At 36.1% G+C, this 133,173-nt stretch overlaps 10 protein-coding genes across 12 annotated transcripts; 6 read left to right on the forward strand and 4 right to left on the reverse strand.

Annotated features, from left to right (window-relative positions):
• The first annotated feature begins 364 nt into the window (after window positions 1-364).
• On the forward strand, window positions 365-7,187 carry LOC113502336 (ATP-binding cassette sub-family G member 5). The gene is made up of 13 exons (XM_026883874.1): window positions 365-537; window positions 1,361-1,478; window positions 1,881-2,065; window positions 2,347-2,409; window positions 2,480-2,561; window positions 3,019-3,150; window positions 4,011-4,151; window positions 4,428-4,635; window positions 4,769-4,886; window positions 5,122-5,215; window positions 5,595-5,733; window positions 6,047-6,232; window positions 6,648-7,187. Exons 1-13 carry the CDS (start codon window positions 484-486, stop codon window positions 7,051-7,053), a joined length of 1,926 nt encoding a protein of 641 aa, XP_026739675.1. The 5' UTR covers window positions 365-483; the 3' UTR covers window positions 7,054-7,187.
• Window positions 7,188-9,853: 2,666 nt separating this feature from the next.
• On the reverse strand, window positions 9,854-12,174 carry LOC113502338 (nuclear transcription factor Y subunit B-4). 2 transcript variants are annotated; one of them, XM_026883877.1, is made up of 5 exons: window positions 11,837-12,174; window positions 11,515-11,633; window positions 10,954-11,166; window positions 10,573-10,615; window positions 9,854-10,475 (listed from the first exon to the last, which is right to left on the reverse strand). In XM_026883877.1, exons 1-5 carry the CDS (start codon window positions 11,946-11,948, stop codon window positions 10,363-10,365), a joined length of 600 nt encoding a protein of 199 aa, XP_026739678.1. In that variant the 5' UTR covers window positions 11,949-12,174; the 3' UTR covers window positions 9,854-10,362. The 2 variants fall into 2 exon arrangements, with proteins under 2 accessions (XP_026739678.1, XP_026739677.1); XM_026883876.1 differs by having other exon boundaries at window positions 10,942-11,166.
• Window positions 12,175-12,760: 586 nt separating this feature from the next.
• LOC113502334 (5'-3' exoribonuclease 1) lies at window positions 12,761-36,039 on the forward strand. The gene is made up of 32 exons (XM_026883870.1): window positions 12,761-13,120; window positions 14,263-14,489; window positions 14,676-14,728; window positions 15,678-15,838; window positions 16,427-16,591; window positions 17,127-17,409; window positions 18,512-18,672; window positions 19,003-19,107; window positions 19,198-19,246; window positions 19,408-19,489; window positions 20,243-20,435; window positions 20,906-21,079; window positions 21,551-21,662; window positions 22,174-22,352; window positions 22,798-22,967; window positions 23,482-23,631; window positions 23,859-23,926; window positions 24,167-24,378; window positions 24,660-24,789; window positions 25,562-25,689; window positions 25,929-26,110; window positions 26,673-26,871; window positions 27,324-27,583; window positions 28,177-28,326; window positions 28,769-28,856; window positions 29,184-29,255; window positions 29,561-29,640; window positions 30,431-30,533; window positions 30,846-31,136; window positions 32,329-32,444; window positions 34,079-34,178; window positions 34,682-36,039. The coding sequence occupies exons 1-32, from the start codon at window positions 13,046-13,048 to the stop codon at window positions 34,769-34,771; spliced, it is 4,608 nt and encodes a 1,535-aa protein (XP_026739671.1). The 5' UTR covers window positions 12,761-13,045; the 3' UTR covers window positions 34,772-36,039.
• Window positions 36,040-36,125: 86 nt separating this feature from the next.
• Window positions 36,126-43,101, forward strand: LOC113502337 (maltase A3-like). The gene is made up of 11 exons (XM_026883875.1): window positions 36,126-37,216; window positions 37,501-37,680; window positions 38,198-38,355; window positions 38,894-39,019; window positions 39,339-39,459; window positions 39,968-40,293; window positions 40,491-40,598; window positions 40,926-41,174; window positions 41,421-41,518; window positions 42,064-42,207; window positions 42,569-43,101. Exons 1-11 carry the CDS (start codon window positions 37,072-37,074, stop codon window positions 42,699-42,701), a joined length of 1,788 nt encoding a protein of 595 aa, XP_026739676.1. The 5' UTR covers window positions 36,126-37,071; the 3' UTR covers window positions 42,702-43,101.
• An 84-nt stretch (window positions 43,102-43,185) lies between these two features.
• Window positions 43,186-45,150, reverse strand: LOC113502339 (DNA polymerase epsilon subunit 4). The gene is made up of 2 exons (XM_026883878.1): window positions 44,013-45,150; window positions 43,186-43,401 (listed from the first exon to the last, which is right to left on the reverse strand). Exons 1-2 carry the CDS (start codon window positions 44,325-44,327, stop codon window positions 43,258-43,260), a joined length of 459 nt encoding a protein of 152 aa, XP_026739679.1. The 5' UTR covers window positions 44,328-45,150; the 3' UTR covers window positions 43,186-43,257.
• Window positions 45,151-45,537: 387 nt separating this feature from the next.
• LOC113502340 (maltase A1-like) lies at window positions 45,538-52,346 on the forward strand. Its single transcript, XM_026883879.1, has 12 exons — window positions 45,538-45,757; window positions 45,942-46,110; window positions 47,207-47,386; window positions 48,108-48,271; window positions 48,746-48,871; window positions 49,106-49,226; window positions 49,307-49,638; window positions 50,059-50,166; window positions 50,400-50,648; window positions 51,048-51,145; window positions 51,584-51,724; window positions 52,103-52,346. Exons 2-12 carry the CDS (start codon window positions 45,966-45,968, stop codon window positions 52,179-52,181), a joined length of 1,743 nt encoding a protein of 580 aa, XP_026739680.1. The 5' UTR covers window positions 45,538-45,757; window positions 45,942-45,965; the 3' UTR covers window positions 52,182-52,346.
• A 351-nt stretch (window positions 52,347-52,697) lies between these two features.
• Window positions 52,698-98,561, reverse strand: LOC113502341. Its single transcript, XM_026883880.1, has 4 exons — window positions 97,539-98,561; window positions 60,411-60,469; window positions 54,612-54,812; window positions 52,698-54,287 (listed from the first exon to the last, which is right to left on the reverse strand). Exons 1-4 carry the CDS (start codon window positions 98,350-98,352, stop codon window positions 54,096-54,098), a joined length of 1,266 nt encoding a protein of 421 aa, XP_026739681.1. The 5' UTR covers window positions 98,353-98,561; the 3' UTR covers window positions 52,698-54,095.
• Window positions 98,562-100,001: 1,440 nt separating this feature from the next.
• On the forward strand, window positions 100,002-105,633 carry LOC113502427 (guanine nucleotide-binding protein-like 3 homolog). Its single transcript, XM_026883993.1, has 9 exons — window positions 100,002-100,176; window positions 100,668-100,957; window positions 101,166-101,352; window positions 101,918-102,142; window positions 102,518-102,701; window positions 103,029-103,251; window positions 103,795-103,902; window positions 104,393-104,560; window positions 105,101-105,633. Exons 1-9 carry the CDS (start codon window positions 100,158-100,160, stop codon window positions 105,428-105,430), a joined length of 1,734 nt encoding a protein of 577 aa, XP_026739794.1. The 5' UTR covers window positions 100,002-100,157; the 3' UTR covers window positions 105,431-105,633.
• Window positions 105,634-113,029: 7,396 nt separating this feature from the next.
• LOC113502294 (calreticulin) lies at window positions 113,030-118,998 on the forward strand. Its single transcript, XM_026883806.1, has 7 exons — window positions 113,030-113,171; window positions 113,311-113,415; window positions 113,655-113,890; window positions 116,004-116,201; window positions 116,519-116,728; window positions 117,754-118,092; window positions 118,470-118,998. The coding sequence occupies exons 1-7, from the start codon at window positions 113,084-113,086 to the stop codon at window positions 118,488-118,490; spliced, it is 1,197 nt and encodes a 398-aa protein (XP_026739607.1). The 5' UTR covers window positions 113,030-113,083; the 3' UTR covers window positions 118,491-118,998.
• A 99-nt stretch (window positions 118,999-119,097) lies between these two features.
• On the reverse strand, window positions 119,098-132,813 carry LOC113502295. Of its 2 annotated transcripts, XM_026883808.1 has the most exons (5): window positions 121,659-121,993; window positions 120,646-120,673; window positions 120,290-120,433; window positions 119,621-119,635; window positions 119,098-119,374 (listed from the first exon to the last, which is right to left on the reverse strand). In XM_026883808.1, the coding sequence occupies exons 1-5, from the start codon at window positions 121,698-121,700 to the stop codon at window positions 119,235-119,237; spliced, it is 369 nt and encodes a 122-aa protein (XP_026739609.1). In that variant the 5' UTR covers window positions 121,701-121,993; the 3' UTR covers window positions 119,098-119,234. The 2 variants fall into 2 exon arrangements, 1 of the variants encoding a protein (XP_026739609.1); XR_003401343.1 differs by lacking the exon at window positions 121,659-121,993 and adding an exon at window positions 132,669-132,813 and having other exon boundaries at window positions 119,098-119,635.
• Between the last annotated feature and the right edge of the window lie 360 nt (window positions 132,814-133,173).

Raw genomic sequence — 133,173 nt, forward strand, 5'->3', positions numbered from 1 at the left:
TGCAGGTGGTTAAAAAAGGGATCACATATAAATAAGGACACCAAAAGTGAACCAAAACACAATCTCATAGTGTGTTTTAATTTCGTACCAGGTCATATTGTACAGTTTTATGAATACCATCTACAGGTGCAGTAACTCAGGTACCGACACCTTCGACGCTTAGCCCAATGCAGTTTTGTGAAGAACTTCAGCTTAATAACTACAAACATCCAAAATGCATTCTTATACCCACACCATAAGGTTCAAATCCCATCAACAACCGACACGTTCTAAAAATCAAGTGCATTAGACTAATGAAGTTAGCAACAGGTAAGAATGGCAACGTCGCTAACTGTCACATTAAGTTTGAAGTTAACTGCATTTGATTTAGTTTTATGCATTCCTTCAGAGCAAGAGCTACGTCGCTCGGTCATGAAATAAATCGTGTTTTTTATCAAATTTGAAGGTTTCTTAAATATAATTTTGAAGAAATAAGTTATTATAATGATTGGAAGTGATTATACGTTGGAGTTGTGTAATGTTTTTCATTCGGGACAGGTTTGTTATTCATTTGTTTCTTGTATCAAAGTTGCTTGCGACATAGTTTTGTTTGTAGCTCGCGATTTATGTTGGCTCTCATGGTTTGATTTGATATTTTAAAATTTTGGTGTTTAGAAAGCTATGAATGATATAGAACTATGGATTTTATATCTTTGGTTATGTCTTAATAATAAGGAGCTTTGTTTATTAATCCGTTTCAATTAGTTTCAAAAACTGTGATAAACAATAAACACTACATTTAGTTGCATAAGAAAATAACTAGTATTTAAACGCTTTTTTTTATAAAACCCATGTCTTTTGTCATTTGCCTTAAACCTATCCTCATTTGAGACTTTCGAATTAGACTAACGATAATTAATGATATATCCGAAAATATTCATTAACATAATTATATCTACGCACTTAATGAAACGAATACAAGTGACTAATCCCAAACATCGTTGCACAAAAGTGCCGAAAAATATTTAAAATAATTTTATTTCGTTTTGGTATACAAAAAGGTTGCGAGAATTCGTTGAAGTCTTTTGCAGTACGGAATCGTCTTGACGCTCTTAAGAACTTTCGGTATGCGACTTCTAAACGGAGAAAAAGCTTTTAAATGTACCAATGCTCATAAAAGAGATCATTTATCTATACACCAAATATGTGCAATATGCATATTATTAAACTAATTAATTACGCTCAATTAAATTAGAATGTTTTAATGTCATAGAAACTACTACATACTAATGTTAAATAGATAAAAATATAAAGTACCCATAACTCTATTTGTGTTGATTCTTTACCTTAAAACGTAATATCCTTCTTGTCCATTGATCAGGTGGAACCGGGCAGCTTTTTCCAGCGCCTAATAGGTGGCGTGAAGACCGGGATCATCCTCAAAGATGTGTCATTCACTACGCACAGCGGCGAGGTCACTGCCATACTCGGGTCAAAAGGCAAGAGAAGAGCTTTATCTAGCTATCTCCTACTATTTATCTTACTAAAATGCAAATAGCCACCGAATTGATTAAATATATCTGGCTTAAATGAAAATATACCTAGTTTGAACAGCCAAACGACTGAAATTTTAAACGAAATAGGGCACACACTGATACTTAAAAAGGAGGTTAATACTAATATTATAAACGGGAGAGTTTGTATGTATGGATGTTTGTTTCTCTTTGACGCATAAACAACTAAACGGATTTAGACGAAATTTGGTACACAGATAGTTTACAACACAGATTTTTTTTATCCCGATTGTATGATCCCTGTGAGATGATCATTTTTGATTTTAGCGGGTGGGTCCGCGCGCCCCAGTTAGTAAGGATATAAAAACTTTTTAATTTATTTTCTAGGTAGTGGTAAACGTGCCCTTCTTGACGTCATCGCTCGCCGTGTCCCAGCCAAAGGCCACATCTTGCTAGAAGGTGTTCCCCTCGAGAATGAGCAGTTTAACAGCACGTGTGCCCTCGTGAGGCACAACACACGCCTCCTGCCTGGACTCAGCGTGCAGCAGACACTTGCATTATCACTCACCAAGGTATGCGGTAGCCATTCTGGCAGTTAGGAAGAAGATTATTCACTCAGTACTGATTAATTTTAGGGCAACGATTTTACGGTAGGGTTTTCGTGACACTAGTATTGCCATATTGTAGTTTGTCTTAAAAAAACTCATTAACGTCCCAGTATTTTGGCCGGTTCAAATTCATTACCTCCTGGCAGCAAGTAGTTGCTAAAGCACGTACTTAAAGTCTACTCTTTCAATGGTAGAGAGGTTCAATCCTTTCTTAATATTAGATATTGTACCTACATTTGTTACAGATTTCGGGCTACCTCAAGTCATCGAAAGTGAAGCAAGTTATGGCCGACTTAGCTTTATCAAATGTAAGTAAAAAAAAACCTTACTTCCTTCCTTACTCCGTGCAGATATTGTAACCGAAATTTGTTTTTGCAGGTGGCCCACAAATGCGTAACAAACTTAACGAAGAGCGAATACAGAAGACTAGTGATTGGCGTGCAGTTAATACGAGATCCAAGTAAGATACGTTTTAAATTTCGTCTTTTTGAGTAGATAACAAAATGTCCGTACTATTTCCATACGCCATAGAACAAATAGAGAGATCGCATAGGTACCTACTTCTTTCTCAATATATCCGTGGAGGCAGGAAATGTTGTTTTTGTTCGTGATAAAACTAAACTCTTTCACCACAAGGAGCTGCGAAGGCGTGATGTGGGAATATTATCTCAGAATTAGAGTGCCTGAGTTTGTTTCGACGTGTCTTCTCAGGGTAGCCAGTTAGGAAACGTCGACTCCAGCTAGCTTAAAAAATTACATGTAAAAGTTCAACATTTTAAGTTCACATAGGTGGTGTAACTCAACGTAACCTATCGTGAAATATCCCCACGTCATCCCTTTGCTGTATCGTAGCGCTGTACAGGTGCTTCTCCTTATAAACCTAAGTACGTGTTACATTGTATCGTTTTTTTTTTCAGTAATTCTGCTTCTCGACGAGCCTACTTGGGACCTGGATCCACTAAACACATATTTAGTAATATCCATACTATCAAACGCCGCGAAGAAGTATGGAACCGCTATCATTCTGACCATGGAGAAACCTAGATCAGGTACGTAATTTTTGGTAATAAATAATTATTTTCTGTGATACATAATTTATTCAGCCTTTTCGTCAAGTCTTCGATGCACCGTCTTACCTATAAGCAAGGAAGGCATGCAACTCATAAGTGCAATCCCATTTTTTTACAACTAACTCTTGGAACTGTACTTAGATAGCCTACTATAAATTATCAAAGTGAAATTCAAAATCAAATGTATGTATCCATGAGATCATTTTCGACGTGTAGCGGGCGAGCCCGCAGGCACTAACTAGTATTAAAGTAGGAAGTTATAGGCCCACAAATTAGGTAGGTAAACACAGAAGCACAGAATGGGTATAAATGGAAATTCGTGCAACTATGTTCGTATGTACTTAGTTTATGTTCGACAGAGCATCGACATTTCACCCACATTACATTCATTATTATGCTAATTACTTCCAACAATTAATTTCACCGCGGTTTACATTCCTATATTCAGAAGGCTTTTGTTTGAACCTATTGACACAGCTGGGCATGTTAAAATATGTCAGTTTTCACTTGTTTGTTTCGTAATTCTGTACTAGGTCACTGTTCTGTTCTGTACCTATTTTGTTTGTAAGTATTGTACCTAATACCTATTAAAATATAAACAGAATTTTGTACGGTTGCCTGCAAAATTATCTGCTAAATATTGCCTCTGAAATTTTTAGGAAGAGAAAGTATAAGCCAAATATTATTACCTATTCCTTGGAATCCCAAAATCGACTGTACGTATTTACTTTGCTTTTTTTTGCTTACCTAACCTTTTATGTTCAATATGAAAAAAATCAGTTATATAACTCACCAACCGCGTGTGATTCAGTCGATCACTATTAAATGCGTTCTTTCAGATGTGTTCCCGTTCTTGGACCGCGTGGTGTACCTGTGTCTCGGTGACGTGGTGTACGCGGGGCCCACGAGGAACCTTCTCGACTATTTCGGAAGTATTGGCTTCCCTTGCCCGCAACTTGAAAACCCTTTGATGTATTACCGTAAGTGTTTTCTTAGCAAAATATTTTTATTTTATATAACTTTCTCAGAAACTAACGTAGGTTTCAAAATCGGATATCAAAGGTATCAAAATGAAGTTTTTACTGGATGTCAATTTTACAGAAAGAAAGAAATAGGTGTATGGAAGATTAAGACATCTTAACTGGCTTGCATCCTTTGTCAATTAAGCCGTTCATACACAATAATAACTTAACAATATTGTAAGAAGACAGATGCTTCTGCTTACACCACTTACGAAAATTTCTTCTTATATTTAGTATGCCTATCAACGGTGGACCGAAGATCACGGGAACGGTTCATAGAGTCCAACCACCAGATAGCAGCATTGGTGGAGAAGTTCAAACTGGAAGGCCAGGGCATCATGCAGGGGAACCTGCATGAGAACAACCGCATCGTCAACCCGAACAAGATACAACTCAACTACGGGAAGCCGGGCGGCATGAGGGTGATCTGGATGTTGTATCTGTGAGTTATAGTGACTAAGATGTTATGCAAAATTGTGTTTCGAATGTTAGCGATTTAATGCTGATTTTCCTTTTTCATGTTATCCAGTTGAAAGATAGTTTTGCAACTTCTAATTCTAGTTATACGTTTTCAGACGACTTTTGGCATCAATATTTAATCTGAAGAAAAACGGAATGAAGCAAATGTTCATGAGATTATTCGCGCTGCCGATGTATTTCTTCATTTTATGGATATTCTATAACGAGGCTAAGGTAAGCTAATAAATAAATCATAATTTGTTTAAGTACGTCATTAATAATTATGCATTATACTAAGGGCTGATTTTTCAATCGCCAGATAACTTTTATTTGACGAATATGTTTGACGATTTGACAGCTTTTGTATAGAAAATATGTCAAACGGCCATATTTATTCCTCAAATAAAAGTTATCTGACGATTGAAAAATCGGGCCTAACTGACATTAATGTTGTGCTTTTATGAAACAGGATTACCAGAGAGCATTCATCACTAAGAGTGGACTGATATTTAACGCTATGGTGGGAACCTATTTCATCAGCATCATGAACACGATATGTTTATGTAAGTACTTAAAATTATTTGGACTGTACTTTACTCTTGAGTAAAATCCAAATATTAAATCCAATAAACCTCAAAAGAAAAACAATAGCAATAAGGTAACACAACGTCAATTAAATAAAGGATAGTGTGTATGAAAAAATGTTGCCTGAATAAAAACGGATAAAATTTAACTTGTGGCAGATGACTGGTCCATCTGATGATGATTAGGAACTGTTCACATTTCTAACTCACTTTTGTTATCAGTGGCGACAACGGCGACGACCAAGAAGAATAATTTCAAATAACCCGAAAAGATAACTCTTAACACAGGATCTTCCTCTAGATTTTCCTTTCATTAATATCTGAACATCTTCAATAGTTTCTCGTGTTTCTATTACAGACAGTCCGTACCGAACCCGTTACTACCAAGAGTCCCAGGAAGGCCTCTACAGCGGCGCCAGCCTCCTACTATCCTGGAACCTCGTCTCCTTGCCTTTCTCGTTCCTCAGCACGCTTGCCTCAGCTGCAGTCATATACCCGTAAGTTTTTAAGCACTTATTTTCATATTGAAATACTTGGGAAGAAATAATAGGGGCTCTATTGCCCTAAAAATATGGAGACAAAAAAAATTGGCTTGCAGACAAATATTTTTTTTTTACATTCAGACAAACACTTAGGTCGTGATACACAAAGGTGCCTATTTTTAACCAAGATAGTAAATAAATCTGAAATTGATTTGTTATTACCCGATGAACCGATGACCTAAAAACGTTTGCTGTCTCGGACTGGACAAAACAACTGGAAATTTAGACAAAAATAGCGACTATTTCTAATAAAACAAACCCTTCCCAGGATCCTATCGGACATCTCGGAGAACTTGGACTTCGTATACTTCGCGCTGGCGCTGTGGTCGTGCTACGTGTACGCGGAGCAGCAAGCTATGGCCGTCATGATGTTCGTCAAGAACGGGCTCATCGCGGGCATCGTTAATATATATATCACCTGCATTTATATCATGCTGGCCAGTGGAGTGCTCAGGTAGGACTTTTAGATAACATTTTTACAGTAAATTTCGTGGGAATTATTCATTCTTAAAAGATGCAACAGTGTACACCCGTATTTTTCTGGATGGCCCGACTATCTTCGAATCCAATTAAAGTCCCTAGTACTTGCTTACTTGTCGTTAAATCGACCGATTATATTGATAACACGGTGAATCAAAACTTGTTTTGTTGTTCATTAATAGCAATTCAAATATGGATGCTGGACGGAGCTTGAGATTCCTTGATGACAAGGAATTTATAGCTCAAAAAGAAACCGTTCCTTTTCAGGATGGGACGAAAAACTTAGATCTTAAAAGCAAAATAATATTAGAATAGCAGAAAAAGTCTGTTTACCCACTATTTAGGCTCAAAAGTGTATTTTTATTCACAAACTCTTGTATCACTTACAGATCCTACAAAGGCTTCGAAGAATGGCTGTACTACCTAACCTACATCACCCACACACGCTACGCATCCATATTCATGCACCGGAACATATTCAAACAGCCAACCTTCAACATTCTGCCCTACAGCGACCAAGAGAACTGCACATCTACTATCACCAACCTGATCCAGACTTCTTCGAACCTCAATACTAATTCGAATGCTAACTGTAGGTACGCCAGTGGAAGGGCTTTTCTTACGGAACGCTTTTCGTCGAAAAACTTCAACGGTGACATTTTCCAATCTGGAGACTTCGATCCTGAGTTCAATTTGGGAGTTTCTTTCGCGTTCTCCGTTGGTATCATGGTTTTTAATAAATTCTTGTATTTAATGCCTTTACCTGGATATATTACTGATAAGTTTAGAGAATAATTTTAATTTTTGTATGTAAGTTTTGATCTGTAAATTAATTAATTAATTGGCTAATGATATGATGAATCCGTCCATTGAAATATCAAATGTGTATATTATACAAAATTATAATATTAATTTCATATTTTCTTGAAGTATTATTTAAAATGGTTTTAATGCATTTCTCTTACTAACGTTCCATGCCAATAAGAATATACTATATTCACAGCAGAGAAGATTACTAAAATCGTTTTCATTTTATATGTATAAAGATTTTAAAGATCTTCTTACGTTTGTAATGAGCGTTAAGATTTCATAAACAGACGCACAAGTCTTGCGAAAGGAGATATTAGGATTATAAGAAAATATAAAAAATAAGTTACAGTATATATTTTTAAATAACAAAACTTACAATTACTTTATATTATAACCACACAATATTATAGTAAATTTATCTAGCGATGTATACTAGTCATAATTTTCTTTTCTTTACATATCACAATCAATTAATTGTGGAGGTATACTGCTTAACTCAAAATAATTAAAACTTAGTTGTAAATTGATAACACTATCTTATATCTACTTATTAAGGCCCATGTGTCTTAGAAACATATTTAAAAAAGAACTAGTTGTTATTTGAAATGAGGAAAGCAAAATATGTGTAAAGTCTTTATTATACAGGGTAGAGAAGTTTAATATACCAGTTGGGATAAGGCCAGTCTTGGGCCCCGATTCTGCAGCTAAAAATGTCCGAAGAATGAATGGCAATTGGATTAAAATTAAAACGTTTCCTATTATAAATTCATTTTATTGGCCGTGAGGGTTCCGCCCGGTACTGAATTTGATATTATTGTGTTGGAAAAATGCTTAGAATAATACGTATAGTGCCAATTTAATACAATTTCAACTCATCGGCCATTGAAAAGAGCAGAATTGGGGCCCTGGACATGTAAGACGATTAAAGAAAAAGTAAAAAACCTCAAGTCCGCCGATTATTTGCGCTACCCACTGTAGAAAGATCTTTACAAATAATTATCTCTAGTTAACTGTCAAGGTATGATGAAGTATACAAAATATTTATTTCAGTCGTTAATTTCATTTCTAAAACAAGCAAATCGTCTGTGTTCCACAATCAGAATAATTGACAAATTATTATCATTGGATTCCATAAAAAGGTAGAATAAACCAAATATGGTTGGTATCATATTGCATTCAAAAACTCGTCCTAAGTGTTTCAAAATTCATCTGGTTGTAATAAATTTATAAAATAAAATTGTGTGTTATGGCCAGAGGATATTCCATACTTAAATACTCAACCCTCTCCAAACTTTAGAACCACCTCTTTAAAATCAGACTGTCTGCAGTTGCCAAAATAAGACAGCAATGTACAAGACATAGTAGTGTCTCTTTCACGACTACTTTAATGATCTTTTTATATAGTGATGGTTGGCTGCCCAGCCTAGTGAGCCTAGTCGAAGATATACAAGGCTTATTGTATAACATTAGACAGGTGATCCCATACTTAAATCAGGGACCGGACAACCCCACTTTAGAGTTAAGCCGTTTGACAGGGTAACCCGTACACGGGGTAACTCATATCGCAGTGTTACCTTTTGTTCGAGTTACATCCTCGAAACCCAGCGAAATGGTTAACACCTTCATTATGGTAACCACGTGAAGGGGTTAACCCCTTCAATAACTTAACCCTTTGAAGTGGTTACCTTCACGAAAGGCTTTTATTCGTGTTACCCTGAATTACCCACTAAACTTGAGCTGCATACTTGCACCCTAGCGGCCCCTCATTGCTTTACTAAGACTAAAGCTGTTTTCTTCTATCGCCGACGCGTCGCGCCGCGACTCGCGCCTCTCGGACAAACTACCTACGCGCGAAACGTCGTGTTGCCCGCGACTTCGTCCGCGTGGTTAGAAGATATAAGTTAGGAATTTTTGAACGAAAGCCCTCGAAGATTAATATTTTTCCCCGTATTTGCCACATTTTCCATTAAATCTTCGCTCCTATTAGTTGCAGCGTTATTTTATATACCTAGGTGTTTACTACGAGTGTTTTTTATATTAATTCAAAATAAGGTGAAAAAATAAATATTTTTAATCTAATAAATTACAGGGTATTTGGGACACAAAAAAGTAAGAGTTCACCAAATTTCGTTACAAAAATAAATTTTTGTAAAAGATAAAAATAAAAAACCACAATCTTGGTTTTTTGGATTTTTCACATAAATTTTGAGGTTATGTGAAAAAAATGTAAACACAAAAGTTTTAGATCTTTTTATTACCTACAACTTTGCCATTTGACTTTTTTCGATACGAATTTTACTTTTGCCGGAAATTGAGAAAAACCCTTTTTTTACTCTTCAAACGTCACTCCCACCCCCTTCCCGACCTCAGATCACCCGTAAATTATTTTTCTTATCATTTTTAATTTTTTATAATATTCCCCTTCTTTTCTAATGGGTTTCATCCTACTATTATTATTTTTTGGTTTTAAAAATTATCGACCCTGGTCTACAAGTATAGACACGAAAAATATATATCACAACAAAATTAAACTGTAAGATCATATCCACAATGATTTTTATTCCATGTTTACAAGTCGCTCGGTAAATGCAACAATGTCGCCGCTGGGCGGTAAGATGTCACGTGCGCTCGTGGTTATACTATTTTCAAACTAATGTCTATGATAAAGAGTGCATATTACATTGTCTTAGGTTGGAGTGGGTTACCCTGTTACAGTGTTACAGGGTAGTGAAAGGGTAACCTGTTCGGAACAGGGTTGCAATAATCCGTTCGAAGGTGTAACATATGTCATAGGGTTTTTTCTTGAAGCGCTTAAAAAAACCCCTTCAAAAACCCTTTCAATGAGTATCCGGCCGGTCCCTGACTTAAATACTCAACCCTCTACACACTGCCAGGCGCCTATCGCCACCCCTTAAAATAATAATGTCTGCAATCGATAATACGAGACGGCGCAATACAAGGCTAGTAGCAGCATCTCTCTTTCACAATTAATGCTTTTTTAAACGATGATTGCAGGCCGCCAAGCCTATTCGAAGTTATACAAGGCTGTATCTATATTGAGTTAAAGTAATTTGCCAATCACATTCTACAGGGCAGAAGGGATACCACCATATCATACAAGTAATATAATTATCGTTGTGGAAGCGGGACAGCGCGATAGACGGCACAGAGCAGCATCTCTTTTACACAATAATATTACCTTAAAATATGGCAGTAGGCCTCTGGACTTCTCATATAAAATCTGTAAGGAGTTAAGCTGTATACCTTGAGATGGAGACCTTACTTCTTTAATTTTCATGCAATATTAAAGTCTTCAATAACTTTCAACTCTTTATATGAATACAGTACTGCTGATTCCGTTTGTGTTTCTGAATCATTTTCGGCTGGTATACAGGCGGTGCCATCTTCTGCAAAAATAGGTTGAGTTGTTAATCCATTAATTAATTTTTGTATCATATTAATTTTATAATACAAAAGATAAATTATGAATGTATGTTTACTTACCTCCATAAAGCACTATAGGTTTGCTCAATTTGCTCAAGGTTACCTAAAAACAACAGTTGACAGTTAAATTAGAATAGAAATTAAGTTATTTTGTTACTTTACTGTATGGATTTAAATTGAAATACAAATTACTGAACCGAAAAAAACCAGGCACATAAAATTAAATTAAAAACAAAATGTTGTGATTTGTTTGACCATATCCAGAAAAAAATATTGTGACACATAACTTCAATGCACCTTGTCATACAAACATTTTGAAAGAGCTTGAAGATAGCCCTAAAACTAAATTGAAATAAAAACTTAATTTGATATGATTTGAAGACTTTATATATAAAAAAGAAACAAACAAAAAAGTCTTAAATAACTTACGGTATTACTTACTGGTGGTAGTACTATTTCCCGATATTTCTTAAGGTACAACTTCAAGGGTTCTACGTAGTTGTCAAAACCGAGTGCATTCATAGCAAAAAGGATATCTTCACCATTTATTGTTTTCCTCTTTTCAACTTTACAGCGGTCACTAGCTTCGCTTGTGACAAATGATATGAACTCTGATATGCATTCTTGTACACATTCTCTTGCATCTTTTGCTATCTGAAAATTGTTTAATAATTATTTATTAACAGGAAACAAAATTGCTGAAATCTATAGGAGAATTTACACTAAAATTCTTTTAAAGACACCCAGACTCAAAACAAGCATTTGTGGATCATACAAATGTTATTCCTATGTAGGTGTAAAAGCTGTGGCACTACCCATTTGGTGTGGTGGCCCCAACCACTTGGCTTGAAGGGTAACAGTCAATATATATAGCTTTGAATAGATGATTGAAACGTTTCACAGCTGTGTAAAGCTCTTCTAAAATTGGAATCAAGCAATTCCTAATTTATAGTCAATTTGAATTCTAATTAAGTATCTGAAATAGACTACTGGACAACTGACCTTTCCATTATCAGGGATAGCTCTCTTCATAATCTTAGCAATATTGGCAATAGGAAGGAATCTATCCTGTTCTCTAAGTGGAGCATTTTTACTGCCCGAATCTGAATTGTTTTCGTCATCTGAAAAGGTCAACATCTAATTAACGGTATGTTCGGACTTACGACAAAGATTTATATCAATTTTAGCACACTGATATGTGGAGTAGTGATCAATTTCATTTAGTAGTTCTTTACAGTTAACGTTTAATTCATGTAAACTACGTCGATGAGTTCGAAAGGAAATTAGTTACACCGTGACGTAGGAAAAGCCCTTGAATTCTTACCCATAACATCGTCGGAATTAACAACATATTCACAGCGTATGTTATTCTCTTCGTCAACAAGATATCCGTTGTCCAGCCGCACCAAGTCATTGCCAATTTCATCGCTTTCCATGATTAATCATAAATAAACCACAACACAAAATATAAGGTTATAAGTCGAATGGTACGACAAAACAATATTGGAACAGTTTCAAGGCTTCACAAGATTGAAAATTGACAAGAATAATTGAGTATATTCGAATAACGCAAGTGTACCAAAGCTTTTTCTATAAATTGGCTGAATTCACGAATTTGTTTACAACGCGAAGCCACAAGACAAGAAAGACACGAACAAAATCCAGATAAAAAAGCTAGTACACACCACACGGATTTGCGGCATAGATAATAAAACATTTAATTTAAAATCGACTAAAGAGATTAAGAGATCTATTTAAATTACATTTTTAATTATTCTTGATTTTGATTAATAGTGAAAAATGTGCTTTTAGATGGCTTCAAGAACTACTAGTTTTTTTTTAAAATAAATATAGTAAAATGGATAGCAAAATCTTTCCGACGGTGGATCGATAATTTTCAAAATTATGATTCTTATCGATTTTCTTATTTGATGGGAACATAGCTAAGTGTATAAGTACAAAATAAATAAGGATAACTTTACCCAAACATATACAAATTCGTCTACAAAATAGGACTGAAGCAACGAGAATTGGCAAAAATAATAAAATCCAACAAGCATACAAAGACTGTCGATCAATTTATTTTATGTTTTACTGATCGACTCAAATTTATGAATACTGGTTAAGCTTTTGAGTCAGCAAGTTTCTTTCAATTATTACTTGCTACTTTATTTTATTAATAATAAAAAAAACTGAATTCGACTAAACAAAAATAAAAATGTCGACTAAAGCGTTTAAATTAAAGATTTCATAAAACGGGGGTGCGACAACGGCCACAATCCGCATGTTGGACAACACTAAAAATTCTCCGTTCCGCGATGTAGGTTGCTGGAAGATAATTTTTCATAACACAACTTTATTACAAATTCAGCTAAATAAATAACAAAACCACAATATCTATAAACAGTGGGTAGCGCCATTGTATAACAGTGTGCGCCGCCACCAAGTTATTGGTGAAATAGGTTATTTCAGTTTGGGGTCAGTGCACAACAAACGCTTATCAAGCAAATAATTCGCAAAATAATATATCAAAATGGGTGTACCTAAGTTCTTCAGGTATACGAGTGAGAGGTATCCGTGCCTCAACGAGCTGGTGAAGCAGTATCAGGTAAAAAACGTTCATACATATATTTCTTTTGTTGGAAATCGACATCGATAAAGACTTACAAGAAAACAGTATTTTCATGACGATGTAATGGTTGTAGCTATCTAACACTATAATCAATACAATCTAAATATATCGATCTTACATGTTATAAGTTAAACAATGGGGTGAAAACAATAATTTAGCTATACCAGTACTTATAAGAATATAATCAGTTTGTTGCTCATTATAAATAATAATAAGATAAAAGTACACACATACCTATGTTTGCAAGGCTTATTTGCCTTTACATGCATTTATAAACATGCCTGCTATTGTTTGCAAACCTAAATTAAATTTGTATGTTCACCTGATTGCTGAGAACTAATATTTACAAAACGGTTTATCCTTACCCTCAAATATTTTTGATAATATTGTGTAATAATGTAGTAAGCAAGAAGTGACCATAGTACACCTTATCTAATTTATTGCACTCTAAAGCTTCTAATTTCAATAATTAGAAATTACCCACATCAATGTTATCAAGTAAAGATTTATTACTATCGCTTATAAGGTATAGTTTGTCTCACTTTTCATAGAATATGAGCATCAAAGTTTAACATTGTTAAAATTAAAGATATGTACTGCACCTATGTAAATATTGTTTTTGTCTTATTTGAATGGGTTTCATTCAGCAAATAGCAATAAGAACAAAAAAAAAATACTTTTAAATGCTTTTCTACATATTGCTCAATGTTATACTACACTCTATTATTTTTTATCTTATATCAAAAGCAACCAGTGCTTAAATACTGTCTTTTTTACCCACAACCAACCATACCATAGTATGGAAATATATATGCCATCAATAGAATACTTGTATTGTATTATAATATTTAGAAAATAGTGAAATTATTTAATGTGGAGATCCTTGTAACCATAAATTCTTTCTTCTGTAATAATCAGAAATAATCTGTACCTTATGTGGTGCCAATCGCTTAAACCTCTGGCTTTGGCACTTTTTAACATTGTGGCTGTATATGTATACCTTTGACACATTATGTTCGAGTCAGCTCTCAGTGAGTCACACAGACTATTAAATAAAAAAAATAACAATGGCTGTTTTTCTGTTGAACACTGTCAAAACCCAACACAACTTGTTACAGATACCAGACTTCGACAACATGTATTTAGACATGAATGGAATAATCCACAACTGCTCACATCCTGATGACTCCAACCCGCACTTCCGTATAACGGAGGAGAAAATATTCCAGGATATATTCCATTATCTTAGTATACTGTTTCAAATTATAAAGCCTAAGAAGTTATTTTTTATGGCTATTGATGGTGTAGCCCCAAGGGCCAAGATGAACCAGCAACGAGGAAGAAGGTAACTTTTCATTAATGTTTTACTGCAGATCAGAAGAAAAATGCCAATCAAATGTTTAGAAGCAGTTTTATACTGCTAAGGCAGGCTTTGTGTTATAAATATTGATACTGATTTATCTATCTATTCGTGAAATTAGTTTCGAAATTAAGAAAGTGACGAAATGAGTATTTTTGTATTTAATTATAGGTTTAGATCTGCAAGGGAAGCAGAAAAGTTAGAAGAAGAAGCTAAACAAAAAGGTATAATATATATATTCTTTATTTATATATTTGTTTTTGCAATGATTAGTCATCTGAATACAAATGAAGTTATATTTATGAATGTAGTTGTGATTAGGTCAGTGGGGTTTGTTTAAAATGTTTCTAACTTATTTAAAAAATATTTTTACACGGCTAAAAGTCGCCGACTAAGTGCAGAAACTAGTTTTTTTTGTTTTGTTAAGTAATAAAAAAATCACATCTGGCTAAGCAATGTTTTCAAAAAAAAGTTTAATGTACGACTTTTTGCAGTTAGTATGATAGTAATTGAATCGATTCAGTTTTTGGTAGAAATAATAATAAGTGGCCGAAAGAAATTTATTTCAATATCTAACTATGCCTCTGTATCTAAAGATGCCTGTGTAATTTTATGCACGCTTTAGATTAAACACTGCGACACAAATCGGGACATCCCGACGATGATCGATTTCGTAAGACACACAATCCCAATTAATTATGGATAAATAAACTGAATAATGTTGTAGGCGAAGAAGATGCGAGTTATAAGTCTATAAGGAAAACACACACAAATATGTTTTTACTATACTAATATACATATCTATATCTTTATTATTAAGATAGATTGAAGTAATAAGAAGTCCGATTAGGCCGATAATGATTCTAATAGGTCTTGACAAAAACATTTTATATGGCAATGTATGACAATCTGAACGCACGCTTAAAAAAAATAAACTTACCTATGTTGTTTTCTATTCAACTTATTTTGAAGTGCATATTTATTTCTATAATCATTTATTTAAATATATATAAATCGTTCTTGGGACTTAATATCCTCACGATATTGCGAACTTTATATGCTTAACACAGTCTATCGCTATGTAGATTCTAAAAAAAAATGGCCGATCTTACTTTAATATCCCTCTTCCTAATATGTGTCATAATCTTTCTAAGTCACATCATATTTGTCCAGGTGAGGTGCTACCTACAGAAAAGCGGTTCGACAGTAACTGCATCACACCGGGCACGGTGTTCATGGCGCGCTTACACGAACAGCTCAAATACTTCGTCAAGTACAAAATATCTACCGACCCCCTTTGGTCCAAGGTGAAGGTCGTGCTGTCCGGTCATGAGGTAAGCTACCTTATGTCAAGCGCATATGGTGTAGTTTAATGTCTTGATTTTGAAAGTAATGAATGACAAGCGCGGTAATGTAAATTCCTCCAAAAAGCCTTGACCTATAAATGTAAGTTTACTAAGTCTTATAATCGACTTCTATCTATTTCTCATAACCCTAAATTTACCCTCCCTCCCGCTAAATATTATACCCCTGTAATATTTACTCCAGAAATTCGATAAAAATACTTTTTTGTGGCGAAAAACATTTGCCAGGTCGGCAGTTATTATCTAAATGCATAAGTTAAGATAGTAGCCGACCTGGCAAAGGTTGCATAGACAAAGGCCGAAACTGCACACGAAAAATAATCCGGGGAATCCCTCATTCATTATTTAAACAGCGATAAATAAACGATATAGACTGCATACTCAAAGTTCATAGATCATATTTTCCAAACGTAGAATGCATAACAATCGGTTGCACAAGCAATCTTGAACTTGACTAATAAGAGGTCCTTGCCCTTCGCTTGCAGTGTGATTTGTTGCAAATTAATAAATAACCCTGCACTCTGCAGTATTGAATCAATTCTTACATTAAATGTATAGACGCCGGGCGAAGGCGAGCACAAGATAATGGACTACATCCGATGGTCGCGCTCGCAGCCCGACTATGACCCGAACACGCGGCACTGCCTGTACGGGCTCGACGCCGATCTCATCATGCTGGGCATGTGCACGCATGAACCGCACTTCGCTTTGTTGAGGGAAGAGGTAAAGAAACAAACAAACAAGGTTCTTGAAATGTAGGCCGGTTTAACTGTGACCGTTGGCACACAGTCACGGTTGGCGCTGGTGTGACAACATATATGTAGTTATAGATGGCGTTTGCATCACGCTGACCGGTCAGCGTAGATTTTATCGATGCTAAACTGAACGCTAAGTTCCAAAAAAATTACCGGTCTACAGGTTTTGTCAATGACTGACAACTTTTAAAGTACATTGTTTAAATTTGAGGAGAAAAGGAAGAAAAATAATAAGGCATTAGAAAAGGATTTTAGTTATCTATTGTGCACATTTTAGAAATTCTTACCTAAAACATCGTTGTGTAGATTCGATGCTTACTTACTGTGAAATTTACTAACGAAATTCACATATGCATTATTTAGTTTGTTGTGAATTTCGTCAAGCGGTTCCTTAAACCGGGGGAAATAAAGATAAGAATACCTAAATAAAATGTAATAAGCAGTAGGTATTTAGTGCGTATTTCTCGCTGCATTCAAAATTATTTATTATACATCAATTTCAGGTGAAATTCGGTAAAACTACACAGCGTGCGACAAGTCCAGAGGACACAAACTTCTACCTCCTACACTTATCATTGTTAAGAGAATATTTAGAGCAAGAGTTTATATCGATTAAGGATAAGTTGCCCTTCCCGTACGATATCGAGAAGATAGTCGATGACTGGGTGTTAATGGGCTTTCTCGTTGGCAACGACTTTATACCGAACTTGCCAAACATGCACATCAATAATGACGCCCTACCTGTGTTGTACAAGACCTATATGACAGTGTTGCCTACGTTGGATGGTAAGTGTTTCCTTCCTACTGAAAAAAGGATAGTAATTTATTTATTTATTGACACACCAACGACTTATTCACTAACTCATCACATTAATGAAATATTAGAATTAAACAGCGATGCGGTGAATTTGTCACTTATAGATGTGCACAGCACTTGCATAAACATTAATAAAAACAAAAAATGATTAAAATAAATTATACATTATACAAATATGAAAACCATTGATTGAATTGTAATAGGGAAATAATTATAAATTAAAGTAACAAAAAAAAATAGGACAATACATAATTACCATAAAAAGAGTAAAATAGATTTATGTTTGAGTTAAACATTTAAATAAATTTGATTGTGTTTTATTTTGTTTTGAGGAAGCGTGACAGCGCAATGCATGGTGTAGAGCGGCAACAACTATTATAAAACTGTAAGACGTGGTTGTAGGGCCCTCAGAAAGAATAGGCCCCTCTGTGGGTCATTTGTAGCTAGCAATAGGAAAATAGTAGGAGGATAATAATAACAAAAAATATATGTAAAACAAGTTACTTTGTCTTGTTATGTCTACAATTAGTTGAAACGTACGATGTGTATGTATTATGTGGCGTGTTCAATTACTTGTGGTTATCAGATAGGAAGTCATAACGTAGTAGCACTAATTATAGATTCTCGAACAGAAACGTACTCTTATCGACTTGTTTCTATAGTGTGATATTTAAACTAATACTAATATTAAAAATATCTCATATGGTTACAATAATTGATTTCTGAAAACCTATGCTGCTTAGTATTTTGATCGCTCCTCTTCTAAATGTTGGTACAAATCCTGCTGCCGGGTAAAACTCAAATAACCTTGCCTCGTATAAAAAACATCTTTAAGACATGCACGTAAGATTGAATTTGCAATAAAATGTTATTTTGGCTACCGACGACGTTGCATTAGGAACAATTTTGACAGTTGCTCAAAAACAAAAGTTTTTATTAGAAATAGGCCGCTTTCCAGGCAGTTCGAAGCGTAGCAATAATGGCTCTAGGCACACTACTTTTGTTCGGGATTGTGTATTAAGGTTTCGTACATTAATGGTCACAAAATACAAGTGTTCATATGTTTTGCAGGTTATATAAATGAGGCTGGCGACCTGAACCTCCGTAGGTTCGAAGTTTTCATGCAGGAGCTTGCTAAGATAGACATGGAGAAGTTCCAGGACACGTATGCTGACCTCAAGTACTTCGAGGCCAAGCTCGGCAGGCGGCCTACTGCTAACGAGAGGAGAGAGGTGTGTTGTTGAATATATTCTGTTTCTTTCACTCAAGAGTTGTGTTTAGGCGTCTGTTATAAAGATAGGGCCCATTTAGACGATGCTAGAAATATTGTGCAAGTTGTAATACATTGCTGGCGAGTATATATCATGTTAGATACCCGAGCTGCGCGGGAGCGTGCTTTGGAAACTCTTTGTAGCTATGGAGCTATGGCGCTTTACTGTATTGCGTTGTTTCGCTTCCACAACTGCTATAGTTTCATTTTAAGAGGTGCTGATAGACACCCCCCCCCTAACCTATAAATATTGTTTTTCTAATTGAAGAATGTTTAACTGTTCGTTTTCCAGTACAAACCAAATAATGACGATACGTTCAATGTGAACGTGGATGATATCAAAGCTAATAAGCCGGATGATGAGCTGCAAGCTCTTATCAATGCCACTCAGGATATGGTGAGAACATGTTTATATTTTTATGTTTTAATACCCTCCATTGGTTAGTAGTTAGAAAATAGTAATAATTTATATTTACACATTTTTTAGTTCATGGATGACATGGAGAATGGAGAGGAATATGAAGAAACTAGTGATGGTAAGAATTTGTCCTAACTAAATTTGATTATTGCTTTTAAAGTTCATTTTGTTCATAAATGGGCAGAACACCAGGCAATTTAGGCAATTTTCTTGAACATATTGTGAAATTATTATCTTTGTGTGTCTACCGAAAATATATCCATAACTTTTTGTTTTCAGAGGAAGCAAATATGGAAATGGAGTTCGTCCTTCACAAAAAGGATTACTACATGAACAAATTAGATTATTCCAAAGTCACAGAGTAAGTTTACACAGACCTCTTAAACTAAAACAATTTGACAATAATTAAATGTATATATTGGTACATATATGAATGTTTATTTAAGTATATATATATTTTTGTTGGACGCCCGCAGTCCTGATTGCATCGTACAAATGTACGAGGACGGCCTATGCCATGACATTTTCGGGTTAATATACTTATAATCATTCACTATACATGGTGTTTCGTAAATGATTGCAACGATTTACGTATTTTTTGGTTTTGAATGATAGTGAAAGTACAAATGAATTGTTTTCTTGTTTTCTTCAGATTAAATCGTATCCTGTAGTCTTATATCCCCATTATTCTCGGCGTTGAAAGTGTGGAAAACATTTATTTGCATGTTTATTTGTTAAAGGCATTTTTAATGTTAATGTTTTTCATAACATTGTTCGTGTTCCATATACAGCATGTTTTGCATCTGACCTCATCATTCAGTAGTGAAATTTTATACCATAAAACATTCTTGTCAAAGTACTTCCATTTCAATGATGCATGCACAAGAGAAATAAATGTTGCCCGATTTCATACATTGTAGTAGATCTGTGTGTTACTTTAAAAATAACGGTTTTTGCTCTAGTTAATGTAAAACAAAAAGTTTGCAATACATTAGGTTCAATGTTTCCTAGTTATATCAGCCTTTTATAGTCTTTGTGCATCATACTAATCATTATACTTCACCAATCAGAAAACCACCTTATCACCATATCAATAAGGTTGCTATTCCTACAGCGAGGTGCTAGCGGACCAGGCGGAGGGCTACGTGCGCGCCATACAGTGGAACTTGTTCTACTATTACAAGGGCTGCCCGTCCTGGTGTTGGTACTACCCACATCACTACGCGCCCTACATATCAGATATCAAAGGCTTCCAGGATCTCAAGATTGAGTTTGAATTAGGAGAACCGTTTAAGCCTTTTGAACAGGTTTGTATTAAATATAAGTTTTAATATTTAGTGTCGCATTGCCCATTTTCATAACATAAGGTACAATCTAATAAAATTATCCGAGTCAAGAGTATTTAAATTAGCACTTTATGTTCTTGCTTTTAGGTTAATTATTCAATGCAACATGATTGCTACCTACTTTAAATCATGTTATGCAAAACTAAAACAAACCTACCAATATATACGTGCTAATTTCAATTGAACTCTCATTGTTTTCCCACGTTTTTATACACTCACTTTCTTGTGTGTTTGTCATTCCGGTTGGATATTTGCAACTCAATTTTGAGGCAGTTCCAAATAAGCTAGCAGGCTGAAATTCTCAGGGTAGCTTCAAACCCGATGACAACGCAATTTACAACTATAAAATAGAATTATCGACCGATGGATATGAATTACATTCAAACGAGGGTTTTAGATGTTTTTAACCTATTAATTTTAATTGTTTCTAGTTGCTAGCCGTGTTGCCGGCGGCCAGCAAACATTTATTACCGGCGCCGTTCCACGATCTGATGACGGATGAAGACTCCCCTATCGTGCATTACTACCCGCACAACTTTGAAACGGATTTGAATGGGAAGAGAAATGACTGGGAAGCGGTCGTTCTGATTCCGTTCATCGATGAGGTAATAAGACAAGATTTCTTTAAAAGATTTTTTTAGCGAAGTAGACGGGGTCTCGTCTCGTCACGGGAAGTTTTGGTTTATATTATTGCTTCATTTCTGTTTTTAGAATTTGTTAGGTAAGTATCTTATATTGTGTTTGGTAAATTATATGTGCATCTATAAAGCAAGCTCTACTTAAAAGAACACATAAACACATGCCACCTACTTTTGCAAGCAATGCATTGCCACGTAAGGTCAAACGCGGGACACGTTGCACGGCGGTTCAGGTTTAGTCAGTACTCGATTAAGACTGATGCTATCCACTTCATCCCCTGAGGGGGTGGCTGTCCACGAGAAATCCCCCATCATACCAAAAAAGGTGTATCTGCTTTTCCTGATCAGTGAAGTTACAACTGAACATTTAGCTAATGAATAATAAATGATGATAATGAAAAATAGACTATTGTGATTATAAAAAAATGTATTCCGTAGGTGAATCTTCTATCAGCAATGGAGCCATGCTATCAGAGGTTGACAGAAGAAGAAAAGAAACGTAACACTCACGGACCAATGTTAGTGTACAGCTGGACTCCTCAGAATCAAGGTATATTATAAAATTGTATTCAGTAATTTATATTTTCAAATTCCATTACGTAACATCTTACCAGTTCTTCTTAACTTCATCTTTTCCCATTTTAGGGTTGTCACATATGAGTTTATCTTCTAGTCACCTCTTCTACTTGTTAAATTACATGTATATCTCTTATTTTGGCGAAAAATTATCTTTATATGCTATCAAATTGGATATCGTACATGGCGTTTCTTGCCCTGTGGAGATGACGGAAAGGAATGCCCGCTATGTTTCATTTTCCCCTGCCGGCTAAAATTATCGGAATGCTTCTCCAGTCGATTTCCTTGCTTAACTCCGGCAATATTGATCTTCCCAAGAGTGTTTTAGCTGATAGCAGCCTACAAGATTAAAAGCGGAGCGTAGTTCTGCGTTAGACGTAGCGTGAATACTGTCGGATGACGCTTCTGGACGTAGAGGTCCTTTAGTTCGACTGCAGAAGTCGTTTCTTTCCTTGAACAAATTGCACATGTAGTCTGTTGGGCAGGCGTGGCCCTGGCCCCTGCGTACTTCCCGGCCATCCCGGCGTGCCAGGCGGCCGAGCGCGGCGTGTGGCGCGGCGACCTGCAGCTGGCGCCCGCGCAGCTGCGCCGCGGCCTGCTGCCCAACGCCAAGCGGGACCTGCTGTTCCCCGGCTTCCCCACCATGCGCCATCTCAAGTACCAGGTAATGCTACGTAGGGGCTCGTGTAACACGGGCCACGATCCGCGATTGCGCTCATATGTCTGTACTTCTGGCCACGGACCAGCAAAGAGTATCGGCTAACGAACATCTGCGATAGCGATGACGCGGCTACCCTTAAGCAACACTATTCATCGCAAATCATCCAGGATGCTTGGTTAGCTTTGGTAAAGTTTGCGCTATCACAGACCGACCACCCACAATGAGTAGTCACTGACGATAACTAGCGAAGTGTCATCCTTTAATGAACAGTGAATACGAATAGTTACACTGGTCAGACTTTCTAGCTTACAACTACCCGTAACGAATATCAAAGATGTATAAATAAAAGCCCGGATCCACAATTTACCGTACCCTCCGGAGGAACTCGTTATGACAAAGGACACACCTATCCACGTACCAATATATAAAACACTTTTTCCATGTACAGACCAGCCTGAAGAAATGCAAAGTGAAAGTATTCGACCAGCCGTCGCGCAACGAGAGCATGATAGTAGAGATCATCAAAGAGAACGAGACGGAGGACTCGCTGGAGAAGGCGGCGCAGGAGCTGCTCGGGAAGGTCGTGTGGGTCGGCTGGCCGCATCTCACTAAGGCCAAGTGAGTATACACCATAACCTCCATCAAAACCTCATCATTCAAAACCTCCATCAATTAAAAAATTGTAGGGAGGAGGACGAGCATTTGTGTGTTCCACGAATGCCTGATTCTGGGTGTCTTTGTGCGTGTGAATTGAAAGTTTGTGAAAGAACGCGACACGAGAATTAAATTCTTTGAAAGGGGCAGGCGTTTATTCAAAGGAAAAAATATATTTTATTCAAAATAAACTACTTATAAGCACTTTCTGAGCGAAACAAAATGAGTCTATAGACAGCACCCCGCCCTCTAGCTCTTTCTCATTGCTCTAGCTATGAAAAAGAAGCAGTGCAACAAACTCCATTGTACAAAATTGAACTTTTACTCGTATTGGGTTACACCGTTTTTTCATTTACCTCTTTTTAAGCAATACTTTTCAAAATTTCCTGTGTTTCAAAAATACTATTGGTCTTTTCCAATGAAAATATTCTACCATTTTGCACTTATGTGTTTAAACACGTAATGTATATTTGCACAGAGTAATATCAGTATCAGACGAGAAGATGCGTCTACACCACGTGGACAAGCAGAACAACAACGTGGACGGCGCGCCCAACTACTCCACCGAGGCCAACTTCGGGAACCTGCACAAACAGTGGATCAGCGAGAGATCAACCATCATTGAACAGTAAGACGATAACAAAGCGAATATAGTTACACTAAGACTACAGCTAGAATAGTATGTCGCGTTTTCTTTGTACTGTTTGGTAAATAACAGGTATTCAACAGTAATTTGATTCCATCTAAATATAAAGGGATTCAAGAATTCCTACGTACGTTGTCCTTTATTTGACTCCAGCAAATTTGTTTTATACATTCATAAAATATACGTTATTTTTTTTTTTTACTTTTTAGCAACATGAATCGTCTCGGAATCGAGTTGGGTGATGTCAAAATCATAGTCCATGCTGTTAATTTAAAAGGTGAGTTTTACGTGAAGATGAGATAAAATGTCTTCTTATTTATTATCATAGCAACTACCATAAATGTTCGTCATAATTTAAAATTGTATGTTTTGTGTGGCCTGTTGGTCTAGTGGTTAGTTACCCAATGTCTGTTGAGCATGATCATTGATGGGCCTCGTACTGATAATACAATGTATGCTAGTTTGAGAGTAGACATCATTGTGTGCAAGTTGTTTAATATGGTTAGTATACTTGCAGGCTACAAGTACGTAGTGCAGGACAACGTGCAGATGGTCCTGCAGCCGGAGTGGTGTCCGCGCGCGTGCGGCTACGCGCGGCAGGCGGTGGTGGCCTCGCTGCGCGCCGCCGCGCCCGCGCCCGCGCGCATCGCCAGCCCGCGCGACGCCTACCCCGTCGGGGACAGCGTGTTCCTGCTGGCCAGGGGGGACCACTACGGGACCATGGCCACGGTGACCACACACTAATGACATAATAGCGATGAGGCCACATCAATAAAAACTGAATCTAGGAATGATTTGATCCAAGTTAAATGATTTGTGAATGAATTGTAATGGTTATTCATAAAGCGTATTTGCAAGATAAAAGCGTATGAAAAACAAATTTATGCCCTAATATATTTAAAGAAATATTTGTTATTTTTCGTAGCTACTTTCACATAACAATTCGAAAGCCTTATCGTTTTTGAATAATAAAAACAATATCCCCTCATGTTCTGCCATGTGCCCCGCAGGTGGTGGACGCGGAGTGTATCCGCAGCGGGCGCATCAAGGTGTGCGTGCGCGAGCGGCCCGAGCCCGTGCCCGCGCGCCGCGCCGCCGCCGCGCCCTACCGCACCGCCAACCACGCCGCCGCCGCCTGCGGTAACCACACACTCCTGTCTGTTGGAGAGACAACTCCTACATCTCTGACTACACGGATAGCCGAGTGGTTGAGATCATCACGACAAGCCCACTGTGCTCGACGTGTCGCGATTTCGATCCCCGCGCAGGACAAGGATTTAATTCCCTAGTGCGGAAGACGTTTAAAAAATATATTATTATACAAAAAATTACATTAAGGAATTTAATTCTTGCATCACAAACATTCAAATCAGATGCACTAAGACACCCAGTCTCAGGAAAAGCATTGGCGAATCACAATAACATAAATACTTGACACGAGGATCGAAACCGCGACACGTTGCGCTGTAGGTTTGGCGTGATAACCTGAACCACTCGGATACTCGTGCTCGTGCAGTCAAAGACTAAAGCAATTTAGCAAGTCCACACAAGATCATATTGATATTCACATTCTTTAATGCGTTCCATAATCTATATATCTATACTAATATATAAAGCTGAAGAGTTTGTTTGTTTGTTTGAACGCGCTAATCTCAGGAACTACTGGTCCAAATTGAAAAATTCTTGTGTCGAATAGACCATTCATCGAGGAAGGCTTTAGGTTATAAACCATCACGCTGCGACTAATAGGAGTTAAGATATAATGGAAAATGTGAAAAAAACCGGGCAGGTATACCTAAATCATAACTTATATCTTCTACCCACGGGGACGAAGTCGCCGGCAACAGCTAGTGTACATATAGGTGTACTCAACTAATAAATGCTTATATATAAGATTTTTTTGAATCCACAGGTATATCAGCTCAGATGCTGTCACGCATCACGGGTACAGTTCTCGTGGTCTCCGGTCAAAGAAACGAATTCCCTACTGAGAACCTCAACAAAATCAATGTGGGACTCAACTTGAAGTTCAATAAAAAGGTGAGAATAATAATTTATTTATATAATTGAATAATAATAAGTACACAATGAAATTAAACTGTCCAAGCTACAAAAAAAAGAGTTTCTTTGGGGTAATATGTAATGATTTTTTGCTGAGAATCCATATTTACTTACATCTTTATATTTTATCTTTCAAGCAGGACATATAATAAAGATCTAGAAAAATTGATGTAGACTAACCTTACATTTAGGGAATTAAAAATAAATGTTGTCAACAGAATCAAGAAGTATCGGGCTACACGCGCCGCTGCAAAGTATCGAACTCGTGGCTGTACTCGGAGCGCTGCACGGAGCTCGTGCAGTCGTACGCGGAGCACTTCCCCGAACTGTTCGACAGCCTGGCCAGCTCGCACAACAAGGACGTGTACTTCGAGAGCGACCTGTTCCCCAACGAGATGGGGTGAGTGCCTACTGTATAAGAGTCATTGTGAGAAGTTTTATTGTGAAAATGGTATAAACCTGTTTGGTTGTGTAGTGAAAATGAATGAGTACCTGAATATATCGAAAATATATATCGTTAAGTATCTGTCCAGTATACTGGACCGGAGGCAGGAGGCATATGTCGAAATGATATTAGTATGAATGAATTTGTGCACGTGATTTCTATGATTGTGAAACTCTCCGCTACACAAGGATCAAATAACTAAAAGCGAGAATAGTTTATTAAAAAAAAAAAATACCTCAAACACCTATTATGAGCATGTCGAAGCTTAAGCGTAAATAAAAGTCTATATGCCTTCCATTCATTGGCAAACCTCTTCTCACATAGAGAAGGATTGAGCGTTGCTTATCCCAAATGTTTACTGCGGCTTAGTGATTTCAGATTCCAATACACACTATTTCCACAAAAAAAATCAATTATCGCTTTATGGTGATATCACTGCCGATCTCGTCTTTGTCATGAAGTCATTATGTCATTTTCCTTTGGCGAGATGTCTTTATAACGGAATATTATTTTCCAGTAAAGGCAAGCCACAAGAGATAGCTCAATGGATAAAGAATCAGCCGCACATGCGCGCGGCCCGTAGAGACTGCGGCTCTGAAGCCCTCGAGCCTGAGGAGATGAAGGTCCTGGCTAAAAGTCTGGAGCGACAGCTGGAGGAACTCAAGGGTAAAGAGAAGAAGGTCACGCTACAGGTCAAGTGGAACCTGCTCTATAAGGTGAGTGGCTGTCAATAAAGGACAAGGGTTAGAATATTTATTTTGGAGGTGGGGTAATGTTTTTTGAAGGTAGTATTTTTTTTATGTCATTGTTTATGCGCCATCGCTAATAATTTCTAAGAACATTGGTTTTATTAACAATTTAGTTCGCTAGATGGCGTTCGTGTTGAATAAGATCGCCTTATGGTAACGTTATTGGCAAAACTTTAGTCAAACACTGGATGTTTTTAAGTTTTGAAACGATATGTTCATATTTGATTTTTTTTAATATAGCGAAAGACAATGACAAGACTCACTGATGATATTTTGATATGATTTCAAATATGTTACCTTTTTTCAAGCAATTTTAAAGCTTAAAAATCTTCTACAGTTGCATTACTAGTTAAAATCGATCTAGGATATCACAGTTATTGTTACTGAAGTATTGAACAGTAGTGGACCTACTCCCGCAGCCCGAGCTGCAGTCGGGCAACCTGCCCCCGGACCCGGCGGCGGACTTCCAGCTGCTGGACCGCGTGGCGTGCGCGTCGCGGCGGCTGGCGGCGCCGGCGGGCGCGGCCGGGACCGTGGTGGCGCTGGCGCCGCCCGCCGCGCCCAACACCGTCAGGCTCTCCGACAAGATCAACGCAGAGCCCACTTTCCTCGTCATGTTCGACCAGCCCTTCCCCGGCGGCATGACTGAGGACCTCTTCGACGAGCCCAGGTTCTATAGGTAAGGATACTGTGTATTGAGGATATTGTATACCCATATCTAATATGATACATTACGACCTCCGTGGTCGAGTACCGTACGCACTGCTTTCAAGGTGTCACTGGCTCTGAGGTCCCGGGTTCGATCCCCGGTCGGGTCAATGTAAAAATTCATATTTCTACATTCTAGGGTCTTGAAATTTGTGGTGCCTACGTTGTATCTGAATTCCATAACACAAGTGCTTTAGCAACTTACTTTAGATTCAAAACAATATAATTATGTGATGTTACCCGCATTTACTTATAATTATAGATAGAATGCAAACTTCAAAACACAAGACACCCGACACAAAAACGATATCTCACTATGACATCATGAGTCATTCTTATAGACGAGACTGCAGTTTAATTTATATGCTTATTTTTGGAAGTGGAAAAGATTGTTCTAAGGGGGGGGGGGGTAATGGGAAGTACAATAACTGTAGGAATACACTACGGCTTTGAAATTTGGTTTAAATTTTTTGATTCTTAAGGGTGGCTCATGGAACGGGTTCAAAATAATTCTGTACGAAAATATCTATCTATCTTCATTAACATTATATCCGTTCACCACAGAATGTCACCGTCCAACTTGCTGAATCTGTCGTTCGGTCGCAAGTTGCGCGGCTTGGCCAGTACGACGCCGCCGCAGGACTGCTTCCTATCTCAGACACCGAACCTGCTGCGTCGGGATGATGGACACCACTCCGCGTTCGCTAACTATAGGTAAAATAGAAATAGACTTTTTCGCAACTATAATTGATTTTCAGTATAAAGCTTTGACTTCCTTTTTTCCCACGTTTTTTATATACACTCACTTTCTTGATTGTTTGTCGTTCCAGTTGGATTTTTGCAACTCAATTTTGAGGCACTTGTCGATAAGCTAGCAGGTTGGCACAATGTAATTTACAACTATAAAAACGGCTGGGACCAATTTTGATAAATTGTGACATTTTAAATGTATAAATTTTTGTCCCACTTACAATCAGGTAATGTTCCACTGTTTTGCACTGTCCTCTTATTGTATTTTTTTTTCTCTAGCCCACTGTGTCCCACTGCTGGGCAAAGGCAAATTCTTATTGTATAGGAAAGGTTAACTCTCAACTTAAGAGTAACCTAGTCTTGAATAGATCTTACCGCAATACTAAAACATATTGAAATCTACCAGCCCGCCCGGCGACAAAGCGGTCTCGCCTGACAATCGGAACCACGCGCAGAACCAGAACGTGGTCGCAAGCAACGGACCGCCTAATCAGGTAAGATATCATGTTTTGTATGTATTTATAGGACCTATGGTGAGACAGATTCATAATAATGTTTGATATAGTCCTATAGCCTGAAAACACCTCTAAGTATGTCGATAAATCGAATATTAGTTGTCCGCTCAATGTTTAACAACTTTCTCGAGTTAAATTAATCATATCTGTAGATGTCCGTGAGAGATCGCTCTTGGCAATAAAACCGCCAACTGTAGCACCATGTATTGCACTATTTATCTCTGTTAAATCTTGTACTCTTTTGGTATTTATAAAAAATGTTCTATCTTTCTATGGTAACATTTGTTTTTCCTTTTTATAAATTAGGACAACGCAACACACCTGCTGAGGAGTTTGTTGAAGATAAGCGAAACAGATTCTGATAGTAAAAAGAGTAAGGTAAGCAAGCCTATAGAACTGCATTTTAACTTATTTTATATCTTCAAACCGACTCCCACGCTAAGGAATTGAAAACTTGTGTCGTGGGGGGTTTCTCATTTATTCAAGTTACATGCACAGACTCAGGACAAGAATTCGTGGATCACAAAAACCTTTGTCGTATTGATTGAAACTGCGACACGTCGATCATAGTGTGTTTGACGTGAAGATTAACCACTCGGCCATCCGTCTGTGTTAGTTTCTCGCGATAAAGCTCGAGGTCAACTTCAATCATTTTTATTGAATTAATTTATTATTATTTTCAGAACACATCCGAACAAAATCGTAATTGGCGTGTAAAGAACGACTCCTCTTCCGGCCCGATACCTATGTCGCAGCCACCGAGGTAAGCTAAACTAGACCTTATTACATTCACCATAAAGACTACACGAAACTACACTTAGGATTTTGAAGATTATTCTAAGTTATTGAACTATTGGTAAAATTAGTGAGGTTCGTACCTTTGGTAACAACATCCTCAAAAACATTATTTATGTACTGTCAATGTTTTGTTTTCAATAATTAATGGCATAAAAACGAAATCGGTAAGACGGCAAAATATATGATGAATCTTTTTGTGCAAGCACCCAACCTGCTTTTTGGAGTCTATTTTCTGGGTAAGATATTTCATATATAGACACGTGACACGTTAGTATGAACGTATGTTTATACAAAGCTGCTTACATTTAAGAAATAAATAAGCTTTCTACAGCCACGCCTGAAAGTATTATTATTATGGTTGTGGATGCGTGACAGCGCAATACACGGCGAAGAGCGGCATCTCTCTTCTACACCCGCAATAATATTTACTTTAAGCAGAGGCGGTATGACCTAGACCAGTGCATACTATTCATAGCATTAGCATAAACAAGAATACAAAACTTTAAATTAATGGCATTCCTGTTTGAATTGTGACTGGAATCGACAAACTTTAGAGGGATTCCATCAGTGTTGGCCGTCCTTTTCTAAAAGCCCTGAATACTAAATATTTGTCATGAAATTTCTAAAATCATATTCTTTAAGCCCAGCGAGATAGTAATAAAGTATAAATACTAACTTACTATACAAAAGTTTTACGTCAAAATAGTTTTTTTCACAAATGACAGTATCTTACATTCTAAGTCTTGTTGCGACAGAGGCCCACCGCAGCCGCAGAACTGGCGCAAAGAGAGCGCGCCCATGATGAACTCTACCAGACCGCCGCCGGTCTACACTAACGAGTGGAATAACACTTATAAGGTAAGCATAAATAAAGCAAAGGCTTTTAAAAAGGTGCTGATGTGTCAGTAAAATAATAAAACTAAAATTTATAAAACCCCAGAGTAAAAAAATCGAGCCCCCAGCTTTTAAATGGCTTGATCGATTTTCATCAAACAAGTTTCAGAACATTCGCAAATAGTTCACCTTTAACTAAAAAACTCAATTAAAAACGCTCAATCCGTTCTGGAGTTAAAATGCCGACGACAGACACGACAAACATTTAAGACCCCTCTTTTTCCGTCGAGGGTTAAAACATTTATCCATAATTAAAAATACCCCATTTTATTTCAGAGCCAGCCTCCTCTCCCGCCATACCCCACATTCGGGCAGCCATTCCAAGGCCCGGGCCCCAGCCAGATACCGTTCCCGCAGTTCCAGAACCCGCACTTCCAACAGCGCAACCAACCGTTCACGTTTCGCAACCAAGACAACAACATGCGCGGCCAACACCAGCAACACGGGCCGAGGGGCTTCGAACAGAATCCCGCCTTCCCCAAACATTTGCCCACTGTTGGCGCTGTGACTGCCAATGTCACGCTGGGACCAAGTTGGAATCAACCCAACAATCAAGCTAAAACACAGGTATTTTGTAGTTTATTTTTTTATTTTTACTATTCATCCTCAACCAAATCTTTCCCTCAATTACATATGTTTGGGTCTTCTTTGAGCTTAACTGGATACAGTATGCCTACCTGATCTCCTTAACCCGGTCACCTAGGTATATTCAAATCAATCATATTGATATTCAAATCACAGGCTATAAAACCATCTAGATTTCACATCAGAAAGTATGCAATACTTGTTACAAATGTTTCTCTGTAATGTTAACCATTACACTATCGTCCAGTCAAGACGAACACTATGAGTAAGTGTATTATAGAAGTATGTGTAGTTACTTAGGACCTAAAAGAATCTTGGCGATAAAATAGCAACGTCCATTCCACTTGCACCATTAGCACCATTTACTTTATATTCTTTCTCATTTGCATTTTTTCCGCTTCGGGGACTTTGGGGGATTACCGTCATCACTGATAAATAAAGTGTTTTATCGATAGCTCTTCACCCTATCTTACATAACACGAGTGTTTTGTTAAAACACATAACCAACGCACGTGATTTATGATTGTCCTTCAAGAGTGTGATATGTTCCTAACACCTACTTCTGCTCCTTTGGGTGAAGGCCACCGTTTGTTTTAAGTATCATGCTATCTCTGACTCAAATTCAAAAGTATTTTTATTTTAAATCGGCTGTTTTCTAGGCAGCTTAAAACGCTACAAATTTTGACAGTTTCGCCAGCCAAGTGAAATTTGTGAACAGTGAGCTCATACTGCGTAGGTCGGACCATAAATAATTAATTAAAAATATGAAGGTAGAACGAGCAACATCTTCTGTCAAGACGAACACCATCTCAGTCTGCCCATGACCATGATACCTGCAAAGGTGTCGAAATGTCGGGAACTAAAACCAAAAATTAAACCGCGATAAAATCCGTAAAATTCGTTTCATTTCAATGTCTAACATTCGCGTAAACCTAAGAAACCACTTCCACTGACATTTCTAGAGGTCTAAACATGCCCAGCCGTGAGATAACATGGGCTTATAAAAAAAATCTATTCATATCTCTCTAGAAGCATCAAGTATACATGTTATGTATATTCATTTGAATATACATTTGAATATACATAACATGGTAAGGTAATTTACCTTAATTTAATTCCTAGGATCTACAATTTAATTTAATTACGAGGACTACAAACAATTGATTGTTTACAGAATGTGAAACCACCGGCCACAACTAACACAAACACCAACAAACAGAGCGCTGCCCCAGCTCAGAATAACGCGGACAAAGTGCCCTTCGTGCCACTACAAGTGCAAACTAGTCAAAGGTAAGTCAAGCACATAACAACGATAACGAAAATCAAAACCAAAAGTCATTTACTTAAATTCGGCTACTCAGTAGCACTTTTTGAAGGTCAAATTACATTGGACAGCACCAAGTTTCCTAAGTGCTTTTGCAGTGAGGGAAGAAACGCCGCAACAAACTCACTAACTGCCCGGCAGCACGCTATCTTTCCGTTTATAATATTATTCAAGAATACTCGAAGATTCCGATCGTTGCCAAAACTAGGACAGTTAGTGTTGCAGTTATGGATGGACGACGTGTAATAAACCGTCTCGTTCCCACAACCTCAACGTCTTATGTTCAGAGGATGATGGCTTCTTGTCTTTTAATATTATTCGCTCCGCAGCGCTTTCGTCGTATTAAATAATAAAAATACTTGTAAATTTATTTGATATATCTAGAAAGGCAAATGTGTGTCATATCTCATTATCAAAAGTAACTGATAGTTTAAGTTGGAATTCAGTGTCATCGCACACTTGAAATGGAGTGTCGCTAGCGCCATAAACACTTCCGTCCAGTGGCCGTCTCTCATACCTTTATTCATCATACGCTAGGTATATTATTCCTAAGATTTATTTATGAATATTTTATACCAGAAGAGTGAGGATGACATTATTTTTTATTTTCGTTTGTCGTTTAATTCATAATAATGGATAGGTATTTTTCCGTTTGTCCCGAAAACATAAATCGATCACATTACAATGAATGGAACTTAAGTTTGACGTCACGATTGTGTGTAAATTTACGAAATCGTTACATCACAAGCCCCCTCTACTAAACTTTCAGATAAAGACGTAAATGTCTTGCCAAATATTTTTAAATTATTAAATTGAGGGACGTTATGTTATTACTTTTTATACCCAGTCACCAGTCATCATACCTATTGTCCAAGAAGTCTCGTTTAGTTTGCTGAACTAACCTCAGTTCATTATTTTTTTATCTGGTATATTGCTCTACTAAAGTACATTTTTTTGTATATCGCAAACAACTTCTTACATTGTAAAGTTTGCTAATCTTGTTCAATAACTAACTGTTTTCAAACAACACACGTATTAAAATTATTAACATGCAGAAGCAAATATTCCTATATGTATCAATGGCAAGTACCACTCGTCTTAAGTGTTACTAGATAACATTGAAGATAAATAGTAGCTATTCATCAAAATTGATCTAGAAGGTCCAATTAAAGTCAATAAATATAATCATTAATTAACCATGATAAAATTTATGTAGATTTATTTTCTTCTTTAAAAACAATATTTTATTTTATCATATTAACCTATGTATAGGTGTATATGATAGTCGAAAAGGAAATAAACCTTATACATTTCAATGATACATACCTCCCAGTCTATTCACCAACATAGATGTGATCAGCTGCTCACCTAGCTCTTTTCCAAAATATATTAAAATCAACAACTGAACACGCAACTGAACTGTTTACTCGGACTTTCAACGCTTGTCCCATTAGCATGGAACTTACTGAAACAATACACAAAAATTGAAAATTCATAAGTGTGAGCAAACAGATCTGGAATAAGTCTTAGAAAAAACACATTACTTAATTGACATTTTATATGCTTTATCCTACGTTTATATAACCATACTTATTTTCAGACGTATCCAACAACCAAGTGGTTCTTCAAATAAGCAGGACCCAGGTCAAAACCCGACACCTAAGTCCAACCTACCAAAGCCACAACCTAGCAACATTCCGGTAAGACTAATATTCATTTCCAAGTTAAAAAAAGATAGTTATCCCTACTAATATTATAAATGCGAAAGTAACTCTGTCTGTCTGTTACGCTTTCACGTCTAAACCACTGAACCGATTTTAATGAAATTTGGTACAGAGATAGAGTTGACCTTGATATAGAACATAGGATAGTTTTTATTCCGGACTTTTGAAAAGTTATCTTGGAAACGCGATGTAACCGACCTCGACGCGGGCGAAAAGCTAGTCCTATATACAGGAAGTGTGCAATGTCCTGACTCGTAGAGCTAATTTATTGTTTCATAAGGCGTATGTAGACAAATTTGTGCGATCTCGTGTTTCATCTTTTTTTGCAGCTTCAACTCTACTTTGCCCGTTGCCTTCCACTGCTAGACATAAACCTCTTCCAAATTACGTTATCACGCCCAGTCTGACTACCATGCGCCTAAAATGTATATAAAGTCGTTGTTTGTTTTTTTTATTTTTTTATTAATTTGTTTTAACAGATTGTGCAACAAAGCCAGGACCCGACATCGCGGCCGATGAAGAAGAAAAAACCAAGAATAGCAGCCAACCTGCCCTTTCAAATAGATTAAATTATTTGTTAACATATCGTTTAGCGATTGTTTACGCTGCTCATACACACAGGCCGTTTACACTTACAATATAATTTACCAAATCGAATTCGACTCCAGTAACTGGAGGTAAAAAGAATCGAATGTCAAACAAATCGTGACACTATTAAAGTGCTCGAAATTATATGCATAATATTATCATTTAAGAACAACAGCCTGTATATGAGCAGACACAATCAGTAACATGAGCTAAGACTAAGAGCGACTGCAAAAAAAAATAGAAAACGCAAAGTATTGGGAATGAAAAATTCAAGTTCGACTCATCTCACTATTATAGAATAAAATCTTGTACATTTTGTAAATATTATGAAGTTATAAGAATCTGTAATGAATGAGTGTGATCAATTTATTTAAATGTAATAAAGTCGAGATTGTATACGTTCTGGCAGAGTCCAGTTTAAAGTATTATTTCTAAATTATATTGGGAAGTTAATGTTTCAAAAACAAAGCAAATCGGCGACAGGAAAAAATCGTAGATAATCTCGCAGTATTGTCAGCAGCGCTGTAGAGTTCCTGACATCAACATCGCCTTGGAAACTGCCCAACACTCGTAGGATAGTCAAGTTTCTATATCTCACGAAGTCTCAATGTGAAATTGAATAAGTGACAAATGCATACATATTTTTGTATTCTTATCATATTTTCCAATTTCTTAAATTTTATGATAATTATTTCATCTCCACCTCCACAAGTACACTCAAATAGTACAAAGTACTTAGCATTACGTATAGATATATTTTTCTCATATTTTGATTGACAACTTCTTACAGTTACTTGTAAGGAAATGATGTTATAATTAAAACATAATATTAATAGTGAAAATTGATAAATATTGTTAAACAAAAAATGTTTACTATGACTTTCAAAAACATTTTTGGAAACCAAGTCTTTTGAATCGAAACTACAGTTATTTAGGATAACTCTAACCCGACATACATTTTTGATGTTTTCTAAAATAAAATGCAAGTTTCTCAACCTGATTTCAAGACAAATTTTATTCTAGATTGTAGTATGAAGTACATGTGGACGCAACTGTACCTATTAATAAGTGAATATCAACGTGACGAACTTACAGTAGGTACTTCTTTACTTAATAGTATAACTTGACTATGTGTGTATTTACAAATGATATTTTCATTACTGATTGTGACAGAAAATATTCAATTCTGTTTGATTTATTTTTTATAAAATCAAGATTATGATTTAATAAAGTGGAAATTACAAATCTATGTTCCTATGTGATGTTTATTTTGAAACACCTAAACTTAAGTCCTAACTTTATGTTTAAAACCTTTATAACTTAGACACAAGCATGTGGATTTATCGGACTTTCTGGTTCCTTGTTATGCTTGAGTTACGGTATCACTTACGGCATACTAAGCTTGGCTCCGGAGCAGGATTTATTTGTTTATTCAGTCAAATCATATGTATATGACATAAACATGCATTACAGCAACACTACATACACTTTAAGTTATACCTGTACATATAAAAGGGAGTATAGCATACTGTGGCAAATCTGCAAATCTAGACCATAGCTTGCCTTTAAAGCCAAGGCTAACTCATTAACTTTAGGAAACAGGACTGCTTATCCTAGCTTGGCCACTTAACTTTGCATCACACTAAACCAGGCCAAAAAGTCTTGCAAAGCAACCCAAAGAGCCTTCGAACATACAAAAGAAATTCAAATCAAACCTTGACACTTGTGATGTTTATAATAGGGAGGGAAATCATGATACGTTATCATAATGAAGGCAGAATTTCGAGTGGATCATAAACACTTGATATGTACTGCATAAAAGAACCCCACAATGCCAGCACTCTATATTCACGGTGCTACAGTGATTGCAGGTTAGTGAGCATTTATAGTGATTTTATAAGTGGAAATTGTGAAATATAAAGCCAAAATGAACCAGCCGCGTCCAAAATTCTGCTTGTGAAGAGAGAAACAATCAGGGAAGATTTGGAATATACAATTTTGTACCCAAGCACTTTTGTGGGCATATAACAGTTTCTTCATCACCCGAACATCGGCTCGCGACCCCTTCATGATTAAGGACTCCGGTTGCGTCCGAAATTAGTCTAAATAGTTACTATAAAAATATATTATTTTGATTTTCAGTAAGACCCGAGCACGTGATTTTATTTTTAACTAAAATCATATAATATCATGTGTTAATATAGGTATAGAATTGTATTGCACCCAGTTTCATAATTTAGAAGCAGTTTTCATACTTAAAATGGTTTTGGCGTAGCTCAAAATGCGGGCAGCGTTGTTACTGGTGGTTACCGTTCTGGTGGGGACCGTGGTGAGCGTGGACGTGTGGTGGGAGTCGGCCGTCGTCTACCAGATATACCCTCGCTCCTTCAAGGACAGCAACGGGGATGGGGTAGGAGACCTCAACGGTGAGTAATGAACAACGAACAACTAAAGACAGTATGTTAATAATGATTATATTAAAAATATAATAAAAAAAATAACGACTTTACGTTCACGGTTTGTACATATTTGTCGTCACATTTCTTTATTAAGTGTTTTAGAAAAAATACATAAAATAAACGACTTTAAAATTCAGGAGGTAATACTTCATAGTCTGACAGCGTTCACGCTGACCAAATAAAACATAAAATACCTATATTTTTGGGCAATGCTCATAACCGATTAATTGTTTTAAAAACATCTCCAACAGGGATTAAGGAAAAGCTCCCGTACTTGAAAGACTTAGGTGTCGATGCTATCTGGTTGTCACCTATATTTAAGTCGCCTATGCGTGACTTTGGCTACGACATCACTGACTACAAAGAAATATCCTCCGAATACGGCACGATGGCAGACTTCGATGCTCTTATGGCTGAAGCTAAGAGAATTGGTGAGTTTTAAGGACTTCATTGCTGACAATGCCTTTGCGGTATAAATTCCTTTAATGTCTGTGATAAAGAAGTGAGTCATTGAATGGAAATTTTTCGTGACGTCACTCCTTGCTACTATTTCTGCTACGTCACCCCTTAGGAACTCTTTATCTTAATCAATTTTGTATTAGAAATGAAGGACTAAATGAACTTATTCTTTTCATAACATTGGTTGAATCGATGCAAGAGTTTCAGAAAGACCTACGAGAAAAATTGATTAATTAAAATAAGATAAGTCATAAAGTTTCTATTTTATACGACTCCCGCACACAGGAATTTAATCACCAATATACAAATGATAAGAAATTAAGACACCCAGTCAGAACAAGCATTGTAGATCAGACAAATGCTTGTCCTTCGCGGAATCGAAACCACGACACGACGCGCACAGTGGTTTTGACGTGGTGACCTCAACCACTCGGTGCAGTCAAAGTTGTAGTTACCATAAATACTTTTTTACTGACCATTGTTTCCCAGGTATCCGTGTGATATTGGACTACGTGCCGAACCACACGAGTCCGGAGAGCGACTGGTTCCAGAGGTCAGCGCTGTCGGAGAGTAAATACAAGGATTACTATATCTGGGCGAATGGGACTGTAGACTCCACAGGCGCCAGGTCACCACCAAATAATTGGGTAAACTGCTTAATAATATACATAGTTATAATCTGACATATACTACCGGCCTGTATAACTGGGCACAGGCCATCTATTTTTGTTTGTTTGTATGTGTCTTTGTTTGTCGTTCCGATTGGATTTTTGTAACTCAATTTTGAGGTACTTCCCAACAAGCTAGCTGGCTGAAATTATCAGAGTAGCTTCAAACCTGATGAGAATGCAATTTAGAACTATAAAAACGGATGTACCGATTTTAATAAAAAAAATAATTTAGTGACATTTAAAACGTGGGTATATAGTTTTTTTTTTATTTATAATAATAAAAAATAAACGAATGAAAAAGGAATGATTTTTTTCTGCAATGTGGCAAAGCATCGTTTGCTGGGACGGCTAGTCATTATACATTATACAAAATTCACGGCTCGACCGATTTTAATGAAATTTTGTGTACAAATTCGGTAGCTCGGAGAATCGGGCATCTATTTCTCATAGCAAAACAGCGTTTGTTTTAACAGCTAGTAAACTTTAGATATGAAACTTACAAAATAATTTCCAGGTCAGTGTTTTCCGTAAGAGTGCGTGGGAGTGGCATCCAACCAGATTGCAGTACTACTTGCACCAGTTCGCGATAGGCCAGCCCGACCTCAACTACCGAAACGCTGATGTGCGACAGGAAATGAAGGTAAACCACTCACTATCACAGACAAAGAAATTGTCCGATCGTGAATGTTCATTCTAAAAGTTAGGGCTGAACAGTTGGTCGAGTGGTTAGTAGCATTGACTGCTTTAACTGAGGTCGTGGGTTCGATTCCCACCCAGTACAAGTGTTTGTGTGACGAGCACGATAATTTGTTCTGTGTCTGGCTGCAATTTTTCTATATTATATATGTATTTTGAAGTATGTTTATCAGTCGTCTTGTATTCGTAACTCAAGCTTTGGTTTAAGACTAGATGGCCTTGTGTGAAAGTTGTGGAATATTATTTTTATATTATAATTCTAGGATGTGCTTCATTTCTGGCTGAAAAAAGGAGTGTCTGGGTTCCGTATGGACGCTGTCAACTTCATTTACGAAGTAGATCCGGCCAAGTTCGGCGGAAAATACCCTAACGAAGCACCTATTGGTAAGTGATTTTATCACTAGTCACTAAGCATTGCTGACGGCTCTGATGGAACGCAACATAAATGTTATTTACATCAAGCGTTTGAAGTTTCATCTGAATCGGTCCAGCGGTTTTTCCATGAAAGCATGACAGACAGGCACTCACTTTAGTATTTACCTATATCTCTAACTAGCTGTTGCCCGCGACTTCGCCCGCGTGGTTAGAAGATATAAGTTATGATTTATATCTACCCTGTTTTTTCCCACATTTTCCATTGTATCTCCGCTCCTATTAGTCTCAGCGTGATGGTTTAAAGCCTAAAACCTTCCTCGATGAATGATCTATTGACACAAAAAGATTTTTTCAATTTGAACCAGTAGTTCCTGAGATTAGCGCAAAAAAACTCTTTAGCTGTATATATTAAGTGAAGAACTAAATACTCGTAAGTAGTAGGTAGTCAAAGCAAGTAAATACAAGCTTTTAAGTTAATCTTAACACAACAATTTCAAGTTATCGCTTTTAATTCTAGGCTCAGTAGCGACCGACGAATACGATTCCGTAAACCACACATACACTAAAGACTTAGACGAGACTTACAACGTGATATTCGATTGGAGAGCTCTTCTCGACGAGTACACGACACAGCACAACGAGAACAAACTAATGGTGACCGAGGCCTACACCAGCCTGCCGATGATGATGCGTTACTATGGCAACGCGACGCGCACCGGCTCCGTACCATTCAACTTTGTTTACTTGGAGAGTATCAACAGCACTTCTGACGCCAATGGACTGAAGAGCGCGATCGATGCTTGGATGACTAATATGCCAGCTGGGAAGGTGGCTAACTGGGTGGTAAGTTGGTGGTACTTTGATATGATGATACACTATTATTTTATGCTATGAGTGTTGTTTTAACTTATTATTAAAAAAAAATTGGAAATTAGATTCTTGTGACCCTGGATCTTTGCGATATTGATAAGATTGAATATTTTCTTTAAGTGTGAATATCATAGTTGCAGCTTATAAAAATTTAAGTTCGTTTTTGACAGAATGGAAACCACGATCAGAAGCGTATGGCCACGAGATACGGCGAAAAGAGAGTCGACGCCATGAATATGCTGGCGCTCATCCTGCCTGGACTCTCGTTCACATACCAGGTACCTAGGCTTTATTCTGATTAATTTTACTAGAATTAAAAAATCCCTACAAAAATACGTTAAATTTAAATACCCTAATACTAATAACAGTGCCATGGTGGAAACAAACCATATTCCGGTTTTTACAGTTCTGACTAATTGAAATCTAATATGCCGGAAACCATCCGTCTTACGATTGGGACTAACGAGCCTAATAGAAAACATCTCTCCCCTCCCCCCTTACCTGCGTACTCAGGTAAAAAGTCCTAAAGCTCCGACACCACCGTCATTGTAGGAGCTTTAGGACTCCATAGAACTAGAATAGAACATATCCGTATATGTTGACAGGGAGAAGAGTTAGGCATGACAGACGACATGATCCCGTGGGCGTCGACGCTGGACCCGCAGGCGTGCAACACGGAGGACCCGCTGCAGTACTGGCGCGTGTCGCGCGACCCCGCGCGCTCGCCCTTCCACTGGGACGACTCTGTTTTCGCCGGCTTCAGCAACGGCAGCAGCACCTGGCTGCCCGTCGCCAGCAACTACAGGACGGTTAATGTGGCCGTCCAGAGAGCCATGTACAAGAGCCACTATAATGTAAGCTATTCCATCGATAATCTACCCTTTTTTCGCATTAGCTTGATGGTATGACTAGATTTGAAGGCACCTTGATGCGGGTCGCAAATGACAGTAGAGATTACACATACAGTAGAGAGATTCTATGTCGACCGTCTATCTATATCTGACGCCGGCAGGGTCGGCTTTCAAAGTATAATTATGTCGTGATTAACAACGTTTAAAAAGTTACAGTTTTTTCAACAGAATAATTAATGTTTGTTCCAGTTCTACAAAGATATGGTCGCCTTGAAGCATGGGCCTGCTCTCAAATCCGGGAAGTTGGAAACACATGTGCTTGGAAGCAATGTATTTATAGTTACCAGGTACTGATTTATTTACTCTCTTACAAAAAAAAAATGAAATTGCTCCGTCATTAAAATTTCCATAGGAATAATATGACCAAAACATTATAAACCGTGATTTTTTAGTCGTCTTACAAAAGCAGCCCAGTTCATGAATCCAATGACTAGAACAAGTTCATGATAAAAAATTGGTATTTATGAGATTTGAATAAATTTAAAATGCTATTTCTATTCAATATTATGATGCAATTCGTAGTTTTTCAGAAACACAGCTCTGTTGCGAGCGCGGTCCGAGCCTTGTAACAATGGTGAGGGGCGCGGGCGGCGGCGTTTTTATCATTTTTAAGAGTATTTTCGGATTTCTCTTGTTTAATTTTTCTTCGTAATTATAATTCGTAATAAATAATCGCGCCTAGGGGTATTTTACGTCGGATACATGAACTGGGCTCCTTTTGTAAGACGACTAAAAAATCACCGTGTATATTAATACACAGAGAAGGACTGCCCTAGTAGACCGGAGACCAGACTTCAACAAGACTCGTTATAATTTAATATTCTTGTTTCAGACTGACTTCTAACCAAAAAGAAGGCATCATAGGTATAATCAACTTGTCAGGTCTCTCGTACCAAGTGGACATCACGCAAATGTCTGGGGTCACAAAAGAGCTCACCGTTGTCGCTTCTGGAGTCGACTGCATTGTTTCTAAAGGGTAAGATAGGAGATTTCGATTTTTTTTATTCATGGGAATATTGTTAATTTATTTTTTTCTTATACAACACACGATAAGGAATGAAGACTGGGTATAAGAAGTAAAAACCTTTTAAGAGTAAAGATATTAGATTTGCCTTCATTTGACCAATCAAAATAGACAGAAATAACTGTTTTAGGGTTAAGGCTATAACGTAACGACTGCGATTAAATGACGTTGTCGTGAGTTCCATTCACCGTTATTTGATCAATTTATGTTTGCGGGAAAAAGAGAAATAATTATCCATTGCCTTCCTGACGGAAATCTTTTCTTATCTATGTGCATGTATTTCTACTACTGTAATTTATTTAATTTTTTACAGGGACAAAACAGCAAAGAGTGATATTAGATTGTCAGGGTACTGTGCGATGGTGCTGCAGAACGCTGGCCAGAGGCTGATCTACAGTTTCACAGTGTACTTCGCAATTTACTTCTTATACGTAAACCTAGCATAAATGTTGAGGAAGAATATAAATAATATTTAATTGTAATATTTGTAATTTGTTGTAGTTGGTTGTCCATTTGCTTGCAAAGTAATTTCATTATAAGAGTGTCATAATCTTAGTAGATGTTATCAAAAAAGTACTTTTATTCCATTGTTTTCAAGAATCATTTATAGCACTTGTATTTTTTTTAATTAGTTTGTTAACTGTGAAGAAAGAAGGAAACAGTCAACAGTGTAAAAAGTTGTGATACTTATTTATTGTTAGATAAAAAACCATGCCTATTTTTATTAATTAAATAAAAATATCTACATAAAAATTATTTGTTTATAAAACCTCTTTTCTTTGAACCTAATCCTTTCCTTTTTGGGTGAAATGGTGAAATACCCAGGGACTTCTTGTGCCTAACTTGTGTGTGAGTCATAGGATGTCTCACACATGGCTTCCTTACAAACACTAGGATGAATGGTGAAACAAAAACTAAGAAATGCAATCAATTTAATTAAGAAGTGATTTAACAAAATTTATATCCACATGCTTACTTTACTATTTACATTAAAATAACATATTAAAAATCCATAGCCCCTTCTAAGAAGCACAAACAGTCAACTTTGTTGATGATCAGATCCAAGTCTTTCTTAGCTATTATTTTTCTTTTATTACTTGATGTGTAGGCGTAGGTTTCCTTTGCTATTGTTTCTAAGAATAATTCCTGCAAAGGAAATCTGTATTAGCATTTATTTATTTTTTTTATGTGGCAAAAAATATTTGTGAAAAGGAGTTATTCTTTTTTTAGGTGTATTTTTTTACGATCATCACAAAAAAATGTTACCATCACTTAGTGTACAATGATACTGTAGCCAGGTGGGGCGATTATATTCATAAGGCAGTAGACAGGGATGGGAGAAGGCTCAAGATCCAGCTTAGTGGCATGCAATGGGAGAGGCCTATGCCTAGCAGTGAACTGTCATGATGATGAAGTAAGGTTTGTGGCCACCATACTTGGGGTTAGTAGATCCGACAACATTTTAAAATAACCAGCCTCCTATAAACCAGTAAGTAGACCAACTTAACTATGTGGTATATATAGTAGTATAAGAAAACCACAGTTAGTTTAAACAAAGTTTATGGCTCTTGCAGAAGGGCCAAATAAAGGAAATATCTACTAATCAACAGTCTGCATACATTTTTGATGTAACTGTCTTACCAACAGGTTTATATTGATTTAAAGACAATAATGTAGTTATTAGACATGGCCGCTTAATAACCGGTGCATCAATGCAATGTAATTCTTTTCTGCAAAAAAAATCGTAGAACACTCACCGTTGCTTTGGTAACCAAGAAAACGGCATCTCCAGACACGACGCTCACGTCAGGATCCATCTTCATGATATTCTTGATCCTTGCTATTGGCAGCCGCGTGGAGCGCACCACCTCGCTCTTACTCTGCGGCTGCGGCTTCTTCTCGTCAACGGCCGGCTCTTCAGAATTCAACACCTCAGAATCAGTGATAGTGTTCAAAATATCTGAGTCAGTTTCCGTAATTTCTGTTAACTGGTGGTCCGCCTCAAGGTAGTGGTCTGTATCGTCGATTATGTCTGATATGTCTACGTCGTCGTAATGCTCATCGTCTGCCATATTTGTGTAAATTTATTATTTTTTCTTTTTATAATAGAAGCTCTTAAATAAAGTATTGAGTATTTGGCGGGCTGTTTATTTTTATTTCGCAATTTTGACATTGACAGTTGTCGGTGACAGTTTTTGTGAGTTCAGAAATTGTGAAAAGATGTATTAGAAAATATTTCAATAAAATTCTCAAACATTTTACCACGCTTTTAATAGTACAGTACTCAAAATCAATTGTAAAAAAAACAGTGGGAGTCGTTTAAAAAAAAAACATATTTCATGGCTTAAAATCTCTGAAACTAAGAGAACGCATTTATACGTATGTTTGTTTTGTTGGTCTCGATATTTCTGATAAACATCAAGATTTTAAACCTACCTTTTGACTATAAACTATAACTGGGTTTTATAAACTTATTTAGCTTATTCTCTTGATCAATCAACTCGGCCCATTGTCAGTGCCGTATTATCCATAAGGCACTTTAGGCCAGTACCTAGGGGCCCACTATGACCAGGGGGCCCCAGGGGCCTACCACTTGAACTACAGCACTACAGCACTAACTTGAACCAAAGGGGCCCCCAGTCCCTTGTTGCCTCGGGGCCCCTGGGCCCCTAGATCCGGCCCTGCCCATTGTCGCCAAAGACTTCCGTGAAGTGTGCACTACAACTGTCTACAACACCCGGTGCTCCGACTTCCGCATCCAGCAGGTATACTTTTTCTGAGTTCCGACAACTGACAAGTAGTCAGAAGCTTGAAAGGCTGACCACAGTCTAAAAAAGGGGCATCGTGTTGCCTAGGTAACTGGGTTAAGGAGGTCAGATAGGCAGCCGCTCCTTGTAAAACACTGGTACTTAACTAAAACCGGTTAGACGGGAAGCCGACTCCAACATAGTTGGGAAAAGGCTAGGCCGATGATGAATGTAGACGATGACGTTCCATCCGAGTCCAAAAAAGGAGGATCTTATGACTTCCTCTGTTCAACCTCTGTTCAGTAACATTATGCCGATTTTTTTGAATCACATTTACACCAAAACTCACTCTTAACTTTATTACACAATCGCTGCCTTAATGTAAAACAAATGTAACGGAAGTCGACGATCCACATAATATTTTTACAGCAATGGAAACAAACGAAAAGACAAGTATAGTGTTCAGCCAAATATTTTGATCTGATTCACAAAATATTTGCATTAGCGCTTTATAAGGAACTGTCGCAGACGCACGCGATTACTCGTAGTACTGCCAGTTGTATAAGCATAAGTACGCTGGGTATAAAGTAATTGGGAACAAGATTCGTGAGTGCATTACGCTGAATAATCTCGATCCGAAAGCGCGTTTGGTGTTTTTTTTCGTTTAATATGGTCACAGTAATTTTGAGCCAAAAGAACAGTTAGATTGCATATTTGTTGTGCTCTGAATTCGACTACATACTTTTATGTAGCAGGTAATTGATGGAAATTATGAAACACTGCAAAATTTACTTACAATTTTTTGGATCCTGAAACTCCTTAAGATATTCAGACGATGTCAGTCCTTTTTTATAGAAAGCTATGAGAAAATTTTGTCTCGGTACGTAATTTTCTTCACTACGTTGTGTTATAATAAACATGTACTGTTTTATGTCACAGCCGGTAAACTCAGTTTAATTCAAAATGCGGGCAGCGTTGTTACTGGTGGTTGCCGTTCTGGTGGGGACCGTGGTGAGCGTGGACGTGTGGTGGGAGTCGGCCGTCGTCTACCAGATATACCCGCGCTCCTTCAAGGACAGCAACGGGGATGGGATCGGAGATCTTAACGGTGAGTAAGCTTCGATCTTCCACAGTTATTCCTGTCAACTGTAGGCTCAATGACCGCCAAAATACTCGAATACCATTTCATAAGAAGTTGAGTAACTTTACTCGTATCATCGTGGGTCTGATCTTATCCGTATAATATGTTTGTGTCGACATCGGTCTGTATGCTTCAAATGTTTATAAAACAGGCATTTGTCACTGCTCCAATGTTACGGAACCTGTCTTTACCAGTCCCAAACAAATGAGACTCTCGTGCCATAAACGTATCGTGCCTTAATTTAAACAGAATCTAAGGATTCCTGAGGGTTTCTAAATTACATTAAACAGAGATGATAGAACTTTTGTTGAAATCACAAGCATTTTGTCTGCTCATGAAATATACGTAACGCGTCGATCAGCCTTTGAGATTTACATGGTGTCTTTTGCTACTCGGAGACTCATTAAGCAGTGTTCTCTTGCAATCTGCAGTCTTGCAGACTGAATAAGCAAAATGTTGCCGACTGGAAGTATCTGGGTATAAATAAACACCAATGCAATAGAACCAGCTAAGTATTACTGTACCAACTGGGACACGAATCCTTGAATTTAATGAAATTGAAACTGAAATACAATTTACAACGTGATTGCATATTGTGACATTAACAGTCGTTATCAGTTGTTTGTTTCTGTAAGGTGATGGAGAGGTAAGGGCCGGTTACATTATTATGAATATCTGTACCGCCATCTCTGAAGGTGAGACTTATGATTTCTGGAACCGTGTCCATTGTAATATACGACAGAACAGCGGTATCTCTTGTGCGAAACTGTCACGGTTTTACATCAGAAGGTGGTGACAGAATGAGGTATATTTCTCACTTGTTTACCGTCTTTGTCTGATTTTTAATATCTATAACACTCTATTTTCTTCGTTGTCGAAGAAGTATGCCGTAAGTATTACGATTCCAACTGCAATTTAATTACTGGCTTAATTGAATAACTGATTTTGCCAAAACTGCCAAGATTGTTAGCAGACTTCATCGTTATTTTTGCGAATACTTTGAAATGTTTCCATTTTAAAGGCTACTTTGTAGGATCCAAAAGAATATGTTTATTTTTGCCAGGTATAACGCAGAAGCTGGCGTATCTTAAAGAGACGGGTGTGGATGCGATATGGCTGTCTCCGATCTTCCTCTCCCCGATGTATGACTTCGGCTACGACATCACTGACTACAGGAAGATAGCCCCGGAGTACGGGACCATGGACGACTTCGATGCCCTCATGTCTAAAGCCAAACAATTAGGTAATTCATTTGTCACAGTTTCATATAATTATTACAAAATTGACGTGGTGAGTATGCAAACCTCTGTATATAGTTAAGATTCTTGGTTTCGTCGTTTTTTATAAATCAATTATTTTTGTATCTCTGTTTACTAATTATGACAGATGAGACATTCTGCCTGGTCTATCCTATAATTGCTATATATTATAAGAAACAATTGTATTCTGCCTAAACTGGCGATAGGATTCAAGCAAGCAGAATTCTATTACACAGTGGTTAAACAAATTGCAAATACGCGACTTGAGACCAAGATAAACAAACAGCGATTACAGTTGACGATAAAATTGTCACAACATAATGCCTTCCGGTGTTGGCCGAGAAGCTAAACAATAGAAAAACGAACCTTTTATAATAAGTACTTAACTACATAACAATGTTATCACATATAAACTAGTCATCTTCATGAAAAGTCAAGGACAAATTGATACCAAAGTTATCTAGGATAGACCGTTTTGTATGATGATAGGAGGATCTTGTCTATTTTAGTAATAATGGCTCTCATTAGTAAATGTTTTTGATAACGCTGACTTGAATGATGCCTTCTTTTGTTTTACATTTTGCTTGAGGTCGTCTTTTATTTCCTATCCTTCTCACAGACTGATATCATTAATTATGATTACCATATACTAAATCATATCTAATAATAGAAATAGTTTTAAAATTATATGTTTGGTGTGTTCAGGAATTCGTGTGATCCTGGACTACGTGCCGAACCACACGAGTAATGAGAGCGAGTGGTTCGTGAAGTCTGCCCAGAAGGACCCCAACTACAGCGACTACTATATCTGGGCTGATGGGAAAACAGACCCCGAGGATCCAAGGAAACTGTTACCGCCTAGTAACTGGGTAAGTTCCGAAAGCCAGTAAAAGTAGTAGTAAAATTTTCTCAAAGTTACGTACGTATTAACTTTTAAAAGTTACATTAATTTTATACTCATATGGCTAAGTATCAAACGCACTGGTTAAGCTACGGTGATACGGTCGGATCATGGATGGGTGATCATCTATGTCATAGAGAGTTCCTATGTGTTTCGGAAGGAATCTTAAATTAATTGGTCTGTAATTTATAAATACATCTTTGAAATTCGTCACTGGTAGTTAGAAGCTAGAAATTCTGACAACCTGTAGACAACCTTAGTAAGCTCCTTAGCTTAACCTGAAGTTGTAATGGTTTGACGGATTAAAGTTATTATTTGGCCATACAGTGTTTGCAGATATGAATTTTAAGATAAATTGTGATTTGTGGGACAGAAGCTAAACACACCATCACCTGTAATACAAACTATTCTTCGTCATTTCAATGAAGAACATAATTTGTAGGTTAGCGTTTTTCGTAAGAGCGCGTGGGAGTACAGCCCTGTCCGGAAGCAGTACTACCTGCACCAGTTTGTGATTGGCCAGCCAGACCTCAACTACCGCTGCGATAAATTACGCGAAGAGATGAAGGTATACCTACATTAAACAGATACAGTACTACAGATACAATACTAATGTAACTATGTATTATTGACTCCAATAGTCACATACCTAAATGTTGTCAGCTTTTTTCTTTTCTCATCTTTAACTCTCTCTTAACATCGTCTCCGGGCTCAAAGAGATGAAGCGAGAAGACTCTTCTCTCGACATTATATATTAATACGCAAAAACCCATCGACTAAAAATATGTTCCACGTATTTCAGGAGGTGCTTCGCTTCTGGCTGGAAAAAGGAGTTTCTGGTTTCCGTGTGGATGCTGTAAACTTGATGTATGAAGTAGACCCCGCTAAGTTCGGTGAAGTATACCCGGATGAACCGGTCTCAGGTAAGGAGGATATGGCCGAAATTTGGATGCCCTAAAACAATGATGAATAGACTTTTAAAAAACTCGCTGCTACTTTACAGGTACTGCCGGCACGACTCCAGACGACTACGATTATCTCAACCACATCTATACGCGAGACCAAAACGAGACTTATGACGTCATTTACGAATGGAGGGCTCTCCTCGACGAGTACAATGACAAACACAACGAATCAAAGATCATGATGACCGAAGGTTACACGACGCTACCAAACATGATGCGTTACTATGGCAACAAGAGTATCAACGGATCTATCCCATTGAACTTTGCGTATCTTGAAGAGTTGAAGAATACTTCGACAGCGAGAGATATTAAGATGGTGGTTGATAAATGGATGACGTTTATGCCAACTGGAAAGATCGCTAACTGGGTGGTAGGTTGGGATTTATTTATAGGTGAATTTGGGTACTTACTGTCTTTCTTTGGTATTGGTCAAATTCGTCCGAAACTTATACCTTTTTAATATTTTTTAATAGAAGTTTACTTACAAAAAAAGACTGCAACCGCACTAACGAGTTATATCTTTTCTTCGTGTGGGGTCTCACTGCAATTGTGGATCACACAAATGCTTGTGCTACGCGGGGAATGAACCTGGGAGACGAGTCTAGCGCAATAAGTTTGACGTGACAACCTCAACAACTCGGCAATTGCAGTTGACTGTTTTTATTAATGTGTCACATTTGGTAATTTCATTCTAAAACGGTTCAAAAACGTTGTAATACTTTACGTCTTGAAGCGAAACCATTATCATCTGCTTTAAATACTTGCTTAGATATGTGCTAAATGTTGTCAGAACGGAAACCACGATAAGAGTCGTCTGGCATCCCGGTACGGAATCAACAGGATAGACGCCATGAACATGTTAGCCATGATACTCCCCGGAGTGACCATAACATACCAGGTGAGCAATTCAATATATTGCCTATCGCTATCTCGATAGTTATCTTGAATTCTATTTAACAAGCCTTTTTATTTCACTAATTTGAATCTTTGCCATGACTAGGGTATTTAAATACGTTGGTGTAGAATTGTTTGAAATGTCTCTGGCATCATCTTTCAGATAAAAAAAGAAAACAAAAATAATTTTCATCAGTCCAAATCAGTTCCTGTACTTAAAACTACATCACACTTTAGGGTGAAGAAATCGGCATGACCGACGGGTACGTGAGCTGGAGGGACACTAAGGACCCGCAGGCATGCAACACGGACGACCCCATGAACTATTGGCGCGTGTCCCGCGACCCCGCGCGCACCCCCTACCACTGGGACAGCACCGCGCTCGCCGGCTTCACCAGCGGCAACACCACCTGGCTGCCCGTCGCCGACAACTATCACACTGTTAATCTAGCTGCTCAGGTGGCTGCGCCCAAGAGTCATTATAAGGTCAGAATCTTTATGTCTTGTACAAGGTTTTTTCTATAAAACACGACTACGGATTTTTGTCACCCACTCAAAGACACCCAGATTCGAAGCAACCATCCGTAGATCACATGATTGTCTTTCTATCCGAACGGAAGCTAATGATTTACTTAGATTAGGTAGTGATTTTATGCATTTGAAGGATTGCAACGCATTGCCACAGACACAAAAACACGGATGACGACGGTTCAGGTTTAGTCAATAAAAAGGTAAATAGCCATTTCCTCCCCCGAGGGAGTGGGTGTCCATGAGGGTTCCCCCAACATAATAAAAAAAAATAGTCATTGTATGTTTAGTTAGTCATGTTAGATGCAAATTGCTGTAATCGTAATCTCTAACTGCCTTTATTTGTTATGCTTCCAGTTCTACAAGGACATGGTTGCGTTGAAACGTCTGCCCGCGGTGCGCGCCGGTGACCTGGACCTGCGAGCTCTGTGCGACTCCGTCTTGGTTATTACTAGGTAATTTCTGTTACAATTATTCTACAATTAAAAAAGATTTTCAGGAAGAACAGGCTTTTCCCGAAGATTGTGGGCTGCAGGACGGGGAGGTAGACAAAATACAGCCTATAAAATTCTGTGGGTGCTTATCGTCAACGGCGCCCTGCCGCCGCTGAAATATCTGAGGTGTCTTTTGGGCGCACACTTTGATATTTATGTTCAACAATGTTAAAGGAGACAGTCTGCGTGATAAAAAATGTGTTGGGGCCACCTCTATTTACAATGGAAGCATTCTAATTTCTTCACTATAGTACTTCTATGAAGGGGTGCCACGACCACCATCTTTAAAAGACTATTGCTTTGGTGGAAGAAAGACGCCTGTCTCCGTATTACCCTAAGAGTTGTTGGTAGATCTCAGATCTATGTAGCATATTGTTACATATTGTTTCCTCTCGCCAGGCTGCTGCCTGGTCAGTCCGCGGTACTGGGCATCATGAACCTGTCCGGCGGCGAGATAACTGTAAACCTCAGCTCACTGCGACTCATCCCACAACAGCTCACCGTCGAAGCTTCAGGCGTCAACTGCTCGCTTGATAAAGGGTAACGATTGGAGACTCATGGAGTTTAAACTAAAAAACTTTGTTAGGTTAAGGAAAAAACCGGGGACTGACAGTTTTTTTAAATTAGATTATACCAATTTAAAAAGTTTTTGCTATGTCGCTTCGAAATTCATCAAAAAATTAGAGACATGTAGCTTTGTATAGGTAGTGTAGAATTTTCAATTAGTAGGAAATACCTGGAAAAAAAACATATTCCGTATTTGGGGGAAAATCCAAGTCCCCTTATATATTGGTGCGGTTTTGAAGTTTTGAAATTCCACCAAACTATGTCTGCTATAAATCAAAATAGAAACAAAAGACGTGTCTATATTGTTTCACTATAATTAAATTACCTAATTGACATATTTTTCTCTTTCAGAGCTCAAGTTCAGAAGCACAGCATCCAAATGCCAGCTCACTGCGCTCTGGCCCTGAAGTCCTCACAAATTTGCTGCTAATCATCATCAGTCGCCATAATCAGCTTTTAATCATCCCATTTGAACAGTTCCCAGTATTCAAATGACCTATATCTACATTTTTTATTGCCTTTTATTACCTTTGTTTACCAAGCATATACTTCTGGTAAAGTAAAGTTGTATATAAATAAATATATGTAAATAATATTGATGCTTTTATGTGGCACCGCCTTATTCATTAATCAAGGTGTTAGCTACCTCCAATCCGAAATTCTATCGAAAATGGTTTAATTGTTTGAGCGTGAAGGAGTTACTAATATACCAATATAACGTAAAACCAAAAATTTTGGCCCAACTTGTGTAGTTTTGAATTTTGTTAAAATACCTCATATACATAGTTATCGCCGCAGCTTCGTACAAATTTACATAGATAAATTAATTTATTAATATGGCTTTATAGTAACCATATGGTACATTAAAAGTCAGTTAAAATGTCCCTTTATCGAGTTGTCAATTAAAAAGAATAAGGCTATTGAAAAAATAAATAAAACACACTCATCATTATAATAAAATATTATTATCAGTTCGTGTTGAGTATCAAAACAACATTAAAATAATGATCCATATATACACCTATAACACTTACAATTATAGTATTACAATTAATTAATTTCTACTGTACATACAATTAGTACATTATACATTTTATGTAGATATTTTCGAATTCGTCTCGCCCCGACTTGCCGTTTCGTATTACATCACATCATATTACTTATTTACAATATTAAAATTAACATTTTAGTCAATTTTGTCATAGAGCCGTGTATTAAAGCCAACAGCGATAAGCCATATAAAAAAGAACAATGGCTGAATAGTTCAATGACTGTCATTAAAAAAGAAAACAAATTCTGAACGTCACGAACAAATGACAATTAGCAAAAAAAAACAAATGTGAATATTTTTGTTCAATTATAACAGAAAATTGTGTCAATTACATGAAGGTAATGAAATAAACGTAATAAATCGTTTAAGTACATTCCATTTCTCAATCAACTTGAACGTAAAACTGTAATTATTATGAGACTAACATGTTTTAGAGATCTTAACATTGCTTCCGAAAAAAAACTATGCTTTTGTATTGTATGTTTGCATCGTTAAACTCCATGAATTATAAATACACGTAGCATTAGAATCGATACTTCAGTATAAGCCAAGGTTTTACCGAAGCCTTGTAGTCAACAAAGGCATTGTTGCAGTCAAGAACTTGCATAATACATCTTATACGTAGTAGGCCGTATTGATTTCTACATCCGTAGAAAAAGAAAGTAATCTATATTCTCTTTGATAGTCGCTCAAGATTAGTGACAAAAACCTCCTTTCCTCAAGTCTGTGGTACTAATAGTCAACGAAGTGTCGTTGTTCCAAAAATATTATTTTCATACGTAATTTTAAAAGTTTATTTTGTAGTTTATTGCTAGCATCGTTGTTTCCAAGTAGTCATTTATTTTTAAGTAGATTCAGTGGCTTTTCTGAATGGCCTGTCTCATTGGTCGGGAATAAACAGCTTTGTAAGGCACTCTGAATTAATTTGCTTACAATAATAAGTTCTGCTGCTATTATAAATATCAATAGTTCAACTACAACAGCAGAATTTAAGGCCAAAAGCTACAATCGTATTTTTCGATTGACATATGAAAAGAGCGAGTGTGTCAACCAAGATGCCTAAGATGAATAGCAAATAGGTATAAAAATACATTGACATATAGTATTTTTACACACCGTTAAACATAGATTAGACACAAGTTTGATAATTTATAACAAATTTACTTCTATAACAATTTCATAGTGGTCCAAACTTCATGTTTTCTATCCTATATCACTTCTCAAGCAACGAATCAACACTGTACACAACATTTTCCAATAGACTTTAATATAACAGTCCAAATTTAATATAATTTAACTTAGACAAAAGAGTTTCTTCCAGAATGTTTTCTTTCCGTGCCTGATTGGTAGGCCGGCCAAGATGGCGGCGTCGAAGGCGTCTTTCAGCTGTTTTCTTGTCTTCGCCGACGTCTCTATGTAGACTGCGTTGATTTTAGTAGCTAATGCTCTTGCTTCGGCGTCTGAGACCACGTGCTCGCCGCGGCCCTGGAGATGTAATACAACGTGGTTATGCTTAGGCTAGTAATAAATAGAAAGGAATTACTTTTTGAATGTAGGGTATTTCTTTACAGCCTTATTTGGCTTATTTTACTATGATATGAAATTATTATCCATAATAAACTATCTAGAACATAAATGATTTGCTAGAAGCGAGGAACTCGTAATGCAAAAACAATAGGTCTAAAATCACTTCACTCGTTCATTTAAAAATATGCGACGGCTAGAGGGCCTCCTAACTGTACATGGTAGACTTGTAATAAACAAAAACCAAAAAGACATTCCATGACCAATGACGTCATCAATTAATACCTTTAAAGTCTGCAGCACCCTCGAGTCCTGCGCGAGGTCGCTCTGCGTGCCAACCAGTATGAGCGGCGCGTTGACGTTAGCCACGGCTTTGGTCCACCGCTCCGCCACCGACCGGAACGTCTCGGGTCGCACCACGGAGAAGCACAGCATCAGCACGTCGGTGCCAGGGTAGCACAGCTCACGGAGCTCTGACATCGAATCCTGGAAATATAATGGTAAAGTTAGATGACGTCTTTGCTGATTATTCATTCGTGACACTTGAAGACGAAGAAGGAACGTAGGTGGGTTTTAGTAAAAGCACAGATTACTAAATAGTTACTACGTAAGTAAAAGTCTGAAATTAAATTCCCTTCAGGTGGAGTCTTAATGATTTGCCTGCAATAAGGCTTTCCGTAGGTGTTAAGTACTATGGAAGTAGTTATAAGAGTAACAGCGTATTCAGTTATTACCAAGATATAATAGGAGACAGATGTATGAAATGGTGGTAAAACCCTTATGATTACTTATGAACATTAAAAAACGAACATAACATTACAATCACTAATTGGGTTTTCTGATGTGCTTTAAGTGTTAACAAAAGGTATCGGCCTATTATCTCATTACATAAATAACGCATTTTAGCTAAATATGGAAGTAAAAGCACTCAACCTCTTTAGAATACTAAACACTTGTTAAAAAAATTTAATATAATTTATTTCCACTTATTATGCAGTCGGTTATACACAAATGATACATCGAAAGTTTCAAACTGATACTTTTCGTATTAAAAAGCAATTTATAAGCGCAGCATACAAAGGGCTGACTGAAGTTCTCAAATAACGCATAACGGTGAGACAGCGCGCCATGCGACTTGCGAGCGAGTTCAACGAACACATTTGATAATAACTGTACATCATAATTACTCTGACCGACTAATTACGTTTGATAACAATTAAATACATCGATTTTATGCATCGAAGAGTTCTTTATCAATGTTTACTTGACACAAACCATCTTGTTTTCTAATTCAGTTGGCACTGTATTCACATCCTATTAGAGACAATTTATCAGCGAATCACACAGTGTATGACTTAAACCTTTTTTATTATTTTGGTTTTGCTAAAAGCCCTTCGTATCAAAGTCTAAAGTACAGTTTTAAAGTATTAAATGCATACCACAAACGACCGACTTTTAAATTCGGCTTTCAAATGAAACGTGACCCAAACGCGCCATTACATTCTGTACTTCTCTTTTTAAATTCAAAATATTGACTATTATTTAAGCTTACTAACATAGATATTCGTTATTGGACATACTTTTATGATTCTAAATTCAAAAGTGTATCAACCTATTTTGTGAATTCACGCAGCGTGTAAACAAAACGCGATAAAAACATTTTGTTTAGAGTATGGACGCTAAGTCACTATGTATAAGTGAAAGTCTGTCAGTAAGTAACGATTGACGAACCATTTCTGGTCGGTTATCGAAGGGTTGTGTAATATTCATGTCCGAGAGGACGCCTTATACAGATTTTGTATCGGACATTGATTGAAAAGATTGTGGGGTTTTGATATCGGGTCCATACTTAGACTTGTGACAGCCACTGACATTTCATACTTTGCGACAGCTCTCACATTTGGAAGAGTTTTTGAATGGCTTTGTTAAAGTCACTTGTTGTCCAAATTCTGAAGGAGCACAGGCCAAAGTTTAACCAACGTGTCGGAAATATATTCCTCTCAAAACCTACCATTTTTTTTAAAGGACTCACGCCGTAAGTAATTAATCCTTGTGTCGCGGGTCGTTTCACAAACATACAAATCACGTGCACAATGACAACCAGCCTCAGAACAAGCATTCGTGGATCACAAAAATGATTGTCCTACGAGAGGATCGAATTCGCGACACGAAGCACTCAGCTTTTTTGGCGTCGTGACCTCAACCACTGGGCTATCAGTCATTACATCACAAACACTTTAAAACATGAAAATTAATGACAGCTAATAAATAAAAGCGAGATGCCTACGTTTTCCCGAATGCTCTTGAGGACTTTCACTAATTTCTCATTCAGTAAAATGACGAACGTGAGTACATTTCACTTTCATTGTAATTCATAGACTATTGGAGTTTCATATCAATAAACTGCCACGTACATAGGACTATTGACCTTTCCGAACGAATTAGAAACCAGCGAAACAAAAGAATTGCATAGCCAATCATTTGAAGCAACATACAATCTGAATTGAGAAAATCCCCTTTCGAAATTGGGCGTTAAAGAGGAATTATGTTCGGTACTGTTAATTAAAACTTAATTCATAAAATATAATATTAGAAAAGACAGAAATCTTCTCGTTATGCCCCTGAAAGTGACGCCCGGTAACACATTTCTCTCTATTTTAAATTACGAATCGTTTTCACTATATAAGCTTGTTTATAGAAGGTACTTCTTCAAATCTAAGTTAAAGCACTGATTTAAGATCATTTCTACATAATACATATTCATATTTATAACAAAGACGTTTCATATCTTAATGAGTACATTCAACAAGTGATGAGATACAAGCTACTTAATGTCCATATCAGATACTACAATCTTTCCGCAATTGAAACAGCGATAAAAGTCTTTGATGCATTTCCAACTGCAAACAAAACAGAATCGCTATTATGTAATGAATACATTAAATGAATAAATTAGAGAATGGGCCAAAGAGTATTTACGTATTTTCTTATAAAATACATCATATTTTTTTTTATGAACTTTACGCTGAAGTACTAAAATAGTGTTTTTTTTAATTCTTTACTGTTTGTTGTGTTTTTTTACTATTCCACATTCTGTCTCATGTTTTTTCTGTCATTCATCACGTATAGCTGTAAATACAGACAACTAATTAGGAACGTCTTTAAGTTAAGTATTTTGTCTGCATTCAAAGTGTTTTGCACTTCCTAATATGTTTCGGTAATCTCTACATTATTATGACATAATATAGCGTTGTAGCATTGTATTAATCTACTAATATCATAAATCAAGATAGAAAGTTAAAAAAAAAATCTTTCTTATGATTTTAAGTCATCGAATTTTAAACTTTCTTTCGAACGGTAGCCAGTACCCGGCAGTTATACATTTCGACTAACTACAGGTACGCATGCATACCGGCAGTAAATTTAAAGCTGTAACTTCATGCAAATAAAATGACGTTGGTTCACCGAAACGGGTACTTCATCAAGTTTTTCAATAGACTCGTATTCTGTCATGCGAAACATACGACGTGACGATGAAAGCCATTGTGAGAACCGAACGGATCGTCAACGAGATTCAAACATTGCACACAACACACAATAGACATATTCGTACAATGCCGAATATAATAATGCATGTATGTTGGTGTTCGGGCTGCATGCTCGTACCAACAGGTTTGGATTTTAAAGTTCGACAGTCTCTGTATAATAGAGTTTTTGTAGAGAAACTACGACGGACTCGCATTACTGAGGGTCCCCCTTACAAATATGCTACTCAACAACTACACTTCCGTTCATGAGATACAGCCTTCTGACGGACGGACAGAAACATAGAGAGTGGTGCCTTAGTAATAACACAGGTTCCGTTTTCATCCTTTCGATACAGCTCTCTAAAAATTAGAACAGATATAAGAGTTATATTTATATCGCTATGTTGTTTAATTGATTTGATCAAGTTAATTGATTACCTGACGACCAGATGAGTCACCTGACCTTACGTTAGATTTGGTAGCAGAACTGGACAGGTGAAAACAGCTTAATATTATCACATTTTTCGCAGAGTTCAATACTTTTAAGGAATACGTATTTTGTCTCTTCCAACGGTAGTGTTATTTATTACATACCTCTCTTAGCCGTAGAAACACAATCAGCCGTATTCTTACATGGATGTAAAAGTTTAACAAAGAGACCATGAACGTAAATAGGTTAGTACTAGAGTCGTTAATATAAACAGTTTCCTACATTCATCGTTACGCAATACACATCCGTGTTTCGCGTCATGAATGAAGCGAGGCAGGTGATAAACCACCTTCACATGCTATTGTTACGCACAAGCACAAAGCTGCACATCTTGCCCTGCACAGGTAGAGAAACTGTGGGAAACAGGCACGTTGATTTATTAAAAAAAAACAGAATCCGCGTAGGCGACGGGTATAGAACTTATAGATCAGTGCACGTGCTATTTTTTTTTTTAATATTTGCCGCCTTTTGTTAATTCCAATATGGCGCCGCTCTGCCAGGTGACGTTAGACCGTGAGATCGTTGCCATATTGTATGCGTTTTCTGTTATGTTTCGTGTTAACCGATGAAACAAAGGTTGTTTGCGAATCTGATCAGTGAAATTATCGTAAGCCGGTAATCTAATGATAGTGCTGATTTTGTGATCGTTTGAAATTATGTCATGGCGCTCGTACGCGATAAGGAAACCAAGGACGGATAGTAATCGTCTTTGTATGTCCAAATGTTGAAAGATATTAGGAAACAAATAGTGATAGACGCGGTTAAAATATGCAGTGAAATTTGGAAAACTAACTAACTAACTAGTTACCATAAACGATTTTCATATACTTCTGACCCATATTCGATTTAGAGAAAAGATTTAGGTAACATACGAATGACATTCTCGTTTAGTGAGGGTCGTGTTGTTTAAACGAACACGATTGTCTAAAACCGTGATAAAATGCAATAATATTGGATTGTATTTAACACGGATTTACTTAGCCTAAGGTAATAATTAACTGTTCAACAGTTAACGCTCCAGGACACTCTCGCGTGAGCAGGCTCATTGCTATGCAAATTCTTAAAGTGCGATAATTTAATACATGCTGAGCATGCATCGTGTTGCATGAGTTCACTTATAACTACTACTCGAAAACTGGTTGTGGTCGTTTGTGAAATGTGGTGGTGACCACAAAAATACGGGAAAGATTGAAAACATGAAAATTATAATTATACCAAAATTTATTGAAACAAGACAAAAAATAGAAAATAATCCCACGGGAACATAAAATCGGGATAAACACCCTCATAGTGTTAATCCAGGTTATAAACTATCTATGTACCAAGTTTTGTCTTGATCCGTTCAGTGGTTTTTACGTGAAAGATTAACAAACATTCAACATAGAAACTTAACATACCTTCGCGTTCGTAATATTCGTAGGATGGGCTATAGTATAGTAAGTAGCACTTATACCAAATGAAGAGGCAACACCCCTTAATACATTTCACTGATTCCTAAGTGCCCTAGCTGAGACAAAAAGAACGGTCCAACAAACTTCACAACACAAAATGATAATAAATTGTACATCTTATTGACAATGGTAAACTAAGCTGGATCTGTGTCTATCCACAAGCGAAACGCAAAACTTGTTCCAGTAGGTCTTCTTAGTGAAAAGAGGTCTTAAGTCTTAAGTGTCTTAACTTAAAATGGGGCAGAAACAGGGTGGTGTAAAATGTAAAGAGTATTTATTATAAGTTATTTAAAGCCTTGCATGTTGTAATGTTTTTACTTCAGGGTATTAATAACTTACCATCATATTACCACGTATATCATGAAGTTATAAGATTTTTTTTTTCATAAATTGCATTATTTTGAGCCTTTAGTCTTTTTATTAACAGCTTTTGAAGGATTTTAATTCCATTAATTTATCGATTAATTATAGAGCCAATATATAAAGACGATACAAACAAAAGATTTGTCTTTCCATCGCTCTATACTGCACATTGTGGAACATCTGTTTCCCACAACAATATTACCAAGAAACCTTGTACTTTAAAGCTATGAGCAATATAAACATATTATCTCACCTGTCCAGCAGTATCACAGATTTCTACGCAGAGTGGTCTATCATCCACGTCCACCACAACTGAAACAAACAAACAAACAATTAGCAACTAATGTTCAACTCTATGGCTCTTTGTTCTAAGGTAAAGACAGTTCTTAGACCGGGTAACTCTGTGGTTTGGTGAAGTAATTAGGGAATTAGTGTCGAGAATAAATATCATGATAACATGTCAAGTCTTATGTAGGAGATAGTTTTTTAACTAATAGATCTAAATATTAATGGGTAAATGAAAATGAATAAGGAGTGAACCTGAATTTATTTTATCATAATTTAAACCACATATATTTGGAGTTAAGTAATGTAGTCTAAATACGTAGAAATAGACATTTCAGAGAGACTCACTGTTACAGCTAAGCGTTAAAATTCCAATTATTTCAAATTACGCAACTTTTACTTAGCAACAAGATTCAACGTAGCTCTCGTAGTAACTTTATTGTATACAAGATAGGCGATTGTGTAACAAAATAGTAATATTTCAAATAGCAATGTGAACACGCTTTATAAACTGCGCGGGTTACCGAGCCAAGCAAAGTTAGGTAACAAACTTGATTCTGTGCTGTCTAACAATAGAATTCACTACCAAAGTCACACTGGTTACGAGTATATTAAGATAGTAAAAACGCAACATAATTAAATTCTAGACTTTCTAAATTAATCTGTATTATAAAGATAAGTATGATTAAGAGACGTCATGAGGTAATCTCCGTAAATACTGGACTGATTTTGATAATGTTACTTTTACAAATATATAAGCTACGCTATTTGTATGTGAACCCATCGTGTAGTTTTTATATAATTTTATACAAATGTTAAATTATGTCTTGACATGATATTTATTTACCAATGGTAGGGCGCCATAGCAAACCAGTTAGGAATTGAGAATTTGCAACTTAATTATTACTTCATACCGCACAGTGTCAAAGGTGCTAGACTGACAGATTTAGCTGTTAGTCCTCGTTTTGAAAGTTATTAGGCTCTTTACTAACAAATTAACTAAGTATGGCTAGAAATAAGTTCTTATCTATTATCATTAAGCGCGATATAACGAATGGATGCTAAGACTAGTCTGTTGCAAAATGCCTCCCATGGGAGGTAATATACATTTTCATGTAACGACCATAAGTCCATAATAACAAGGTTATGACTTCGTGAAAGAATAATAGCTTTGCAAGCCGCAATGGAAGATAAGTATTTTTTTCATAGTCCGTAGAGAAAGTAAGTGAACATTTCTTACACATATAAAAAAGTTACCTAAATATTATACAATATTATGTCACGCCCCTTAACCCTTCACAAAGTAGCGTTCCAACAAAGAGCTGCAAAAACAATTACATAAAACTACAATAATGTCAAACGGTATTTTTAATGTGGCAACACTGGACACATGATACGTCAAGTCACCCTCGGCCCGGATACGCGCGGTAAACAGCGAATGGCCGAACATCCTGGCTTTTGTTCTGAAACCTGTATAACACTAGCCTACCAGTAGTTGTTAGCAATGGCGTTTCGTAATAAAAAGTTATTGTTTGATAATTTAATTGGTGCTTTTGTACACGTGAATTATGTTTTTTGTTCAGACTCGTTATTTATTGTAACCCCACAATTTTATTAGAGTATTTGTGTTTTTTTTTATAAAGATAAAATGAGATGAAAATTCCCAGTAAATTAGGAATAGCTTTTGAACTTGAACTTTTAAAACTCGGTAACATCAGAAATAAACCTTCTTTAGAACTGTCAAATAAACCTGGAAAAAACTTTAAACTGTTCATAAATAGGGAAATGAATACTTTTATCCAAGGTTTGCAAATTAACAAAAAACATTGACTTTTAAAACCGTATCAAGTTACTTTAGCTCAAACCGTTAAGTCCAGAGCCATGAAATCATATCAACCAAAGCGAAGAGGAATATTGTAAGTTCATAAAAAGAACGTTAAAACGGTTTCCAATAAAAAGGAGGTCAGATTATTATAAAAAAATATAAAAAAAGTTGCTGAAATCGAGAGCGTAACAGGCTGTATGTCTAAAGTCCAGTGCCTCGGGTGAGTCACCGCGGCCGCGTAGCCGTGACCGTGTCACACGATCCTTGTGTACCTATTAGATAAGTTGATGGTTTTATTGGATTTAGTCTCGGATACACATTCGAACAGACATGTATACAGAATGTATAGGGGTAAAACAACAAAAAAATATTGTACTTAGGGTTAGGATTAAGTTTGTAAATAAAGAATAAAAAAAACGCTTGTGTGGCCTGATTCATCTAAATTTGATACAAAAAAATCTCTCGCATAATTTTGATATCAAAGTAGGTACACCTAAATAAAACTGTCCCATTTATCAAGAGGTCAATCAAAGCAGTTTGTACTTGACTCATCAATAAAGGAATTTACAGATGATAGTGGGAGGTCTCTAAATAAATCGTAATCCAGATCGAATTAAAAATGAGGTCATAAGTGTATCTCTTAATATTTACGAAGATTACAGCGAAATATTGCAAAAAGTTCTATAAACGTGTGTTTTATAAAAAGAGTCTCAACATCATAGTTGTTTATTTAACAACACGGAATAACAAAATGTCGCGATCTCAGTTAAGATGCGCGACGTGGACGAATGACCTCGTGTCGTTGCCAGTAAAATAAACTAGACTAAGGAAACAAACATGCAGCCTGGGGTCAACAGTCACAGAGAACGTACGAAGTCAAGTGACGAGAATTTTGCATACATTTCTACATAGACATCACACGACGTTCGTTAACACTGGCCATTGAACTTATTGCCTTCACGGCTATTGCAGCTGTAAGGAACTGTTTCAATATTACGTGTGCCACAAAAGAAAAATAATACAGAGCAACTTTGAAAATGGAAAAGCTTCCTCGAGCTTCTCGAATATTTAAAAAGAGAAGTTTATATCGAAGAACGTTTGTTTTAAAAAGAAAACTTCACAAGACCATTTTGCTTGTAAGCTTTTAACTCTACATATTCAAGGCGAGCCTTTCTGTAACTTATCTAAAGTAAGTTAAGTACGGTTTTACGTAAAATACGCGTATGCTGCATAAATATATATTTTTAGAGATACGCTCTAGTTTATTAGTAAGTGGTGAGCATACAGAGAGCATAATCTAATTTGCAACCTTTACTTGCCATTTGGCACAGTTCGCCGGCCTGGCAACCTCGATTAGATGGCGCCTCTCTGACCTTCCTGAACGCCTGGTACAACTTGACCTATCATCAAATAAAGACTCTTATTTATGTTAAAGTAAACATAATGATATTGTGTCATAAAAAAATAATACTCACTGAATACTGGCCTCAAATTTTATTGTTCGAAATAAAAATCAAACTTTTTAACCACTTCGATCAGAGGGTCTACCACCACGTCCTTAGTACCTTGTAGCTGTAAAAGAGAGATGCCGCTTTCCAAAATGTATGCACTGTCTCGCTTACGCAATTTTAATAGTGTTCATATAAGAGGTGGTTATAGAGCCCAGAACTAAATGGTTGCTTAACCACATTTTTTACGGTAGCAATACTTAACTGGTCAATTCACCCAGTATTAAATAAACTTGGTGAATGTGACCACAGGAAGAGCGGTCGCTTAGTCACCATTACAGAGTACCACCGACACGAAATAGGCTTTACCGATAAACTTAAACGGATGTGACAATGATCGTGAAATAATACGAGGATTACGTCATGAATTCCTGCCTGAATTCCTCTGTTGTGTGTGTTACGTCGCATTGTTTTTGAACAAGACTATTTTCAAACTACTTAAAAAAATGAATATTATTAATTATATGGTTCATAAATAATGTGGTTTTCTTTTTTAATTTTGTTCTCACAGAGCTTCACCCTAGGTGGACCGGTTTTGATTATTCCACGCATGTAAACACTAATTCCCAGTTTCAAGGTGGTGTTTGGTGTAGGATCATAAAAATTTAGGAGTTATTTCTCTGGCAAAAGTAAATGAAGTCAGCACAGTCCTAAATTGTTGATTTCTGGACATCTATGAGTCAGTGGAAATTCGGTTTACAACTGAACTATCTTTCAGTACCGGCTCAAATTTTCTGTTTGATAACAAATCGAAAGTAAATTCATCGTCTATATCAAAGTTAATTACTTTGGTACATTGGTGTACATTTTATGTTAATAAAGAGCGGACAGGGTAATCAGTCCTAACCTTAATAGCCGATGATTTTAGTGTGCCGTTAAATTAGGTCCGATTTAACGACGGCCCGTGGTTTTTATAGTGGCCCGAGTTTACGAGTGCGCGGCATAATGGCGCGAACCGTTTAAATGTTGCCATTCTACAAAAACATTAACAGCTGAGAAGCCAACGGCCTGAATTCGCTATTTAATTGCAGTCCAGCAATTATTCTTTGGACTCGAAGAAAAGGTTTTAATGTCACTGTCTGCACTGTTTTATTTCTTGAGGTAAGCCTCTCTAGAACCACGACATTAAAATTTGTGCAAGTGATAAAGATGATCAAATTGCTTGTATTGAAATGACAGGTTAAAGTCACGTGATATGACTCTGAAAATAATTGTCATTTTTAAACATTTGAGCGTCTTGACTTGGTTTATCCGTACATAAAGGAATAGGGAACCCTATTACTGAAACACCACTGTAAGTCCGTCACCAGGCTGTATCTCATGAACCGTGAAAGCAAGACTGACAGTATAAAAAAATAGCTTTTTTTGCTGTGGGTGACAAATAACTTTGAGGGATTGCGGTTTTCCGATTATTCATCTTTAACCTATTTATGCGTAGCTCTATGTCGCGAATCGCAGTTTATCGATTCTTTTTATTTTTCGCACATAAACTCCTTTATAAGTTCATGAGAACTTTTCCATATAACAATTAGCTCTTGTCGATTCAATCGCAAAGAAATAAGGTTATAGTTGATTAAACAAATTGCTTACGGCATTATAATGACAATAGACGATCTACATTACAACTTCAATTGTTAATTGTCGCAGGTGGAATAACATGACGTACCTAATAGATACTTATTTCCAAGGTTATTAATATTTTACTGTATATTGGTAGATAGGACTGTAAAAAGGCTGTCTTCTTGTAAAGGGCTGTCCTATAAAATCAAAAGATTTTATTCCGTTTTTCAGGCGCTTTTAAAACGTTACAGTAGTGGCTCTAGGTGCAAGGCTCCAAATTGTCATTCCTATGGCCCGGCAAGAAACTCTATTTTACATGAAACGATGATGTATTTTTTCGTGTTCCTTTTATTAAATACACAATTTTTTAAGGGCTGCTTTTGTTCAGTACTGTCCCTATACGTATCCAAAAAGGTATTATCGTAATGTTTTTTTTTTGTTTCCGCTGTTATTCTATAATCTATATTATAATATTCTTCTGCATGTTATTCCGAGAGAGCAGTCTAAATATAGGTACATATTGGAAACTCGGTAATTGCGAATATACATACATTATAGTATTACGTATAAATATATTATGACAGTTACCGTACTTCCTCACAACACAGTCTGATATCATGTTTAACCGGGAAATCAGTACGTCCTGTCCAGCTATTACATGCAATTATGACGTAAATAGATGCCAACACGTGACAAAACTCTCCAATATACACGAATAAAGGTGAAACATGAAAGAGCAAGGTCACCCAAATATCACGATGTCGAATATAATAAGGTATTGTGTGGATACCATCACGCCATTATCAGCTGAATATCAATGGCCGCCGTACGAACAAAAGATTAAAAGTCAATGATCATTTATGCATTGAATTTATGAAACTGAACTGAAACAAAAGGGAAGATGTCAAGTATTTAACACTTAGGTAATTGGTAATCGTTTTTGGGACCGTTTTGCGCAATGAAACTGCATTGAACTTATTTTAAACTTTCGTTTCGAAGACTACAACTGGCCAAAAAAAAAGTAACTTAAATTTTCTTAGACTGGCCAGAAAGCCACGAAACATATAAAAAATACGATATATATAATTCTATTTTTAAACCTCACATCAGTAACCATAAAATTTCTCCACACTCTTAACGTAAGTGATTTGTTGTCCAAACAAGGTCTACTCAGAAACATTTGTTATTACTGAATTGATATTGTTTACACAATTCGTCATTGTCCGCCATAATGTTTGCCTTCTTTCATATAAACACGAGGGCAATTATCACGTGTTTATATCGGACATTCCCAGATGCAAGTACAAATATATTTGGTATAGATTGATTGACGTTAAGGAAGAGTTTAGAATTTTAATGCGATCTCCTGGTTTTATAACCTCGTTTCTGGTCGCCATAAAAAGGAATAAGACCACCGCAGATGCGTACAGCCGTACAGTCGATCACGGATATCACAGAGTCATACTAACTGGTTATTACTGAGAGGAAGCCATTAACTAATCTTGTATAGTATTATGTTTGATTATAGTATACTCAAGGATAAGACAAAATGAGTGTATGAAGGATTTCAGCACGTTCGTTGTGGTGTAATTTGTTCATTCACTTTTTATATTACCTTGCACTTTAAGTTTTTTATAGTTAGACATTACTTCTCATATTTTTAACGAAAATATTTCAGTGAAATGAAATGAAATGAAATTATTTATTCTGCAAATAGGATATTTTTTATCACTTTTACATGTCTTTTTTGAGAACGATGGAGCCGACTCACAGCTACTGCCCAGTCAACTGACAGCTACTGTCAATGAATTACCAATAAACATACATAATTGTTTCTTTCATATAATAACGCACCTATTTATAGCTGAGATTCCTATCATAAGATAGATACACTTCAGAGTAATAAGAAATCGATTTCTTATCGATTGCACGTGACATTGTGTACCCATATTATTTACCTAGCAAACATTCCGAGACAAGTTAAATGTTGTTATAGTAAATATCTTGTGAATAAGGTGTAGCTCTGTCCTTGACAAAGAACTGCACAAGTAGGTTAGTAGGCCAAGTATGGTATACAACCTATTTGTTTCGAATTACATTGAAGATTGACATAATATGTGTCTTATTATGACACTTTACGGTCTAAAAATTACAATAAAACAGAAAAAAAGTACTGATTCTCAGCATGAAGGCTATTGAAAAAGGATTCGTCTGAAAACAAATAAAAATGGAAGAATATTCCTAATTCTATATTTAAAAACTAATTCAAATATTCCCGTTGCGAATACTTTGTCTGGCTTTGTCTATAGTATTCGTAAAATAAAATCTTTGTCTTTATTTTAGGCACACGCAAGCACGAAAAGGACTTTAGAAACATTATCGAGATTCGCTGACAACTCTTCTATTACCGATTCCACTAGATAGTCATTTAAGTTTTTACTGCTTATTGCTAGACACCCAGACGTAGAATAGAAATGTAAATTTATGATCCGTTATTCTGACGACCGTATCATGTTTAGGAACATGAACTAAGACTGTGTTTGTGTCGTAAGTAAATTGGTAATATAGGAAAATAAAAGTTTTTGACCTGTAGATATATGTATTATTAGTAGCGCGACTTTCCAGCATTAAGTCCAGATTGAGTCTGTAGAGCATTGGCCAAAACATGATTATACAAATAATACTTAATCTAATTGAGTCCGAGTGCATCTCGAGTACCTGCTACGTGACTGAATAGGTACCTACGCAGAGGGCCTCAAGAATATTATTGTAAATGTCGAAAGGAGACAGCGCACTGCAAGGCTTAGAACGACATCTCTTTTCATCTGCAACAGTACAAGGTACTTTAGGAGGAGGTAGTAGGCTCCCAGGTTTCTGATAATAGCGGCACGCTTTTGTCTCTCGGAAACTCAGCGTCAATCATTTTATTACGAATCGATTCTTAAATCGATTACTTTGAATCGAGAATAGAGTTAAAGACGAATAAATTATCGATAATAATTCCTCTTAGTCTTTTTTGTAGTTTTGCCGTATAAATAATGAGAAATGTTTTAATTAAATCTACTGTAACTCTTGAGCCGTCTCCCTAGTACAAAAATACTTGTACGTATCGGTTTCGTGTGTCTTTTGTTTTCCTTAAGAAAGGCTACCAAACTAATTGAAAGTTAAGCGTTCTAAAACTTCGAATCTTCTTTATACGTCTTCAAAGAAGAAACCAACACACAACGATCTAATACCAAATAAACCTATTCAAGCAAACACAACGTCATATAAAATACATGTTCTTCCCCACAACGGGCCACCAGTTGAGTGTTATTATCCCGCAACAATAATTCATGTGAGGCGATCCACTGACCTCCTTACACCAGTTGCACAGATATCGATCGTTACCCAGAGTTATTACCGTATTCTAGTGCATTCATCAATATTGCAGACTTACGGACCCGCTGGCCGCTACTTTACACAGTTGCGAATACAGATTCGACGTTTGTCGAATTAATTAAAATGGCATCGTTCTCAAATGTACGCGCACGAGATTCTTTTGCAGTGTACATTTTTTTTTGGACCAGGACTTTTCTGGCTATCTACGCTTTGGCTACTTTCCCGCCGTCTCAGGTACTTTTGTACATGATACTTCGTCGTCTACGAAATACTCTGCATTAGTTTATACACTCGAATTTGAAAATTGTCTGGACTTTAAAAGAGACTGCGACCCCTGAGTTTGTTTCGACATTTCTTCTTAGGGTAGTCAGCTAGGAAATGTCGGCTCCATCGTTCTCAAAGAAGACATGTAAAAGTGATAAAAAAATATCCTATTTGCAGAATAAATAATTTCATTTCATTTCATTACTTCAAAAAGGAGAAAATCCTTTGATAAAACATTGATTACAAATCATGCATTTATTTAGTAACAAATAATTCGTTATTCATTATTTCTGTATGCTAGTGGAGTGAGCTATCATTTTGGGTAAACTTAATTATAAATCTTTCACAAAAGTAACACCTAAATGTACGAATTAAAGAAGTGTGAAGTTGTGAACAGATATTTTAATGTTAAACATTTGTAGATACAATTAAATTAGATAAGATAACAGATTGATTTCAAGGAAAGTCTAAACAAACGTAGGTTTATCTTATTTCTATTTGCTTATCTTGTTAGAAATATTTCAACTGTAGTCAAAATAGACAATGAAAGGGTGAGGAAAGAGGGCGGTACTCTGCCCGCGGCGGTCTTACTCTTCACAAAAAAAGTAAAAATAGATGTAAAACAAAGACTATTTTAGTTGATGCATCAAGCATTAAATTACGAAATGTAAACCATCAATGAATGGGTTTATCAGTATAAGAAACGAGTTCAGTAAAGAAAACAGACAAAAATAATGCACTTATTTCGTTTTTATTTTACCTTCGACACATTGGAAATTGTTGTGTCGGATAGTGTAACAATAATTATGCATAATTTAACTGATTGCTGTAATGAGAATCATTTTGTAAATTGCAGCAACCTTCGGGAAATAAAAAATAGGTGGTTATTTGCGATAGTCGTTGAACCTTATACTAGGTTACCTATTAATTACATCCGCGTGTCAATTATACGATAATTTAAATTTTAATGTTTGAAATCCGGGCATAAAACTCCACTGAAAAGGTTGTTTTACAGATGGCGGCCCTTGTCAAAATGGAATCTTTTAATCCACCTAATTGAGGCACAGACAATACAGGTATTCTGCCTGACCGGTCGATGCGTACATGAAAATATTTTTGACGTGTCTATGACTCAATCGTTAATTGCAAATGACGTTTTAATTATCATGATGGTCATTAATTAATTTGTTCGATTCTTCAGATACCGGACGTATTTAATATGGCATCGACAACTTTTTTTCCTCAATTAGCGTTGAAATAAACTGGTTTAATGACATACGAGTACTACTGCTCTTTAATACGATTGCTACTTTAAGTCGCCAGTACTTATTCCGAGATTTATGTTCTTTTATTTTCGGTAGGTTGCATTGTTATTATTGTAATTTACTGGAGTTATTTTTAGTATTTTATGTTCGTACTCATTATGCCTACTATTTGTAGCTAACTAAACAAAAGAAAACTTTTTTACGGTTCTGTTACCAACGAAGTCGTTTAAGAGCCTCATCTATTACAATGACTACACTGTTTTTATTAGCACTCTCACTGTGCGCCTGCCAGTTATGGCACAGAATAAATTGTGCAATATTGTACATGTTTCGTATTTTCAATCTTTAAAATAAAAACCTTACGCTACGAGCTCATAAATGCTGTGGCTATTAAAATAAAGAATTTAAATTCAAACTCGCCAGGGAGAATAGCAATAAAATAAATAAAATAGCAAAGTAGAGCATTCTTTGGCAATAAAATGGGCTTGTTCTTATAAAGAACACATCCAGGCTACAATTTGTATTATTCGTGGGGTATCGGAGTGCTCGACACGCTGCTATAAGTCAGCTAAGTACCGCCTACAATGCACTCCATGTATGGCATAAAATAAAGCAGAGTTACTTCCACGGCGTCACAGAGAATCGGTCCAAGTTATAAGAGACTAAGAAACTTAGTCTTTAGGTTACGTTGTCTATGAAAAAATGACAATGAATGCATTCTATAATTATCGTTTATAAATTTTATAATTCGTGCAAAACCTACTTAATCTTTTTTTTTTGTTTTTACATTTTTTTTTAATTTATATTTATTAAAATTACAAATACACCAGCTCACCATGTACGCTCGTCCTTAGCGGTTACTTCGGCAGTATTCCAATAAGCAAAAAATAAAAAGTATTTATGTAGATTCCTATTTAAGACCTAATCAAGTTTTTCTCAACAAATGACCACACTTTTACCAGCGCTATACCTGCCATCAATAAGTACATAAATACTTGTCCGCGAAATACAAATCGCTATATCTTATAACTTGAAGAGACTGTCTGAACACCGTCTCCCCACATCCGCAGGGTAGTCATTTGTGTCCATATCTGTTACATATCCTAGACTGAGAATTAAATAATCTGCAAACTAACTCGTCCAAACAAGGCCGGCAGTATGCAAGACTACGCTATCATTATATGAGAATAAATTGTTTACCTATAAATGTGACCACATAGGGGGTATGCTGTATGACTATAATAAATAATATTATGGATATCTTGCCCTTTACTTTGATATAAGGTTGTTTGCAAGGATATGTGTTACACTGACATTTCATTTTATATTGTTCCGTAGTGGTGTTCATCTGTCAATCACAACTGTCATCGTCAAATCGCCCTTGTAGCACGGTACTTTTGTGAAGTAGCAATTTTAACGCTTGATTTCTCTTCTCTTTTTGGCTCTTCAACAAAGAAATAGAAGTCACGATTAAATAGAACACTATCGTGCGTTAATTAATCATCGAGAACATTAAAAAAATTAACATAGCACTACATTAAAAACCGATAGCCATAAAATGGCGCATGAAATGGCGCCAACTTATTAATAGTCTTCAATAAACTGCCGCCATTAGGTGCCATGAGTAATCAAACTGGAAATAATTGTCGCGTCCTTGTTGACAAATTGGCGAAGTGTGGTATATCTCAAGTTGATATTCTAAAGTCATTCCATGTTAGTTATTAAAAACGTGTGAATCAGCTGTGTAAAAGAGGAACAAAGCCAATGTTACGATTTAAATTATATCTGAGTGTTATGTAATAATGACATTTGTTATTTCACATGTTCATATTTTTACTTTTTTTTCTCACGCAACTACGAACTCGTAGCATCACTTTCACGTCTTATTTACTACCTCAAAACCCGCGGGCTATTTTATACAAAATACTACTCTGCCTTACCTTTGCCTGAATCAAAAAACAAATGCAGAAATTATGAAAGGCCTAAACAAAACAGAACAATCGCATTCTTTTTTCAAAATCGCGCGGGAGTTTTTAGCGAGAAAATTCATACTTCAAACGGAACTTAGTTTAACTACTTTTAAGTCCGTTGAAAAGGGAACAACAAAAGAGTTCTTACTCTTAATCATAACTATGATGAAACAGCATGAATCATCAGCGTACCTTGAGTACGATGCCTTTTTTGTTCCTATTATCTTGTTATATTTACTTTGTGAGATGTATCATCAGGACCAGTATGAATGGATTATTGTCAACGAATATTATTTTGACTGCACGGATAGCCGAGTGGCTTAGCTCACCACGCCAAACCCTCTGTACGTGTCGTGTCGCGGGTTCGATCCCCGTGTAGGACAAACATTTGTGTGATCCACGAATGCTTGTTCTGAGTCTGGCTGGGTGTCTTTGTGCTCTTAATTTGTATGATTGTGAAAACCCCCGCAACACAATGAGTAAATTCTTTACTGCGGGAGTAGTTTTTTTTTATAAACAAAAGCAACAAAATTATGGATGGACGATTTATGAAAAATATAAGAATAGAAGTTAAAATATGCCACTTTTGTGAATGTCCCTATTATTGCTAAAAAAAAAACAAGTTTACCAAAAACAGTCATGATTAATTTGTTAAATTTTTGTATGCTAAACTGTGGCAAAACATGTCTGGACTTAAGGGTTATGTCTGTCATTCCCAATTTTTTTCCATCCACATTTACATTTCTATGTTATGTTACACATGTTTATACAAATAAATATATCTTTATCTATATCTTTATCTTTTAATTTACTTAAGATGTACGGCGCGTGAAGTTAAAATCTTTGTCATTCATAAAAATTTTGATCAAAGAGACTTTTGAATATAAATTACATTTGATAATTAAAGGGCATAGTTTTGTAGTAACATCACGTATGACGGTCGATATACGCAAACCGACCCTAGAAGGGCACCGCCAGATTCACTGTTCGGGATGAATACTAATCACATGGACAAATACGTTTATATTTCAACCGGATTTTAAAATCGTCAATAGTCATAGTCTTAAATAAGCTAGAGAGAGATTTAACCATTGTTCAGTAATTTTTTAATAAGATATTGTATAACACGGTAGTTTAATGCAAAATATTAAGCACAGGAAGTTAAAAATACCCGTTAAAACATTAAGTACTTTAACTAGACAGGATATCAGTAACGTGAAACATATTTATTTATTTATTATGTGTTTAAAAAAAAAAATTTTTAATGTTTTTTTTTTGTTATTAAGTGTCAGTTCTGAAGTAGGTACTGACACAAATCGTTTCACAGTTCTAAGAAGGTATAATTTCGTTCACAATCGGTGATAAAATTTCTCTCTCTCATTTGGTACATTACCAATCGTTAATGCTCTCGTAATCCGAAAACCAGTCTGACTGGTGAAAAGTTCAGTTGTCCGGGCATGTAACTGTTGGACGCATTTATGCGAGAATCACACACCGAAACATGTTACAAATGTACCCACACAAGAAATAAAAGTATACTTAATAGTGTACATGAACAATTATGAATATTATTTGTTAAACAATTGTAATAAATAACAAATGTAACCTCGTCGCCAAGTCTTGTATATCTATTAGATAAAATACCTACGTACAAGCGACACAGCTATTGAATATACATATGTATTTATTCTTCATTTATAAAACGATTGAATGACAAGTTCGTATCAATAAAATATTTAACAATTAAATGAACCAACTTAAAATAAGTTTTTAAATTCAAAATTCCTTCTTATTTTTTGTTGGTTCGGTGTGGCATGAACTGAACCAAAAGCCGTGGCTGATTTTTCAATCATTCCGTCATTATTCACTGTGAACGTAAATTACTCATAATAACACCCTTTCCGGAAATACGTCACATTGTTTATTATGTTGGTACCAAAACAAAAAATGCAGCGAAAGAGTTAAATTGCGGTTAACTTAACAACATTACTGACCTAATTCTTTATAATTTGCGCTTGAAAGTTGGCATTGTGATTTCTTGTGCAATTAAAATTTTCCAATCCAAAATGTTTATCGTAAGTACTCGTACATAACCTTAATCCTTAACTCGGTTAGAAAGTCGTTAAAAATTTATTGTCTGTTTATAATGTAAATTCATTAAGTACTGATATAAGTAATGAACAGCCAGCATATTATTATAATACGTTCAAGATTAAGCTACTTAAAAAAAAAAAATTAGGACAATTCGTATATATTTATTGCCAACATTACCATTAACAACCAAACGTCACCTAAATAACACTGCCTGTACAAAATGCATTCGACATTTAAATTCAAACTGACAGCTAGACAGCAAACTACAAAACGTTCTAATAGCAGCCTAGTTCCTCGTTCATCGGCGACCGATATGTTAATTCGTTCACATAGTGATTGACAAGTACAAATACTTGGTGTTCCGACTTGGAACATAATGTATGACAGCTGTGATCGCCTTGCCCCGGCCTGTCCCGTCCCCGTGCAACGTAATTAGACTGATTTCTTTAGTGATGTGACACTTTCTATCGATGACAGTAATCTTACCAATATTATATGAGAAGAAGCATAAACCTTGATGATAATTTCAATGATACTTCTTGAAATGAAAACTCTTTACGTAATGTTGGAATATCATCGCATTGTGTTCACTCAATTAAGACTATAAGCGCAACTGCATGCAATACAAGTATTTTTATATTAATTAACCTAATTATTTTTCCTCACGTAGCGGAGCGTTATACACGATAGTTTATCAAACATTCAATTAAAAGTATAACTCAGGCGGAGAGTGTAGACTGCACTTAACTGTTTCATTTAACTTCTTCGTGTTAGAATTACTTTTCGGCCTTAATTAAATTAAAACTCAACTTTTTTAACGAACTCTTTGCATCAATTGAATCGTATATCAAGAAACTTTGTGATAGCTTCTTGGCAGAAACACCTATCAACAAGCAAATCAATAATATAAACAAAATAAATAAGTGTCAGTGCGAATCGATTATTTGTATTTTATATCGTGCCTGACACCGCACACACCTTAAAATATCTCAATAAATATTTCAGTATTAATCATACGTACTCTTACAATGGAATATTCTTTCAGTTTTTATCAGATAGCGAGTCATAAAACAGATGATTATCAGGTCATACGACTGCCTCGACTATTTATCTTGTATAATAAGGCGATAACAATATTCGCCGTAGTCGATAAGTTTGAGGAAATGACGTTTCGCAAGGCAAGGCGATGCATTTTGTTGATAATTTGTCGAAAAATCGTATTCACGTGATATAAATGTAAGAGCATTAATAAAGTCATTATCTTATTAAGCTTAGGAGGATTACATCACATGAATTGCATTAAACAACAATACGATTGAATAAAAAACTTGAAAAATATCGACAGAACGCCAACATCATTCTTAAAGTTATATAACCAAAGAGTTTTTATAGATGTTTAGTTTTTGCCTATGTCAATTACGTGTTAAAATGCAGCATTGTTTAATTTTATGAAACATGTTAATCGTTTTTATCGACAGCTGACTGCACTGGCCGCATCGCCGCAACTCGTTGTTTCAATATTAATTTTAGTACGTAAATACTTGCCACCATATACCGTTGGGATTTTTGTGGTTTTCTCTGTCATATCATTATCTTGTTGACGATCTGAATATTTTTTCGGTGAATGTTTGTGACAGTTATAAAATTATAATTTAATTACGTTGAAATAATGCAGTTTTTCGAACCAATAAGAGAGCAATAAAATATTAATTGACATATTTTGTTGTTTCTCAGATGTTACTGGTTAGGCGGCCCGTACTAGTTGATGCTTGATATCTTGCGAAATAAATCTGAGATCAGAATACAGAAAACCATAGTTAAAATTACAAAAAAGATGGGTATGGTCAGTTAGATGCTTTTTTTATCGCAAAAAGCCATCAACCGCAAATAATGCGAAGGTAAGATCATCCAGGTGTAACTTCTAATCGCGATATAACCTCTTTGTTTTCCAACCATTGCACGCTTACTACAAAACCGTTGCAAAAACTCACTAAAGTAAAAAGTAATGCCTATTAATATCGTCTTACGATTTTCTTTTGTTGCCGCCATCGCCATATTGAACCGCGGTTAGGCGCCAAGAAGTTTTTGTTAGGTTATTTTTATTACCAAATCAGCAACGAGTTGCTTCGGGGTAATGAGTAATGAGGCAAATAAAGAAGGTGAAGTGCGCGCGAGTTAATTTTGTAGAATACTGAATGATATTGTTCATTCGCGTTTAAGGATTTATTGTTTAAACTTACTGTGTATTATTGTTTAGTAGCTGTGATTAGCGTGTGTGGAATGCGTACTACGTGCATTTAATTTATGTGGATCGAGGTCCTAATATTTCCTTTGTTTTCGACACGGCAAATATTCGTTTGTGTGTAAAATTTTAAGCTTCCTTCCCTTTGATGTTCCGACATTGAGTCAAGCTTATTTTCGGATATGGAGACGTGAAATATTTGCACACATTTGAGTAATATCTATTTGTACACAAATCAATATTTACGCTTTGACATTGACATGTACACTGTTATTTGGCTACAATGTAGTTAAGCTTAATTACCTACATAAGTGCACGGCTAGTTTGTAGCTTTACCGAATTGGAGACGCCTAAAAATTCTGTTACAAATGTCACAGTTACTAAATTTCGCGTTGTTCTTTTTATTCTATGTTATATTTTATGTATTTTCTAACTTCGAATTGAAGTGTGAATTAACAATATTACACTTGCATTTAAATGACCGCACCAAAGACTATAGAGAACTTATTGGGAGCGGACGCAGGAATGCAACGCGCATGCGCGGCGTCCATAATGAAAATGAGTGCGGTACCCGTCACGCGGCCCAGGCGCTAACCGTTACCTAAAAACAAACCCCTTTACAACATGCTGAGCAAAAATCAACTCTATCGCAATTACGGAAGAAACGGCAAGACGCATCATTAAGTCTGTTTATTATCCCGAGTATAAACACCTTATACAGAGCTATACACGGCAAAGAGTTATCGATAAATCGAACTATTTTTCTTAGATGATCGATGTGGAAAATTAAATTCATTTCAAATTTTATTACCAGCCATATCCTGTAAAAGGAAATGTATCGTTTTTATTTACATTCGATGATGAACAGCGATGTCTGATCATGGTGTATAGAGCGTACACAACATTAATCATTTCATTTCTTTAGGCATTCCATGTTGGACCAAAGAGGTTTCAAGAAAAGTTTATCAGCATAAGTTACTTTTTCTACTCAATTGTTAGCACACTCATCTTGGATAATGAACAACGGACACTGACATCATAATTGTGTATTTTTAATCCCTTCGTGTTTTTAATACAAGCATTCTTTATTGTAATCTTTGTTTTAAACAAGGGTCGAGACTTGACAGTTAACGTACTGTCATTGAAAGTGAGCATTGAATAAAAAATACATAGACAATGTACATAAACCATAGAGTAATGGGGTCAACGGACTGGTATTTAACCTGCACGGTGTGTTGATTTGTTAAATATGCGTCACCTGCAGCGTCTTCTATTCAGAGAAGTCACATTGATCCATTAAATCGTTGGGTCGAAGACCGGTTGTCCTGATATGGCCTTTAATAAACAGCTGCTGCTTGGACAATGATTGGTAACGCGAGATGCCCAGCGAACTTGTTCGCGTTTATTTACAAATTCAATTTTTCTCCCTGAAATTATAAACCCTAATCCAAAGAAATAAAGTTAATATTCGCCAAGCAAGAGACCCTCATCATCATAAGAATCACTTTTTCTAAAGCCTTCGTAATTCGTGTTTTTGTAAAAACGGCAACTGTTTGTGGTTGTTTTATTTGAGCAGCTGATCCGATTTAATGTACGAAGTTTTATTATTAAGTTGAAATACTTACATACAAGTTCATAGAGAACTAATTCAAAGTATGTACTTGCTGGCAATGTGATAATATACGGAGACATTAATATGTACTGACTCATAATCTTCACAAATATTGACTAAGCCCTGCAGTATTACTTGTCATCGCCCAATCATAATTCCGTCGACAGTTTCATGAAGTTAGCTATTAATCATGCGAGGCCTTTGAACGCCAGTGTTTTGTTGAATATGTGTAAATTGAAATTATAAAGGCTTGAAACATAAATGTTAACTGTTGAATACATTTCTCGTAAGTAAATGGAAAGGTGGATTTTACGATGTTTAGCGATGTTTGTTGGGTTAGGCAAAGCTCCTAGTGTGTATGTTATGAAACACGTTACTGTACAATACGCTAATAACTCTCGTCCGCCTGCCGTTGCTTAGGACAAGTAATTTAATGACTTACCAGCATCTTTAGTTGTGTAATCTGTACAGGCGTACACATCTAATAGTAGCCCTTTAAGAACCTAATGATATATTGCAGATGTAGTGTCTTTGTTACGTCATAACTTACAATTTTTTGCAGAAATATTACATATAAGTTCTGAGAATCTACCATCATGAAGAAAGGCTGTTGCAGTTGTGGAAACAAGACTGCACACTACACGTCTACACGTCGTAGAGTATCCTTCTCACATTACTGCACTTATATTACTTTAAAAGGAGGTAGTATCGAAAACTAAGTCTTTTTGTTACGATACCCGATATCAAACCAAACAACCAAATCCGAAAGCTAGGCGCCATTAACACAGGGTGGCCTACAGTCGACTATTTTTAAAAGAACTCGTTTACCACCAGCGGCTTTCCTAGAACTTGATAAAGCACGTCATAATTTATTTGGTTTTCATGCGGGTGCTATAATCTCGGATGTGTGAACTTAAGATGCTTATCATCCAGAAATATCAACGTTAAGTAACTTTCTTTCTTTTTGTTAAAGCTAGTTTTTAATGTTTTGATGATGTCGTACATTCTTTTAAGGAACTTTAAAGACATCTGAAAACAAAACCCATTAAGATTATTACATTAGATTAGGGTTAGGCCAATATCGAAATATACAGAAACAAAGTCATCTCAACAAACTGCCGAAGATTTTTTCAATGGAATTCTAGTGTTATATCTACTTTCTTTCCCTGTCCCAATAATAAGTCTAATAAAGATATACCTACGTTTAAGACTGTATACAGCTCACCACACCCTAAATTGAAGTGAAAGAATCGGTAAACAATCGAAGCACCGAGAACGCGCCTCTTTACAAACAGCCCAAAGAGATTTAAAAGAAATGTAAATGTTCATTCATTGTATGTTAAAACAATGCCGAAACCGATTCAATCAGATTGGATACCAGTTGAGTTGCTCAACGCGTCGAAGACCATGACATGATATAGATATTTTATTGGAGAACAGTTTTGGGAGCAATAAAATCACTCGTAATAAAAGAGGAATACGATATGAAACTTAAATTATAAGAGTACAAGAGTACCACATAAAATAAAGAAAACAAAAAAAATAAACAGAGAAAATTAGTGGAGAATTTATATGAAAGCAACAATGTACTGAATACACCTGAACTTAAAAGGCAAATAATTGTATCCTCATGAAATCCGCTTATTAAAAAGAACAAGATAAATACCAAGTTGGTTCCAACAACATTTTTCTCACGCAATGTAAAATATTACCTGATTATCTTTATTTTATCAAACATTTAAGTTACGTATAAAATTGTAAGTAAAAATACAAGTAAGTAAAGTCATTTATTAAAAAAAACTTTTCAAAATGGCGTTACGTCACTTGACTAGTGTTTACATTAAAAATAATTGTGTTAATCGTTACAGGTTTTCACTTCAATAATAATTAACAAGCGGAAAGTATATTCCGCAATAACGAGACTAATTTGTGAATGTAGCCGCGAATTCTCTTCTTATTAGATAACGTTGACCTTAGGACCCGGGCATTAAGCAATTGAACCCATTAACACATTATTCCGTTGATTGTTGCAATCGACCGCCATTCTGATTGACTGACAGGAATTAGGACCTTCTATTGATACAGAGACAGACATACAAGGTACAAGGTAATGTTACTTTGTGAATAATAGTGAGACAATCTATTGAGAATTTAAGACTGTTTTGATTATTAATTAATAGTTTTTTTTTACGAAAACAGTTTTTGAAATTAGAACCTTGATTTGGTTTTTTGTTTAAATGTATTGCGAATATGAGACTGTATTAATAATCTGGAGTATTTTTAAGGAGACAGATTTTAAAATTAGGACATTCATTTTGTTTGCTTTCGTTCACTTGATTTCAATACTTACAGTTACTTAAGTTTTTATCTTAATTAACCATGTAAAGCATCTACTTGGAGATTTATTAAGATACCTTTTTCCCAATTCGTTCTGGTTTAAAGGCCGTTATCAGGGCAGGCAAATGCAGTAAAAAATTCTTCCACCCAATCGCTACGCTTTCCGTAACGTCTTTAAAAAGTCATATCAAACGTCACCCGGTAACATTCACGTGAGAGTAATTCTGAATACGTTCTACAAATATAAGAACGTTAGTCCTGAGCCACTTTGAGGTGCACATAAGCAATAACGCGGCAGTCACGATCCCGTCTGCACGTGTAACAAAACTGGTTCTCGAAACGATCGAGTAACGTTCAACTTCGATGCCCTGTCGATATTTGAGAATATGTACTAATGTAAATATGTGTTCTTGAGACCAATCTTCATTATGTCATTGTGTTGAAAACTCTTTGCTATAAAGCTTTAAGGAGATTATTATTAGGTATGCGTCACTAGGTTTACTCTATATGGCCTTTAGGTTCGCGGTTCCAAAATTCCATTCCTACGAAGAAGCGGCAAGAAACTCCAAGGGCACTCTCGAAATATTTTAAGATACTGTTCCATACAAGTGACTACATACAGAATAAGGTTGTGGTGATTCGAAATTAACAAAGAACATACAGATTCAAAACACAAATTCATCCTAACTAATTAAATGATTTATTTTTTTCTTAAGTATATGTGGCCCGATTGTAACAAACTACTCTTGGCTTCAAATTAAAAAGCCGCGCCAACTAATCCCTGTCAACAAAACCAGCGAGCATCAGCTTAACTTGTAGTTCCAAATTCAAAACTATACAATGTGGGTGCCAGCCGACTGGCTGTATGAATAGTATGCATTGCATTATAGATAACGGTTTACATGCGGGCTTGGAGTTACGCAACAGATTATGCCGAGCCATGGACTATGATAGACTTGGCCGATCAACCGGGAAGGTCGTGAGAAATGTTGATTCATTATTCACTTGTGAGTGTTAGTGTACTTTGTACGAATGAACGCAGCGTGCTACAAAACTGATAGTTGTAGTTACTGATTGTGTAGTTTTTTTAATTAAGTGTATTTCGATAAATTTTATATACCTATCTATAGTAGCTATATACCATTTTGTATACAATGTAACTTGTAGTAAAACCTACATAAATTAACCTTTGTAGTACATAATTAAAAAATACATTATTAATTCGTCCGAAACAAGTCATAATTAATGGCAGTCTAATAAAATAGCACTTTCTTTTTTAATACAATATGTTTATTTAATCTTACAGCCAGCAAACTACGGCCAGCCCTTTCTTTTTCTTTTGCAATATTAAAAATCGAACACGAAGTCTCTTTGTGCGGGTGAATATTACATGAATAATATAGCGATGCGTCATAATAAATTTGAAAGGTGCGATTTAACGACTTACCGCTGCGAATGTTATGAATTTTATTACAGAAATTCTAGTCGATCCTCACGTACATATTTCCATTAATTTACCACTGAAATGTCCAAGTACCGGGTATCTGGAGTTACATTGCATTATATGGCAACATTAGTCACCGTGCCTTTGATCGAAGTGTGTATCCAAACGTGGTGTGATCAAAATTAAACTGTTCACAGAAGCGAGTCGTACTTTCACTTGGATAGAAAAGAAATGTTTAGTAATTATAACTAAGATACGTGAAAGTAGGTAATTTAGTTGGTGCTTGTTGTCGCGATAAGATTTGCGAGCCTCTATATTAGTCTAGTCGATAATTTATAGCGAATGACGAATACTGGCTGTTTTTAGGCACACCTCTAATGAATAACACTTGTAGTTTTATTTGTTGTTGGTAGACGCCAAGCGTTAATGGCTTCTAAGAAAGCAATTGATCAGAAAGAGTAAACATCATCTTGTGACCGCTTTGGAATCAGGTAAAACTAATTTGTCTTCTGTTAACTGGACCAGTGTCTTTATTTAACTTTTATAACCTCCCATTGTTTTGTATTTATAGCCATTCTACCTTCGTGTATTACACTACTATACTTTTATGACATGAAACTCATCGCAATAGAAAGTGCCCGTCATTATACAATGTACTATAAAAATAGTTACAAAAGAGTTTCATCTCGATTACAACATGATACTTGCTCACTAAGATGTTTAATTACATCGTATGCGTAGTTTGGTTCGCCACACTACCTTTTAACAAACATCATCACAGTATTCCGTTCCTTTATACGATATTGCATCATGATGAGTAAGATTTTGTAGTTTCTTTTTTTTTGAAACCAATTTTTTTTAGATTTTTTTAAATTATTATTAAAGTAGGTGCAAAATATAGGGAAGACTAGTTTCAATAAGTTGGTTTTTAATACGTAGCGAGACCAACACCAGATTTCAAAATGATGATGAGGTTTTATTTGTTTTTAGGGTTCCGTACCTCAAAAGGAAAAAACGGAACCCTTATAGGATCACTTTGTTGTCCGTCTGTCCGTCCGTCTGTCCGTCCGTCCGTCCGTCCGTCTGTCAAGACCCTTTTTCTCGGGAACGCGTGGAGGTATGAAGCTGAAATTTATATCAATTACTCAGGTCTACTGTCCCTTGAAGCTGTGAAAAAATCAAACTTCTAAGGCAACGCAATCAAAAGATACAGCCGTTTATGCCGCAAATTTTCGACACTTGCAAGGGAATCAAAACCTACAGGGTGCTTCCCGTGAACTCAGAATCTTGAAATTTGGTACGAAGCAACGTCTTATACCATAGATAAAGGAAAAATTACAAAAACCATAAATTTTTAGTTACATCACATAATATTTTTTTTTTTAATAATTTTAAACTTACTACCTATTTCCTCATAAACGCGTAGAGGTATTAAATTGAAATTCATACCAAATACTCAGGTCTATAATACCTTTAAGCTGTAACAAAATCAAACTTCTATGTCAACGCAATCAAAAGAAACAGCAATTTAAGCTGCATATTTTGAAACTCGCAAGTACTCGCAAGGGAATCAAAACCTAAAGGGTACTTCCAGTCGACCTAGAATCTTGAAATTTGGCACGAAGCAACGTTTTATAGCACACATAAAGGAAAAATTCCGAAAACCTTAAATTTTTAGTTACATCACATAATATTTTTTTTTTTAATAATTTTAAACTTACTACCTATTTCCTGTTAAATAAATAAATAAATTTGGCATGAAGCAACGTTTTACAATCGAGTCATATATATTTATATGACTCGATTGTCGCAATGAACGAACTTTGTAAACCTTGCAGGTTTGTACGGAACCCTCGGTGCGCGAGTCCGACTCGCACTTGGCCGGTTTTTCATCTAGTTATCACAACTGTGACTGGATGTCCAAAACTCATTAAAAACAATAACAGCTTTCTACTTGAGGTTTGACAGATCCACTTTTATTATTATTTAGCTTTTGCCCATTATTTGGTTCATCAGTTATGATGCCACAGACAGCCAGACACGACGAACTTTAACAGCTCTCTTTCTGCGTCAGGGTTTAAAAATAACCAAATCACGTGTAATCCTAATAATCGTATACAGTATTATCAGAAATCAATATGCTAATAGATGTTTATCGCATATTTTATATTTATTTTCAAGGCAATAAAATAGAGATTACTATAAAAAATCCGTTTTACAATAAAGTCTGATGATTTATAGCGTCCATGCGACATTAAATTGTTTTTTAATCATTTACATTCGCGATGACATTTTTAAATATGGAAGCAATCAATTATTTCGTCACGTTTAGGGTTTTATAGAAACTTTAAATAATGTGTCGTGTGATTATGGCACAGTTAATACCTAATAGAAAGTGAAATTTGATTTGCGTTTTGATTTTTTTTGAAGATTTATCGTACGAGCTCTCATGTAAAGTATTAATATTTAATTAAACTTAGGCTTATCGATAGTCATTTATCTATATGCCTAAAAGCCTAGTGCATATTTTTTAAAGATTGCATTGTATTCGTTTTAAATCTTGTAAATAGCACTTTTCACTAAAAAATAATAAATAACGGAATTCTTAATATTGCAATAAGGTGTCCATAGCTATGCCCAGTCAGAATCTGGTAAGTATCCTCTAGTTCATTGGTCCCTAAAAGTTTGCAAGAAAAACAATTGATCGCCATAGCAACAACTACTTTTTTTTCAAAAGTCACGCGTTTATAATAAAATGGAGTATCGGAACTAAAAAAGCGACTCGCTTTAAGACCTACAATTATGTACATAATTAAGGCGGGAAGCACACAAGTACGTATATTATCTGTTAATAATGATCATTTATAAGTCTACGTTAATATACTCGGAGTCGCATTAAACTGTAGCATTACCTGTTATCTCAACAAACCAGACGGTGCAAGGTCAGGGCTCCTGTAGGCTGTCTAACATAGTACGATATAATATATTTACATACTTCAAACTCTGGAATTTTTAAACAAAGATTCTACATTTTGGAAGAGATTTTCAACAACTTGACCCATGATGGCGATTGTTGATATCATTGACATACAAAGACACATCAAGATTTTTAGGTTATTCTGTAAATATAGAGCTTAAGGGTAGTTGCTCACTGCACTCTAAAATGCTTTTGTACATCTATCTAGTTGTAGTTTCATAGAGAATCCTTAAAATCGGTAAAGTAATTAACATTCCATGCCGACATTACTATGGTCGGTCTTACTTTTTTTAACATCAAATGTACCGGCCATAATGGCTTCGGACGGCCTATCTATAAAAAATGGTGAGGCGAAGATACGTCCCGAAGGCGCCGGGTGCCTTTTCTAAAAGGTAATCGCTTCGAGGTTTACTTTTTTTTTAACAGGCAAAGGCACAAAGAGTTGCGGCAGCTGCCAAGTACAGCTGGCTTGTAGCTCTATGTTTAAGTTTTTTAAATGTCACCTGGGCGAACATGCCAAGTGTATTCGAAAAATAAAATTAAAAACACCTGATTCTGACTATTACGAGAAATAAAATCATTCTATTTTTAACTTCTTTTGTTGTAATTTATCTGATTAATTTTACCGGTAAAACTTCTAAACGTTTCCTTTTTTGCTGTTAATAAATTAAAATGCAATGCCGAGTTAAAAACCTTGTACGGAAACTCGACACTCATTATATTGTCAACATAAAGTATGTTCTTGCAAACAATGTAGGTTCGTAATTTCCTTCCTCGAAGAAGCTTTGAAACGCCGAAACTATATTTACCTTGCATACTGTTTAAACTTTGTATCAAAAAATATTGTCAGCATGAAAATGTCGCCCAAATTAAATTTAATTATGTCCGAGTAAACTACACGCCAGTAATAAAATGAAATAAGCGTTATTACTGTGAAATGGAAATGATTTGAAATTACTGCATTGTTTTAAATTAATTGTCAAACTACCATTTTTCTATTTTATGATATGCAATGGGCCGTGGAAGGATGAGAGAAGGGCCTTTGCCTTGCAGTGGGATACCGATAAATAAAAAAAGAGTTTACTTATACTCGATGAGTAGGTAAGCATAGATCAAGTGACAGATAGTGAAACGTATTACTTATTTCACATAGCTTTATTACTGAGAAAATTTTAGGTTCGTAGTTTCGTATTTTGTATACAGTTGAGTGTAGTGTAAAGTGTTGTATAGTGTCGGCACGAACTGCATGTACATTGTAAACAGAAACGCTGGAAACAAGGCTATTCCCTGACCGCTCTCTCTAACAAACTACGAAACTAGTCTCTCTAAAGTTACCGTATATTTCATCAGCCTATGTATTCTATGTATTTTTTTTTTAAGAATTTGACTGTTATCGAATGTCGATTTTGTTAGAACTTATAATCACGCAATGGAAAAATAGCAGACGTGCCTAAGAAAACAATACGATAGTGTTTAATGTTACTTTGACCTCAACATTACTTCCGTATAACTTCCTAAGTTTCCTTTTCGTGTAGAAAAAGGTCCGTATCAGTTACTTTAAAAGCTATTGGCATCTGTCTCCAAGCACGGAAGGCCAATTTGGCTCGTATGCCCATCGAATATACAAGTAGTGCAGACAATGTGGTGCCATAATGGCAATGACAGTTGAATTCATTTGACGTCTAATGCTCTATGCTCTATGATTGTTTGACCTTGTCATTTACATGACAATGAGTAATGATTAAAGTTGATTCAACCCGCAATTGGTGCGCTTAAGCCATCTTAGTAAAGTTTGTTTATGAATAGGGTTGGCCTTTATAGTTTGACAAGAAACTTTGTAGGTATCTACTTATGAAAATATTATGTACGTATCTATAGTGATGTTTTCTAGAAGACATTCTATTTTCACTTGTCACGATTCACTACAGAATTTGTTTAAAAGCTAACCCAGACACTAATGAAAGCTAACAAACTAATAGCCTGTTGACATTTCTACTTAGATATGAGCTACGTAACAATAATTGATTGGTTAGCGTACAAATATATGCACGCTTGCTATTCTTAAATTTGAGACGTTAACTCACCGTATAAAATTAGCATACGTTTGAATTGATTCGATATATTACTACTACACGTGTGTTTGCACGCATACAGTGTACGTTAATCGAAAGACGAAAGGAAAATACTAAAAATACGTATGGTTGACTGTCAATAATGACAATACCAATTTGGGTGACAGGTACAGAGACGTCATTTCGACCTCTGTGATAAATTGTTTTCGCAGTTTCAGTATAAATTGTTTCTGCCCTTGAGTTGGGTATCTATGACGATACCAAAAAAAGTGTCCACAATTAATTAGATCCATTGCGATGCTCTTAGTTCTGATTTGTACTTTTTTTGTAGCGCAATGACTCTACACAAAAGAAAATACTTGAAACTTGATCGCACTCCTAGGAATGGTACAAATACGTCAAAATTTATCATTATTAGTAAAGAGAACTGTGACTCAAATCGTCTGACTAATCAAACAACGATCCCTATCTATGAAACTTGAGTGTTTTTGATTGCCGCGTGACTTTTGTTCCAACCATAAATACGAAGACTACTAACGTTTTTTTTTTAACCAAGTATGCACTTAACGTCACTGACGAAACGTGTAGGTCTCACGTTTCCTCCTAGATAATCATTTTTATCAAGTATCTTTGCAGTAGATATAAATAATTCAAGTGTATGTTTACAATAGTGTTCGGAACCGTTTATTTGTTCAACACGTTACACTCAAAACTGAAATATTCCGAAAACATCTGTTCGCAGAACATCTGAGCTGTTTGTGTATGGCTAGTCAGAATTTAGTCAGAAATCTGAATCCTTGACAGATTTACATTACAAGTGTAGTGCAGTATTAGCCGGAAAATGCTCCGTAATACTATGTCTTGACGAACTACAACAGATGCTTTCAATAGTGACGGGGATTAACTATTTAACACATAACAAACAAGACAATTATTAAAGCTAGTCAAAATATGACAGTATGAAAGACTGAAAAACTCTATCTTAAACTTAGGTACCTGCTCAAAATATGAAATAGTACAAAACTACTATTTACTCGTAAACTGTAAAAGCACCTTCGTTTTTCACAGACAGGTAAAAATCGACTTATTTATTATTTACCTCCTCTTGTCAATACGCAAGTATTTTTATCACAGTTTTAAATTGATACATCAACAAACTAAGTATGTAATAAAGAGCAACTAACAATGAAGCAATGCAAGCGGCACTTTAAATGCAAATTATCATCATATTTAGAGCGTATACGAACAGAATACCGCACATTTTCTCAACCAGAAACACTACACAATATCTCAATAGCTTCTTTATCAATATTTCACTTCCTACTAATTAAAAATCATTGAATATCTAAATAGAACATTCTAAATATAAAATGCTATCATCGGAACTGGATTAATGGCACAAGTGTTGAAGAAAACAGCGTTGTTGTTAATTTGTGACCCGAATTGATTGCACCACATCTCTCCCGAGTTATCGTGAGAGGAATATAGGTCGGCTCTTGCAACATTATAATGTATTATACCCACAGAAACATTGTGAAAACTCTCAATATTTATTACTACTTTTTGTTATACACATATTTTTTTATTGTTAAGGTGTAGATTGTGGTGATTGTGCAATGGTACTAAAGTACAAAAATTACGATCGGGTTCTGCACTTTCTGCAGTTATTTTATCCCGAATACATTTATATTATGTTGCATACAAGTTCTAGTTAAAATACTTAAAACAGTTATGCAACAGACTTGCATGCATAATTTTATCATGCTAAGTACTCTAGATGGGCAAACTTTTTTTTAACTCTTATCAAACCGGAGAGAAGACGGCTTGAAAGATTTCTCAGATTTTAGGAAATGGAATATAATTGAATAATAACTGTTATTTGATTAATTACTCACTTGATCGCTCGTAGTTTGAGATCTTATCAAGTCCAAGTAGCTAATTAGCAGGAATCATTGATTGTTTTTTAATGTTATGTCAAGTTGCTTGTACAAATTACAGAATTAAATTATTGGTAGTTACTGTATCTCAAATCATATTTAATTGTAGAAACAATATGTTTACGACTATTCTGACTTTAGTTACGGAAAAAATACATCACTATTTATTGTCAGCAATAAATTCACACGTTCGTTTCAATTAAGTACCGTCGAGTGCACACGTAAGACCATGTCCTGCTATTCGCACAAACAAGAACTACAATATATCATTAGTTCGGAACTCCACACAAATATTCCCGTTCACCTGCATTACCTATTTCTAAACGAAACATGTTGCAAGATTGTTTTATTTTGTAACATAAAAGTTATTGCGCGCACGTATGTACCCACCCAATAAAGAATATTGCGATAGTAACGCGATAAGTTTGCAAAATGTTATAAAAGTATACTCGTAAAATACACGTAAAGTTCTTAGTTATGATATGATTACTTTATTACATAACCTCAAAATGTGATTCACTAGCCGTTGCAGAATAGAAAACTTAAAGCCACTATTTTTTTTTATCATTAACTTCTTGTGTGGCCAGTATTTTACGGTCTTAAAAAAAGCAAATACGTTTTATTTAAATAAGTATTACACGCAGCGTTTTGTTGAATAATTGGAGTCTTTGCCGGTCTTACGTTTTACGTTTTAACATTGCTACGGTGATCAAAAATTCGCTTCAGCTACGGTTGCTTCGCAATTTTTCGTTAGTAACACAACACTTTGTAATTTAGGCTTTTATTATCTCTTGTCGTTGTAATCATTTATTTTGATGTCGGAATACAATTAGTCTTTAAAGTAGTAATGTAGTATAGCATGGCCATTCTAAAGCGTTAGCCTTGACTACACTTTACTGTCTGACTTGTAACATTTTTTCCTGTAATTTACTTTAATACGAGTAAGTCTAAGGGAATAAGATATAACCCTTTAAATTAATGTCAACGACCCGACAAGTTAAACCGAAGCCTTATATGAAGATGTCTTCTACTAACGCGAGTTATCCCTGAGCTCATTAATTTTCCGCGCCATTACCCCAACGCTGACAGTTCGCACACTTCGCACGCATGTGGGAGAGAACTATATTATTATGATCATTTGGAAATTCTCCGCTAAACTTCACAGCTTTGAAAAGCACGAATACTTCTTTTGCAAATACATTCGCAAATGTTATCGTACCTTTGCGGATTGCAGTCATTAAGGGGAAGGTTATGAAGTCGTTCAGCCTTGTCCAAAGTTCTTTAAACCCATATTTAAGGCGAAGATTATTCGCATGTTAATGTACAGCCGGCGAAAGTACATTGTCTTGACACTTTCACATTAGCATGCAGGCATAATACCTTCGAACGGTTTCCTGGAAACTATCACGATGAGTTATAACTGTGTGTGCAGCATATGCAATGCTTTTTATGAACTTGTCATGGACGCGGAAGCCTTGCTATTCTCTAGCCACGCTGGCTACTGCCGTAGAATGAAAAAATCAAAATCTTACACCCTTCAAATGGAAGTCTTAAGACGTCGGAAACTTTGTAACCATGTAACATATGTACTGATGCTTTCTTCCTTCAACTTTTTAATAGACCTCTCCATTTATTATTTGTTCAATAGCGTTACTAAAACATTTGCTTACTATAAAACAAAATATTTTTTCTGTCAGATTATTATTACAAACTAGATTTAAAACTGTTCAGACAGACACCTTAATCTTTTACAACGAAACAATGGCTTTAATCTAATGTTCCATACGACCCGATCAATCTAATTATGACACACTGTTACTTCTTACTCAATTCGTAAACCATTAGCATGAGATAATCATCGCCATTACCTAAGTTACAATAGCGTTGCCACACAAGTTATGTGTAGAGAAATGTGTGGCTTTGTCCGCACTCAATCTATTAAACCAAAGAGAAAATATTCTAGAGAACTCCAAGAATGTTATTTAGGTAGGAACGGACAAAAGAAAAACGAAAGCTGACTAGAAGTTAAAGTTTGGTTTTTGTAAAATCGTAAGGAGAAATGGACTCGAGGTTTTTCTTTGCATTCTTGTGAAGCTATCGGCTATTCTCACTGCAAATTATAGGATTCCAGTGATTGTTCTCACGTTTTAAGGATTTTTGGTCTTATAAAAGTGTGCAAAGGCATTTAAGGCGTTTAATTTTGAGAGCCAAAATACACAGGTATGCACATACATACATACATAACCTCAAAGTTGTACAATAATCTTTACTGATGTGAAATTTGAAAATAATTGTAAATAATAAAGGTCCAAGACTTTCACTGTTTTGTGGCTTCTCAACTAAATGCCGTTAAAGGATTTGTCTTTCATGGATTTCTTAACAGAGCAAGTTCTTTGTGATACACAATAGACGGTGCCATAATGATTTTTAAACTTTTTTTAATCACTTCAATTTCTGTATGAGGCACAAGAAGTTATGCTGGAAAAGCAAGGAATCACTTTTAAATTATTAATAGAATAGCATTTCCATGTTGTGTTGAGGTAATATGCTAAACAGTTTCTTTTTATCTTTATTATTTAAACATCGTATTTGTCATCTTCACCCAGGGAAAGTTATAGGTTATAGGTCCATTACGACGTTATCTTACAGTTTCTATCTGAAGCTTATAAATCATCTTTAATCTATTATAATGGGGGAAATTTAAATTTATCAAATGAGAGATCCTTTCATTAAATAAGAGCTCCGTATCTTATACGGACAGCTGTATCCTAAACTGGTTTTTATTTTATTTAATATTGGTATTAAACTTGTTATATCATTTACCGTCATGATTTTCTATTTATCGTAATACTACTATTAGGCACTTTGTATTTAACGGCCCTTAATACAATAGAACCTTAACTTTTTAAACGCACATTTGGATTTTATGCTCTGAATATCTAAATGATTTTTTAAATTGTGGATATTACATGATCAATGTGTACATTAAGTTAGGCATTAGGCAATTTAATGCATAGTCGTGCTACACTAGACCTTTAAACGTAGTGATATAAAAAATACACGTACTGATTAAGTATGTATTTAGCCTAAATTATGGATGCAAATTTAATGTATCCTAACGCCATTCATCGCTCATTCAAGGACTTGACGACAGTCACTTCCTGTGAACTTTTCCTCAATAATAAAGTATACTTTATACGAAGCAGGATGGGTGAAGTAGGAAATGTTTGTGGAAATGATTATGGCGGAAATATTGATCGATATCAGTAATAAGAGCAATCACACCGATTTTGGGTTTCGAATTCGCGTCGCCATCTTGTATTCTGTATTCGAAATACAATATCGGGCTTGGTTTTAAAAGATATTTAACAATGAGTTTCTATTGAGTTCTGGCTTCTGATATAAGCTGATAAATTAAAACATAAGGCGAATATATTCTACAATCGCAGTCTAAAGCACGTGATGTTGCTAACGACACGTGATTCGTAATCGTCTTGCAACAAATATGGAATTATTTATTCCTTCTTTTGCTGAGGCTGAGGATAAAAGTAATCATTATCAGCATTGCATACGCAGGCCTTGACAGAATAAATTATTTCATGAGTATCATAAGAAATTTAAGATATGTCTCATGTTGTCAAGTGATTTGACACCAGAAAGTGGCGAACAACAGGAAACGTTTAAGTATCGCTTTACACAGATGATTAATTAAAAGACCAATCCAATCCATTGTTCTTTAAACAACTGGCATAATGTTACAAGAAGCCTGTTTTCTTTGTACAAATATTGTTAAGCAGAAGTTCCGCTGACGTTATCACTGCTAAAACATTACTCTCCCTTAACGAATTCAGATAAACGTAGCCTGTGTGTTCATCCAAGATGTCAGATCCACCCTTTTGGGCGTGAATAGGTAACAACACTTACATACCGACTTTCGCATTTACAATAATAGTTGTGTTTAGTTAGATTTTTATTGTACCTTACGAGATTTTTTTACTATATATTTATGTGCAAGAAACGGGACAGAATGACAACCAAAGGCAGAGCTTAAGCTACCAGATGGTTAATTGAGACAAACAACGATAAGTCACAAATTAAGAAACACCTTATAACAATAGTTTGTTGAAGTATGTCACATGCCGGTTTAATAAAAACTACAATTGAAACGATATTATTAAACAGCGATTAGATAAGATACTGTACGTAGCTGTTGTTATGGTTAGATATGGATCTTTTTATAGCAGGTAGAGAACACGATTCGCTATACACATATTAAACTGTCTTTTGTCTTTTGCAAAACCATTAAAAGCCGGCACGTGATGTGATGTAAGTACCAACGAAATGCGTGGGACGAGCTAATACAACTTATCTTTACTTTTTATTTTATTAACTTGAATGACAGGTTGTTTGAGAAAAGCGTCATAATGTACGAAACTTTACGACTCAATTTACATTAAAGTAAGATATTGTCAAAGTAATTGTAAATTATAAATGGAAGAATTAATTAAGTTATGAATTATAAATCTTTTTAAATACTGTTTTATAGTTTTAAGTTTAACTTTTTCGATTCACACGGGTGATCTTAACAATCTGTGGGACAACACTCGTAGCATATAAAAGAAAACATTAAAAAATAATTAAGAGAGAGATCCTCTTGTACCTTGCAACGTATGGAAAGGATTTTGATATAATCTGTTCTCTAAGGGCCTAAGTACTATCAAAACTGTAAGATTGTTGCAGTTGGGAAAAAGGGACAACACTCTCCACCGGGATCGCGCCGTCTCGCTTTGACAACTGTAACAATCGTATACTAAGTGCTGGTGGTAGTGGTAGGCCCCAACCGAGACCAATTAATGTTACAATGATGTTGTACACTGTCTTTGGGATCACCCAAAGACAGTGTACAACATTAATTGGTCTCGGTATAACAAACAACATATTAAATGGGGTCAACAACCCCATACGTGAAGGTATGATCACAATCTTAGCATTTTACAAATATTTTAACCTTTTTGGTAAACATATTCTATCATAGATCCCAACTTAGAACACGACTTGAATTCTTAATCAAACTGTTTATTAAAGGAACAATGAGAAGTTGCCATAGACAAAATGAGTTTTAATGTTATTCGAACTCTTTGTCAGTAGTAATATATTAGTGCTTAATGTCACAATAGATGTTGATGTTACTATTATTGCATTTAAATGTAGGACTTATAAGATAGTACTAAAATATCGTTATTGTAATTTATTCTAAACGTGTTTTGCACCGACAATGGTTATGAGTTACTGGTAACATTCGTTATGACTGGATTATAGGTGTCAGTGGTTTCATTCATCTGGAGTGCAGGAAATAGTGTTGTTAAGTTTACATAGATAGAATACGTTAACCGAGCCCGACACTAGATAAGCCAAGTTTCATCTGTGCACTTTTTCGCAGTATGATGTACGCAAATTTTTCTTTCTTGATAAATGGAATATCCAATACGGCAACACACATTTCATTCGTGTAGTTTCCTTTTTAATTGTAAATCGAACGTTTATTTCCAGAGATCATCGAGTTTAACCAAAAAAATAATCATGAAAACAAACTCTTTAGATTTATAATAAAAAAGGTACAAAGCTACCGAAAACAAACAAAAAATAGTTCTAAACATTTCCTTCAAAACATACTTTTTAATTTCAATAAAATATTGTCGATAAAATGGTTCCGTTTAATCGTTATCTTAACATTCAAGGATGCATTTCCAGTTCACAGAAGTGTTATGTCTCACTAGATTATGTTATCGCAATGTGACTTTAGGGCTTCAAGTGGCGGAACAAAACGTTTTAAATACGTCAATTACTTTGATAAGTCAACTTATAGCTCTTTTTGTTACTTCAAAGCGTCAGGGAGTATTGTGGGACATGTAAAACCAAAGACGTTTGATAAGTTAGGTTAGGTTATGATTTTTAGCTTAGTATTAAAGTTAGCTATTTATTTAGGACGTAAAGGACAAGTATATACAAAATACAAGGCAAATAACGGGATATAGTAGTGATTGCAATATTACATAAGGTTCTGAAGGTATCGCGTAGCTGTCAAACTCTACAATATACAAAAACCGTTGTAACTTTAAATGATTAAATACCAAAAAAAAATGTATCCTTACTTCTTTCAAATAAAACACTGAAACTGTCGTTTCTTATCAGCTATCAGTTAATTTGACAATCAAAAAGCGTATATCACCTGTGTAAGTATAATGTCAATACAGATATTTCTGTGTGCATAGATTACAGAGTTGTGACGTCACGTAATGATCATGATCTTGAAGAGCCTACCTACGATCATAAACAATGGAAACTAAATTTGGCGGAAAATCCTCGAGACTTGTTCAAAAGCATTTATTTATTATAAGAGTAAGTGGTACTAGAAAAACGCTAATAAAATTTTAGAAAATAAATATAATATACATATATTAGAGTTGTGTAAAAGAACAAACGAAGTTAGATTGCAATTCCGTAAATTAAACAACAGTGAGTCATTAGTTTATTATTTTGTCGGCGATAAAAGTTAACTGTGTACCGGTTCTATTACCCAATGCCTAATGTTTTCCATTTAGATTGGTTTTACATGAATAACTGTGATTTAGATATTGCATGTCTGAATCATTAATACAAACAAACAATATTAATGAGTAGTTTTAGATAACAATTGTCGTTGCAAACTGACTATTTGGATTTACATCTTTTTAATTTTAATTACCTACTTGCAGCATAACGCGAAATAGGTAAGTAGTCACCAATCGAAAAATATTTTAAGAATTCGCAGTTTCTTACAAAGAACTATAAATAAAACTACCTCACATTTATTGTTTAAACAAGGTAAACTTCTCAGAAACACACCATCTGTACATTATTATGTATTTTAGATCTCTGGCCGGCTGAAAGACATGTTTAAAACGGACGGACATGATACAAGCGATACCATAAACTAGATTTATTCATGCTTGCGAGTTCGGGTTAAATCATACCCTCCTTGAGCGGTGATCTTAAGAATTACATTATGCAGATACGATTACATTATACATTACAATCTGGATAACGTTACACATGTTTAGTTACCACGACACTAACCTTGCCCAACAATCCTGGCAAATATCTACTTTATTTTAATAACGAGTAATGACATTAATAAATAACGCTATTGAAGTTTAGGACAGTGAAACAAACAAGCCCTCCCGATAATGATACAATTTAAATTATGTAATATGAAAAAATGTTTCTGAATGCCAGTTATAAATTGAAATGAGAAAGCGTAACAAGAATTTTAAATAAGAAAACGACCACTGTTATTGCTACGTGTGTTTAAAACAAGTTTCTTTTGTTGATAAGCCAACAGAAAATGTCTGGAAGAGTCATTGACTCCTGCTGTGTATATTTCATAAACGTATGAATAATGTTGTAGTGATATTAAAGGTTAAAGCTGTTAATATAACTCATTTATTGTACAAAAACCCATCTGCCAAAAGACCGCTCTCCGCATTTTTGACACTATATATACGTAACGTTTTGTTTTTTTTTTACTCAAAGGATCAAGGTAAAGGTGACGATAGCTGGTATGATATAAAATAATGGCAAAACCCACAGAGTTTACATTATTTCTTTGTCCGACTTCAAATGCAACGGAAGGACATAATACAGGGCGTACCCTTGCATTATACCGGAATAACCTCAAGTAATAATGCGTTAGGAAGTTTCATTTGTAATGTAAACAAAGTGCCCACGTCTATGGGTACCTTAATAACTGCATGCATAGCAATGTTTATTGTTTAATGTCCGTATTTAGTATTAACACTATGGTTGCATATTATTGTAGTTCCATCTACCTTTTTGTTTTACTTTTAAGTAATTTGTAAATCTGTGGTTCACGTGTAATAATTCAAGATGGAGAACCTCTCTGACTAGTCCGCAACTTATATTGAATCCTACTTACTGCTAAACTATAAGCTTACAGGATTTAATAACGCTTATTAGACTCCACTGAAGTTTTAGAAACCACTCGATACTTTGAGAAAGTATGATGATCATATTGTTTTTATACTTTTACTCATCCTATTAAATTCTGTTTTATATTTCCATAGATATGTTAGCAATGTTTGTAATAAAACTCATTGTATTATTTGTTGACATTATCTAAGACGTTATGTTTCACGAATTTTAAAACCGTTTTCCTTATTTCTGCTATTTGCGGTTTAGATATTTTTTGCAGAGTACATTACGCGGTAAGATAAGTAAGTAGGATTCTTATTTTAAAAACGTCATCAACAGTAATACAAGTTCAACACTGTGTTTGCTCAAGCATTTCATGATTACATTTTTATCTTGTCAAAAATGTATGTGGCGCCAGTACCTAATAACAAAACACATTATAGCATGAAGTGCAACTGACGATACGATCCGATACGATCGCTCGCCAGACGATAATACCAGGGGTAATCACTCATTATCTCCACAAATCAGGGTCATTTGCGATAAGTCACGCTAAGGTAAAACATAAGACTCATGTCTTTGTTTATTTAAGTCCTATCCCAGAATCTCTCATCGGCTCGCCATCTAAGACACTTACCGTTGAATGTGTCGTATGCCGTGGGCTGATATTCCTCTCGAAACGTGTCCTGCGCGTACGCAGCTATCAAGGAGCTCTTTCCCACTGCTCCATCACCAACCAACACACACTTAATCTTTTCTTTCTTTCCACCTTTCACCTTCCTCCTGTCTTTAATCTGAAACATGCGATTCAAAGTCCTTCGGCTCTTCTTGTCCCTGACGGCCCACTCGTTCACTTTATCACAGCAGTTCAAGTCAGCGGAGACATCGTCTCGTATCACAGTGCGGCCACCCTCCTCGGCCACTTCGGAGTAGTCGTAGTCGTCGTCGTCCCGCCGCGCTATCGGGAACTGGCTCGGGCTGTGCACGCCGAACACGAACGGCCCGTCTCTCTCGGGCATACGGGCAGCGAACCCGTTCGCCGGAGTCGGGGGCTTCGCATAGTGCACTACCGGGGCCCGGTACTGACTCGAAAGGTACTCGTCGGACGCCTGCGGGTCGAACCTAAACACTAGTTCCGCTTCCCTTCGATCCAAACTTAGATCCGGAGGCGTAACTTTGTCTTGAAAGTATCCGACTTTCTCGCGTGCCCTTGCCTCCTGCAGTCGCCTTTCGAGTTCGACGTTCGACGGCTTCCAATAATCAGGTCGGTATTCGTAAGAATAATCTGTAGGCAGGTTTCTTGGAGCGGGCAAGGGCCGGTGCGGACCAGTGTCGCGGGGAGGCGCGCGTGGTGGGACCATTAGAGGCTTTTGCGGTTCCGCCAACAACGGCCGGCGCGCTGACAGGTTCGCGTTTCTGTTGAACATGATCCCTTCTAAACTGGGAGACATTGGCACTGTCACAAATTACTGCCGACTAACCGATTATTGGAGTGTGCGTCCGCGCACATAACTTGCGCGATCTAATCGTAATATATCGCGGTTTATGGAGCGCGCGGGCGCGAGTAGCGACGTGGTATCGCTGCGGGGAACAAAACGCGACTGTCTCGGTCGTCGAGCGCGAGTCGCGGGACGGCGGCCGGTAGCCGCGCTCCCCTCGCCCGGAGAAATGACCTGTTGCTTCTGTTACCTGTTCAGGTACAAGCGACCGTTTCGCAGCAAACGCAGCTGCTGCCCGTGAACAAAGCCCGTCACATGCGACGCCAGCCGTGAGCCTTGCATGGCCCGCAACCAAATTCATTCACGATATCCGACGATGAATGAACCACGACATGTTTTGTTTACCATATATTATATTTTATGTTTACATTTTAGGTTTAGCTACAATCCTCTGCTAAGAGATGTGATAGCAATCAAAACAATACATTTAGAACGTGACACAACTAAAACATGTTCAACAAAAATTAGTCAGCTTGCTTCTGGAAACATTTCACCTGTTACATTCGTAAGAACAGCGAGCGCCCCGAGTGTTCCGCCCCGTACTGAACTTCCAATTATGATGTTGCAAAAATGCTTAGAATAATGCAGAATTGAGGCTCTTTTCCGTCGAGGACGAACTCTGAACTATGCGCGTGAAGCATAATACGGTAGACCATCACAACTATCTAGTATTTACCTGCAAACGCCGACACTGACATGCCTACTTATTCATCGAGTATTCTTTTAAATGTAACAGAATATTTTATGATTTAGCTCGGCTGACTTAGCCATTGGTTTTCCTACCATCGCGAATTCATTTCCACATGAATAAACACTTATCTGTGAAACATGCTAAACTCGGTGGGCACTCTGGTTGATGTAAATTATGACGTTCCGGGCCCTAATTCCGCTATTGGATTAAATTGGACACTATTTTTATTTTCCTTAGCAATTTGCCAGTAGTAGTAGTAGTGAGTGTATCATTGTAAATAGCGGAAATGATGTCCTGCAGTTAACATCGTTCTTCCTATAAGAAGTATTATACCTTATACAGTAATGATCTATTTTGCTTTTTTTGGTCACAAAAAATAAATGGATTAGGTAAGGACCCAGAAGCAAGATTATACGTTTTTAGAGATTTTCCTGTTTTAAGCAGTCCCGCATTTATCTCATTGGACTTACTGTTTACCTAGCACATTAATACACCTATAGCTCTAGCAAATAAACGTATTATTGTTAAAAGTCGAGTGTAAATTACTGAAAGAAAACGAAAAATTTAAAAGTCTGAAAAACAAAATCTTTAGTTCTAAATAGGAATATAATATAATATACAAAACAAACATCTGTATTTTTGTCGTACGAATGATAAAATAAAACGCATATTTTTAGTCTGTTTTAGATTTTGACACTGACGTTGACACTGACAAAAGCACGTGTGATTATTTTGACACAATCATGACAGCAGCAATGCTGATCCACGTTCCAGACGTGAGAGTAGTAAAAACATAATTCGAGCATAACGTTTAGGCGTCAAACAGAGCTAAGATACCTTAGTTCACGCGAGAGAAAAGGATACCAAACAAATTTTATGATAACAGTCATAATTCCGCATGCACTGATTTCCTCCGACAGACGGTTTCAAAACCGCACGAAATGTGGTTATGTTCAGTGTTGAACTTAACATTATAAATAACAAAACTGTTATTTAGTCTCAAGTTGAAGTTAAAGTTACGTTATTATCGTAGTCTAATAATTAGTGGTACCATAATTCTGACACAATGGCCAAATTCAAATTGAGTAAGTAAAATTTAATAAAACTGAGTAACACGCTACTGTAATTTAACAACATTTACAGCAATAACACTGTTTGTTTATTAAATCATGAATGTAGGTATCATTATATCATTAATAATCGTATTATTTTGGGCTGTATATAGTTTTGCCATTCAAATAATTAATTTGAGAAATTGTTGCACAATTTTATCTTCTAGTCTTCAAAACACATGCACTAAGTGTATTAGCAAAGGCTATTGTTCAATTTTCTTTACAAAACTGTATTTTATTGTATAATGTACAATAAACTATTTAATATTCTATGTTGGTTAACAATAGCTTTCTAATAATATTTCAGAACAATGTCAGCTAATTGTAGTCATGACATAAAGCAGTACTTTAAGTTGCAGTAGCTGTTAGTTGACGCAACTATTTAGTTTATACATTGAATTAGTTTTAAATTATAAGAGCATTACATATCTAATGGCATACTAATAAATAATTTAATATTACAGAGAAACCATCCAAAAGGCAGCCAGCCCGTCTCCGCTACAAAATAGAGAAGAAAGTCAAAGACCACAACAGAAAGTTGAAAAAGGAAGCTAAAAAGAATCCAAAGTCTAAAAAAGCTAAGCCTATACAGATTCCAAATGAATGTCCTTTCAAAGATGATATATTGAAAGAGGTAGAAGCTGTAAAAAAGCATAAAGAGGAAGAGAGACAGAAGAAGAAGGATCTAGCTAAACTCGAGAAACAAAAGAAGATGGAGGAGAAGAAGAATAGTAAACCTAGTATTGGGGCATTGGTAAGTAATATGATACTTTGCTGTTTATAGTTGAATATTAAATACTAAGTCATGGATACCTACTCTAAAGGATGGAGATATAAATTGCCGCATCTATGATGTGATGATGACATGAATGACACACATTGAAGTAAATTCAATATTCAAAACTTTGTATTGTCACAACACAACACTGAAAAGTGTCTAATTAATTCATCTACATTTTCAGGTAGAAAATGCACAAGCCAGAGGCAAAGTCCACGATGCCTTTAAAACTGATGATGTATCAGATGAAATAGAATTTGGAAAGGACAGAAAACAAGAAAACTCACTCAAGACATACTACAGGGAGTTCAAGAAGGTTATATCTGAAGCTGAAGTCATATTAGAAGTTGTTGATGCTCGAGATCCTTTAGGTAAGTGAAGGAAATTAAAGCTTTTTATGGCTGGGATGTAAAGTTAAGGACAAAGCATAATATTTAGTAGTCTAGCTAGACCAAATAAACAAAATTACTCCTACATTGTGACTTTTGTTGTCTTCTTAGTTTGTTCTCCACTATGTCATCTTTTGGTCTAATTGGATGGTGGAGGGTTTGCCTATTCACCTAAATCTAATTCTCTCAACAACACAGTAATAAGATTGCTTGTCAGCCTTCCTGGTTTCTTACTAGCTGTAATGACTGTCAAAGATAAAGGAACTCAATATTTAATGAGCCTTCTGGAACATGGAAGAACTCGTTCTGAGATTCTTTTACTGACTCCTCCAAGAGTTCCTTAACTGGTGACAGATCGACTTGCGTAGCTTGATTAAGATATCAAAATACATGGAATGCAAACAGACCTACCATAGTTTTTGCTATTCTGTAACAGAATAATTCAATTAATTAATTGATAAGAGATAGTAGATTAGATTCCCAAAAAAAGTCGGCCGATATAAATATTCCAGGCACTTGTTAATTTTACAACCTTTCTCTTATCCAGGCACCCGCTGTTCTCAAGTCGAGGAAGCAGTCCGCGAGTCCGGCAAGCGTCTGGTCCTAGTCCTGAACAAAGCTGACCTGGTGCCGCGCACCAACTTGGAGTCCTGGCTCAAGTACCTGCGCCGCACCGCGCCCGCAGTGCCCTTCAAGGCTTCCACACAAGACCAGCAACATAACCTGGGCACCAGGAAAATGAAGCATATTGTTAAGGAGAAACAAATGAAAGGTATGTTGGAAACAGAAAGTTTGATTTAATGATTAGAAAATATGTTTAATTATGCATTAGCTTTTTGAGGTTTTCATAATCTTAGAAATAATAAAATGATTGTTAAAATTGGCTTACTGATTTCTTGAATTCAATCCCGAAACTTGATAAACAGATACTTTATATCCAGGATCAACACAGGATTTTCATACCGATTTTATATTCCCGTGCGATCATTTTCGATTTATACACACCTAATTAATAATGTAATTGCGAGCAAAAATACTTCTACCGTCAAAAATTCATTGTAACAAAATTGCTATTTCCATGGCAGTTGGGTAAAAATAGTCGCCAATAAAACGAATAATCTAAGACAATATTCTTTATAATTTTCAGGGTCAGCGTGTGTAGGCGCGGAGTTAGTAATGAGTTTGCTGGGTAACTACTGCCGCAACAAGGGCATCAAGACGTCGATCACGGTGGGCGTGGTCGGCCTGCCCAACGTCGGGAAGAGCTCCATCATCAACAGTCTGAACAGATCGAAAGCCTGCAATGTTGGGAGCACGCCTGGTGTTACGAAGTGAGTGGAATATTAGAGCAACCTGTATATCGTACCTGTATATGTATATTTTTCTTTACATTACTTTTTGTCACTAACGGCTTATAATCGTAAAGAAAAAACTTTAAAGAACACACAATAACATTTGAATATTTAGCTTTTTGGTAGAATGTTGATCAAAAGACACAAATACAATTTAATATTTAAACAGACCATTTTTACTCTGCCGCTATTCTTTACAATTTGAAAGAAGAACATAATATTCTCCAATACCTAACCTAACCTAACACTTTTATAACTCCCAACCGCAAAACAACCACCTTTAAATAAAACCTTTAATATCTCCAGGCAAATGCAAACAGTACAGCTGGACTCGAAGATCAAGATCCTGGACAGTCCCGGTATAGTGTTCCAGTCTGGTCCAGAGAGTGACTCGTCAGTGGCTCTGAAGAACGCGGTGCGAGTGGCCGCGCTGAAGGACCCGCTGACGCCCGCCGCCGCCATCCTGCAGCGAGCCACTAAGGCCACGCTCACAGAACTCTATGCCATACCGGATTATAATACGCCACAGGTTAGCTGGTACTTTACGAGTATAGTTCATAAGTGTCGAAGGGTATTCAATATTGGAATCTTGTTGCATTTTAATTGTGTGTTTTGGAAGTATGTATTAGCAATTACATCGGATAGGGCATTTAGATAGTTAAGATTATCCAAATTAGTTTCTTGAAGTAATAATTTAAGGTTTAGATTGTTAATGGTTATCTTTATACCAGCTTTTCCTAATATATGTAATTTATGACTCGAGTCAATCCTACGGCAAGCATTGACTTTTTGAATGATGTGTATCATTCAAAAAGTCAATGCGAGCCGTTTCGAAATCAAAATAAATAGTTCGCAAGACCTATTAAAATGTGGTTTCTGCGCCGGACCTCTGTCCCCGACATCGGCCAAGATTTTATTAATATTTCAAAATCAAAAGTAGATTGGTCAACGAGAAGGTAAATACCTGCCAAAAGATTAAAAAAAAAACACTTATTACTTGAGAATTACAGCTAGACGCAGCTTTCTTACTCAAATAATCTCAAATAAATAATTATATTTTATCTTATTTCAGGAATTCTTCGCACACCTAGCCTCTCGTATGGGCAGGTTCAAGAAAGGTGGAGTGCCTGACCAGGAGGCTGCAGCTAAGATACTGCTAAATGACTGGAATACTGGCAAAGTATGTATTCACTTCTCTTTATAAACAAATTAATTTTATTTTTTATTTTTTATGATGTTTCTTTTATCAATGGCAATGTACTATATTTTTTACAACGCCATCTAGTCTCATACTAGGTAGAACTGTCAGCTTTTATTATGAGTAATAGAAAACTGATGAACTTATAAACTCATACAAATTATAGATAAATGACGCCCAGACGTAGAACAAGTGATTCTGCTTATCACACAAAAATTCGTCCTGGGTGGGGATCAAAAGTCGAAACCACGACCTCCAAAATACCAGTCAAATTACCTAATATTCCTATAATGTGTAACTAAAAAAACTAGTGTTTTTCATCAAAACGATTTCACGATGAAATGTATTTCAAATATTGCAATAAGATTGATTGATCTTTATCCCAAGGTATTGAACCTTCATGTATATTACACACAAAAATAAACCCTAATCTTGTGCATTACAAATAACTAAACCTTCATCGTCTCCTCAGGTCAGATACTTCACATTGCCTCCAGAAACACCAGAATCCGAGGTCCATGTGGATGCTAAGATCGTGTCAACAATAGCTGCCGAATTCGATATCAACTCCTTTGAGGCTATGGAAACTGAAGCCATGGACGAACTAGCTGCTCACGATACAGGAGTTGAAGGAGTTAAGGTAAACTATACTTTATTTGATTTGGTTTAAGAGTGAATATTGTATGGTAGCTCATTATATAATATAAGACTTGAGTTAGTTTCGATAAGTGTATACTTTACAGTTTTAGAAACTAAATAAACAATCTGGATGTTTCTCTTTGACTAAAAATTCATTTTAAAAATAAATGCGACTAAGTTTTAATTTAGAATGACCGTAACTTTATAATTAAATTATGTGTTCATATCAAAAGTTAAATCAATTCATTACCTTAAGTACCTCAAAAATGGAGTATAGATAGAATATCATTGTAGAAGATAAAAGTTTAAAAAACATTTACTCCGGCTAATAAGGTCGCTATTAAATTGAATATTATTTTGAGCTTCGACCTTATGAGCCAAGTAGAGATGGTGCAGGCAATAGTATCTAATAACCTTAAAATATAACACGATTGTTACTTTAGTCACTAATCCCTTTGAAGAGTTAATAGCTTACAATACATGTGTAGACATGTAGATGGTAAATAAATAAGTATTTTTAATAAGCATAAATGCTTTCCAGATAACAAGCACGGGGCCAGTAAAAGCAGCTTTAGAAGACGACATGCAGGTCGACGGCGAAGACGCGAGCCTCCTCCCGAACTCACTCACCATCCGATCAAAACTAGAGAAAGCAACCAAACCTAGAGAAAAGTCCAAAGCAGACCCCGAAATGCTTCTAGAAGGGAACATGAAACAGAACAAGCTCAGAAAAATGCAGTTCAAGAAAGATAAGAAGAAGAAAGCGAAAGATGAGAAGCAAGCCGTCAATCTAGCTGGTGTACTAGAAAATGTAACACTTACGACGTACAAAAAAGATGACTACGATTTCAAAGAAGATTTTTCTTTATAGACTGACGTGGCGAACAAAATATATTATTTAATCAGGTTACAAGTCGATACTACAATATTTGTGTAGCTGTTCTTCAAGGATAACTCAACAATACAACTTACGGCCGTGAATATAAGAACTATATTCGTTAAGCGTTGTTTGCTTTAAAATTGGCCACGATTATCCGAATACTTGTGAGGTAATTAAATAATTATAATTGTAAATACTTGTTTTACTTGATGTGCATTCGTTTCCATTTTACGATGACTGATAAAAGGTAATTAAGTGCGACTGTTGGTAGCATTTCTGATAAAAGTTATTTTTTAATACCTATTTGAAAATTTTACCGAATATAGTGAATTTTGAGTACTGTAGTAAGTATGAATTAATCAGATAATTACGTCGACCTTAATAAATTTGATTTCTACCTAGTTAGAGACAATAACGCAACGGAATTATGCTTGAGCAGTTTCTATTTACAATTGAAACGAAGCAATAGGTAGTGCACAATATACAGCTATTGTTCAATGACATTATGTACCAAACCATGTCATAAAGTATCATACTATCTATGTATGCACAATAAACTGCAATTTTCTCTATAATTACTGGACAACCTGTATAAAATGTACAGCCCGCAACATAAGACTATTAACAAGATCATATCTAAACAACAGAACAGAATCTAATACAATAAGTTCCTATTGTCATATTAATTTTAAAATTAATAGGTCTTGAGAATTAATACAGGGTCCCGATTCTCCTATTCACAATGCCCGATGAATGAATGGCAATTGAATGACATTATAAATTATTATTACTCTCTGAAGTTCCGCCCAGTACTGAATTTCCAATTATTTTGTTCGAAAAATGCCTAGTTTATTACGAATTTGAAAATTGGCACTCAATTTAACTAATTTCCATTCATTGCAAATTGGGGCCCAGATTCGATGAAAGGTACAAATCTGACAATGATAAAAAGTGATGCATTTTTAAGTTTGATTCTACATTGTCTTTTGTTGGTGATTGTACGTATTCTACAAAAATAACCATGGTATGAATTGTACGAAAGCATACAATTGGTACACGTCATCCACGCGATGTCATGAAACGGCAATTAAATGAAATATTTCACCGGAGTATTTATTGAGTGGTTACTAACATTATAATTATAAATATAAACTACATAGATATGGCTAAAAACTGGTTTATAACTGACGTGGATCTATCACTTATTGATGTTTGAGTTATATTTACATTAAAGTATATCTTGTTAGTCATGCAGCATGCTACAAATTGCACATATTTTAGGTACATAATCTATATATTTATTGCTTAGGTTACAAATTAGCAATAAACAAATGCTAGGTAATATTAAAATAACTAATTGGTACTCTTTAATAGAAATTTCTAAATTTGATTGTCCAAAAAGATCATCGGACGCACGATACTTGGGGTCAGTACATAATCCACAGTTACTTGTCAGTAAAAGTATATAGCTAGTTCCTCTAATAAAGGTAATAAAAAATATAAATATTTAAATATAAACCAAAAGCCCTTTAATATTTTAGGATGTATTTTTCCATAGAAATTTTGGCTATATAAAGTGTTATTTCAACTTACATAGTCCGAAAAGTAACAGTTGGGACATATGTATGAGTCACCGTTTCCGAGTGATTAACAAATTCTAGAGAGCAGTTCAGTAGTTCAATATTACAAATATGTTGTCGTCATATAATTTCTTCCTATTACCGAATCTTAGAAATGACGTCAAAGCGAACGATTATATCAGAGTATTGTCAATTTCTTTGTAATACCGGAAACTGGCCGGATCGACCGGCTTTGTCGCTAATTGTATTAACAGATAAACAACAATCAATTCCTAAACGTGGGACTTTTCAGTGTAAATGGATACATAACAGTCGTTCGGAGATAATTTTGGACTAATTAGATAGGGGAAGGTGGGGTAAGACGGGGACCTTAAGGTATTTCATAAATAAAACCCATCTTTTTTAATTGCACAACGTAGGAACTTTTATTAATTAAATAATCAGTCTTTCTTCTTTTAATAACAATCAGTCAAAACAAAAAAAAATAAGTTCTTCTCATAAAAATATAAACTTTTAAAAAATAACTGAATCACCCCATCTTACCCCACCTATAGGGTAAGATGGGGTATACCCCTGGGGTAAGATGGGGTATAGACTATTTAAGCGCCGTCATCTTCACAAACCGGGCAGATATGTTCAGCTTCGTCATCGCTGTCTTCCACTCCTGCACAGACACAATGCGCTCACTTGCCTCAAGTACGATAAGTGATACAAGTATGATAATCGGAATACAAGCCGCGACAGTATAGACATTCTGTATCTTCTTCTTCTGTGCCTTTTCGCTTTTTCGGTTTTTCAAGTTCTCTTTATTGTTATTTTTGTCATTTACTTTTTGTTTGTTACATGTGGTTTTAGTTTCTACCTATTTTAGTTTTCCTCTCATTCTTTTTTATATAGAAAAGCAGTAATAATAGCTGCTTTTCCCCTTCTTCGAACTTGTCTTGGTCTTTTTTCGGCGAATCGCGAATAAGGCATTAACTTTTTCGGGCTAACCAGATGGAATGCATCATTATCTATATAATCATTTACTGTTGCCTGCTTGAGACATGAGGTTGAAGCAGTTGGTGGAGGTGGAGAGTTTGCTAAATGATTTACGGCGGTGTAGCCATTTAAGCATCAGGAAATGACAACATTACTGTTTTTGGAACTGTACTATAAAAAAATAGTTAATGTTGAATGCAATCTCAATACAAACTGAATAACAACTCAGCGGATAAGATCGGGTACCTACCCCGTCTTGCCCCACATAAGTGTCCCATCTTTCCCAAACTGGACTTAAAAGTTGTATTGAATTTTTAGAGGTTATAAATCAAAAGAAACCGGCATGAATTAATGAGTTTACAATAGTAAAATAAATACAAATTAACAAAAAAAATATGTCACACATTATGTTTATCATACATTATAACAGTCATGCACTTTATATGCTTCAATAATTAGATAAAACCACTTCAAATTTAAAAAATGTACTTACCATGAAGAATCGTGCGCTCCTTCGAACAAACTTTTTGCGACTCTAACAAGTACTGATAAATACGACTAGATGGCGTCAAAATAACTTTTCAATTAATACTGTATTATATATTTTTGGAGGGTCCCCATCTTACCTCGCTACCCCGTCTTACCCCACCTTCCCATAGAGGTCATTTAATTTTGTAGGAATAGCTTAACATTAAAAAAGCCAGCAAATTATTAAACTCCAAACCTATTTAAAATACCTTAGGAGGTAGTGTAGGTGGGTACGCAATGTTATTAAATTGTCAGAATACAGAAATAAAAATTTTCATGCTATTCAATTCGCTTCCGTTGCGGATATATTTTAACTTTTATCCTTCCTGCTTAAAAGTGGAAGGATAAATTGTGTAAGTAGGTAAACTTTGTATTTAAATTTATTTATTTTGGTCTATAGGTATATAGGTATTATTATTATGGTATATATTATAGGTCATTTCTGTTTTCCGCGTAAAAGTTGAACATATTTTTTTTTTCTTAAGATTATTTAATCATCATTAAGCTTAAAAAGCGAACTCTTAAAAATATGTATCTAGGTAATAGGAAAACATTATACCAAATCTCTAGTTAAATCTTTAACACTTTTATTACATTTTTACAATAACTCAGTAAGTACCTACAACAATAAACCTAACCCCAATAAACATTTACTCACGCATACTAGCCACGGTAATATGATCGTAACATCGATATTACGCGCTATGTTAACCCTAGAAAGATAGTCTGCGTAAATTGACGCATGCATTCTTGAAATATTGCTCTCTCTTTCTAAATAGCGCGAATCCGTCGCTGTGCGTTTAGACATCTCAGTCGCCGCTTGGAGCTCCCGTGAGGCGTGCTTGTCAATTTGCTTAAGTGTCACTGTATTTTGAACTATACGATATAATGATCATGTTACTTAGTGATTTAATATTAACTTGATACGATAATTATATTGTTTTTCATGCTATTATATATTATATATATTATTTTTTGTTTATGATAATTGTCTAAATAAATAATTATTTTTTATATATCCTCTCTGCTCTTCTGCAAAGCGATGACGAGCTTGTTGGTGAGGATTCTGACAGTGAAATATCAGATCACGTAAGTGAAGATGACGTCCAGAGCGATACAGAAGAAGCGTTTATAGATGAGGTACATGAAGTGCAGCCAACGTCAAGCGGTAGTGAAATATTAGACGAACAAAATGTTATTGAACAACCAGGTTCTTCATTGGCTTCTAACAAAATCTTGACCTTGCCACAGAGGACTATTAGAGGTAAGAATAAACATTGTTGGTCAACTTCAAAGTCCACGAGGCGTAGCCGAGTCTCTGCACTGAACATTGTCAGATCTCAAAGAGGTCCGACGCGTATGTGCCGCAATATATATGACCCACTTTTATGCTTCAAACTATTTTTTACTGATGAGATAATTTCGGAAATTGTAAAATGGACAAATGCTGAGATATCATTGAAACGTCGGGAATCTATGACAGGTGCTACATTTCGTGACACGAATGAAGATGAAATCTATGCTTTCTTTGGTATTCTGGTAATGACAGCAGTGAGAAAAGATAACCACATGTCCACAGATGACCTCTTTGATCGATCTTTGTCAATGGTGTACGTCTCTGTAATGAGTCGTGATCGTTTTGATTTTTTGATACGATGTCTTAGAATGGATGACAAAAGTATACGGCCCACACTTCGAGAAAACGATGTATTTACTCCTGTTAGAAAAATATGGGATCTCTTTATCCATCAGTGCATACAAAATTACACTCCAGGGGCTCATTTGACCATAGATGAACAGTTACTTGGTTTTAGAGGACGGTGTCCGTTTAGGATGTATATCCCAAACAAGCCAAGTAAGTATGGAATAAAAATCCTCATGATGTGTGACAGTGGTACAAAGTATATGATAAATGGAATGCCTTATTTGGGAAGAGGAACACAGACCAACGGAGTACCACTCGGTGAATACTACGTGAAGGAGTTATCAAAGCCTGTGCACGGTAGTTGTCGTAATATTACGTGTGACAATTGGTTCACCTCAATCCCTTTGGCAAAAAACTTACTACAAGAACCGTATAAGTTAACCATTGTGGGAACCGTGCGATCAAACAAACGCGAGATACCGGAAGTACTGAAAAACAGTCGCTCCAGGCCAGTGGGAACATCGATGTTTTGTTTTGACGGACCCCTTACTCTCGTCTCATATAAACCGAAGCCAGCTAAGATGGTATACTTATTATCATCTTGTGATGAGGATGCTTCTATCAACGAAAGTACCGGTAAACCGCAAATGGTTATGTATTATAATCAAACTAAAGGCGGAGTGGACACGCTAGACCAAATGTGTTCTGTGATGACCTGCAGTAGGAAGACGAATAGGTGGCCTATGGCATTATTGTACGGAATGATAAACATTGCCTGCATAAATTCTTTTATTATATACAGCCATAATGTCAGTAGCAAGGGAGAAAAGGTTCAAAGTCGCAAAAAATTTATGAGAAACCTTTACATGAGCCTGACGTCATCGTTTATGCGTAAGCGTTTAGAAGCTCCTACTTTGAAGAGATATTTGCGCGATAATATCTCTAATATTTTGCCAAATGAAGTGCCTGGTACATCAGATGACAGTACTGAAGAGCCAGTAACGAAAAAACGTACTTACTGTACTTACTGCCCCTCTAAAATAAGGCGAAAGGCAAATGCATCGTGCAAAAAATGCAAAAAAGTTATTTGTCGAGAGCATAATATTGATATGTGCCAAAGTTGTTTCTGACTGACTAATAAGTATAATTTGTTTCTATTATGTATAAGTTAAGCTAATTACTTATTTTATAATACAACATGACTGTTTTTAAAGTACAAAATAAGTTTATTTTTGTAAAAGAGAGAATGTTTAAAAGTTTTGTTACTTTATAGAAGAAATTTTGAGTTTTTGTTTTTTTTTAATAAATAAATAAACATAAATAAATAGTTTGTTGAATTTATTATTAGTATGTAAGTGTAAATATAATAAAACTTAATATCTATTCAAATTAATAAATAAACCTCGATATACAGACCGATAAAACACATGCGTCAATTTTACGCATGATTATCTTTAACGTACGTCACAATATGATTATCTTTCTAGGGGGTTAAGCAACATTCACCATACATTTTACGACAACACAACAAGCGTTGCATTTTACAGATAAGACTAACACGATAAGGTTTTGACAAAAAATGCTGTTACAGTGAATTTAACACTTATCTACTAACATAGACATTTAACGGAATGTTAACTTGTACCTGAAAAAACCTATTTGCAATGAAAATACTGTTTTACATCTAAGTATCAGGTACTTGGATAATAGGTATCCAAATTGAAGCCGTAAAAGACAACAGTCTTCTACGCTGTGTATACTTGTACCTTTATTATGAATCAATTGACCCAAATTTTGCGTATCTAATGATAAATTGCATACTCGATCCCCTACATAGATATCGATAATGATAAATTATGATTCAATATAGATATTACAACAAGAATGTACTTATCATCCAATCAATTAAAATTACTCTAAAAGTGGGCTAAAGAAAATATTAAATATCTAGAAAATATTAACTTTCTGGAATCGATATGCACGACCTTTAACCAACCCACCCATACTATAATACCCTAATTCCCTCCCTACCTGTGAAAGATATTACCGAACTCTTTTGATAAAAGAGTTTGCTTACGACTTTTCTATATTAAGGTTTAGGTATATATTTAGCAATTAAAATGAAAAATTCAAGGCCACCTGTAATAATTTTACTCGTTGTTCGTGTATGTAAACAATATTAACATACATTTTATACATTTAGCAAGATTAAAGCAACTAATGTGAAAAGCCCACGACTTCGATAATACACGTAACATCAGAGCGTCTTCTCTCTTTCTAACCAGTGATAAACTGTATTTCTATCACTTTCTGATGCCATGTGCAGTAGCGATTGGCGGCTACGTTAACATTATTATCAATGTCATGAATGAACTTTCTCGGTCATTTAAAGACAATAGAATAATTGTCAGTGAGTAAGCTTGTTCAATTTGACTAGTTAGATAAAGGTTTTTAAGCATATATTACGCTATCGCCAATTCACTTAGGTAATCTCGATCTAAAAAATGTATGAAAACACAACAGAGGTTTTCATGTTCAAATTTTCCCGCTAGCTGAATCATTATTCTCATGCAGTGTGTTCAATTCCTATTTGCTAATGCTCCACCAATAGGAGCTTTCCATCTGTCTGGCGTAATTTTATGTAGAACGTCATTAGCTGTTCTTTGCCCTCCCCTTTGCACTCACGGGGCTTTACCTGATAAAAAAGTATTCCTATCTCACTTCCTCATTTCCCAATACATTTACGTTTCAACGCCTTCTCTTTCACGCCTTAGGTCTTTACATTGGTCTGAGAAGGATACGAAATAACTGAAGCTTACTAACCGGTCGAAGTAATAATAGAGAATTCGCCAAATTTTGAAGTTATTCGTGGCCAGTCCTTTGAACGTAGAGGTGGTTGTGTGAATCAAAATGAAGTCCTTAGTGCTAGCTGTTGTCAGTTTACTGGCAATTTCATCAATAAATTGTGAAGTGTTCTTTGAGGAGAAATTCCCTGATGGTAAGTGTGTGATTTTTATTCAAAAACGTTGATTTTGAGCCGTACCGGCATGCCGCGTGTGCTATCGATTGCCCACTAGACTATCGGCAGCCGGTTATTTTAGGGATATGTATGTAAAATAATATATATGTTATTTCAGACTCATGGGAATCCAACTGGGTGTACAGTGAGCATCCCGGAAAAGAGTTCGGCAAGTTCAAGCTGACTGCTGGAAAGTTCTACAATGACCCGGAGGCAGATAAAGGTAGGTGGCGACCGGCCCCTTCTAATGTCGCTTACATTATTACATTCACATTTAACATGATCTACCTATGCGATGTTCAAATCTTATATGTTCACATACGCATTAGTTATTTTCCCAACACTGCGAGCCTGAGGCCACTGAACTCTGTTAAACAATCCCAATTAAACAATGGGCTCGTTGACATAAACACGACGCTCCGGTATGCCGCTCTACATTTCTGGTGTGTTGGTACTTGTCAGGTCTGCAGACGTCCGAAGACGCGCGGTTCTACGCGTTGTCCCGCAAGTTCAAGCCGTTCAGCAACGAGGGCAAGCCCCTGGTGGTGCAGTTCTCCGTGAAGCACGAGCAGGACATCGACTGCGGCGGCGGCTACCTGAAGGTGTTCGACTGCAAGTTGGAGCAGAAGGACATGCATGGCGAGACCCCCTACGAGATTATGTTCGGCCCCGACATCTGCGGTCCTGGTACCAAGAAGGTAGGAATCACTTTTTTGTTTAACTTGTTATAGGTACTTTACAGGTATCGTCATCACTTCAGTATGTATATGAAGTCAATAGATGTTCAAAAAAAATCATCAAAAATGTAGTATATACTAGTGCAACAAAAACTATACTAGTATTGTAAATTTGTTCAAGCAAAAATAGTATGTCCAATGTCCATACAAATTCTAGTTAACAGGATAAAAAGTATATTCTTCAAAGTAAAAGATTACAAAAAGTTGAGTAACCAGCTAATGGATAATATAACAAAACTAGTAAAACCTGTTTAACACACTGCTGTCTGTTAAATAATCACCATAACTTGAACATTTTTATTCATAAACATTTTAATTACTTCATTATTAAATTGGACCATTTGCTAAATTAGGTAGATAATATATTATGTTCAAATTTTTTACACATTGTTTAAAATATCAAACGCAATTGTTGAAAAACAAATAAGTTATTTAACATTTGGAAGCCACAACAATAATTTATATTGTCTTTAATATTTTATTAAACATTACAACAGTTTGAAAATATTTCAGGTGTATTGGACAGTTTATCAGCATTACATTGTCTTAAAAGTCTTTTATCACCATAGTAATTGTAACAAACTGCTTGTAAACTTTAATCAGATAAGGATATTTTTGTTCTAGTGAGACACTTCATGTTTATACTTTAAATTGCTAACATCATTTTAAAGAATTTAAATATGTCTGGCATTAAATTTTCAATTTTACTTTTACTTTTGGTCAATGAGTAAATTCTACCATAACTATTTCACAATAAAATAAAATGGTAGCAACTTTAACCGTATAAGAAAAGATAAATTACAACCAAATAGATTCGAAGGGGTGGCCAAAATATGTATAGGATACATAACCAGCATTAAACTTTATTTAACACATACACCCTGTATTAGTAACTTGATATTTTTCTTTGCTTTGCGATCGATTGGATCAAAAGCCGCAATCGACCGATTGGCCACCTCTGTTCACTAAGGTAATTCTCATGTTCCTTAGGAATACATGCACATGTCACTTATTTCAAGGCAATATACAGTAGTTAAAATTTACATAATAAAGCATTGCTTTATTCAAAGGTACGCCGAGAAAAATGCGAAACTCATTACGAATGATAGTAAATGACAGTAATTTAGAAAAGACGCGAAACTTTACATAGGTATTTCAAGTAATTTAAATGAATTTTCAGCCATAATTCTAATAAGTAAATCTACATATCATATTTAGAACATTAAAATTGGCGAAGGCAATTCCAAAGCAGAACATTGATGATGATGATTATGAGAACTCATAAATTAATAACGACAGTTTTATGGTTAGCATCCCGAGTTAAAAGTGTGTATTCAATATTATTTAATACGATAAAATCACTTTACTAAGAAACATAATTAAAATAGCGCCGAAATTGGGTTTCAAAATTTAAATACTTTGATTTTGTATCCTCTTGTTTTTGTTTATTTTAGAGCATTATAGCACTTTCATATCTAGCAACTTGGGTAAAAAAATCTCATAGACGCTCAATTAGTTTAGCGCGTGTGAGAGTGTTTCGCCTCTTACAAAGACAAATGAATAATTAATTCAGTATGATAATAGATGCATAATCATTGAATATGTTAAAACATCGGAGAAAGGTGTGTGCAATATGCAGCGCCTGACAGCAACTATCGATTTTCGCACGGGTCACTATTTCTATACTTAGATCGATACGTTTTATAACATAATAGTCAATGGAGCATTAAGCATTAGGATATTGCGTAACAACGTCTTCCGATCGGCGATTTCACACTGCTGAACGATACTGTCTGCTTATAACAATAAATCAATTTGGCTCCAATTAGCTTTAGCTAACGATTTCTCGTTTTTAAAAGGAATCGTACATCAGAAAATTGAATCTAAAACGTTTTATTTACTTAACTGTGTCTCAAAAACTGTTAACACTATACATAAACTTCTAATAAAATAGAAGTACAAAAATAGGCACATATCTGTGAATTACGCTAAGTTCAACCACAAACACCAAAGGTGAACAACCTTTCACCAATGTAAGGAGTTGCATCTTATAAGTTCATTCTCCTTTGTATAGGTGCACGTGATCTTCAGCTACAAGGGCAAGAACCACCTCATCAAGAAGGACATCCGCTGCAAGGATGATGTCTACACTCACTTGTACACTCTGATCGTGAAGCCCGACAACACCTATGAGGTGCTCATTGACAATGAGAAGGTTGAGTCCGGAGAGCTGGAGGCCGACTGGGACTTCCTTCCCCCCAAGAAGATCAAGGTAAGGATGATAAATGAAGGTTCTTATTGTTTGAAAGATGGGTTTCACTTTGGTCTACATGATCATCAAATTGACCTTATTAGCTCTTTCAATTAATCACATTTTCTAGGAACTGGTGAATTATAAATTAAAAAATGGGTTGTAATGTACTTGATAGCTTATGACCTAATCACATTAGTAGTTATCGAAACATTGTTAAAAACGGTTAATTTATTTCTCCCTTCAAATTGACATAATTTTCTTACCACAAATTGTCTAAGAAAACATGTGATAGCAACAACATCAAAAACCCTTCTGACCAATAAATTCCCATCTAGGACCCCGAAGCCAAGAAGCCCGAAGACTGGGACGACAGGCCCACCATCCCCGACCCTGAGGACAAGAAACCTGAGGACTGGGACAAGCCCGAGCACATCCCCGACCCTGATGCTACCAAGCCTGAGGACTGGGACGATGAGATGGACGGCGAGTGGGAGCCACCCATGATCGATAACCCTGACTACAAGGGCGTCTGGGCACCTAAGCAGGTAAATTGTCTTTTAGATCTTGGTTTTCTTAGCCTTAGTTTGTATCTGTTTAGATGAAACCCGACAGCGATATTTCAATATTTTTTGTGGTTTGGTCTTTTATGGTGCAAAAACAACCAACAGCAAAACCTATTTCTTTTTTCATATGTATGCATTTTCAGTTAGCTCCATTATTCCTTCACAATAGTTGGTTGAATTGGGTAAAGCTATTTCAGAAATTACAGAGCATGCTTCAACATTATGAGTATTGTAGATTTATATTTTAGTGCACAGAAATAAAAACCGGTTCTCATTATACACAAGATCGTCATAGAAGAGAAAGCTATTAGGACAATAGTGACTACTTGCGGCTGATGCTTTGGGAGGATTATATTTAGCTAAACTGTTAAAACATATGTAATAGGTAAATCATTTTTTTGCTCGAAGCAGTGCATTTCTTTGACCGTAAAATTGATTATAGGTTCGCGTTATCGATTTTAAAATTAGTAAGACAGTAAGTGTCGGTTCATAATCGATTATCCACGGTTTGTGGTCAACACAATTCTTCTTATCTCAAAATTGCACTCAAATCTCCTTTCAATTTCGCAGTCGCACCGTGTCTAAATCTAATTAAAACTATAGAAAGTGTCATTGAATCATTTGATGACGTCACGCCACACTATTCAGTCGTGTGTCGACGTTTGCCTAACGTTTATTGACCCGCCTCAGCTATACTCGCTACTTACCGTTATAATGTGAAAATTGAATTCATTGACTGGCCAGACGAGAGGCTAGTGCCATATCGAGGCGTAAATAATAGTTCAATATACTCTGTGTGTATAATGTAGTCTCGCACAACGTACCGTTAATGCGCTTTTGCTATTCACGCAGTTGTTGCGTCACCACAAAAAATGCCTACTGTAACTGTAACCCAGATTTTGTTGTTAGAAAAACAGTCATCGGTTCAATAGGTGTTCGTCTTATTGTTATTGGTTAGGAAATGAATAGAACTTGAAAAGGTATTACAATTTCCTCTTTTTCCATAGATCGACAACCCTGCCTACAAGGGACCGTGGGTACACCCCGAGATCGACAACCCTGAGTACACCTCTGACCCCAACTTGTACAAGCGCGACGAGCTCTGCTCCGTCGGTCTGGACTTGTGGCAGGTCAAGTCTGGCACCATCTTCGACAACTTCCTCATTGGTGACAACATTGAGGAGGCCGCCGAACGCGGTGAGGAGCTCAAGAAGAGGTTAGAAGGTGAAAAGAAGATGAAGAGCGAGCAGGATGAGGCCGAGAGGGAGAAGGAGAAGGCAGACAAGCCTGATGACGAGGAGGATGATGAGGATCTGGATGATGAGCAAGCCGACAATGTGCCTGCAGTAAGTTGAGAATACTTTGATAGCACTATAGCAGCTATTAGAATGATATGGGGAATAGCTCACTAGCGACGATAATTGTTACCATTTGAACTTATCAGGGATCTAAATTGACCTTGATAATAATAATAGCATATTAAAATGGCCGCCGAACGTACCACAGTCGTTGAAACGTGGTTTTTGTTATGTAGCCTTTATGAAACGTAACGACTTTTTGTTAAAATAATATCTCGGCATATTTTGTTTCTTATTTCTTGGCATTATAATCATCTTTTGTGTTATAATTAGAATTCCTTACAATATTTAAGTCCTCGATACGTCACAATGGAAGTACTCATTTGCGTTTGTCTTTATTCTAATTTGGACTTGTTTTGTTACAGGAGGACCACGATGAGCTGTAAACTGTGTCAATGTGTGTGTAAAGACAATAAGTATCGTCGGGTACATACTTGAGCGTGTGTGTGTGCGCTGAATGTGCGTGAGCGCATGGTAACGTTCCAAAAACTTGAAGAAGTTCTCTATAGTGTTTTATAGTGTGTTTCGTTCCAGTCTTCTCTTTCAATATGTATGATAACATGCTGTAAAATTTTATTCATAATTTAATCATACTAGTTTCTTGTATCGTAATGCGTGTGATGGCTCGAAATATTCCAAGTTGGGGTTTTAATATTTATTTTTTCTGGCCCAACGTACATTTTGTATAAAGGTTGAAATCACGCTCAGTTTTTATTGTATTAATGTTAATACGGCACTGTGTGTCGTCGAGTGCAGGGATTTATTGTACACTGTTAGTGCTGTAGCCTAAATTTTTTGTAAGAATTTGACTAATGTTGTAGAATAAATCTGTGAGTGAAAGTTTCTCATTTATGTTGTGAAACGAGTCTGATTAAAATTAATATATTAAATTTATTTTGTGTTTTTACTCCTTTATGGCTAGTCAGTGAGTTGCAGCAACAGTTATTGTTGGTTATATTGTGTTTTCTCAAATATTTGATATGCTTTGGAAAGATGTGTAAAAAATAATGATGTTATTTCTTACATTGTCGGAACAGTTTCATTGCGGGATAAAAGTAGGATGTTTCAATAAAAAATCCAAAACCATATTGTTTTGTATTACTTATAATATACCAAACAATACCAAAGTACTAAAGACTGAAGTTCAGTAAATTAGAAACATTAAAACTGTCAAGCAATTTAGATAAAAACCTTACATAATTCATAATTAGCTTGTCCGCTGGGTTCTTAATCTGACTGTCTCTACTGCGACCGCCAGGCCTCCATAAAACTGTTTGAATCAGAATTAATAAACATTACAACCTAATCATGCACTACAACTAAAATAAATAAGTAGATAAAACTGAAATAAAATTAGGATATTATTAGTTCGAAACTTCTACACTAGATGTCACTATAACAAGGATTTTGTGTATAGGAAACTGCTGTTCAGCGCCATCTGTTGTTGGTTGCATTGCACCTTCAACTTGAAAGTCGCTGAGAGCTTGAGAAGACGTCTGTTTAACCGTTTACTTACGCCAATTTCGAATAACTGAAAAATAAAGCAATTATTTATGTAAAAAAAACAATTATAATACATAAACTTTTAATATTATGGAAGCAAAAGTAGTTCTGCAAAACGAATGCGTTTCATAAATCAATCACAGAGGGCAGTACTATAAACTAATATAATGTTCGAGTGTATGTAACATATGCATATATATATATACACTCGAATATATATCCTATAATAATATCCAAGTCAGGATATATATATATATATCCTGACCGATTTCGGCCACAGCGACTTGGATCTACGCCTAATTTTGAGAGCTTCGCTGGTGTGCTCTCCAGTGACTGAGAAAGGAGGCGGACTATAAACTAATATAACATTCAGTACAACAGTCAAAATAGACTCTTCTGAAGAACTAACGACAACTTATTTGAAAACATACGTATTTTAAATTAACAGTTCATGTACATCTGGCAATAAGACTTGTCCGCTGTGTTTTACCGGTGCAAAATTAACGCCTTTTTTCCAGAATTCAAATCATTGACTCCTTCCGCTATCATTGGCTCCTATCTCAGACTTACACTAAATAAAATAGCCTCATGATTTTGCACTTGGTGTACTAGGGCCTTAACCTTCTCGTTCCAGATCCAGCTAACGCCTGCAAAGAACATGATAGCAACGCAACATACTTACGTTGCTCAAACTGACTGATTTTCTTCTCCTTCAACCGATTAAACTCTTCGATTAACTCTGGGGCTTCTGTCGGCTTGCCTGTCGTAGTTTCAATATCCTTGTGTTTATAATCTTTCCAAAAGCACGGGTCTGGTGCAGCTGATACTATAAAAAAGGGGAAAGATTGAAATAAATAATAAATTAAGTCAATACAAGGCATCTAAAGTTACTTTTTGCTTTGTGTAACTGCTTTATCACGATTATTTGTCTAATTTGGACATATTTTAATGAAAATTTTTGAGTGGCGTTAAAACTTCATTACATAATTTTTTTAAATTCTTAAGCCTTGAATTTTAATGTTTTGTTATCACACTCACCTTCATTATTGGATACGTAGATAAGCACCTGTAAAAGTAATAATTTATATACATATACATAAATAAATATTAAGGTTATTAAATAAATATTAGTGTGTACTTATATAACAAAAGCCGTAAGGGGTCCTTAGTGACTATGTCTTATAATCTCGGATCTATTGTTACCGCACCTTGGGGTTCGCTTTTCTTACTATTTTAGTATGACCCATTTAGAGGCCCTTTAAAATAAAGAGTCGAGGCCCGATTATTATTGTCAAATGTAGAGGGCGCTTTTAAATACGCGAGGCGAGTTACTTGAAGAGGGTTACGAACTAGACAGGGATAATAGGTATTCAATAAGAACACCTTAAATATGATGATGTATAAATTATCGCATTTATGAATTGTGTCGTAAAAATGAAGTATTCATTTAGTTGTGACTTATATTCGAATCTTAAAGCAATCAGTTTTAGTCGTCAGTCATATGTTGTCTTAGACACTATATTAATTTAAATCGCCTCTTCTTTTCAGGGGATAGCTAATCGTCTGCTTAGTTTACTTTTTCACAAGTTATGAAAAAGGAGATTTGATTTTTATTGTCTAATGTGCGTTTAGGGGCTGTGGGACACAACACAATCATGCCAGCGCCATCATAACCTATTTTTAACGTAATTCAATAAAGGCTTTACAGCATTCATCTTTCAAAATTGTATGCACTATTTTATTAAGTAAGATTGCCTTCGAGACAGGCTCTGCTATTATGCTTTGAACAAAATCAACAACCATCAAACTTATGGGTAGAAAAATTTAATAATAAAATTGAGTGGTTGAGGACATCACGCCAAATCCTCTGAACGCGATGTCACGCGTTCGATCTCCGCGTAGAACAAGCATTTGCGTAATTCACAAATGTTTGTGCTGAGTCTGGGTGCTTTTGCGTATATGACTTTTATGTTTGTGAAAACCCTCGCGACACGAGGATTAAATGCCGCAAACGTTTTTTGAAATATAACGAAACATTTAAATATACATACCAAAGTCGTGAAACCGATCACAAATAACTGAATACTGTTCATGTTTGCGCTGTGAGAGAAACAGATATGACCATAACACAGTGTGTGTTGTGTATATTTATACGGGGCGACACACGCTCCCGCCACGCCCTGTTACACGGGTATTAAGAAAAATAATAGTTCCGTAATCCGTATATTATCTATACATAAGTATAAATATACTAATTAATTCGGTAAACACATTTTTATTTTACAAACTTGGAATTTGTAGTGTAAACAATGTTGATACTGTGATCGTTCGGTGGTTGTTTTCGTTTTTGATTCGCAGATTCGATTCCTATCTTAATAATTTTAAAGTATTTCATCAAATGTACTCATAGTTTGAATTATTAAAATATTCTGTATCTGTATAACCAATCACCACAAATCTAATGACATTTGTATTTCTAGAGAAATATGCATCATTTAAAATGCTACCAACACCACATGAACCATCTATTTATCACCGTCATTCAAAAGTGTTGACATTAACACTTACACAAATGATTTGTGGTATGAATAGTTCACACTGTCACAAAATCTATTCTCGTCATCTTGAGTGAAGGGCAATCCCATCCAGGGCCCCAATTCTGCTATTTACAATGCCCGATGAATGAATGGCAATTGGATGAAATTTTAAGTAATTCCTATACTCTTAAGCATTTTGCCACACAAAAATGGGAAATTCATTGTATTGCCCGTGTGTGTTCCACCCCGTACTAAATTTTCAATTATTTTGTTGAAAAAATGCTTATACGAATAGTGAAAATTTAATCCAATGTTCATTAATTAATCGGCCATTGTAAGTAGCAGAATGGGGACCCAGGTTTAGAAACAATAACTATCGTTCATACGTTCCCTTCAAGTTTATTTCGAGCGCAGTTTTATATGACACGCCTCAATATAACACGGCTTTGTTTTCTCAGCCACCCCTTATATTAACTATGTCATACTAACACTACAATCTTGAAAATATACCTTGTTATATTTAAATAAGGTTGGGAATTGGTTGGGGGTTAAAAGGTCTAAGGGTAAGTTTGGATCCCTCAAGGCAAAGTGATAACATGAAGTGTCAACATTTGCCCTGCATCGTGGATATCCGGTGTCGACTGACACGACCGAGTTTTGTCTATGGTAGGAGGAATGCCGAGAAATGAATGATACCTACTTTTTTGCTCGGACGCGGCAGATAAATTGAATGTGAGATAAAAATGAAGAATGGAATTGATATTTATATAGTGCTTCACTTTTGGTGTCTTAGTTTTAATTAATCAAGTGTCATTTGTCAAAAATAATTCGGTTATAATCAGCATTTAGCGACGGCTTGTTGCAAACAGTCACGAATTTGCAGTTTAGAACATAACTAGCAGGTGGAGCAGACGCTAACTTCAGAATTTTCTTTCAGGGTATATTTACTTGTTTGTATACAATTGCTCTCATTACTAAAATGCTGCTCTCATACAATTGCAATCGCAATAAATTATTTTTGATCTCCTTTCACTAACTCCTCAAAACCTTAATCCAGATTTATAAACAACATTTTTCGAGAAAGACCCTCTCCTTTCAGCTACTTAGCAAATTATCGAGATAGCCATGTAAACACTAGCAGCGTCGTATCCATTTTCCCGAGCACTGAAACATAAGAGCCCTGTATAAAAATCCAGGAAATGTTACCAGCCTCGCTACAAAGCTAACAAGAATTTATACCCGCAACGAGCACGACATTTTTACAATCCTCGTAAACTGCGCTCCGTTTTACGCTGGAGTCGGACAATATGACATATTTATGCTAGGGCAGGGACGCCGGGAGCGAGAATCGATGTTAACTCGATTAGGGGAATGGACATCATTAGAACCCCTCTTGGAGATAAAAGTGAAATAAGAAGTTACGGGAAATGCGAATATATGACTCAGACGTTCGGTGGACCGAGAAGTTATGAATCATGATGCTACTGTAGGTAGTTACTTATGTTTCGAAGTGACTTTCCAATTCAATGATATTGATTAATTATTATGTGTGTGAATTTTATTGAGTGCTCAGTAAGCTGTAAAATGTTTATGTTTTTCGCTTACCTGATCTTTATTGGTACCTATTTAAACATTGAGAAGTAAATGCTTGTACTAACTGTAAGCCTTATTGAATGGCTGAACGGTTTATAAAGCCATCAAATTTTGACGTTTTGTTATGCTGTAACTGGCTACTTATATTCAATCATGCAGCCATTAATTAATACGAGCGGAAAGAAAAAAAAAACAAAAACTATGTTCCTCTTCTCGTGCTACAGCCAGTGACTATGGCAATTATATCTACATTTAAATAACGATTATAACGCATATACAAATATATAAAGGTATGCACATTACATCCTATGAGGTAATAACTCCTCTGAACAAGCCCAGGAGCTGAGAGAGCAAAGCTGTGGTCCTCGGGGAAACGATCATGTACCTCCATAATTAATTACCTACGTAAGGGAGTCCTCGCACTATGGGGAATAAAGATTTACATAAGTGCACCACTGGATTTAAGAGCACTTTAATATCGGGTACGCCATAACGTAGGTACCGACTAGGAAAATAAAGACAAATTTTATATTTATTCGAAATTATAAGAAAATACCAATACGTGAGATGCCTTGTAAAATAATTTATAAGGAAATAAGTGGTAATATGAAATAAAATACTATAAGTAACATACTATGTGAAAACCCTTGGCCATGCTTCAAATGACATGCCACGAGATGATAAACAGACCCAAGACAAACTAGCAAGAAATCCAATAAAAAGACAAGGAAAGATTTAATAATTCAATTTGTAACTCAATTCTTAACAAACTGGCTCATTATGACAATTAAGCTTCTAAGAACGAGTGATTATTCATGATTTTTTTTAAGCATCACTAGCGCCATCTCTTATTACACTATAGGTACTAATCTAGTTGCGCTGGCGACGACTGTGCCGTAGCGAAAGCATTTGTTTCAGTTTGGCGCGCTTTTGACACGGGCGCCATGTTTATTGTCAAGGTCATAATATTTGAAGATGGCTACTTGATAAACTGTGATTCATATTTAACGGTCACATGGTTATTTTTAACCAAGTACTTTCTGCGCAGATTCTACTGTAGCTACTTTATTTGAGAAGATTTTAAGTAACATTGAAGTGTACCTTCATACAAAACAAAACATTATCATCATCATATTAGCTTTTTCCTGGGCTCCCAGTGTAACGTCGCGTCTATGGCCAACTTACTAATTGTCCATGGACGCGGCGACAGTGGTCCACCCTAGTGCCTAAACGTCAAGATGTGAGAGGCTACGTCACATTCCCTCTCGATCGCCATAACTGGCGGCTGCTGCCACGACTCCTAAGATGTAATTATACCCCAATCTTGGGTGAGTTTCTATGTATATTGCTAAACTAAGTGTGTGCCGTGTACGGGATAGCCTACTTCATATTAATTTTCACATATTTAATCCCATTCTGCTTGTTCTGTTTCGCTCGCTTGGCCGACCACGCGGTCTTAGGTTATCCCATGCATGCGGGCTGCATTGCCCTTGTTCTCAATAGTGTTAAGTGAATACTCAGTGTGCCTTCAGCTGTTACTAGCCTCCTGCCACCCCTTTAAAGGCTAAAATGAGCTCTGGATAGTGTAAGCACTTTATTGCATCAGCCTTGAGCACGTGTCATTGCACCCATCTGCCTTGTAAACCGCTGCGATGTGTGAGCTTTCCCTTTCCCTGCCTCTGTGCTGCCCTGGGGACCACTAGGGGAGCATCCACATCGCATGCGGGCCAACATCTTCGGCACCGCTAACCTACGCACCTCTATGCACGCTTCCAGGGGTCACCCTACGGGTTACCGCCGTCCCACTACCTTCTGCGGGTCCCGCTCTCCAGCCGGCGGCTAAGCACCTACTGGTGGCCGCGGCCGTTGTCACGCCAGCGACCCCAGCTTCTGGGCAGCTACAGCCAGCTCCCGGGCCGCTCATCCAGCTTCCGTGCCGCTCAGCCAGCCTCTGCCCGCTCACCGGGCCGCTCAGCCATCTTCAGCCAGCTTCCGTGCATCTTCAGCCAGCTTCCGTGCAGCTTCAGCCAGCTCACCGGGCACCCTACGTGGACCCCCCAGGGACGGTACCCCCTCACTCATATAAAAGCGAGGACTAAATTACCTGTGCCACAAACCCGCGACCTAGCCGGACCTAATTCTATTAAAGACCTTTTTGGAGATCTACCTCTGGTTTTCTTTCTCCCTAATTGGTTAACGGTCCGCACAGCCTACCTGTGCGGCCCTCACCGTTACAGTGGCGTCCAATCTTTACTGGCACAGGTACTTAGGTTGTCGCTTGGCTGCATCGCAGCGGTATTATTTAAATTCAACTATAATCTAATATAATAATTTAATTTAATGAACATAATATAATCTAACACTATAATTTATTAATAATTAATTAAAGATTATAATTAATGTTTAACTAAGAATCAATACTATAATTAATTAATTAATCTCAATAATTGTTCTTATTGGTTATCCTTATAACTGATACTGTAATTATCAAAATATTTCATTAATTCTGTAAGTCTGTGTTGTAACACTCAACTGTGTAATTGGTTATAATCTAATCAGTTCCAATTGTTTAACTACCACTCATTGGTTCTTGTTGTATAAAATGGGAACTCACCCAATCAATTTTATTCACCTAAGAAAAGCTGAACTTGCCTATGAAGTACTTATCAGAGGTGGAGTAACTGACACTTGTATAGAACTTAGAAAACAAATGAATTAATTAATAGACTTTTAACTATTTCACTTTAAATAATAACTTAAAACTTAATAAGGTTACATGTTTCAAACTAATTAACTGTAAAGAATAACTTCAACACTTACCTTAAGAAAAATGTAAACATGCTTAACTTAATTATTTAACTATAAAAAATAACTCAAACTGACTTCACCCTAAATATTTTAAACTACCTACCTCAACTAAATACTTGATTTGACAGAACTAAAACTACATTGATAATAGCTAAACATACACAATAAAAAATCTAATTCTACTATACCCACCCACTACTATTACACATAGCTACTCTTATTTACACCTATTGGTCTACTCCAATAGTTTATATGATGATGGCCTACCCCATACATTGTATTACTGCATATTAAATATATACTTTGGACAAAGGTCCTACACCTTTGGTATCCTACAGAGCGGTTGATTACTCTTAAAATAAGCCCTAATCACAAACATAATTTAAATATTCTACTATTTATACTAAAGGTCCTACACCTTTGGTATCCTACAGAGCGGTTGATTACTCTTAAAATAAGCCCTAATCACAAACATAATTTAAATATTCTACTATTTATACTAAAGGTCCTACACATTTGGGATCCTACAGAGCGGTTGATTACTCTCTAAATAAGCCCTAATCACAAACATAACTTATATATTTTACTTCTTTATCTTCAATCTATCAATAAGTAGCTAGTGGGTGGTTAGTAGAATTCATTTTTCTGGCGTTGTCTTTGCGAATGCTGTGGATCTTAAGGGATGATATATTTTTGGCAGAGCAGGTCTCTAGGACAACTACCCTTAAACGTTATATTTATCTAATTGTTACCATAATAATAATTATGTTTAACTACTATAATAAACCTTAATGTTTAAAAATCAATTGGCTGAAAGCTGATGGTTGTTGCATGTATCCTAGTTATTGAAAATTAATTAAGGTATTTTTCGTGCCCTTGTATCTCTTCTACTGGAACCCTTCGGGTCACACTATGACACGTCATACTTACACTTACACTGTGAATCAAACTGAGTAGCTTATTTAAGCATGATGTTGCCGTAGTTTAAATGGAGGGCAGCAGTCAGTCCCTATATAGTTGGTGATCGAGCGGTGAGATTCTAGCGGATTTTGTTGAGCAAAATCCTTTTTTTGCGGGGGGGGTACTGTAACGTCGCGTCTATGGCCAACTTACTAATTGTCCATGGACGCGGCGACAGTGGTCCACCCTAGTGCCTAAACGTCAAGATGTGAGAGGCTACGTCACATTCCCTCTCGATCGCCATAACTGGCGGCTGCTGCCACGACTCCTAAGATGTAATTATACCCCAATCTTGGGTGAGTTTCTATGTATATTGCTAAACTAAGTGTGTGCCGTGTACGGGATAGCCTACTTCATATTAATTTTCACATATTTAATCCCATTCTGCTTGTTCTGTTTCGCTCGCTTGGCCGACCACGCGGTCTTAGGTTATCCCATGCATGCGGGCTGCATTGCCCTTGTTCTCAATAGTGTTAAGTGAATACTCAGTGTGCCTTCAGCTGTTACTAGCCTCCTGCCACCCCTTTAAAGGCTAAAATGAGCTCTGGATAGTGTAAGCACTTTATTGCATCAGCCTTGAGCACGTGTCATTGCACCCATCTGCCTTGTAAACCGCTGCGATGTGTGAGCTTTCCCTTTCCCTGCCTCTGTGCTGCCCTGGGGACCACTAGGGGAGCATCCACATCGCATGCGGGCCAACATCTTCGGCACCGCTAACCTACGCACCTCTATGCACGCTTCCAGGGGTCACCCTACGGGTTACCGCCGTCCCACTACCTTCTGCGGGTCCCGCTCTCCAGCCGGCGGCTAAGCACCTACTGGTGGCCGCGGCCGTTGTCACGCCAGCGACCCCAGCTTCTGGGCAGCTACAGCCAGCTCCCGGGCCGCTCATCCAGCTTCCGTGCCGCTCAGCCAGCCTCTGCCCGCTCACCGGGCCGCTCAGCCATCTTCAGCCAGCTTCCGTGCATCTTCAGCCAGCTTCCGTGCAGCTTCAGCCAGCTCACCGGGCACCCTACGTGGACCCCCCAGGGACGGTACCCCCTCACTCATATAAAAGCGAGGACTAAATTACCTGTGCCACAAACCCGCGACCTAGCCGGACCTAATTCTATTAAAGACCTTTTTGGAGATCTACCTCTGGTTTTCTTTCTCCCTAATTGGTTAACGGTCCGCACAGCCTACCTGTGCGGCCCTCACCGTTACACCAGTCTAACCAAAATCCGGATGCAGCTACCTAATTACCAGACTTTTACAAGGAGCGACTGCCAATCTTACCTGCTCAACCCAATTACCTGGGCAACACGATACCCCTTAGTTAGCCTGGTTGTCAGACCTTCCAGCTCCTGACTACCCGTAACGACGGTCAAACATGCGTAAATAGCAGCTGGAACCCAAAACTTAACGTGCCTTCCGAAACTCAGAAGTACTCGTTATGACAAAGATGGTAACCCATCCATGGAACGACTGTATCACTTAACTTATGCGGTTGTAGTTTCCCATGCATATGATATTATCAAACTGGTTAATTTTAAACGTTCCTAGTTACTCATTACGATCATACGTATTTATTACTATTATTACTAATAGCGGAGTAATGTAGCTTCTTTACAATTTAACAGAAATATTTTAACTTGACTTGACCATTGTATTCTCTATCATGATTCATTTCTAAGAAACTATTGTTTAATTGTCGATAAGGCTTTGCGACTGTAAACTGGCATCCGGATGATGCGTATAACGCCTTTAAGTAACATTTTAAGTCGAATTTTATAGATAAGAATTTAAAAGAAACACATTTAGGTAAAAAAAGAAACTGCTGTAATACCAAGATGATGATAGACGGTATTTAGCTACAAATAAGCATTTATAATGTAATTACATACCTACCACAATTGAACTATGGAGTCGACTCACTTCAACTAAATACCCTCAAAATATTAAAATGTCAAACTTTTCAAGGCTTTTGAAAACTACAAAAAATCAAGAGCCGACTTTATTGCGTACCGATCTAAAGTCACAGAGATGGCTTTTTAAGACTTTTGCTTCATTAAATCTAAATGTAATTGGTAACACTTCGACTAAAATTATTATTAAGTATTGCGTGTTTGCGACGCATATTCTTACCTTAATGTCTCAATTTTGTACAACTCGTCCTTATGTATTTCTGGGTCACAAGCACGTAATAAAAGTTATTTTCTTTCTTTCTTTCTTTCTAAAAGGTCGTCAAAACTTAAATTGAAGATATCAAATATCATGCATTTCCCACTATCCCCTACAGAAAAAAGACATAACAATGGAACTTTCTAGAAACCTGAAGTTCCACCTTCAAGTTAATTAAAGCATCATGAAGCCCAGCTCTGCATGCCGCTCACGTTCTCAAACTAAGTTACCGAGGTCAGGGCAACAATAAAGACAAACGTTTCAGGAAGAAAAGTTAAAATGAAACGTATCAGTTACATTATTTTAATGAATCGAATTACATCGAATGTAAGTTTTGATTAAAATTAGAAGGGATTGTTTTGTTTTGTATTGCTGGCAAACGGATACAAGGCATACAAGCTTAGAATTTGATTATGAGTAAAGATGTTTATTTTTTTAATTATGGCCACAAGTTGACATTCATAAACCTCATCAGTTTTTTTTCAAGCCACAGTAATTGCTATGAAAAGAACTTCTTCAAATTTCTGCACCACCTTCAAAAAGCCTTTGCGATTTTAAGGAAGAATCTATGGTGCATAGTTCAAGCTACTTTCTGCCTGTATATTTAAAAGCCAATATCTACATCTTACTAAGATTATTCGATTACATAATTATGTTTAATTCATCACGCCATCTCTCCGTCTTTTAAAACCGTAGCAAGATGCTCCGGTTTCGGTACAAACAGAAAAATATAAATTCACATAAATAAATACGAGGAAACAGTAAAGTATCATATTTACGAGATGCGCTAACTGCAGCCCCGTATAATGAGCACCACTTTACCGCTGCTCAGCGTTTGGAGCGGTGTCAGCGTTCTGCTCTGCCTCCTAAGAAAAGTGCGTGAAGATATAGATAAAATGCACCTGTACCTGCATGCCAGACGTATTGTGAGCCAAGATAGAAATATTTTTAAGACACATTTTTGTCACCGCTGTGCAAGAGTCATGCGTTAGCTCAAAGAATTCATCCTAATTATTTTGAATTGTGTTTAGCATTTTTTTTAATTTACTCAATTGTTATATGTTATAAATAAGCAGCTATTTTTAGATCTTAATTATTTTTTGGAACAGACGCGTGTCAGGCATTCATCCCTTTATCATATAATTGTCTCTACCATAGAGGTCACCGACATGAAACAAATTAAAATGTACAATGACAAGAGAATCTTTCATTTGTTTTTTTATGAAAACGAGAGTTAAAAAAAAGTATTGTAAGTACTGTAAATATTTTGTACTTGAATTGGATCACGAGTGCTACCAGATACGTCCCGATCCAAAAAGCAATGTTTTCTAAAGGGCTGTTCAGAATGAATCCATTTTCACACGTTTACATTATTACAACCCACTCTAACATATAAAATTTTACCGCTAATCCTACAATTACAATAAATAACGGTAGTTATCGAGGCTCATGTTCTAGCGTACCTAGAAAACTACATTAATAATTTAAACACCTATTTCCTGGAACACTAATTAATGAAGGAAACGTTAGCCTGAAACCTCCGGAGGATTTCGTCATCGAATTATTTTGGGGAACACGGACTTGCTAATTTGAGGATATAGGTCCCTAGTGATGGGCAAGTCTAGCTGTTTCTAACCAGGTACTAAAGCTAAAGTATAATTAATGACCAATTAGTGGATATTGACATTTGGACAAGCCTTTTATTTTGGGACCTACATTTTATTATACAATACATATATCTAAAAGAGCTTTTCATAGATACTTCTTACCTACACATAATATAATATATCTTATACTCTACTAAACTTGAGAAACACGTATATATGTGTTATAGCCGTATCTAATAAAAACTTTTTTGCAAGTAAACGAAATAGGCTAAAGTAAAAAGAGGTATGATTTATTGAGTGTAGTATAGCATATTTCCCATGGGTGTTGTTGGGGGATTAAAGTGAGTTTTTCAGCTGTTCCCGCGTTTATTGCCGTATTAACTGGGCTAGCCATGTTGGAGGGCAATCAATTCTTGTCCAATTACATTGTTGCGATGTTAAAACAGTTTTACGGACACATGTTTGGTCAGCTCTCACGGTTTTAAACCCCCATTTGTGATTTACAACTCGACAATTAACCTTATTTTCGATTTCCAGTATAATATACTGAATGGTACATCACGTGTACATCGTTGCTATTCGATAGAACATTGTCACGTGGAAACCAATATTTAAAGTATGAAGGTTTTACTCTATTTATGGATAGTCTGCATTGCTTAAAATATGTCGGTATATGGAAAAGTACGATAATTGTAAAACGTTGCCTATGATTACTAAAAAAAACAACAATTTGTCTCTAGCTTGAAGCATACTTTTGAGAATTTATTATTCTTGCCAGCGAACAATTGCAAGTTATTTTTTTCAGCACCCTCTAGTTATAACTCCCTTAATGAATAAAAGATATAGCATTTTCTACATACATCGGCAATTTCAATTATAAGATCGATTTATTAATGTCACTGGGGGGACCCACCCCAAACCCAACGTAATTTGATAACCTGAAATCCTGATCCAATATCTGGAAAATGGACGGACAATATTTAGTGAACTGTTAAATCTAATTTGTGTAACAAGGAGGTTTAGTTGTTGACATAACTATCGTGTAAGTTTGTCTTTAAGGCCCCTAATTCAATTAATCTTGTTGTGGAAGAGAGACGCAGATACGCGGTGAAGAATGCTGTCTCGCTTTAAATACAACAAGAATAGATACGAATAATTACATCATAGTAAAAGATTGATAAATGTGACATTAATGATTCTAATTGTCAAAAAACAAAAAATTCCCACTGAGTTATTCCATTTTTTTTATTAGCTTTACATAAATAAATCACTTATTTACTATTTAAACTGCTCGAATTTCAAAATCAAACTAATCCATCCATAGCCAATTCATGTTTATGCTTATAATAAATATTTTTAAAATTTTACCTTTATGAGAAACTTGTTATTTACTTACATATTATAGTCGTTCTTAATCCGGATTCTGGATGCATGCTAATTAATATTGCGAGACCGGTCTAAACTGGAGCTTACCGAGACATCTTAAATGAAGACTGTAGCAGTTGTAGAAAAGAGACACCGATATACGCTGGGTAGTGCTTTGTCCCGCTTCCACATCTGCAACATTATCATATTAAGAAATAGTGGTAGGGCTTGTGGTCAAAGATCTTGATTTATCCGCGGTTTGGTTACAACTATAATACTCTACCAACGCCCGGAAAATGTAAGCGGTGCCGTATTGCTTTGACAACGCTACGATCATAATATTATTGTTTATTTGCATTAATGCAACATCAACTATCATTAGTCGTGCATCTGGTTTAGCTCTTGAATAAATAAACACACTTTAGATGATAATATTTTCCCGTTCCCGTTGTCTTGTTATAGTAAAAGTACCAATGATATGTGGTAATTTAGGTTAGGAGCTATTTAAAAGCCTATGTTGGAATACAGTTATCTAC

This window comes from Trichoplusia ni, chromosome 17 (assembly GCF_003590095.1).
Source record: "Trichoplusia ni isolate ovarian cell line Hi5 chromosome 17, tn1, whole genome shotgun sequence".
NCBI lineage: Eukaryota > Metazoa > Arthropoda > Insecta > Lepidoptera > Noctuidae > Trichoplusia > Trichoplusia ni.

What these genes read in the sequence shown, in the direction of transcription:
- LOC113502336 (XM_026883874.1), top strand. Translation starts at nt 484, where the DNA reads ATGATTGGAAGTGATTATACGTTGGAGTTGTGTAATGTTTTTCATTCG. An exon ending in TTGCATTATCACTCACCAAG is followed by an intron (nt 2,066 to 2,346) that starts GTATGCGGTAGC and finishes CATTTGTTACAG; the next exon opens with ATTTCGGGCTACCTCAAGTC. An exon ending in CATGGAGAAACCTAGATCAG is followed by an intron (nt 3,151 to 4,010) that starts GTACGTAATTTT and finishes GCGTTCTTTCAG; the next exon opens with ATGTGTTCCCGTTCTTGGAC.
- LOC113502338 (XM_026883876.1), bottom strand. Translation starts at nt 11,948, where the DNA reads ATGGAAAGCGATGAAATTGGCAATGACTTGGTGCGGCTGGACAACGGA. An exon ending in TACCACCAGTAAGTAATACC is followed by an intron (nt 10,616 to 10,941) that starts GTAAGTTATTTA and finishes TGTTGTTTTTAG; the next exon opens with GTAACCTTGAGCAAATTGAG. An exon ending in ACCTATAGTGCTTTATGGAG is followed by an intron (nt 10,476 to 10,572) that starts GTAAGTAAACAT and finishes CTATTTTTGCAG; the next exon opens with AAGATGGCACCGCCTGTATA.
- LOC113502334 (XM_026883870.1), top strand. Translation starts at nt 13,046, where the DNA reads ATGGGTGTACCTAAGTTCTTCAGGTATACGAGTGAGAGGTATCCGTGC. An exon ending in CTGCTAACGAGAGGAGAGAG is followed by an intron (nt 18,673 to 19,002) that starts GTGTGTTGTTGA and finishes TTCGTTTTCCAG; the next exon opens with TACAAACCAAATAATGACGA. An exon ending in CAAGTGCAAACTAGTCAAAG is followed by an intron (nt 32,445 to 34,078) that starts GTAAGTCAAGCA and finishes ACTTATTTTCAG; the next exon opens with ACGTATCCAACAACCAAGTG.
- LOC113502337 (XM_026883875.1), top strand. Translation starts at nt 37,072, where the DNA reads ATGCGGGCAGCGTTGTTACTGGTGGTTACCGTTCTGGTGGGGACCGTG. An exon ending in GGAAGGTGGCTAACTGGGTG is followed by an intron (nt 40,294 to 40,490) that starts GTAAGTTGGTGG and finishes CGTTTTTGACAG; the next exon opens with AATGGAAACCACGATCAGAA. An exon ending in TGTACAAGAGCCACTATAAT is followed by an intron (nt 41,175 to 41,420) that starts GTAAGCTATTCC and finishes TGTTTGTTCCAG; the next exon opens with TTCTACAAAGATATGGTCGC.
- LOC113502339 (XM_026883878.1), bottom strand. Translation starts at nt 44,327, where the DNA reads ATGGCAGACGATGAGCATTACGACGACGTAGACATATCAGACATAATC. An exon ending in TCTTGGTTACCAAAGCAACG is followed by an intron (nt 43,402 to 44,012) that starts GTGAGTGTTCTA and finishes TTTCCTTTGCAG; the next exon opens with GAATTATTCTTAGAAACAAT.
- LOC113502340 (XM_026883879.1), top strand. Translation starts at nt 45,966, where the DNA reads ATGCGGGCAGCGTTGTTACTGGTGGTTGCCGTTCTGGTGGGGACCGTG. An exon ending in TCCGTCTTGGTTATTACTAG is followed by an intron (nt 51,146 to 51,583) that starts GTAATTTCTGTT and finishes TCCTCTCGCCAG; the next exon opens with GCTGCTGCCTGGTCAGTCCG. An exon ending in AACTGCTCGCTTGATAAAGG is followed by an intron (nt 51,725 to 52,102) that starts GTAACGATTGGA and finishes TTTCTCTTTCAG; the next exon opens with AGCTCAAGTTCAGAAGCACA.
- LOC113502341 (XM_026883880.1), bottom strand. Translation starts at nt 98,352, where the DNA reads ATGTCTCCCAGTTTAGAAGGGATCATGTTCAACAGAAACGCGAACCTG. An exon ending in GGCATACGACACATTCAACG is followed by an intron (nt 60,470 to 97,538) that starts GTAAGTGTCTTA and finishes TGTTTGTTTCAG; the next exon opens with TTGTGGTGGACGTGGATGAT. An exon ending in GGGTGCTGCAGACTTTAAAG is followed by an intron (nt 54,288 to 54,611) that starts GTATTAATTGAT and finishes TTACATCTCCAG; the next exon opens with GGCCGCGGCGAGCACGTGGT.
- LOC113502427 (XM_026883993.1), top strand. An exon ending in TGATGCTCGAGATCCTTTAG is followed by an intron (nt 101,353 to 101,917) that starts GTAAGTGAAGGA and finishes TCTCTTATCCAG; the next exon opens with GCACCCGCTGTTCTCAAGTC. An exon ending in AGCACGCCTGGTGTTACGAA is followed by an intron (nt 102,702 to 103,028) that starts GTGAGTGGAATA and finishes TAATATCTCCAG; the next exon opens with GCAAATGCAAACAGTACAGC.
- LOC113502294 (XM_026883806.1), top strand. Translation starts at nt 113,084, where the DNA reads ATGAAGTCCTTAGTGCTAGCTGTTGTCAGTTTACTGGCAATTTCATCA. An exon ending in TTCCCCCCAAGAAGATCAAG is followed by an intron (nt 116,202 to 116,518) that starts GTAAGGATGATA and finishes ATTCCCATCTAG; the next exon opens with GACCCCGAAGCCAAGAAGCC. An exon ending in GCGTCTGGGCACCTAAGCAG is followed by an intron (nt 116,729 to 117,753) that starts GTAAATTGTCTT and finishes CTTTTTCCATAG; the next exon opens with ATCGACAACCCTGCCTACAA.
- LOC113502295 (XM_026883808.1), bottom strand. Translation starts at nt 121,700, where the DNA reads ATGAACAGTATTCAGTTATTTGTGATCGGTTTCACGACTTTG. An exon ending in TGATCGGTTTCACGACTTTG is followed by an intron (nt 120,674 to 121,658) that starts GTATGTATATTT and finishes TTACTTTTACAG; the next exon opens with GTGCTTATCTACGTATCCAA. An exon ending in CTACGTATCCAATAATGAAG is followed by an intron (nt 120,434 to 120,645) that starts GTGAGTGTGATA and finishes CCTTTTTTATAG; the next exon opens with TATCAGCTGCACCAGACCCG.